The following is a 105,276-nucleotide window of genomic DNA, read 5'->3' as shown; positions in this document are numbered from 1 at the left end:
TCCGTCTTGGCACCAGTGGTGAAACAAGTGGGTACGAAATCGCAAATCCTCGGGGGTCGTAGGTTTCAAATCGACGAGTAAATAGGCGTGTGGAGTTTGAGTGGCATCGTCGTACGCCTGAGTCAGCCAAGGCGTTCCTAACTGTTTGGCTAAGACTTGCACTTGCGATTTATCTCGAGGGCTTTTAAACAAGACCACGTAATGCGCATTGAGACTGATGGTGCGATGGGCTTTACTTTGTTGAAACAAATTTTGGGTGATGTAAACGACACTGGCATTACGGTGATGCCCTTTGCGCGTGAACCACAATTTAATTTCTTCTTCGTCTTCTCCTAACATGTCGTCGAAAATGACCAAATGGGTTTGACGGGAGTCAGAGACGATGCCGTCGTCTTCTTTAGGAATGCCTTCCACAAACACGATGGAATCGCCTTGACTTTCTCGCAAGAGGCTGTACGCCGATTGCCACTCTTTGTAACACCACACGATCCGTTGAGGTGGCCGATCGATCAAATGATGTTTATGTTCGATCAAACGTTTGACGAATTCGGTTTTGCCTGAACCGCTAGGTCCAGCAATGAGCATGTTAAAGGGATGGCGAAGATACAAAGCCTCCCAACTGGCACGATCTAAGTGTTCGTCGATGACTTTGACAGTAGAGGAAGAGGGAGCAGAGACAGCAGAGGTAGCCATGGTGTGAGAAATGTCACTTGTGACACGAAAAATAAACAAGACAAGAGTTTATATACTTTTTCAGAACACGTTTATTGAATGTTTTTTTCAAACATGAATACGAAAGACAAAAATACATAAAAGCCAAAGGCTTAAGTACAAGGATAAAAGGCACATGATAACTATGAACGTGGAATAAACACAAGTGTCTGTACAACAACCACATGTTTTGGGTAATGTTCTAACCAGTTCTATAGTAGGGGGTAAGGTCACACAAGTGTCCTCCCGAAAGGGTCTTTCAGGTCTGTCCACGACAGTCCTGTCCTGGGTGACGGGTTCTTCTGGCACCGTCACTAACACGGGTTGAAAAGTAACTTTTTTCCTTGAACAACTCTCGTGCATACTGGGCCACTTCTTGGGTCGAAGCCTCAAAACCCCATTCTTTCCAGGCACGGACATCTGTCCAATGGGGATGTAAGTCACAAGCTACACACACATCATCATACACGTCTTGGGTAGCTAAAAGTTGACGAATCTTTTTTTCCTGTTGAGGTCGAGAAGTATCCAAATGAAAACGCAAGGCTTTGAGCAAAAGGAGTTTTTCGTGACCATTTAAGGCCATGGAGGTGGTAAATACTGATCGTAAAGAGTCCACAAAGAATCGGCTGGTAAACGAAATCCCAGAAAACAAGTCACTAAGACACACACCACTTGTCCAAAATTGAATGGATAAAATTCTTGTAATAATTGATGGTAATGATCCACGGTTTGAATATGGTCATTGAGTTCCTTCCACGGAATCTGTTGGATGACATGTGACATAAACCGTGGCATGGCAGCCTGTTTTTATATTCTCTTTTTTTTGGATGCAATACACGTACTTTCTAGCCAGAGATCTTCGTTCTCCAGTAGGGAATCTAAATCTTGCATACTGTAACCGAAACGTCAGAGTTCGTTTAGAAGTTTCCTCTTCCGCTAAGTAGATTCCACGTAACAAATGTTGGTAATCCTTTACCTTGTCTTCCTCAATGTATTGCTGTAGGTGAATCTCGAAGTAACCATAATTATGAACATGTCGATCATTAGCGACCTCAAAGTTTTGAACAATGTCTGACCATTGAAAGAATTTCTGACGAATCAGTTCTCTTATACCATTCAGGTACCAGTGGTTAAAGATCTGGTGACGTAACGGATACAATTGTTCTTTACGTTTCACTTGTATTTTCACCAGCTCTCGGTAAATCCTTTCTCTCAACTCCACAGGCAAGCCCAAAATGTTCTCTTGTAAAGTATTCATAAGTATATACACTGTTTTTGGAATCGTCGGGTGGTGTCCAATAGCCTCGTTTAACTTTGTGCCTAATGTAATATCCACTCATAATCAGTCTTCTTGTACTTTGGAACAGAGCATAATTTAAAAACGGACGAATCACTCTGAGTTTGCGTTTCACTTGTATTTTGATCAGTCCTATCCTCCTAAGACGAACATTGTTACATTTTTTCCTGAACCCATGTTTTGACTTTAGAATTCAGAGTTAACCATAGGCAGGGTTATACAGTGCAATGTCGCTTGCTTCATTCTTGAAAAAGCCGTGTGATTGTCTTTTTTTCTGAAAAACTGTAAATCTAATGTTAGAAGAAAAAAAATTCCGGGACATGTTGCAGTTCCAAAATAGGATAAAGTTAAGATACCAGAATTGTGCAAACTCAAGCTTTTATTTTATTCAAAGATTTACTGATGGAAGAAAAAAAATCGTTCTACAATTTTTTAGAGTGTAAACTTTTGAAAAAAATAAGATGACAAACGGAACAGTTCGCGTAATTATGGTGACCACTGATCACAATTTTGGAGAGGTATCTTCAAACGGGAACATATTTCATTAGGGTATAAATCAAAACCAGAGAGAGAGAGAGAGAGAGCATGTATTCCTACTTTAAAAATATCACGACACGTACGTTTGTTTTTTTTACGGTATATTTGCCTTATGAAAGTTTCAAAGAAACACTCATTCCACTTACATAAGATAAGATAAGAATTCTTTATTTCAGACTACATAGTCTATACATCTAAATTAAAATACAGATATAAAGTAAAATCACTGAAAACATAAAAGAACATATAGAACATAACAATCACATCCATAGAAAAAATACACCCTTTAGAAAACATGACAAGAGTGAACTGAAGACGCATGTGATTAAAGAGTGACCACAGAAAAGTACATCCAAACAAGTCGTGATATATTTCGTAACATGACTAACATAATTTCCATGAGTCGCCCACGGCGTGATCATTTGTGTGTTAGTTTTATTGTTTGTGAAGTGACTAATGGTCAGGTACAGAAAAACGCGTCTGATTATCTCGCGGTGCGAATAACAAGTGAAACCAATTTGAAGCTAAGGCGGTGGAAAATATCGACTGACCAATGAAGTCACTTACAATGTGCAACACATTGTTTGGTTGTAAATTCAGGGCAAGTAGAGTAGCGACCAGCCGCAGAATAAAAATTAAAAAAAACACGTCCGATCTTGTCACTGTGCGAAACGGTACTGAAGTCAATTCGAAGCGAAAGCGGTAAGAAAATAAGTATAGCCAATGAAATCGTTTATGATGAGTGATGCATTGTTTTTTTTCTTAGGTAGTGTGGCAAAATAATGCCAACGCAAGAGCGTTGTTACCATTGCAGTGCAGACAGATTGGAGAGTGTAAACGTACAATCCCTTTGTTGCGTATTGTACCATTTCTTCTTGCCAGATCAAATACTAAACGGCCACAGTACTGGTTCGCGTTTTGAAACTGACAAACATTTTTAATCTTACTCAAACATTTTGACAAGCACACTCATATGAATAGAGACAGAAGTGTAAAATATCGGTTGGCCCAATGAAGTCACTTACAATGCGTAACACAATGTTTGGTTGTAAATTCAGAGCAAGTAGTGTAGCGACCAGCCGCAGAATAAAAAAATAGCAAAAAACACGTCCGATCTTGTCACTGTGCGAAAAGGTACTGAAGTCAATTCGAAGCGAAAGCGGTAAGAAAATATGTATAGCCAATGAAATCGTTTATGATGAGTGATGAATTGTTTTTTCTTAGGTAGTGTGGCAAAATAATGTCAACGCAAGAGCGTTGTTACCATTGCAGTGCAGACAGATTGGAGTGTAAATGTACAATCCCTTTGTTGCGTATTGTACCATTTCTTCTTGCCACATGAAAATATTAAACGGCCACAGTACTGGTTCGAGTTTTGAAACTGACAAACATTTTTAATCTTACTCAAACATTTTGTCAAGCACACTCACATCAACAGAGACAGATGTGTTACAGTACCAGGTGTCAGTTTTTTGTTATTTTTTTCCCTTCAAGCTAGTGATTTTGGGGTTTGTATGAAGTAAAGAAACTAAAAGTACAGTGAACCTCAAGGATGATAACCCAAGCTGTCTATCCATTGATGTATGTATTTACATCAGAAGAAATATGATCCTAAAACAAAAAGATATAAGGCAAGCATGATTAGAACGAACACAAAGACAGCAAATTGTAGTAACAAAGGTATGTTTTCCTTCACGTCCGCGTAACTTAAAGTTTCAATCCCTTTGCAAGACAAACTTGGTACCTTTTGTAGAGCTAGAAATAAAAAACTGAACAAACTGAAACACTTTGCTATAGACACATGCATTTTCTTTTTTGCAGCAGCAGACTAAACAACATAAATAAATTAAATCTTCTAGCAAAAAAGAAATACATCATAAAAATAGAATTAAAGATTAACGATGACTAACCAACAAAACCGAATTTAACAAAGGCAATGACATGTGTAGAAATGCCTCTCAGTTTGAGAAAGTATTTGGATGTCATATGCCATGTACCAACAACTTGAAAAAAAAATGTATAAACAGAGAGAAACCTTAATTCAAAATTTAATTTTGTTCCAAATTGTTTGTGTTGTTTAGGGAATATACCTAAGCACTAATAAAGGGTGGAACAGGGAGGATACACATAAAAGCTTTGATATTTCTGAGAAAAAAAACGAGGTGATATTCCTACAGTTCTTAACCAGCTATATATGCTGGGACGGGTCTGTTGGATATCCACAAATAAAGAAGTACAGATTCTGGTCACGTTGCAAGTGTGTGGGTGTTTTGGAAAATGGTAAAACTTGGATACACTATTTTCTCGTGACACTTATAAAGTGAAGAGTCTGTACAACTGTCAGAAGCCAAAGTCATATAACTTTTGTACGGTTTGTAAAGATTTCCACTTTAGAAAATGTGAAGTATCACAAGTTATTATCACAAACAGAAATGGAACATAGAGGCTTGACAGTTGTTGTTTAGACACCTCCGCTCAACTTCACAACTTACTTGCTCTGTCTCATATTTTGATCTTAAGGAAAGATCATCTTTGTGCAGCAACAGTGGTAACAGCAGCAGGAGACGCCGTCACTGCTGTCGAAAAAGGGTAGTTCTTTTAAAAATGCGTTTAGTATATTTTTTAAAAATATCAGATGAAGAAACGTGTGTTAAAACAGGGTTGGTAGAATGTATTCAGCGACAAAGTAGAAGTGACTGAGAGAAGGAGACAACGTTGTCGAGTGGCGTAGTTTTCTGGAGTACGTACGTGTCCCAGCGACACAGTGCCGGCGTCTCTAGCTCTCTTGAAGACACCAACTGTCTGGGTTTTTTTCTTGCAACTTTTTTCTTTCGTGGTAGGGTTTGAATCGAAGGGTCATCAAGATGCATGAGGTGTTTAAGACGCACCGCTGTCGTTGGGCTCCTATATGCTTGGCTTTCACTTGCCCTTGTGAAATATACCAAGTCACTGTGACAACAAGAGGTAGAGAGGGTATATATGGAGAGAATGAACTTGGTTAAATCATTTCTGAATCAGCAATCGAGATGAAACGATCGCACGATTTCAGTGAGAGAGAAGAAGAACGTAAGAGGCAGCGAAGTGACGTATCGCCTCACACACGAAAAGAAGTGTTCGCTCAAAACGAAGACATGAGCAAACCTGAACCAACACCCTCCATGTCTGCGACCAGACATAGAGAGCCCACTCCAAACCAAAGTCCACCAGTTAACCCTGAAAAGTACTATCACATTCGAGAGACGGAAAAGCGACCCTCTAGAAAATTTAGAACCACGACTTACACCTACACGGTGAAGTTTAAAGATTTCAAGTCCGACGTACCATTGGAGAAAGCAGAAGGGTTTATCACCGAGATGTGGGATTCTTTGCTCACCACACTAAAGCAACAATGTCAACCCAAAGAAGACGATTTCTTGACACTATCCATAGATCACGACAGCTTGAAATCCCCTGTTTGGATCGAGTTTAGCAGACCCGCAGAACTAACCCCTTCCAAAGTCATGGACAAGATTCAACACGTACAACAATCTAATGACCAGTTTGACATCACCGATGGTAAAGCCACACTGAAAATGGCCCACGTCTCTCCTCCTCAAGGGACTGGACGCAAAAAGGTCTTATTGGTGGACGACCTTCGCAACACCAAAACAAGTCTCGTCCGAATTAACAACCCTCAAGACCAGATGTGTTTAGCCCGTGCCATCGTGGTGGGACGAACCTATGCCAACAAGAACGACACGGTAGAATGGAAAAGAACCTGGAAAACTATTCAACGATCCGATCGAGCCAAACAACGAAATCAAGCAGAACTCCTGTTACAACAAGCCGGACTGTCCAAAGACACACTATGTGGCATTCCTGAGATGCGAAAATTGCAAGATGCCCTAGCTCCACGCTACACCTTGAAAGTGCACCCTCAAGAAGTGCGCGGACCTCTGTTGTTTCGAGGACAAGACTTTAAGGACGGAAAATACATTCGTGTCTATTATCACGATGAACATTTCGATACCATTACCGCCATCCCCGGATTCCTGGGATACAGATATTACTGTGAGAAATGTGACTATGGTTATAATAATCGTGGGGTAAAATGGCACAACGACCGTGTTTACCCAAGACGGAATATTTGACAGAACCTTCCCGCTACTTCCAGATGATTCACGACAAAACCAAATACATGAAACACGTGGACGTCGTTCGAGAGAATTTGATCTTGGTCAATTACGAAGAAGATCTGGACTTTGTACAAGACGACCCTTTTGGAAATGTCATCATTGCGGCTTACGTGACAGCTCATGCTCGCTTAAAATTGTACGAAGCTTTAGAACTGTTAGGGGAACGCGTCCTGTACTTTGACACGGACAGTTGCATCTACATCGATCGACCGGGTCAGCAACACCCTAACATCGAAGAAAACCGTTTAGGAGCCTGGACAGGCGAACATCCCGACGACAAGATTCTAAGTTTCGCGAGTGGAGGTCCTAAAAATTACGGCTACCAATACCGGGACAAACAAGGAGAAGTGCACACGGAGTGCAAAGTGAAAGGACTGACTCTGAATTATCGTACCAGTCGAGTGGTCAACTTTGGGGTATTGAAAGAAGCCTTGCAATCGGGAGAGGATGGAAACTTTAAAGTGACCACTCACCAACCGAACAAGATTGTACGTTTACCCACTCACCACATCGTCAGTCGACCCCTGGAAAAAATCTATCAAATCGTGTACCAGAAGCGAGTGAGACTTCCCAATCACTTTACGTTGCCGTACGGTCACATCGATATTGGTCAGCATATAAAAAGGGACAACGTCCAAGACCAATAGTTCATTGTCACTACCAAGACCAATCGACAAAAATGAATCCTTTCAAACAGCAAGTATAGAGCGTAAGACTCAAGTCCAACGAGAAACTCGGGTGTGATTCTATGCCTCACGATCACATCACCAATGCAATACCACATCTTAGTTGTTATGTACTAATGCCATGACAAACTACGTGCAACCAGTGAAACTTCCAGACCACAAAACTTTACCTTATGGACATGCTGATATCACCCAGTATAAAAAGGGACGACTTCCAAGAACGACACTTCATTGCGAGGACAAGCGACGAGAAAGATGAATAACTCTACGCCGAAGAAAAAAGAGAAGGAACAAACATCATTGACCTCTTTCACCACCATACCGTCACAGCAAAGTGCGTTCAAAAAGAAAAAAAATTCAATAGACCTAAAGGAGTATTTTAGCATCCAAATGACCCAGACAGCGACCTCGAGAAAATTTAGAACGACAACTTACACCTACACGATGAAATTTAAAGACTTCGCGTCTGACGTTCCAGCCGAGGAAGTATCAGGTTTCATTACGGATCTACTTGACTCACTGTTAGAGGAATTCAAATGTCATTGCCAAGTCAAAGATGAAGGTCGTTTGAGCCTATCTATGTATCACGACAGTTTGAACTCGCCTGTATGTCTCGGATTTAGCACACCTGCAGAAATAACTTCTTCCAAACTTTTGAGGGCTATTGAAGACGTGCGGTCGGTGAGAGAAAAATTTGACATCACCGATGGAAAAGTGACTATTCATATGGCATATGTTGCACCTCCATGGGAAGAAGACGATCACTGCTCTTGATCTGCTTACCGATAAGTGTACCTAGCACGATGGACGTAACAGCAGATTTACGACTGACAGGGAATACGAGATCGGAAACATCTATGCTGGGACACAAGTGGTAGCTGACCAGATATTAAACAACGTGTGTAACGGATAGAGAGACAAACACGAACTTTCTCTTATTTGATTGTTTGTTACTTGTTTTGTTTTGACTTTTTCTTATAAACGAACATTTAATGTAAATTCGTTGCATATGAAGTGATTTTAGAAAGGAGTGAACGTTAATTTTAAACATTAGTTTACTAGAGTCAATAACTAAACAACTCGTAAATATGTTTCTTTTATGTTCAAATGTTTATGTATTTAATGGATAGTGCTTAGACCAAAGCACAGGCCAGAGAGCCCATGTATATATGTACTTGAATAAATGTTTTGAACCCATACAACAGACTTTTCTTTATCGAGTCTCTATTCTATCTGTGAGTCTTTCTTTAGAATATTTCTGTCCTCTTTTCTGTGTGTTTCAATGTGTATTTGTTTGTTTCTGTATGTCTATGTTTGTCCCTATCAACCCTTTGTCCCTACAAATACATTTCACCCTATAAAAGGTTTTGACCCTATAAACCTATGACGTTACCAATGTTTCATTCCCACTGATCCCCAGGTGACATTCCCATGTTCAGTTTCCATGTTCAATTCCCCTTGTCACTAGAGTGACCCAGGGTTTTTCTCCATGTTAAATTTCCCTTGTCGCTAGAGTGGCCCAAGGGATTTTGTAATGCTAATTCCCATTGTCGCTAGGGTGGCCCCATATACTACTGATATTTATCAAGCGTTTTACGGTAGACGAGAATTATTTGATCTTTCAGATTATCCGAAAAATAGTGGATTTAAATGCAACGACAACAACAACAAAAATTAATAGGAAAATTTATGGATGAAACAAAGTTTGCTCCTATCGTCGAGCTTATCTGATTGTGAAGTAAGATGTGTTGCTTAAAACTGGCAGATAATAAAGTTAAAAGACGAGCAAAAGGCATCAAAAGAAGTGGAGTAGGTAAGGTGATAGGATTAGATTATTATTAGGCGCGTTGGACGGATTTTCTGGTTATGTTGAGATGATGGAAGTAAGAACAAATTGTTATAAAATTGAGACTGGTGTTATCATAAAATCTGGTCTGTGTAATTTTGATGATAAGCGATATCGTTCTGATAGATTTCGCGTTAGGATATAAGTAGTTTAATGTTGACTTTAGCAAGGTGGACTTTTTTAGATTGGTTTTTACAGTAAATTTTATGTGAATGTCAAAATTAGGAATAGTAAAATTTTGTATGAAATATAACAGAAATACCGCAGTAATCTTGTAAGTAGTTAAGTGGGCCACTGTACGTACAATGGAAATTAGCATTACGGAGACCCCTGGGCGAATATACGTACAATGGAAATTTAACATGGCGAAAAATCGTGGGTTAATATACGTACAAGGGGAATTAACATGGGAAAAAAATTGTGGGCCGATATACGTACAAGGGGAATTTAACATGGGGAATAGAGTTTGGGGGTTGTTTAGGGACAAAGGGGAATTGAATATGGGATTTTTTTTTTTAAATTTTTTTTAAAAAGGGGTAGCAATGGAAAGGCTATCTCTTTTCGAGAAATATGGCTGGCCCTGAAAAGGGCCTTTGGGTTTATGTTAATGTATTCATTAACATAAAGGGTACCGCATTGGTCTTCTTCTTGTCCTTAGGCTACGTCTCACTGTTGGTCCGTAAATCAGCACTCTTTTCAGGCATCCTTGTCTTTCAACGTAGATCCTACGTATCCACAGGCTGGTGTTTGTCCTGTGGACAACGGTCCACTTGGATCGGACATACATGAGCATGTCCGTCCGGAACATCATGGAAGACACAAGCGTAGAAGATTGCACATCGGTCCACATCTTGAAGCGACGAGAACAAGTGAATCAATGCAGTGAACTGCGCTTATTTATAGGTACAGGAAGGATTGAAACGGATTGAGTTCATTCACCAATCCAAACACGCGTTACAAAATTCAGTCAGCCCGCATCCAATCCGAAGAGAGTAGTCTGTGACGTCAGTTGGTCTATATAGATTCGCTAGCGCTTGTGTGCAGTCAATCTATGCGACAGTGATTCAACATGACGGAAACTCAGAAAACGATCCATTGGGGTGCACCAGCAGGGGAGACTGCCCAAGGGAACCCGGACTTACTTTCAGAAAAGGTACATTGGGATTTTGTGGATTTTCTTACCTCGCAAGAATTTGTTCCGGAACCTTCGTTACCTTCTTCATTATCGCAAGTGGAGAATTTTAGACAGAGACAGAAAGAAGAATTGGAGAAATTTATGCAACGACAAAAGGAAGCGGAACAAGCTTTTTTCCTACAGCAACAGCAACAGCAACAAGAAGAGGTAAGAAAAAAACAACAGCAACAACAACAAGAAGAAGTAGCAGCAAAGAAACAAGAGGGTGAAAATCAAACGGCTACGGTACTGTTGGACATTTTAGCGGAGTTAAGAAGTCTGAAACAAATGTATCAGACTTCTCTATCACGACCGAAGAGAATACGACCTTCCCGAGCTAAACACGCCAACCCTGTGACTAAGCCTGTCGTACCACCCTTAGTGATTTCAAACCAATCATCAGAAGTAGGCCTTGGCCGTGGCAAAGGCTTAAGGCAGTTAAAGTTGATTGGTTAAACTCACCCCTACACCAAAATAAAAAGGCCCTTTTCAGGGCCACCCACATTTCTCGAAAAGAAATACAATTTCAATTTGCCAATAACTCAAAAATAAACCCCACCCATTTTACCCTTATAGTACGTGTCTGTGTATGAGTGCGTGAGTGTAGCTTCTTATTTTAAAATCAAAACTCAAAGACATTTACCTTATATCATTCATGTATTCTTTTATCCACTTTTTTACAATCCAATTCACAATTCACCACAGAACACTTTAATTAAAAGTTCATTGACTTCTTCTTTCTCCTTGTTTAGTCTCTCTGTTTTTTGAATTTCTTCACCGTTTTTTCCTCATTTTCTTCCCTTCTTCTTTTCTTCTCCTGTTTCTTTGCTTCTTTTAAATAGAATTGTCTTCTTTCTTCCTCTTCTTCCTCTGAAGAATCCCTCTCTTCTTCCGAAGAATCCCTCTCTTCTTCTGAAGAATCCTTCTTTTCTTCTGACTCCTCTTGTTTCTTTTTTGGGCAATCTGGAGACCAATGTCCTTTTTCTTTACAATAATAACAGGTATCTTGACTTTTGTCTCTTTTAGTCCCTGTTTTTGTTCTTTTTTGACGGTCTGGACACTCTGAAGACCAATGCCCTTTCTTCTGACAGATATAGCAAGTATCTTGACTTTTATCTCGAAAGGAAGGAGAGTAGTCCGTCGGCTGGTCTGAAGAGAATTTTCTAATGACCCCTCGCAAAGCTCTGACGAAACGTTCCATCTGGGTAGTCTCTTCCATCGTTGTGCTCGGATTGAGAGTGAAATGAATAGTGAAAGGACAAGACACACACCCTTTTTATATACGCTGGTTTGCCAAGACTATAAATTAGTCTATGGTGTTTAAACTTGAGTCATTTGACGTTTTGCACTCAAGATGAAACGATCCCATTCATTCGAGAAGAAAGAAGAAGAAGAAAGTAAGAGGCAGAAACGTGATCTATCGCCTCGTACCAGGGCTGAAATCTTGGCACAAATTCATGCCAGTGATTTTGAAGAGGACATGAGTGAACCAGAATTTGAAACCTCTAAACCAAGTTCGTCACCCTTAGTCAACCCTGAAAAATACTATTCCATTAGAGAGACGGAAAAGCGCTCCTCTAGAAAATTTAGAACCACGGCTTACACCTACACGGTGAAGTTTAAAGATTTCAAGGCCGACGTACCCTTGGAGAAAGCAGAAGGGTTCATCACCGAGATGTGGGATTCTTTGCTCACCGCACTCAAGCGACAATGTCAACCCAAAGAAGACGATCGCTTGACACTATCCATAGATCACGACGGTTTGAAATCCCCTGTTTGGATCGAGTTTAGCAGACCCGCAGAACTAACCCCTTCCAAAATCATGGACAAGATTCAACACGTACAACAATCTAATGACCAGTTTGACATCACCGATGGTAAAGCCACACTGAAAATGGCCCACGTCTCTCTTCCTCAAGGGACAGGACGCAAAAAGATGTTATTGGTGAACGAGCTTCGCAGCATTAAGCGTAGTCTTGTCCAAATTCACAATCCTCATGACCAGATGTGTTTAGCCCGTGCCATCGTGGTGGGACGAACCTATGCCAACAAGAACGACACGACAGAATGGAAAAGAACCTGGAACACTATTCAACGATCCGATCGAGCCAAACAACGAAACGAAGCAGAACTCCTGTTGCAACAAGCTGGCCTGTACAAAGACACACCCTGTGGCATTCCTGAGATGCAAAAATTGCAAGATGCCCTAGCTCCACGCTACACCTTGAAAATGCACCCTCAAGAAATGCACGGGTCTCTGTTGTTTCGAGGCCAAGACTTTAAGGACGGAAAATACATTCATGTTTATCATCACGATGACCATTTCGATACCATTACCAGTATCACCGGATTCCTGGGATACAGATATTACTGTGAGAAATGTGACTATGGTTATAATAATCGAGAGCAACACAAGCATTGTGGATGGAAATGCCGAGGATGTTTGGCCTCTCCACCCTGTCTGAGCGAAGAACCAGTGCCTTGTTCGACTTGTCTGCGCACGTTTGTCAGCCCTACCTGTTACCAACAACATTTGAAAACACAAGGTTCACAGAAGAAATGTGCTTGTCAACTCCTGAGATTGTGCCCTACGTGTAGACAAGGCATACGTACCAACAATGCCAAGGCACACGTATGTCGAGGAAAGAAAAAATGTCACATTTGTCACCACATCGTGGACTTGGAACACCAATGCTACGTGCAAAAATACCAACCCCCACCAGAGAAAGAGGACGGTCACAAGAAGAAAGGCAATTTCATCTTTTTCGATTTCGAATGCATGCAAGAGACCGGCATTCACATTCCTAATTTCTGCGTGGCTCATCGAGCGTGCGAGAAGTGCATTCAAGAACCTATCTTCAGTCATTGCCCTCACTGCAGCAAGATTCCTGGAGGACGTGAAAAAATCTTTCGGGGACCGAACACGTTAGCCGATTTTGCCCGATGGGTCTTAGACCCCATCGACAAGACGTGGAGCCAAGAGGACATCGAACGTTACGGAGATTGTCATCGTCATGCCACGGTGATGGCTCACAATTTCTCCGGATACGATGGACAGTTTCTTCTCAGATACTATACGGAACATGGCACCGAACGTCCTAAAGTGATTTTGAACGGAGCCAAAATCATTTTCATGCAAGTGGGACAAGTGCAGTTTAAAGATTCGATGAGTTACTTGGCCATGCCTTTGAGTCGAATGCCTAAAACGTTTGGAATGACAGAAATGGCTAAAGGGTACTTTCCACACTTTTTCAATACGGAAGCCAATCAACACGCCGTTCTACCCCATTTACCTGAGGCTCACTATTACGATCCCGACAACATGCGTACCGAACAACGAGAAGCTTTCTACGCTTGGCACCAGGCTCATGCCTCTGACCCCTTCGACTTTCAGGAAGAAATGTTAAAGTATTGTCGTTCCGACGTGGACATTTTACGGCGTTGCTGTGGAAAATTTCGAGAACTGTTCATGGAACACGGAGGGGTCGATCCTTTGAAAGAAGCTTGCACCATTGCCAAAGCGTGTTCCTTAGTGTACCGCCAACGATTCATGCCTGAAAACACCGTGGCTGTCATCAGTCCTCAAACGACCCACTATGTCAAGCGTCAATACTCGGTCAAAGCCCTACGTTGGTTACATTACTTGTGCGACAAGGAAGACAAATGGATTCAGCATGCCCGCAACGGAGGAGGCGAAAAGACCATCGGAACGTATTCGGTCGATGGCTGGGACTTAGAAAACCCCAAGATCGTGTACGAGTTTAACGGTTGCTTATTTCACGGATGTCCCGTCTGCTACCCTGACCGTGACACTAAAAATCAGTTTTTGCAACGAACCATGGAAGACTTGTACCAGGACACTTGTCAGCGACGCCTAAAGTTAGAACAGCAAGGATACCAAGTGGTGGAAATGTGGGAACACGAGTACGATCACCGTATGAAAACAGATCCCGAGTTTAAACGCCTCGTGGAAAGTTACCAGTTCATGGACCCGCTGAACCCGAGGGATAGTTTGTACGGAGGAAGGACCAATGCCACCTGTTTGCTGTACCAAGCCGACGAAGAGAAAGGAGAAGAAATCAAATACTTCGACGTGTGTTCGCTGTATCCCTACGTGTGCAAATATTGTCGCTTTCCTGTAGGGCACCCGCAATTGTTGACGGAACACATCGACCTGAAAAACATTCGAGAATACGAAGGCTTGATCAAGTGTAAAGTTTTGCCTCCCACGAACCTATACCATCCCGTCTTACCTCACCATTGTCAAGGCAAACTGATGTTTCCCTTGTGCCGTACTTGTGCCGAAACGTGCAACCAGGACCAACCTTGCCATCACAGCCAGGAAGAACGTGCCTTGACGGGAACCTGGGTCAGCGTGGAATTGTTCAAAGCTCTGGACATGGGATACCAACTGTTAGAAGTGTACGAAATTTGCCACTTTCCCAAGACACAACAGTACCACAAGGGTGACCCTACTCAGAAAGGCATTTTCGCTGACTACGTGGATGCCTTTTTGAAACTGAAACAAGAAGCTAGCGGCTATCCTTCCTGGTGTCACACTCCAGAAGACCAAATACAATTCAAAGAGAAATACTATGCACAAGAAGGCACCTCTTTAGACCACATCGAAAAAAACGAAGGCAGGCGATCGTTTGCCAAAGTGATGTTAAATTGCTTGTGGGGTAAAATGGCACAACGACCGTGTTTACCCAAGACGGAATATTTGACAGAACCTTCCCGCTACTTCCAGATGATTCACGACAAAACCAAATACATGAAACACGTGGACGTCGTTCGAGAGGATTTGATCTTGGTCAATTACGAAGAAGATCTGGACTTTGTACAAGACGACCCTTTTGGAAATGTCATCATTGCGGCTTACGTGACAGCTCATGCTCGCTTAAAATTGTACGAAGCTTTAGAACTGTTAGAAGAAAGCGTCCTGTACTTTGACACGGACAGTTGCATTTACATCCATCACCCGATTCAACAGCACCCTGACATCGAAGGAGACCGTTTAGGAGCCTGGACAGACGAGCATCCCGACGACAAGATTCTAAGTTTCGTCAGTGGTGGTCTCAAAAATTACGGCTACGAATACCGGGACAAACAAGGAGAAGTGCACACGACGTGCAAAGTGAAAGGACTGACTCTGAATCATCGTACCAGTCGAGTGGTCAACTTTGGGGTATTGAAAGAAGCCTTGCAATCGGGAGAGGATGGAAACTTTAAAGTGACCACCTATCAACCGAACAAGATTGTACGTTTACCCACTCACCACATCGTCAGTCGACCCTTGGAAAAAGTCTATCAAATTGTATACCAGAAGCGAGTGCGACTTCCCAATCACTTCACCTTACCGTACGGTCACGTCGGTATTGGTCTGTATATAAAAAGGAACCCTAGGCAAGATCGATAGTTCATTGTTCATTGAAGTAACTTACCATGTCGTTGACGAAGAAGAAACCAGATTGGTTAGGAGTCAAATGTTGGACATCACCGAGACCAGGGTTTTGAGGCTTGGACACAAGAGGTGGCCCAGTATGCACGAGAGTTATACAAGGAAAAAAGTTACTTTTCAACCTGTGTTAGTGACGGTGCCAGAAGAACCCGTCACCCAGGACAGGACTGTCGTGGACAGGCCTGAAAGACCCTTTCGGGAGGACACTTGTGTGACCTTACCCTACTATAGAACTGGTTAGAACTTTACCCAAAACATGTTGTACAGACACTTGTGTTTATTCCACGTTCATGGTTATCATGTGCCTTTTATTCTTGTACTTAAGCCTTTGGCTTTTATGTATTTTTGTCTTTCGTATTCATGTTTGAAAAAAACATTCAATAAACGTGTTCTGAAAAAGTATATAAACTCTTGTCTTGTTTGTTTTTCGTGTCACAAGTGACATTTCTCACACCATGGCTACCTCTGCTGTCTCTGCTCCCTCTTCCTCTACTGTCAAAGTCATCGACGAACACTTAGATCGTGCCAGTTAGGAGGCTTTGTATCTTCGCCATCCCTTTAACATGCTCATTGCTGGACCTAGCGGTTCAGGCAAAACCGAATTCGTCAAACGTTTGATCGAACATAAACGTCATTTGATCGATCGACCCCCTCAACGAATCGTGTGGTGTTACAAAGAGTGGCAATCGGCGTACAGCCTCTTGCGAGAAAGTCAAGGCGATTCCATCGTGTTTGTGGAAGGCATTCCTAAAGAAGATGATGGCATCGTCTCTGACTCCCGTCTAACCCATTTGGTCATTTTCGACGACATGTTAGGAGAAGACGAAGAAGAAATTAAATTGTGGTTCACGCGCAAAGGGCATCACCGTAATGCCAGTGTCGTTTACATCACCCAAAATTTGTTTCAACAAAGTAAAGCCCATCGCACCATCAGTCTCAATGCGCATTACGTGGTCTTGTTTAAAAGCCCTCGAGATAAATCGCAAGTGCAAGTCTTAGCCAAACAGTTAGGAACGCCTTGGCTGACTCAGGCGTACGACGATGCCACTCAAACTCCACACGCCTATTTACTCGTCGATTTGAAACCTACGACTCCCGAGGATTTGCGATTTCGTACCCACTTGTTTCACCACTGGTGCCAAGACGGAGGGCCTGTCCTGTACACGTCTCCGTCCTCAACTTCATTTCACTCCACATAAAAAAATCTATAAAAACCTCAGACCCTTTTTCGTCTGTCTCACTCTCAGTGCGAACATGACGTCCCTTCAGTCGCATCTTCCCGTCAAATTGATTCGTGCCTTGTATGGCATCAGTCGAGAAAAAGATCCACAAACACGAGCCCGTGTCTTAGAAGCTAGTCTCAAAGAAGTCTTACGATGGTTCACGGTGACGGCACGTCAATTACTCCAAGGAATCATTCAGATTCCTCATCAAACCAAACGCTTTTTCGATCGAAACAAAGTCGCTATGGTCCAACTGGCCGATCCCCGCATCGACACTCAAACCAAAAAACAAATCATTTTGAAACCTGGAGGGAGCGGTACTCTAGGAGGGGTCATCATTCGCTCACTCTTAAGATGGGATCCTAATGCCCCCAAAGTTATACCCAAGACAAAAGTCCAACGAAGCCCCAAGAAGAAAAAGACCAGGTCCCCAAGGAGAACTTCTCCAGTGGCAGGACCCTCCTCTGACCAGACACCACCACCACCCCGGAAAAAGAAAAGAAGCCCCCAGAAAAAGAAAAGTCCACAGAAAACTAGTCGCAAGAGAGGCACTTCGGCCAGGATACAACCTTACACTCGCAAACCACGACCTGCCACGGCGGTGACTGCGTCTCCGGCAGCTTCACGTTTGTCCACTTCTCCGTTAATGACACCCAGAACTGAAGAGTACTTGGAGACGTTGATCACACCAAGAACTTCTCCGTTGATGACCCCCAAAAGAACTTCCCCAGTGGCAGGACCTTCCAATTTAGTGGCAGTGGCTGCTGCTCACAAAGTACCTTCTCCCAAAATCAAAGTTCAAGAAAGATCGGGCATGTTACAAAGTTTACTGGATTTGTCCAAGCAAGAACTGGCTCGATTTAGTCCGTTACGTACCCCTGCACGACGTGTCATGCCTGTCCTCAAACTAATACGACGTAAATACAATCAGTGGCGACGCGTTCCAGTATAAAAAAGGCCTGTGACCAAGTCGGGTATCAGTGTTTTTTGGTGCTCCTGAAGACTCAAAGATGTCACCCTCCAGAAAACCCCAAGGAAAGAAAAGGAAAGGACTGCCACCACGTTTAGCCAAACATGGGGACATGTTATCTGTCCTGTCCAAAGCTTCTCCACCTCTACGAAAAAAACTCATTCAAACAGCCTCCAAAGAGGTCATCGATACCGTGTGCGAATGTTGTTTGAACGTTTTGAAAGGCACGATCCCTTTGTCCAAACACCAGAAACAATGCTTAGGCAAACATCGTCACGTTCTTCGCCAAATGGTTCAAAAGAAAATTCCCATTCGTCAAAAAAAGAAGATGTTAGTCCAACGTGGAGGTATTTTACCTCTCTTGTTAGGCCCCATACTGAAAGGAGTCTTGGGAACCATGTTGGGAGGACTGGTGGGAGCAAGATAAAAAGGCCCTCGGAAGTTCCAAGATCTCAGAATCGACCGCTGACAACCCCATGGAAGGACGAAAACTAGCTTTAGTGCCTTACAAACGATGGATGGAATACCATCGGTGGCAAGAACAACACACCCCGCATTTGCCTCCCACTCCCCATTTAAGCGAGATGTCCCAGTTACAACACGAACTGCAGTCCTTGATGGATCGCCAAGATTTGTCCGAAACAGAAAAATCGCAAAAGTACGGTCAACTCTTGCAACGACTGCAACTCTTTCACCAGAAAGCTTTAGACGAAACAGCTCTACCCACTCTGAAAGATTTTAAGACCTTGATGAAAAGTCCAGCACCATCACCAGTACCAGTACCACTACCAGTGACCAAGACAGAAAAAGGAAAAGAAGAAGAAGAAGAAGGGTTTCAAACTCCACCAGAAAAAGTACGCAAGCTAACAACACCACCTACCTCCAGAATTGGATGGATTAAAAAGATGATGACCACCCCTTCTTCATCACAAGAGAAAAAGAAAGTGAAGAGAGAAGTGAAGACAGAAGTGAAACAAGAACCGATATCCCCCGCTCAGACATCCTCCTCCTCTTCAACACCTATTGCCGGTCGCACACGCAAAGCATTGCAATCCAAGAAAATACCCCAAGAGAAAAAGAGTAGCATCCTCCAAGAGTGGGTGCCTTATTAACACACCAACCAACACAAAAAATGGAAAAAGTCTTAGCCAGCATTTTCTACGATCCCTCCCATCCTGCAGGTTACGCAGGAGTTCAAAAATTGTATCGTGCTGCCAAAACTCGACTGAAAAGTCTCCGTTTACCTCAAGTGCAACGATGGTTACAAGAACAAGCTACCTACACTTTACACAAACCCATTCGACGCAAGTTTGCCAGAAGTCGCACCCGAGTGGAAGGCATCGATCATCAATGGCAAGCCGATTTAGCCGATGTCTCTCATTTGGCCAGCTACAATCGTGGCTACAAATATTTGTTTTGTGTCATCGACGTCTTTTCCAAATTTGCTTGGGTCGTACCCTTGACTTCCAAATCGAGCAGCGAGTTAGTGCGAGCCCTGCAACGAGTGCTGAAACAAAGCGGTCGTCACCCTCTTCGATGGCAAACGGACAAAGGCACCGAATTTCTGAACCAAGCTTTCCAAAAAGAATTAAAGAAACGTGACATTCATTTTTTTACCACCGAGAATCCCGAAACCAAAGCCAGCATCGTGGAACGTTTTCAACGCACTTTGAAAGAACGCATGTGGAAATATTTTACGCATCACCACACTCTGAAGTACATCGACATCTTACCGCACCTGGTGCAAGCGTACAACCAATCTTACCATCGAAGCATTGGACGTGCCCCGCAAGACGTGACTCCCGACAACGAAGTGTTGGTGTTTGAGCGCCTGTTTGGTACGTCCCCGACGAGGGCTGTCCCCAAGAAAAGTGGAGAGTTGGCCGTAGGAGATTGGGTGCGCATTGGCAAAACCAAACGCACTTTTGACAAAGGTTACTTACCTAACTGGACGACCGAATTGTTTCGCGTCACTGGACGAGTGCATGGCCGTCATCCTGCCGTCTATAAATTGGAAGACATGAACGGAGAAGTGCTCAAAGGAACGTTTTATTTGCCCGAGTTACAACGTGTCACCAAAAAAGAAGACGACGTGTACGACATCGAAAGCATTCTCGAACGCAGAACCCGTAAAGTGGGCAAACGACGTGTCAAAGAAGTCAAAGTACGTTGGAAAGGATATCCACCCAGTTTTGATTCTTGGATCGACGCTTCGCAAGTCATCGACTATAAAAAGAAGTGATCATCATGCCTTTTCACACAGACGCAGCTACGTCGACCACTCCTCCTTCCCCTAGTTCTTCTGTGCAAGATTTACAAAAACAACCTTTGTGGGTGTGGTGTGGAGAACGTGTGCCTAAAACGCAAATCGTCTTTTTCTGCCAAATCTTCGTGGTGTATTGTGTCATCGGGGCAGCCATCGCCAATTTGAGTTTTCAACAAGGAGACAAACAATTGTGGACCATTTTATTGAGCAGTTGCATCGGTTACCTGCTTCCTAATCCCTCCCTGAAATTCACCTCGAACGGGAACCACGGGAACCTTGTGTCCATTGGCAGTGCCAGTCACCACTCCAACCACAACCAGAACCCCATTTTGGGCGGAGACACGCCTCTGACGTCCACTAACCCCTAGGACAGCCACAGAACTCTGGAATTATGAGTCACCAAAACCAATTTTACTTAACCTTACCCAGTGACAGTTCCATGGAGGTGTTTCCCAAGAACACGTTGTGCTGTTACACGGCCAAATTACCTCAAGCCATCCCCTTAGATCACGAAGCCCATTGGGAAGTGGCTTTAGTAGAAATGATTCACCCGACCCAAGTCCTCAATGTCCTTCCCAATCAAAATTTTTTTGATGTGGAAGTTCATGACGAACAATTGCAACAGTGGATGGATAGCAATGTCAAATATGACAAGAAAACCCGTACACAAAAGTACACCACCTATCACTTGTTCATTTCCCCAGGCTATTATTTTAGTGGTCAACATTTGGTCAGCACCATAGCCTCCAGGTTTAATGCCGTGTTTCTGAAAGCTTTGGAGCATGTTAACAAAAGTGTCACCATGGAGTACCACAAAACAGCTCGTCGCTTCTTAATGAAATTTGAACGGAGTAAAATCCTGTCCATTTTATTTTGTCCTGAATTGTATGATATGTTGGGCGGAGACATGAACCTGAGAATAAGCATGATGAAGAAAAGCGAATTACCCATCGTTTACGACAACGAGTCTTTTAGCAAGTTATTTCGTGCCCCGGTAGAACTGAACCAAGGACTGAATTTGATGTTTGTGTACTCCGATGTGGTGGAGTATAACGTGGTGGGACACACCTCCGTACCGTTACTGCGTGTCATTCCTTTCAAAGTGGATTCTGCCACGAACACTGACGAGGAAGGTGGAAACACTTACCACGTCCACCGCGAATTTGTCCATCCTCACTATTTGCCTGTCAGTAAGTCGTATTTGGACACGGTCAACATTACTATAAAAGGAGATTTGGGACAAAATATTCCATTCACCAAAGGAAAAGTCACGGTGAAACTCCATTTTCGAAAACGGTTTTCTCACGATTCGTAAGTCATGTATCCAGTGTACCGAAAGGTTGCTCGACAGCGAGGACACGGCTTAGGAGATATGTTAAAATCGGCCTTTCGTTCGGTGGCCCCGGTGTTGAAACCGATGGTGACACGCGGATTGCACGCCTTGAAAGATGCGGCACTGACGCAAGGCAAAGAATTTCTCCAAAATGTCATCATCGACAAACAAAACCCTAAAGAAGCCTTCATGAGGGCAGGCAAAAATGTCTTGCTGCAAACGGGCAAAGACATTTTAGGCCAACGAGAAACACCTATAAATGCCCTGCACGCTACCGAGTCAGGCATTCAGCAAGGACAAGGCAGAAAGAGACGACGAAGAAAACACCCTTTCACCAGACTTCAAGCGAGAAAGGCCAAGAAAAGAAGAACCGTTCGAGACTTAGACGTTTTCGATTATTGAGAAAAGAGACAAAAAAATGATGCACCGAGAATCTTGCGCTTGTTCCAAGACGGAACTGGATCTGTTTGCCATGCCCCCCACGATGATGACGATGCAAGAATCCCAGTGGGTGGAATTTCACCCCGTCTCCTCACTGACCGATTCCGCTCCCATCGAGTTTGAAATCAAAGGACAGCCCGAAGATTACATCGATCTGAATAGCAGTTACTTGTACCTGAAAGTCAAAATTCTAGATAAGACTGGAGGTGCTATAGACGATGAAACAGTAGCTCCGGTCAACAATTTCATGCATTCCTTGTTCAGTGGAGTGGACTTGTACTTGAATAACAAACTGGTCAGTAGCAGCATGGATACTTACCCTTATCGTGCCTACCTGGAAAATCTCTTGACGTACGGAATAGATGCCAAGAACACTCATCTCAATGCCTGTGTGGTATGGGAAGCTGACGAACCTACCAAGTTTGAAATATTGGAAACTGATGAAAAGAAAGACAACAATGATGGATTTGTAGAACGAAGAAAGAGAATCACGGGAGCCGACACAAGTTTAGAACTGATGGATCGTTTGCATTTGGACATGTGGCTGCAAGAAAAGTATTTGCTGAACGGGGTGGATGTCCGCCTGAGACTGAATCGTAGCAGTGCCGCTTTCCATTTGATGGCTGATAGTGACGGTTACAAAACCAAAATCCTAGAAGCCAGACTCTACGTACGCCGTGTGGAAGTGTTACCTAAAGTGGGAAACGACATCAGTCAGACGTTGAGCAGAACGACTGCCAAGTATCCCATACGACGCGTGGAAGTGAAAACCTTCACCATTCCCAAAGGACACCGATCCATGATCGAAGATCATCTGTTCCAAGGACAGTTACCCAAACGTTTGATCGTTGGTATCGTCGAGAATACAGCCTTCAACGGAGCTGCCGAAAAAAATCCTTTCTACTTTCAACACTTTGGCGTGTCCAAAATCGAAGTCAGTCGCGATGGCAAGACCTTGTGTACCCGACCTTTCGAACCTGACTTTACCAAGAAGAATTACTTGAGATCGTACTTGTCCCTGTACGAAGCCACCGGACAGTTAGGAACCAATACCAGTCACGGTATTACGTACGAGGATTATGCAGGAGGCTAGGCTTTGTGGGCTTTCGATTTCACTCCAGACCAAGGCAGCGACGAGGGACATATCCACCCTATAAAATCCGGCCAGATTCGTGTGGAAATTCAGTTTAAAGACCGAGACCCTGATGGAACGGTGAACGTCATCCTGTATGCAGAATTCGATAATACCATAGAAATCAACAGTTTGAGAGAAGTCATCCTAGATTACTAGAAACCATGGAAGACTGTTATCCCTCTTTACCTAGTGGAGAAACTTTAAAGATGGAATGTGAGGAGACTGTGGAAAAAATGTTGTGTTTTGAAAAAAATTGTTTGATGATATGATGTTGGATTATTGTTAAAAATGTTAGAGTTGTTGTTTAGTGTTAAGTGATTTTTGAATAAAAAATGTTGTGTTTTGAAAAAAATTGTTTGATGTTATCATGTTGGATTATTGTTAAAAATGTTAGAGTTGTTGTTTAGTGTTAAGTGATTTTTGAATAAAAAATGTTGTGTTTTGAAAAAAAATGCCTTTGTGGTTTGTTTAGCTATAAGAATGTTGGATTGATGCTCTTTCATTTCTTACTATCCCTCTCATGACACTCACTAAACGTTGCGACTCGAAAACCGTGTGGGGGATGTTTTCCTTCACGTCCGCGCTTTGACTTTAAGAACCGGGGTTGTTTCCAGTCTAACCATCCATTGTCGACTCATCCTCCTAAGAAGATGTGTTCCAAACTAGCTAAACTCAACGAAGCCTACGTGAATTTGCATAGGGTCAGACACAGTCTGATACCGAAGCCAGAAGAAATAGAGAATGTGAGAATGTTAAAAATCACTGAAGACCTGATAGAAGAGCTCTTCAGAGAAGAAATGAACAGGGAGAAAGAAGAATGGACGGAGAAGTACAGACTTCAGAGACAGCAGCAACAGCAGCAACAACAACAACAGCAGCAGCAACCTGAAGCTGACAGAGGCTTTGTCGATTGTCGTATCGACACCAAAGAGTTCTTCTTCTCTTTCGAAGAAGCAGACCTATCGCCAGAAAGTCTGTCCTCAGAGGACATCGCATTCTTAGAAACTAAAAAAGAATGCCATAGCAAACAAAAAAAACAGCCCTTTTCAGGGCTACCCAATACTCTAGAAAAGAAATAACAATCCATTTGCCAATGTGTGTAGGTAGAGTAGTGTGAAAATAAACACTAACTCTTTTTAAAATAAATGTGAGGGTATGTGTTTGTGTGTTTGTGTTTGTAAGTGGTTAAGTAAGTTGGTATGGATAGTAGATTAAAATGATGTCTTTTTTTGGTGTTTGAGGTGTAAATTTGGGGTTAGATTGGATTGCTTTGAGTATGTGGATAGTCTATTGAAGTGATTTATAAAAAAATTTTAAAATAGTGATGGGTAGCATAAAAAGTGAGTGAGTGTTTCTTTTAGGTGCGCGAGTTGTTGTATTTTGGTCATGATGTAGGTAAGATCAATTTTATGTTTTTAGGGGGATGTTTTCCATCACGTCCGCGCTTTCACTATAAATTGAAACTCGTTGGGCAGTCTAGCTACCCTTGTTGATTGTTCAACACAAGAATGAATAGCAGAATAAGCAAACTTCTTGAACTCCAGATACATCTGGAATATGTCAGGCGCCTGTTAAATGAACTGGCCGCGGAGGCTATAGTAGAAGAGGAAAGAATGAAGAACGAAGAGGAGGAGAGAAGACAGAGGGAAGAGGAGGAAAAGAAACTAGAAGAGAGGATGTCGTACAATATTCCCGAGACAAAGGATTGGGGTGTTGAAGCGAATCATCCTCCCTCTGCGCTCCCCAGAAGAAAGGTGAAAGGAGACTGGGGAAGAAGATGCGTGTGTGGCGCCAGGCCAGGAAGGTGCAACCATTAGATAGGTGCATCTGGAGTTAAAAAAAAAAAAACAGCCCTTTTAAGGGCTACCCAATACTCTAGAAAAGAAATAACGATCGATTTGCCAATGTGTGTGTGTGTGTGTGTGTGTGTGTGTGTGTGTGTGTGTGTGTAGGTAGAGTAGTGTGATTATAAACACTAACTCTTTTTTCATAGTGCGAGGGTATGTGTTTGTGTGTTTGTGTTTGTAACTGCTCACGTACGATTGTGTGGATAGTAGATTATGGATTTTGTTTATTGTTTCTTAGCGTATGTGGAGAGTATAGTTTGGGTTTTGTAACCGCTCACGTACGATTGTGTGGATAGTAGATTATGGATTTTGTTTATTGTTTCTTAGCGTATGTGTTTGTGTGTTTGTGTTTGTGTGTTTGTGTTTGTACCCGCTCACGTACGATTGTGTGGATAGTAGATTATGGGTTTGTTTATTGTTTCTTAGCGTATGTGGAGAGTATAGTTTGGGTTTTGTAACCGCACACGTACGATTGTGTGGATAGTAGATTATGGATTTGTTTATTGTTTCTTAGCGTATGTGTTTGTGTGTTTGTGTTTGTGTGTTTGTGTTTGTACCCGCTCATTGAGTCATCCACCCTTGTGTCTTCCATGATGTTTAGGACGGACATGCTCATGTATGTCCGATCCAAGTGGACCGTTGTCCACAGGACAAACACCAGCCTGTGGATACGTAGGATCTACGTTGAAAGACAAGGATGCCTGAAAAGAGTGCTGATTTACGGACCAACAGTGAGACGTAGCCTAAGGACAAGAAGAAGACCAATGCGGTACCCTTTATGTTAATGAATACATTAACATAAACCCAAAGGCCCTTTTCAGGGCCAGCCATATTTCTCGAAAAGAGATAGCCTTTCCATTGCTACCCCTTTTTAAAAAAAATTTAAAAAAAAAAAAATCCCATATTCAATTCCCCTTTGTCCCTAAACAACCCCCAAACTCTATTCCCCATGTTAAATTCCCCTTGTACGTATATCGGCCCACAATTTTTTTCCCATGTTAATTCCCCTTGTACGTATATTAACCCACGATTTTTCGCCATGTTAAATTTCCATTGTACGTATATTCGCCCAGGGGTCTCCGTAATGCTAATTTCCATTGTACGTATAGTGGCCCACTTAACTACTCTTGTATGAATGTTTCTGAGCCAACCCTATTTTGTATGACGACCATGATGATTCATTGATAGGTCCTCGAGTTGGGGAACGATGATGAACTCGACGTTGTTGCCTTAACAAAGTCGTTTTCGTATTTGTTGATATTAACACGGGATCTAAGAGTGGGTAAGAATCATGCTGTCCTCCAAGTACAAAACAGGGGTTTGGCTGAAAAAATCCCCTTACAGAAAACTGCTCTGCTTTGAAATTATTTCACTATTAAATCGGCAGTGTGACTGTCAGATAAAAAGTTTTACCTAAGATATGTATAACGAACCACGACATTACCTCAGATACTATTGGGGTTTAGTTTCCTTAAACGAAGTTTTAACTGCTCATTGTACACGAAAGTAATGAACAATATCATGTTTTCAACAAATGTAGACGCCACATTAAAAAAAGGAAATCGAACTCGAATATTTCACATAGTCCAAATCAGCGGGTAAGCAGCAGGGAGGGTGTACAGACCAGGTGGCTCAGATAAATTTAACCCTCCCACCAAACATTTCTCCGTAGAAGCCTCAGATTTCAAAAATAAACCCTCCTACGCAAATTAATCCGCAAAATTTCAACCCAAAGTGCATTTTCAGACATAAAAAAAAGGCAGCTTTTTTGGGGGGGGGTATTGTAAAATTTGTTTGTGATTGCAAATTCCGACTGCGGATTTTAATTTTATTTCACAATAAAACAATATAGTTGAAAATAAGATGAGTCGAAAAGTTAGCACAGTTGGAGAACCTCAATCTGCTAGATTAGCGCGAGAGCAATTAGCGGCATTAAAGAAGTTTATTCCGACGAAGCGATTATTTAAGAAAAATGTTCGTGGTTACGAAGATATGCAACATGGAATTTCAGAAACTTCGGCAAAATGGTTGAAGCCAGTGACCGGAACAATTGAACAGGTTGTATATGGCGACGAAAAAGATCCAGATGCCAGAAAACGTGGAATATTTCCTATGTTGAAAGGTATTGAGGATCAATCACAAACATTACCCGAGCGATTAGCAATAGCAGCAGCGGCGCAACAACTTGCAATTGATGATGGAGGACAACCTGGAGGAAAAAAACCTGGAGGAAAACCTTTAATGATAAAAGGAAAGTTTAATATTGAGAATTTAAGAGAAAATTTTACCGAGGAGGGATGGGATATGATATCGCGACCTCTCTCGGCATTGTATACTATAGAACAAATTGGTGATTTTGCGGAAAATTATTTTAGCGATCGAAATGAATATTTGACTCCAATAGGAAAAAAAAGATATGGAACTCGTGATAATTGGTACAGCATGGTATATAAAGTTTATACGGGAAAAACACATGTGAGTGTAGTAACGGATCCGCGTTACAGAAGATTTTTAGAAGCGGCAAGAGAGACACAAAGATTTAATAAGCAAGTAGCGGACGAAAGAAAACAAGAGGAGAAAGAAAGAAAACAACAGGAAAAAGAAGAAAGAAAACAACTGGAAAAAGAAAGAAAACAACAAGAAAGAAAAGAAAAAACTAAAACACGAGGAAGAAAAGCAGCACCACAGGAAGATATTCAACCACAGGAGCCAATATTTCAACCAGAGGAATTAGGAGCTAGACCAAAGGAAGATATTCCACCACAGAAAAAAGAAAGAAAATCGAAAAAGAAAAAAGATCAAAGTGATGAACCGATAATTGTACCCGAATATAAATCATCACCGGCTATTAGTTCGTTTACAATTGATCCTAGTGTATCAGCGGATAATTATTTGAATCCAATAAGATTTTATTTACTTGGCAACTATGATTCAGTAGTTCAAATGGCTGCGGATGATTCTACGGAAAATAAAAGATTCTTTTTGCGAAAAGAATTTGATGCTGATAAAATTAAAACTGTTGATTGGTATGCGATAATGTATTTTGGTAGTTTAGGAAAACCAGTAAGATATTCCGATGAAGGTTTTGGGAAATTTATATCGGATGTTGGTAATTACAGAATAGAGTTATCAGAGGGAAAAGCAATAGCAAGAGCAAGAGCAAAAGAATTTTTAGCAACATCTAAAAAGGATATTCCTGCATCAGCATACTCCTACCTCGATCCATTACCTACAGATGTTTCTACTTTATTACAACCTCTTCCTCCTCGTCCCACTCCTCTTTCATTACCTACAGGTAAGGAAAGTTCGCCACCTGAGAGAAGTGGTACTCCTGAAAAGGCTCAACTGGGTAATCTTCTTACTATAAGGGAAAAATATCCTAAACAAGATAGTCCTACAAGGGATTTGCCACCGAAGTCATCGTCGTCAGGGACATCTTCAACGCCGTCAGACGATTTATTTTACGTAACGCCATTACAATCTCCAGAAACAAAAAAAACAGGAAGTGGATATTCAGTTTGTCCCGATAGTGTTGTCAACGATGTATCTCGTCTTGAAGTATTAATCGGAGGAAAGCGAGCCGGAAATAACTCCCGTGAGATAGTCAACGAAGCATCAGATATTTGTCAGCGATTATTCCGTGGTGGTATCATCGATTCTCACATTTACAAGGAGTTTGTCGATGAACTCATCGATTAAATCAACACAATTGAAATAATATGATTATTCATAAACATCAACGCAGACCTAATCAGGTCCGCATAGTAAACTCTCGATTGCCAGTATACAAATATATTCACGGTAATGGATTCGGCGATATCATTGGAAGTCTTGTCACGCGAGTAATACCTAAAATTGGACCAATGGTAAAACAACTAGGATTGAAAGCGATAGGAAAGATAGGTGAGACTGCTGTTTCTGGTATCGGTAATTTGGCCAGTAAAGGCTTCAACGCTATCAAAAATAAAATATTAAGTTTAGTACGTAAAAAGCAGCCTGTCAAATTACCCATTACCAGCGAAATGCCACCCGAAGTTAGTAAGGTCATAAATGATGCGGCAAATAAAAAAATAAATGATCTAGCACAGGAAGCTGCTATAACAAATCTAGTGCAGGAAGTTGCTAATATAAATCCAGCACAGAATGTTGCTAATACAAATTTAGCAAATACAAGTTTTGTTTCAGGTAGTGGTCTTCGTTTTAGACGATATTATTAGTAATAAATGTTCGCACAAGTGTCAAATGAAGTATTTGATATGGACGAGCCAGTAGGTAGGGACACATCAGTGCGAGATTTTCAGTATTTCTCGTACGATGTAGTTGAGCCAGATTCAAGAAATCGGAAGGAAATTCAAGTCCACGATACAACAAGATATTTTCTTCCATCTGAGGCGTATATCGAATTTGTTGGAAAAATTGTAAAGGCAGCTGATGGTACCAACTACGATGCGGATTTTGGTGTTGGGTTTGTCAATAATGGTATCATGGCATTATTCAAGAATGCCACTTACATGATTGATGGAAGAGAGATTGAATCAATTACGAACAACGTTGATATAGCAACGACTATCATAGGTCTAGCAAGATACTCGGATGATTTTACCAGATCAGCCGGTCCTAGTATGATGTTTGCCAAGGATAATTCCAACTACCCTGAACATTTACCATTTGATATTGGTAGACCGGTAGACCCCGCTGGCCAACCCGCTGATGTTCGTTCAGCGATGATTGCCCCCAATGGCAATTACAATCTTGGATTTGCCATAAGAAAAAATATGTTGAAGGGAGCTGAACGAAAATTCTCCTGTGCAATTCCATTATCTCATATTTTTGGATTTTGCAGACATTTCAGAAAAGTTATTTACGGAGCGAAGCATACAATATCTTTCGTTCGAGATGCCAATGATGACAGAGCCATTTGGCGAGATCCTGGTGATCCTGGTAAAGTTGTCCTTGAAAAAATTACCTTGTGGATGCCAGCAATAGTTCCATCGATGATCATAGAAGAAAAATTATTATCATTTATGAATCAAGGAGGAAAATCCATCATGTCTTGGTTGACAACAATGACTGACTCCAACGAAAATGTTAATATGGACGGAATATTTACTTGGCGAATTGCGTCACAGCAGGGCTCTTCCGCACCTAGACATATCTTTGTTGCCCTGCAAAGCATGATTAGAGACGATCAATTACATAGTAACATGATATTCGATCGATTAGAGGCAACAAACGTATCGTTGAGAATAAATGGCCAACAGGAGCCATCCGAGGAAATAGCCATCGATTTTGAGAACAATTCGACGGCACGCGCGTATCATCGATTACTAAGTTTTATGGGACGTGATCAAAATATTGATACCGGATTGCAAATATCACAGTTAGATTTTAATACTCTCTATCCCATTTATTACTTTTCCCTGGAACATCTCGATTTGGTAAAGCAGTCGGTTGTCGATATTCATTTCAAAGCCAGAATTAACACAGGAGGACCGGCAAGAGCAATCGCGGTTATTCTTAGTGATAGAACGATGATCCTGGAGGGTATCAGTGGTAGAATGAGAGTTATCGACGCACCCGTAGAGAACATGTAACAAAATTCTAAATTTAGATTAAGTGATTATTAATATGCCATACGATCACGTCAGCGTAACTCTGACCCCCGGTCAGGTGAAAAAACTTCATGCAGCAACAACAGCGCGACGAGGTTTAAGTTTAACCTTAAAAAGTAATCAACTTCACGGTGGACCTAACAAACTATCGTTAACTAAAAATCAACACGGACATTTCACCAGAGCCAGATCAGCAAATACTGGTATTCGCTTGAATCTCTCGATAGGTGCAATCAGAGATATGATCAAAGTAGGTGGTATTTTTCCATTGGCTGCGCTTATACCCGCGTTAATAGCAGGCGCAAAGGCAGTAGGATTAGGTGCACTTGGTGGGATAGGTTCCGCAATAGCAGGAAAAGTTGTTGGAAGAGGATATCGCAAAAAAAAGGGAGGATTTCTCTTCCCCTCTCTTCTCGCAAAATTGTTGCAGCCGCAACAAGGATCCGGCCTTTACCTAAGACGACCCCCGTACGGATCCGGTCTAAGTCGAGCCTACCAGCCTCAAATTTAGATTTAATCAGTGAAGCAAAAAAAAAGAAAATAAAATTTTTCAGAGGCGTATTTATGCGAGATCAACTACCAGATAAACCAAATCCCACCGAGACAGGAATAATAAATCTTGATAAAAATTCCGGCCCTGGCACTCACTGGGTTGCGTATGCGATTAATCCTCGCGAAGTTATTTACTTCGACTCATATGGATTAGCACCGCCAAATGAATTTATCAAATACGTGTCAAAACTAAAACTTCCGGTTTGGTATTCAACGCTTCCAACACAAACATTAGCGGATCCACCAATATGCGGTCCAGAGACAATTAACGTCCTTGATGCAATTTCAAAATCATCTCGTCCTTTTCGCAAAATTTTATTTGAATATACCGTAGATAAATATCATGGTTGACATTTACGGTAGATCTCTCTTTAGGAAAGAAAAAAAAGACGTAGTCGACATCGATACATCAAAGTTTGCAACCAAGAGTGATATTAATAATCTTTTATCGCTGTCAGAAGTTGATCCTGGTGAAGTTGCTGTTTTTCAAAATACCGAAGGGCGATTACAAACTAGCAACGTTAAAATAACTGACATAATCAAGCGAGACGAATATCGCGATCACATTAGTCAATTTACTCGCCAATCGGAGATGGTATTAAAATCTATTGTTGATATCGCCGATATTATAGCAAAGTTACCCCTGAAGGCCGATAAAGCATTACACGACGATCTTCAGGACAGAATGACAAAAAGACTTAACAGGCTAAATAACGACCTTAAAAAACTTGACGATGTTTTAGATAAATTTAGCAAAAAATTTGACGAGAATATAAAAACATCCAGTGATACTTCCTCCGCCGCAAACGAACTAGCAAATAAGAAAGCCGATCAAGCATCACATGACGATCTTAGCGAGAAAATAAAAAAAATCAACGAGGAAATTACTAATATTCTTGCCGAAATTAACGAAGTAAATATCTCGATGAGTCAGAAAATCGATAAAACATCAATCGACGATCTCAACAAAAAAATAAAAAAAATCAACGAGGAAATTACTAATATTCTTGCCGAAATTAACGAAGTAAATATCTCGATGGGTCAGAAACCATCGATCGACGATCTTAACAAAAAAATCAACGAGGAAATTATTAAACTCGGTAATGTTGTTGTTCCTGAATTTACCAAGGGGATTAACGTGATGCAAGGACAAATAAAATCCATCAACGATGAAATTAACGTGGTACGTGAATTAGCGCGTCAAAAGTTAGATACATCAACGTACGATGAAAAAATTCAAGATTTAAACACGAAACTTCTTGCTGCAACAGCAAAAATTGACAAATCCGTCGATAAAACTGGTCACGCCACTGACGTAAAGCAATTAGGTAAAGAAATTGACGATATCAACACAAAAATATCGTCAATGAACCTTGGAAGATTATCGCGAATTTCGATACCAAAAAAAGCAGAAATACGTAATGTTACCTGTAGTGTACCATTTGTGGTAGAGACATATAAGGGTATATGGACACCTGGGGTTGACCCATTTCCCCTTCAAGCGCTAATTACGGGTATGTATCGAATATATATTATCTCCAGGATAAAATTCAATGCAAAAACCACTAATGCAAATTTCACTGAATATTATCCCGGTTTTATTATTGTACCCTTAGATGAAGGGCAAGTATTTTTTATCGAACTGAAACCACCAGATAGAACCATAACAACCCCAATTCCTTTTTTTGTAGTTTTCGAATATTTATCCGAAACACCCCCAGAATTGTATAGAGAATTATTTATATATGAACGCATCGGATTACCGATATAATCAGGCGCGATCATGGCAGGATTCGTTACGAAAACAACTTGACGATTATCAGATAAAAATAAATAAATACCAGCGCAAATTAGTTATCATTGATGTTGCTGTTTACGCGGTATCTGCTGTGGTCGCTGGTGCAGGAATAATTCTATCCGCGGTAACAATGATAGCGCCAATCGTTGCAACAATAATAATCTCGTCAACAACAGCAATCGCGGGTGTTTTAAATATCATCGCGAAAAAGATATCCTCGTGCACAAGTGAAAAGTTATCTTTGTACAAAAATAAACTAACTAAGGTAAATGACGCGTACTCGAAGTTATCATTGTTACTTTCTGAAAGTCTCAACGATGGTATTATATCCGATCTAGAATTTTCTTCAATGATTAGTATTTACTCGGAGATTGAACAAATGAATATTAATAATGTCCGAGTTAGCCCAGATCGTGACAAACACAACACCGCCAACAACAACGTTAATATCGCTAAGTTCAACGAAACCCGAGTTTAGTATTAATTTCTCAACACCAATTAGCGTTAATGAAATTGCGTTAACACAGTTGCGTGTCTACAACAGCTGGCCTAATGTTAGATCGACATCATTCGGTAATTTGATGTCAAATAATTCACTTGTTTTTGCAAATAAAAATAAACCCGATGGAACACCCGATTGGATCGTCGTTGGTATACCAACGGGCAGTTATGAAATTGATCAGCTGAATAATGAGTTTACCACTAGAATATCAAATTTAACCGGCGATGCTACTCCGGGAATAAAGATATCTTCACATGATCCAACACTATCGTCAATGATAGAAGTGAAATCACCGTACGTGGTAGATATTTACCAATCATCGATCAGGAATATATTAGGTTGGCCCGAGGTCGCACCTCTGATAAAACCAAAGAAATCGGATGTTATTATTCCAGGTTGGTATGATGAAACCCTTCCAGAACTACCGGAACCAAAAAAGGAAGATTTTACAACCAACGAAGGATGGTATGGAGATATCAAACACAAACCTTTGATCCACAGCGCCATCAATCTCATGAATAACCACAAAATTAACCTAGTAATATTCGCTTTCACTTTTATTAACGAAAGAATTCTCTCATGGCTGCCTCTTCCTAAAATCCCCCCAGATGTGAAAATCTTCGACGCTACCCACATTAACAGGATAATAGCCCCCATAGACGGTATCTTGGTAAGAAGAACATTAGACGAGTTTATTCAAGAACACGAATTACAATTAAATTTATTGCGCGGATCATTTCATGAATGCATCCTAAATAAATCTGGTTCATGCAGCGAAATTATAAAGCACGTGAAAATTTTAAATCAACTTGCGAATGATATTGAATATTATCATGATATGTTTATTCGGGCGATAGTCGACGATATATCAATTGCCGACTATGTTCTTCCTATTAGCAAATTCGAGTTGATCAAGAACTCGGGTGAGAAACAAAAATTCATGAGAGTATTTGAATTAACCGAGGAAACACTACCAAAATTTAAATTTCCTAATTCTGATTTTGATGCGATGAGAAAATCCGTCACTGATACCATTGATGATTTATTTCCGAAATTACATGCCTCATGGACCAAAAAAATACATTCAGAATTGATTCTTAAACACAATAACGATCCTGACAAAGGTGGACGACATATATCGCCGGGTATCGTTAATATAACGGAAGTTATCGCGATTTATCTTCACGCGGATGTTGTCGAGGGTAGTTACAATGTTGATGCGTCAGAATCAAATCAAGCTCATCAGGGTTTTATATTGTATTCATTTTCACCTAGCGCATCTCCTGGTTATTTGATAATCAAGGAGCCAATGAATCCGTTTTACCTGCGATGTCATAATCGATTGTTGACAAGAATAAATTTCAAACTAACGGATCAGAAAGGAAATTTACTTGATATACGCGGAGAAACTGTAAGTATCAATCTTTTGGTGAAATCGTGAGAATCTCTGATTTTTAAATCGCAAGTGAGATTTTCCAAATCTGTCTCCGTGGGAAAAATGGGCGAAAAAAATAAATAAAATCCAGGGAAATTTTCAAAATTAATCTTTTTTTTTTGTTTTGTGGAGATATTCAGGAATCGGAAGATTCCCTAATTTTACTTTCATCGATAAGTCTTTTCAATTGTCTGACACGCGAACTTGTAATTTTTCGTGATTCATATGCGTCAGATAAAGTCAATCTAGCATTCTCCACCAACATCGATAATTTAACAAAATCTTCAATTTGATCATCGCTGACTGTCGAAAGTGATTGGTATATCGCAATCTGGATTTTCTTTATTAATTTATACTCCGACGGTAGCGTGTATTTGTATTCAAGTTTTCCTTGAACAATTGTTTCGAATTCCGATCGAATTTTATTCGTGTCTAACTCCGATGAAAGATTTATTTTTTTCTTCAGATCATCAATCGCTCCAATGATGTCGTTTATAGTTTCCTCATTCATTATATTAATTTTGTAATATTCAATTATTCTTCGTCGATTTCCGAATCAAATATTATTCGAGTGTAGGAAAACTCGATCCACTCGCCAAATCGATAAGAAAATGCTGCGCTAGTTATTTTTTCTGCCGCACGATACACCGATGCTGAATTAATACTGAAATGTTTTGCTGCTGCAGTCATCGATTCGAATGCAAGTTCCTCACCTGTTTCTAAATTTATCGATTTGACGGCCTTAGCTGGTAGCCATATACCACCAGTATTGCCAACCCTTGAATTTTCACTCGGAGTTACTACTCGAAGATTAGAAAGTTTGTTGTTAAGTTTATCTCCGTCGATATGATCAATGACAAGTCCTTTCCTGATATGTCCTTTGTGACATTCGAACACAAATCTGTGATTGTAATAATTTGTTTTGTAGGCGGTAAATTTGAAATATCCTGTATTACAAATATGACCAACACGTTTCTTTGTTCTGATATGTCTAACGGTACCATCGGTAGATGCCTCGTATCCCTCGATGGTTGGATGCGATCTATACTCGTGTGAGATTTTCATTGCAGGAATCGTTGATTTCATTTCCATATATGATATTCTCTTTGTTTAAATCATAATTTGCTTTGAAACGATTAATATAATCTTCTTCACATTTTATCACTGACGAGGATCTTTTTTCATAATATCTTCGTAACTCACGATATTTTTTCCCTCCACAGGAGAAACACAATCGTGTCTTTCCTCGAATACCAACTTGGCAAACTAAACATCGTTGTGGTCCTTTGTTGCCTCGTCGAATTTCGTATATGTGAGCGCCACAATATTCACCTCTGCAGGATTTGTCACATGATTTTGTTGATCCGACTGTTATCCACGCACATTGTTTCATTATAATTTAAACATTTGTCTAAAATATAATAATGGATTTATTTGATCTCGATGAGGCAGAATATATCATTCCTGAAGTTGATAGTGCGAAGAAGGAATTTTTTGATGATGGAGCGATTCATACCTGGTCAACTTGGAAAACTAACTTTGTTGATGCTACGATGAATCTGGAGCGAGCGAAGAAGATAATCGAACATATAAAAAACTCACACAAAGAAGAGAGATTTATTTTCGGAATAAAATTTATTGCACAAATGCCCGATGACATTTGGATTATTCGTGATAAACGAGATCCGGTACGCGGCGGTAAGAAAAATGTTGTTCTTGATAAAAATTCGAAACCGGGATTGCTGCTGGGGATTGATGGTCCTTATTATGCTAGGGCGTATCCTTCTAGTGCTGTTGTTTATGGAATTTATCGGCTGAATAATAATCCTGATGTGAAAAATCTACCTGCGATGAGGGAATCTCCGATAATAAATTGTGTAGCTGAGCGAGTTATCGAACATATGAAAAATGCTCGTCGTGGATCTGGTCTAACTCAATTGAGATTGGATAAAATTAACACGTGGGCAAAGACAGTTACTGATGGCGCATCAATCGATGATGTTGCTGCGTTAAGTAAGAAACTTAAATTTCCTATTACGGTTAAAACACTATCGGGTGAAATATTATATTCATCGCCGTATAATTCTCGAGGAACACCAATCGAAATTGTTGATCATAATTCACATGCGTGGAGTCAGTCGGTAATGATATTCCCGCGAGATCGTGTTGTTAAGTTTTATCCCGTGGAATCTGGGAAAGATAGTTCCGATGCAATGTTTAGATATATCAAACTATTAGCCAAGTCCGATCCAATATCGATTTGGTTATTTTCTAGCGAAGAAAGATACGATCAATTTATCTTACCACGCGGAGATATTTACCGAGATGAAATATTGCATGAATCGATGAAAAATATCGCGGAGAAGTATTCGTCAAATCCAGATCAGTTGCTGACAAATTGCTTTACTGTTCCGTCTGTTGCTGCTCACGCTGCTAGAGAAAGAAATTCGTGGAAACCTACAAGAAATGAATTTCTCAATGATATTCAACTTAGTTGTATCGAATACGGCCATGGAGGATTATGGAATACCAAATATTATTTCGAAGATATGATTTCCGTTGATATGAGCGCATGCTATCCTGGAAGTTTTCTCGGATATGGCGATTGTGCAAATTACTTTGCTAAATTCGGCCATCCCACCAACGAAATGACGAGAGTGGCAATTAACGGACCGTTACCCGATTTTGTAATGACAGGATTCGCTCATGTTACTTCATTCGAACTTGCTGAAAATTTGCATAAAATTTGTTATATTTGGTTTGGTCGGCATTTATCTCAGCGAAGATGGGTCCCTACGGTATTGTTGAGATATATGTTGGATTCGTCGATGTTAATATCATTGACGGTAAGTGAAGCAATTATATCGTATAGGAAACAAACCGAAGTGTGGTTGCCGACAGATTGTGAAAATGCGAAAGATATTGGAAGAAAAATAATTGGTAAATTTACTCAAGGAGGATCAGTTGATCATAAACATCGCCACGCTAGGTTATTTATCAATGATGCTGAGATGGATTTTATTATTGCTGATACAGTATCGCGTGGAATATTTTGCAACAGAGAAAATATTATTATTGATGGAACGAAGTTAGGTACAGTGATCACTTATCTTGATGGAGAATCAGCACAGTATACTCATTTAAGATCATCAATGCTCGCTTATGTGAGTATTAATTTGCTGTCAATGATAAATAAATTTTCTGATATCGCGGTAAGGGTTGCAACGGAATCATTTTATATCAATAAGAAATTTCAATGTAGATTGGAAAATTTAATTACCGATGGTTCTTGGGGAACTTGGAGAATAAAAAACGAGGATATTCTAGATTATTGTGAGGACGCGGATGTAGAAGATTGCGATAAGTTTCATAAAGACCAATGTGATGAAGTATCAACAGCAGTATCAGTGTTTGATCCAATTTCACGAAACAAATTCGTTTACCTAAATGGTCCTGGTGGTAGTGGTAAAACAACACGAGCAATAAACTTATTTTCAAACTCTGATATGATCGTGTTGACTCCAACTCACAGACTAGCGAGAGAAATAAAACAGCGTGGTGTTAATTCTTGTACTTATCATAGTTATTTCAAGTACAGCGGTGGATTGTGGGATCCGGCTCGAATGGGAAATAAATATATCAACAAGATTATAATATTTGATGAAATTTGCACGGTAAATTTAGTTGTGTTAAAATTATTCCTGGGTTGGCTAGAAGAAAAAAATACCGCTGTAATAATGTGCGGAGATCACGGCCAACCTGATCCTATTGATGGTGAATCTCCTCACAGGTGGCTTAGAAATTTTGTAGATTATTATGAAGAAATTGACGCTGATTATAGATCCAATGATAATTTACTGACCGAGTTTAAAAAAATGATTCGATTGCAACCTAATAAATTTCAATGTGATGTGATGAGAAAAATAATTGACGAAACTTCGATGGATAATTTTCTAAATTTGTGGCGTCCAGATCATTTGATCGTTGCTAGCAGAAAAATTATTCGTGATAATATTCAAGAAATACTATTTAAGCTTCACTGTGAGAAATTTCCAACGTTGCAGGTGCCGTTGTGTTATAGGCCAACTGATACTAGAAAACAAAATATCAATGTTATTTTGCCATGTGGAGAAGAAAAAATATTAGTTTTGAATGATATTATTTTCGTTGATATTAATCTTGTCAATGATGCAATAAATGCCGAAAAATCACCATGGAAACTCGGATACGCAGCAACGATACATTCATCACAAGGATTAACAGTAGATGGTCAAGTCTGGATTGTCGATGATAGAATTTCCTGGTCAAATTTAGTTTATCTAGCCGTGTCTCGAGTAAGAAAATTATCTCAGTTAGGTAGAATTAAATTTCACATTAACGACGATGGTGGTAATTGAGTATCCTTTGGTATTATTTGTAATTCTTCTTTGGTAAATCCGCGTTGTGGCGCTAGTGAATCTAGAAAATAAATTGCTGGCCTTCCTGATGATCTTGTTACAGCTGATATTTTATGTGTCGTAACACTCCAAGTTGGATCAGTTGCTCTTTTTCTTCCTCCCTCGGATTCTCCTTCCTTGTATAAATATCTAACCGTGACACTACCTAGCACAGGTGGAATAGTAGAATCTCGCTTTAGTGGTATATTTGGTTTTGTAATTGCAGTTGCGGGTTTCATTGATATTGTTCGTGTTACTTCGTTATTTAGCGCATTAATCACGTGAGGTAATCTTGTTACCCAATCGCGAGATCGTTTATCTTGAATAAATTCTCTCGCGTACTGATATCCGAATAATCGTTCTGCAAGAGTTTTATTGAATCTCTCAACGATAGCTTGATTGTGATGAACACCTACAATACCGCGACGGATTTTAACATTATTCTTTTTCATCAGTGAAGTAACCGCGCCAAGAAATTCTCGACCTGGATCAACCTGGAGAAGCTTCGGCCATGTTAATGGAGATCGTGAATAAATTTCGCTAAACGCCTTAGCAATATCTGTTGCTGTTTTATTCGATAACGGTTCCGCTTCCTTGTATCTGCTAGCAATATCAACAACCGTCAGAACATATTTGTATGTAACTCCGTCAACGGTATCGTAAGGAAGAAACATAAGATCAGCCTGATGGACTTCATTAGGGACGCTGACAGAGAAACTCGCATATGATATTTTCTTAGGCGGAGGAAGATAAATTTGCCAGACTGCTTGCCTCGATAGCCACGATTCAGCGACAGATTGCTTTACTTTTGCTGCCTTAGCAAGTTTGGCTATTGCTGATTTTCCTCGCCAAAATCCTCGCGGAGAATAATATATTTGCTCCATTATAAATTACCAGCACCTAGTACTAATTTACCTTTCATTGCTCCTTTTATTAACCAAGTTGCCAATTTCTCTTTGAAATTTTTATCAGGAATAGCATCTATTGCGTGAATTAATTTAATATCAGCGAGATGTCTTTGTTGTAAATCTCCGCTGCGATATGCAAGATCGTGATAGTAGCATGCGTTATCGATAGCATTTACTGGATCCTCGCCAGGATTTGGTTGATTATTATCGTTAAGTCTTATATCTAGCCTTGTACCAGGTCCGCAGTAATTATATCCTGGTAAATGTTTCTCTCCGGGATATTTCGCCCAGGGAGCTCCAGGCAGATTTGTTAAGGAGGCGGCGATATCTCCTCCGGTTCTACTTTTTTTTTTACAAATCTAAACTTAATTGTCTTACAAACTTCACATTCTCCCTTAATTGCATTCCTGTTGTTGCGTGTAACGACTTCGATTGGATTTATCGTAGCAGTTCGAGTGCGACACTTAACACAATATGAATCCATAATATTCTAATAACATGAATGTAATTGATTTTTCAGCCACGAAAAAACGCGAGCAAGTAAAGCACACCGAAGCATTACCGAATTCGATAAGAATGATAATTATTGGACCATCTGGTTCTGGAAAAACGCAATTGTTGCTAAATTTGATAATGAGATGGCTAAAATGGGATAAATTATATTTGGTTGCGCCATCCGTTGATGATCAGCGATGTTATAAAGTACTAAAGGAATTTAGCGATAAAACTGAGGATGGCACAATAGAATTTATAACGGATATCAATGAAACTCCATCAGTGGAAAGTTTAGATGGTGATGCTAATAATCTTGTTGTTTTCGATGATGTGATGCTGGATAAGCAAACTAACCCAGCTAGGATATTCTCGCGTGGCCGACACAAGAACACCGATGTGATTTACGTGACACAGCGATATACGCAAATTCCAAAGGTAATTAGAGATAATTGTAATATTTTATCAGTTTTCAATGGCGTTGATACTCACACGCTGAGGAATATTCATCAAACTTGGTGCAATGGCGACATGGATATAAATAAGTTTAAAAATTTCTTTAGTCACGCTCAGGCAACTCCACACGGTTTTGTCACGATTAATCTTCATGATCCGCGTAGTAGATATCGAGTCGGTCTTGATCAGATTTACTCATAAAATTGCAACCCAAATTTGCAATCACAAACAAATTTTACAATACCCCCCCCCCCAAAAAAGCTGCCTTTTTTTTTATGCCCGAAAATGCAATTTGGGTTGAAATTTTGCGGATTATTTTGCGTAGGAGGCGTTATTTTTGAAATCTGAGGCTTCTACGGAGAAATGTTCGGTGGGAGGCTTAAATTTATCTGAGCCACCTGGTCTGTACACCCTCCCTGCTGCTGCGGGTAATATGGTCCGAATCAGCCTGATTTTGGCCCGTCATCCATAATTTTGTCCCGTTAAGCCCGATCCAAATCAGGCACGGTCCGAAACAGCCTGCACTATGGGGGAAGGGGGCTACATACGTAAAACTTAATAGCTAACCACTACATGTTTGTTTGCCCCCCCCCCCCCAAATTATTATGCAGGTACCCCTGGTCTGCGCCCACTCGAATAGTTTTTCCAGGTGCCGCCAGTCTTACATTTTATACTTAGTTTTGAGATATGAATAATATCCTTATATACTTCGACAGTTTACACGGCACTTCTGTACTTCTACATTAATAAATTGTTAAAGGTGACTGGATCTTAGCGCAAGTAAAATTTTGTTTAAACGCTGGTTATCTGCACTACTAAAATCATCAGCAAATCCCCCCGGTCCAAATAAAGACCCGAAGACTATCCAAACCACCAGAAGACTGTAACATAACACTTTAAGCTACCCAGCAAACATGTCTACAATTAAACAAACAAACAAACAACATCAACAACAAAAAACCTCAAAAAACAAACAAACAAGGAACTACAAAAAAAAAACCCACACACAGAACAGAAAAAAAAAACAATTAAAAAACCCAATCCTGTGATAAAATTTTAAAAATCCTGCATTGTATAAATTATGGAGCAAGGTTGGTACAGTTTTATTTCCCTTGTCAGTATTCACTTATATTACAGTACACAAAATTACGATATCTTAAAGAAATATGCGAGTTTGGCGTCTGTCTGTCTGTCTGTCTGTCTCTCTCTCTCTGATGGTAGAGAACGACACAAGATTTTCTAGAAAATTAAAAGTAAACAACTTCTAAGTAAATCACGTGTGTGTGTGTGTGTGTAATTAAACTAGAAGAAAAACAGCACCCCACCCGATGCAACAATGAATATAAATATAAAGAACCATGTAAAGAGCGTATCTTCGCTGCGTAGCTAGGATGCAGATGGGTAAATGAAAAAGTGAGTATCAAATGACTTTGCAGCGCTGTTGGTATGCAGATATCCATATGATAAAGAACGCTCTAATACAGTAATTAAGAATCGTATGCAACAAGTGACCAACGATAACTCTATCGTCACTGTCCTGGACAAGCTTAAAAACATTTCTTGGACATTTAATTTTCAGTGTTGGTGTATTTTTAAGATTAAATTAAAGTAATTCTGTTCCACTTAAAAAAGAATATCAAATGTAAAACATAATTTTAGGGGTCTTAGGGTGTTTTCAAGAATATTGGGGACGTTTTGGGTGATTGGCCGCTCTCGCAAATCCCCGGATGACGGCGCCATGTGGAAATTGTGATGATGGCGGACATACGAGTGAAATTTGTGTCGCAAAAAATTAGTAAGATTCGATGGAGACCTGGCTCAAGACAGGGTCTTGTTTCATCAGATGTGTTTGCTACAGGGAGCTGGGACGATGAGGTTTATTTAAACACCGACTCTATTCGCAGGCTTTTGTGTATTTTAATTGAGAAAGACTATTCCCACGGCGGTCATGTACATGAGTTGCAAAAGGCTATTCGCACGACGGTTGCGTACGTCTGCCGTGCACCAGACCCGACGTTTCTTTTTTTTTTCAAACGTTTGTTGGTAAAACTAGTGCTACATGTAAGACCTTGACGCTGATATTTATGTTTTGGGCGTCAGGGTTTTTACTGCCTAACTAACAGCGCTGTGTATGTTTTTGATGTCGACTAACATCGTAACGAAAGTCAGATTTTCAGAAATATCTCACACAACTGGCAACAAAATAACGGTGCTTTTCTACAAACTAGAGTCATAATGTTTTAGTCAGACTTTACTTACTCTGATGTCTTTTCGCTAATAAATTAAAATTCTCACAAAAGAAATGGACTTGTTTTCAAGTTTTGTTGGGCTACATTTCAGTTTACCTGAAAGCCGAGAATGCCGAAATCTGGTTATGTTGACATATTATTCTTTAACAAAACGAATAAAAAATATATTATGCCTAATGGAACTGTAAAGCAACGCTTTGTTTCGTTCAAGAAACATATCCACCACATGAACCTATTTAAAACTTCGGCATACCTAGACTACCGTCACATTGCAGCAAACTGAAATGTATGTCAACGGAATATGAAAATGCGTCCCTTTGCTAGTGTCATATTTTCATTCCGCCAGGATAAAGACAGCACAGTAAGTATATAATTACACATAAATTAGTGGAAGAGTGTCGATAAATGCTGCCAAATGTATGAGATATTCCTGAAACTTTAACCATTATGCTATACAAGGCCATTACTTGGATAGTAAGACATGGCACTAAAACAAAACCAGCCTGTGCTATGTCTTACATTGTAGTACTAGTAAAACTTAAAATTCATTCCAGATTAATGGATGTGCAGATGGACCAGTTGCTTCTGAGCTCCATGCATGTCTCCAGCCTGAGCCAACACCCGCCATGGGGCACAGGGGCTCGTGTCATCGCTTACAATTGACCTGTCATACATGTACTATTTACCACCATGTCTGCCAATTCTGTGCAACGATACTTATTTCTGTAAACACTGGATCGTGTGCTAATTTGGGTCAAAAATCCATTTTGTATCAAGAAATAACGATCATACTTTAATCAAGAAAACTGGTATTCATAAAGCGTACAAAAATATCCCACATATCAACTCAAAAGACATGAAAATATGATTTCTAAATGGCAGCATGAAGACCCACTCCATGACCTTCTTAAACCTGTAACCCAGAAAATCCTATTTACTATGTATCTTTTAGAATCATGCAAATAAATGCATTATATAAAAAATTCTGCATCTTAATCCAAGTTTCCAATTTTGCAAGTTGTCCCACACGTACAATATCGTCTGCTACCCAGCGTGTCAACTTGCCACTAGAACGGCATTCTCAAGAAATTCCCCAGCATATAGTCTGTTAAATTCTTGAGTAATTCTTCCCTATAATCAAAACGTAAACACATTACATACTATTCATTGTTGTTTCTCTTCCAAATAATAGTTTTTTTTTTTTTCTAAAATGTTCAACTTTACAAATTTTTTTACATGATTGGTTTTGTTTGCTTAATAAGTTAATATCTCTTGCCATTTATTGGCATAGTTACATTGAATTTTGTAAAACTAGCTATAAACCTGATCTAATTACTTGACTGAAATGCTGACAGAAACTGTCCAAAGTAACATATTTCATTTCTGTAGCTCGATGGATAAACATTACATCTTTTAAAAGCTGTGCGCAGAATAGTCCAGCATATTGCTAGTCATGGAAACAACTGGGTTGTATCCCATATGTCCAAAATTAATATTATTTTGAACACAATATTCTAGTGACAATTGCCTCTTTTCAAATGGTAAGCATTGCAGTATTTTATTTTCGTCAATCGGTCGAATTAGGTAAGCATTTTGTTTCAGTATTGGAGATGGAAACTTTAGGTGCACAGAAATGCCCGACAGCATTGTAGTAACTACAAGGGAGGACACTTATCTCCTTGCTCGCATGACCTATTTAAGAATAAACACTTATATTTCAAGCTATGCTTATTTTATAATGAATGCTGTAATAAAACAGATAAACACTATGCCTGCCACATAAGCATTTCTGAACATAATATTTTAATTAATAATGTCCATAATACTTTTACATTTATCAAACTGTTAGTATGTCACTCGTATCACATGTTCCCTACTTTGCAACTTAAATTTTAAAAAAAGTTTTATACATAATTGTACCAATAAAGAAACTCCTTGAAAATATAACATGCATGCTACCCTTGGAGATTTGTTTTCCTCTGGCTAACAGCAGAATTTGTGAGCACACTTCGATAATTAGTTTTTCCACAAAGCAGTGCATTTGTAGATGTTACTGGCAACATCATGTATATGCATATTGGTTACTTTGAGAATTAAGTGCTCATGATAAAAAATGCAGAAAAAATGGACAATAGAAAGTGCCACATCTTAAATTGGATTTAGGTGGGATTTTGCAGGTGTGTCAGTGTATATATTTCCAGTTCACTTGTTGATAACCGCTAAATCAGAGTAATATAAAATTTCATTTTATAGGGCTACCATGCAGACAGTTTCAAGAGTACCAAATGCAAGGCAAATGCCTATTAGTGAATTTAAAAAAAATGATAATTAGCATTCTTGCAACAAGTTAAGATATTGACTGTATCATGTAATCACTGCTCATGATCAGAAGATACCAAAAGTCAATGTGGATTGAGGTGATTGTTCCAAGTGTTTATTTTTCCATGTTTATTTCGTTGCTGTGTCCTGCTCTGATTAATGTAAAAGTTTAATTTTGGAGGAATAAGTGCATTTTAATGCAGCTAAATATTTTATATTACTACTTAAAATTGTTGTGAAGTGGCAAATTTTATGTCGATCTAACAAGAATACCATTAGCTGAGACCAGACAACCATTAATTAGATTTATGGAGACAAGCGCGTATCATATCGCCATACTACCGTGTACGGTAATGTCCTTTAGAGGGAGAATTCTGTTCCTAATTAAACATTTGTTTATACAGCAGCCAGGCGGACACTTTAGGACAAGGAAAACTTCATTTTCATGGTAAAGTTGTCACAATTGAGAGAATGCAGAAACTCTGTTACTCAAACTACCAGGGTCAAGTTGACCCTGACTTTGGCGCCTCTGGAAAAAGGCGGCAGAGATATTTGATTCTGAATGGTATGTTAAATGAGAGGGCGTGTTCCAACGCAAAATTTCATAGGTTTTAATATCGCCCGCATCGAATTTTAATCAGTCTAAGCTTTTCCTACAAGAGGAAACCCAAAGGTTACGACTCCGGGAATTTGCAAGAAATTTCCGTAAAACTGTTGTCCAAAAAGGGGATGATTGTCGAAAGGAACCGACGAACTAATCTACCGATTAGAGGGAGAAAAACGTTGACAGCAAAGGTAGTGTGACAATTCCATGTAATTTGTTGATGCCATATATAATGCTTTGCTGAAGTTATTTATTTGTATCTGCATGAATCTTTTTTTCTACATTCGTGTAATAATTTGCTTTATGAAGTATAACTGTGTTGAGTTTATGCATAGGAAGTTGTATATTAATCTTCTTTAAATAAGTTTGACGAATTGTTTGAAATTGTCGTCTTGTTTGCATAAGGATTATGTTCTAAGAATTTAATGCATTACATTAGTTAATATGATTTCAAGAATCTGTGAATTCGCCGAATTTAGAAGATTTCACGTATGATTAAGAATAAGTGTGTATTGACGGAAATGATCTAGTAATTGATTGACGTGATGGATCCTATTTATTCGCTGTGTATGTGGTAATGTGTAAGGTCAAGGCGTAGCGAATTAGCCATTTGACTAACTAGGGTCATTATAGGACATGTGGAGTCGATTGATAGCCTTAGCGTCTGTTTAACACTGATAGTGAAATCTGATAACGAGGGAGAATAATGAAGAATTAACCGTTTCATAAATAACGGGAAATTTAGGTTGTCTCTATTTATATTTATTTAAAAGGGAGAAAATAGCTCCAGAGACATATGGAACGAAGGAGTGATGTTATTCTGAGACCTATACGGAGAAGCATAGAGTAGAGTGCAGTGAGACATATCCTGTGACGCAACCCTGCGACGTATTAATTTCTGAAGAAGTATTTTGAGAGTGTCCTGAGACGGGTGGCAGAAAGTATCATCCCGAGATCCAAGGGTCTGAACAGCGACAGAGGAAGCAAAACAGACTGAGGACGAGCAGGTTATGAAACCATACAAGACGTTGACTTCAATTGTTCACTCGATCCTATGATGAACTAAATCTATCAGTAACAGATCGACTATCTTATTTTAATCTATTTGCATTTTCTTTGTATTTCGGTGAAAGTTAAATTTCTAAAAGCAGAGTACATTCCTGATGTAATGAATTTTCACAGTGTTTGTATGTAATTGATTAAATTGTTTGTTTACGTGTACGGGGGCTCGTGTTGGTTTGTTCTATATACCTGCTCAGATCTCTATCTATCCCACCTATAAGTTTCACCACTTATATTTACTCGAACTGGACAATAACATCGAGGGCGGTCAACCCCTAGATAACGAAAACCAAATACGGAGGGACATTCACTCCCCCCATGCAACAATTGTTAATATGTAACAGAAGACAATTATCGCTGATGATTCAAGCTGGTTAATGCCTATGATAATACAGTTTTATTTTGTAATAAATAGCAGAAATAGGTTACATTTTGGTTTGGTAATATTTTGACTGTGAGTATGTTTTGACTTGGATACATTTCTGCATTCATAGGTATGTTTTGATTTTTACGTTTTGAGTGTATATCACCCTATGATGTCTACCGTGATGTTTATGTTGTTTGGTCAGCGTGTTACTTCTGGGGAAAAAACGGCATCATGTAGCGTGTTCCACAGTTGACCCAAGGCTCCCTTGGAAATATTTTTCTTTGTGCCATGAAATTTGTCAAATTAAAAAATTGGAGCCACTTTTCAGCAATGGGGCCCATTTTATGACATGATGCAAGGACTTAAATATATACATTTAATTTATTGGCTCTATTTTTAATCTGTATAAACATGAAAATAAAACAGTTTTTACATGTTTTTGTTACATTTCAAAGTACAAGAATAATTATTAATAAATATAACAAGACCATTATATAAACATGAAGTTCATTGTATAGCATATGAAAAGCAGTAGTGAATAATAATGTTTCTTTATAACTCGTAATAAAAAATACTGCATAGCCTTTATGAACAATGTCACTGACACTTTATCAGTATCTGTCTCATTATTTTCCCAGACCATTTTTTAAATGCCTTTATGAAATCAACATTCTTAACAGGGGGGCCCATCTGTAGAAATTCTCATTAAAAGTTTTGTCCATATACCCATAGAATTTCGTATGTTTGTTTTTACGACAAATTCTAGTGACTGAACCCCCTGTCACAATCTAGTAGAAAAAGAGGCAACAAGTAACCTGGTAGATGCCTCAGATGCAGCTGGATATAAGTCTTCGTTTTTCAGAGCTAGATTAGCCAGATTCTTTGTACTTGATACAGGCTAGTTTTATAATGTAAATTTTTTATTGGTATAAATGACTTGGGCCCTTAACAGTAGGCGACCAGCATCCTTGTAGTGACATCCTGTGTTACTTAGCTAAGTTAGACCACAAAAATATGTTATCATAGTAAATAATCCTTAAAACACTAAGCAGTCCCAGGTGCATCTCACGCTCAGTTTGCAATAAACATAAATTAACAAGTACAAATGACACCAAGAGGATCTGAAAACGTCCGGTACACTAACCACAAAGTCACCCTCGACTTCTTGCCTCATATGACATTCAGCAGATCCACACTGGTTCTCAGTTTTGCATCCCCGAACAAGCAGGGGATGAAACTAATGAAAATATCTGCCATTATGATAGGTATATACTAATGTACAAGAATGCAAATTGAACTGCTTCCGTTTCAGCGCTTACCCTTGCAAACTTACTTAGAAACAAACTGTATGTTTTGAAAGTCCTTGACTCTGAATGCTGGGAAAAAATGCTGGTTTTGTTTTGTGTTTTCTGTACAACTGCATTCAGAACTATGAAAATACTAGACTGAGACATACAACTCTCCCTCATTATAGCCAGGGTCAATAATCAATGACCACATTACACACAGCAAAGTGTTATCACCAAATCTTTTACCAACCTGTTCAACAATAGACTATATCCTCCAGTCATTCCCTATTTCCTACTGATCACATCTATTTGCTTCTCAAAACGGAGTCAATTTGCAGTTAGCTGCAATCATGTTTGAGTAACGTCTTATTCATCATCGGCCGATACTGATAGATGACCACTCATTACTGTGAATACTGGTGGGGACTTTAGGTGGCTGAGTGATATAAGGCATTCACCGCTATCCATGTACATTTGAGTCTTGGCTTGGTCAGTGTGGATATATGAGAAAACTTGCTATCAGGTTTCCATGCATCAGTGGTTCTTCCTGTTGTCTTCCATGGTTCTTTCTCCACTAATTATACTGGCTGCCATGTATACTATCATGTGCTGAAAAATGGCATAAAACCCAAAACAACCAAATTAAAGAAGTACAAGTTTGGGGGTAGAATTTTTGTACTTAGTGTCTTGTTGCCCATCAGTTTTCTAGTAATTGGCCACCCCTGACCAGAAAAGTTTAAGTGTCATAGTCAACCACATGCTTGGTTTTCTTAAACTGGCATAGACCAGTAGCAGTGCACTGGATGAATGTCTGTCATATCTCATTCCTGGAAACAAACCATACATATGCACATTCTTTAGCCAAGTACACACAGTTGTGAGTACAACTCTTGCAAAGGAGAACCCAACAACTAGGGATAGATATATTGTGAGATATCACCATAGCTATATGAAAGCAGGGGATGATGATTGACTAAACAGGCCTGATCAGTGGACAACAAGCCAGATACTGAAAAATATGAAAATGAGAGGGAGGCTTACAATTCACTGTATCAAGATGGGTTGTCCTCTGATTCTCAATCTGGTACAACACACTGGGCAACCTGGTGAGATGGAGATGGACTAGGAGACAAACCACAGTACCCAGCACTTGAAGTACTCGAGGATGACAACAAGTTCAGCAAGAAGGTGAATATAGATGTCAACTTGAGCAAGTGACAGGAGTTGAATACTTATGAAAGGGCTGCAATTGTAAATGATTCTTATTCAGCAGAAACCAAGAGTGAAATTGACCTGTGAGTTGAAACAAAACAGCATGAAGACAGTTTGATGAGGATGTAGACCAACTGTAGGAAGATTGTGTGTGTGTGATTTGGAATTTTAATGCAGCTCTAACAATTTTTCAGTCATATCACTACGATGTCTGCAATATGGCAGTTTATGAAATCCACAACAAGTGGGTTGCCTGGGAAGTATAAGGTCTGGTATTACCACCAAGGTATTTTACCAAGAATAACCAGACAATTTTGATAACAAGTCCCATTGACTAACATAGAAGCAATTGAGATATTGTTCAGTACATATCTATAGTGTTGGATGGGAATACCAAGAAGCTTTGGTAGTATCAGCTTGTACATCACTAGCAGCAAGAAGCAGTCCCCCACCCCATCATCTGTGATAGAGGAGTGAATGGTGACCAGGGCCAGGCAGGTGATGATGTGAGGGAAGCAGCAGTAGAAGGACTTGCATGGAAAGTAGCAAGAACCAAAGAGGAGCATGCCATGGTCCAGAAAGTTGTATGCCTTGGATAAGAGGTAGACAGGCAAAGATAAAGCTATCAGTTTGAGGAAGCATGGGGATTATTCTACACTGGAAAGCTGCAAGGTCCAGGCAGCTGTCTTGGAGTGACATCTGAAGTTGATACCTAGAAAATCAGTTTCCTCTTATGCTGATTGTATGATGTTCTCCCTACATGCCAGTATGAATAAAGCCAGGAGAAATAAACATCAAGCGAAAAGTGTTCCCAAATTCATCTTTGTGAGGAGTGCCAAGACAGAAAGGCAGAAGGCTGAAGCAAGAGAGTGTAGAAGTGGGAGATGCTATATCATGCAGGCAGATAAAAAAAGAACAGTTAAAGTTCCCAAGGGACATCTGTGACACCAACTTTGATATTGTACTTTGGATAGGAGGAACCAAGCAGGTGATTTTGTTGAACTAACAGTGTTCTGGAAAGCTAGAATGGAGAAAGTCCATTAGAGGAGACTGGCCAAGTAGCAGCCACTCATGTGAGTGCCAGCAGAATGGTTGGAAGACATGGAATAGAGTGGAAATAGGATGCCATGACTTTGCAGCACAGACCTTTTAGCATGCCATGGCTAGTGATATGGATTACAGGACCTAGACACTGGAATTATAGTTACCAACCCTGGTAAACAGGCAGAGGAAGTTTCACATTAAATTTGGCAGAAGAGAGATTAGCAATTAGCTGAGTGTGATCAACTCCTGGAGACTGTTGTGGGTCAGTCTCTCTATAATAGGGTATAACCATTTGATGATGGAACTGATTGCGGTGAAGAACTACATATATCTGTATATCAGTTGTTCATCCAGTATGGCTGCCATAATGACTGTCTTGAGAATCTTCTTTTCATGACTCGCCCTAAATGGATGATCATTTATGATTTGAGAGTTTTAACTAATACACTTCTGATCACATTTAGTTTTACCAAATGAAATTAGTGCCTAGGTAACATCTACACTATGCACCACAGTGGCTAATTTGAAGATCATGTTATCGCTGAAGAATACCAGAAATAGTTTCAGCACTCAACAGTTCTAAGGAACAAAGGTGTTATCTTGAATTTCTTAAAATTATTTCACCCACTCAAGCATCAGTTTCTTAAGGGAATCTTGTTCCCTTTCTACTCTCTTACAATCCTACAGCCACCCTCCAGAAACTCGAGTGGCAGGTTAATGTATTACTAATGTTTAAAATGTTTTGGTAGAGGGGTTTAAAAGTAATTTTAATTGTGCATCCTGTCACTATTAGATTCCTTTCCACCTGAGTCTGATGACTTTATTAGTTAGGGCCCTAGAAAAGAATGAAGATGTGCATCACCTGATGATGGCAATTCCAACTGTTGATACACATGTTCTAAGAATTTTTAGAACAGGAAGATGGTACATCTAGCATGTACGATGATTTTTCCATTGTGGAAAGGGTAATTGTTGTTGCTATGGGTTTTATGCCATTTTTTAGCACATGATAAGCCTTACATGGTAGCCAGTATATTTGATGGAGAAAGATCAAGGTTTGGAAAACCCCATTAAGAACCACTGACCAATGAGAAGCTACTGGCCAGCTTTCTGACATATGTTGACCAAGACTTGAACCCACACAGACAGGTGAGATTTAAATGATCTGTTATGGCTTGTACCTTAGACCACCTGGAGCCTCATGGAAAGAATAAGCTAAACAGTTGTGACAGGTAAGTATTACACAGTTGAAATTTGTTTACCCCCCCCCCCCCTTTATATTTTCTACACACAGTGCTTAAAACACTGTCTTCTCTTGAATTCCTGGAGATTATTCTTGGTCAGAAGAACATCCCTTTGAGGGACTCTTGTTATATATTTGATGACAAGACAGACAATAAACAGATGGAAAATGTGACATTATTCCAGCCAAATAATTTTGATGATGGTTGTAACAGGATAGACCTGAATGGATGCATGGATCAAATGACAACACAAAACAATGTGATGAAAGATGGAAGTTTATGATATGAATATATATATATATATATATATATATATATATATATATATATATATATATATATATATATATATATATATGCTACAAATACAGTGACTCTTTCAGTTACTTTATCCAAACATTTATAAATAGGAAAAAAATGATTATCTCACGGAATGAAAGTAAGATTCAAATTATCTCTTGTAATCAGAATGACCCAATTGTACTCAATTGGTACAAAAATCAATTGAAACAAACATGACTCGGTCATTTGTACAGCCATATGATTCATAAATATTTGTAAAAACTTGCAAATGTGTCCATTGACAAACCACACAGTTCTCCTGATTTCTTGGGTTGGCCCACACTTGTATTGGCTGTACAGACCCTTCATAGATCCACCATTTGCACAAGTTTACAAATTAGCGGTTTTGTCTTCGTATGGCACACACATATGCACCGACAGTACACAGTTCTCCTAAATTGGGCTGGCAAACTTGTATTGGCCACGCCCACCCTTCATTACAGACAGCTACAATAAAACCAAACTGGTTATAATAACAGGTACAGAATTAAAATCTATTGATAAATGCTACTAAATTAAACCCCTAATAGCAATTTGTAACAATTCAGAAGTTTACATTTCAAATCTGCTTGGTAGTTAAGGCATTTCACGATACGAAATTAAAAAGTGAATATGCTTCACATATCAAATAAAATACAAATGTAACACTTACCCCTATGGCTGGAGAACAGAATTGAGAACATTCACTCCTTGACAAGATCCAAAGACCAGTGTGTCAGTTAGAAAACAAACTTGCCTTAAATATACAGGAGAGTGAGTATAGGTATGGGTAAAATACCCGTGCTTTTAGTGTCTCACCTCAAGCAATCTATACTAAGATACATGCTAGTTCGGTTGCTTACCTGGAGAAACACTTATCCACACTAGGTACCGTACGCAGGTACGATGAAAATGAACAAATTGTTCTTAGGTGAAACAAGTTATTTCTTGCATTATTTTGTGACAATGGTGATGATTGTTTTCATTGGTATTCCGCAGAGTAATTCAGTCAGCATATGGCATCTGCCTGGCTCCCAGGGTGATGAAGACATGGAAGATGATGTCTTGGATGAATTGGTCGAAAAGGAACCACGTCTTCTATGTGAAACCCTACACAGAGGAGATGTGCAGGACTTGCAGGTATAAAAAATGCACCTTGCTTGAGTACTTAAGAAGTATGAATTAATTATTTAAAGATTATGGATTTAAACCCACAATTTGATATCCATTGTTTATCTTACTCATTGTGCAAATAAGATCATTACTAGCAAAGGAAGCAAAAAGAAAACTGGGTGCATGAAATACTTGGTTCTACAGATAGGATCCATTATGGATAACTTTTTTTACAGTGAAGAATCTTGTTTTATTCTAAACAACAGTAACACTAGAATGCATCCATATTCATATGCAAAAAGCAGTGATGTAATAAAATGTATTTGCTGGTACACATGATGGGTGTAAAAACTGCTATTGAAAATAATGGTAATTTTTTTTTTATAGAAAAGTGAAGAACTTCATTTGCAATAGTTATTTATTGACAGTTATTAACACATTAACCCCTAGTGACGACTTAACGGGGCAGGAGGTAGTAGCCTACTGCCAAGCTCTGTAGCGTCATGGTCATGCATGATACACTAAAGTGGGTGGTATTATAGAAAGGTAGACAGATGTAGCTCTACAATGATACCCAATAATTTGGAATATCTAGTTGCACTACAATATACAGAAGAAAAAAAACACATTTTTTGGACCCGACTTTTTTCTACCGAAAATTCGCCCATGGTTGAAATCCGATTTCTTGTTTGGATTTTAGACTTTTTGGTCTCAGATCTAAGGCAAACCGGTATGAACTGCAAAAAGACAGATGAGCCTTTGCAAAAAATAGGATCAGATGGGCATTTGGAATAAAGAGTGGTCTCGATACAAAAATAATGGCTCCGTTTAGCAAAGAAAAGAAAAAAGGAACTCCAACTTTTACCCTTCTGCTCATGCGCGAGTGAAATAGCCAATGAAAAACGATGTTTCTAACACAAATAGGCAGTATGTTATTGAAAGATCACACAGGTTTTGGTGTTTTTGGATCTATTCAGAAATAGCTTTCAAAATGTGTTTCCTACTCGATTTTCAGGCAAAAATGACAAAAACCTCCAGGGGTTAATGTGCTAAACAAGTAATCAACCAGTTTACACCCCCCACTCATGCACACACTGGAGATGTCCATCCCTTTCATAAATTTTCTGGTCTCAAACTTTCACCCATGCTTATGCTGTTTTGTCTTTTTGGACGAGGCATAAATCTGCTTCATGGATGAGATATCAAAGTTCACTAGTGTAGTACAGTGATATCTAATTTTCCTTATGGTCTCCATGACCTGTTTAGCGTACAAATTGTGCTAGTTTGATTTCAATTCTTTGTAGTCTTTATTTAGTGTCAATTCTAGTGATTGAAGTTGGTTCGTACATGAAGCAGGCTTACATAAAGGAGTGATACCATTGTCTTACAGTTAGCATCTTTGCACTTTGAGGGACTCTGAACACAAAAAATATTGAAACTACCTGCTAATTGCATTGAGCAATGACCAGCAGGACATATGTTTGGTTCACATTTGGAATGATAACATTGTCCAAACTAATGAGGGATCTAAGTTGAATTTTATCACTCTTAAGCCACTGTGTTAATGGCTTAATGCCTTGACCATCAGAAAGTACTGATGGTGCAGTTTTATAGACAGAGGTTTAAGTAAGAGATCATTTGTTCTTTAACAGTCAGTTAGCTGCACCACCTCCCCTTGACAGATATTTGATTTGTGCTCATAAATGTGGTAATTTTAGCCATTGATGTGACCACTGTTGTCTGTCTAGTTTTGTTCTTTTATATTTATTTTAATTTTGGATTGTAATAAATTCATCAAACCTACAATTAAGTCTTACATAATTAAAATTAGTTTTACCCCCACCCATCCATACATTGTAATACATTACTTGCTACTATTGCACTTCTAAATTTGCCATTTAGGAAGGAGGCTGATGACCTCAACATATATAGTATAGAAAGCAATTGCAGTGGGAGTAAACACTACTGTAGGCAAATATAAGGATGGGCTAACAAAAAATGCATGTACTGCAAAGATTCTTCTCTCCCACCCCACTTTTTTTTTTGTACAGTTAGTCAAATCAAAAGATGAAGGTATTTTTTATTATGACAGAAATCTGGCATGTTCTTTTAAGTTTTAACCCTCTGATACTAGTTGGAGGAGAGACTAATTAGCTAGGAGTCGTGGAAAAGGAAAGTAGTTCAGTTGTACCTGATAAGTATTACATAAGTAAAAATTTGTTAACCCTACCCCACCCGCACAATTTTTGAGATGGGAAATGACATTATTGGCTAGAGCTAATGACTTTAAAGCAGAAAACTGGTTTAGTGTCAGAACAAATGCAATTCAAACTAATCAACATAAAAAATTCTGATGAATATTGATTTTGTTCCCAGTACTGAAAGTTGATTTGAAACAAGATGGACAGCATTGGAATAGGAAAAATTAATGCCTGATAGAAGCAAAGTATTTTTAGAAACTGAGATGTGCAGAGATGTTGCAGGACACTTCCTCAACCATCATTATGTGGACAGTTTTATATAAAAAGTGCCATTTGCCAAATTGTACATGTTATCTAATTCTCATCACTGGTGCAACAGTTTCTGTCTTTAGATTTGGCAATCTTAAAATTATTCATTTTTGTGTATTGATGAATTGCCTTGTGCCAGTCAATTTTCAGAATTGCCAAATTGTTAAAATATTTTTAGAAATGTCTTCCCTATGCTTTACAGTTTTTACCATATCTGTTGGGACACAATAAAATAATTTTGTTGGTTTCCTGTTCCAGAACTTAAGTTGAATTTTTTTTTTCTCACCTTGGTCATATGTCCCAAGACTTGATAAACAAAATAAATTCATGTTGAATTTGCACGCCACCCCCACCCCACCATGCACATTGCTATAAAATAAACAAAACACTTACTTGTTGATAAGATGAAAGAAAATAACCTTGTATTGTTGTTATTTATTCCATACTTTTCATAATGAGCAGTAAAAAATAAAATGTATCCATGAACTCCGTATATGTAACATAGGCATCCATACTGTAGCATGTATTATATCCAGTAACACAAGGCAGATTGTTCATTGACGTGAAATCATGTTTGCTTATACTAAATGGTTTGAACATGTTATACGACTGAAAACTGGATCCAACAAAATCTCATCTGATTGCTTGAAGATAACTGCCATTCACACATGACATGGTGTTAGGTGCAAAATAACCAAGATTGAATTATATCCAGGTCAACTATATGACAGTCTCTTGCAAATAAAAATTATTATTTGGAAATACATTCACTTGAGTGCAAGTGACAATCTTTTCACTGGCATCAGTTACAAAAAGTAGTATTAATGCAAGTTATTGCTGTGTATACTATTTACCCATAGACATCAGTGCCTGTTTGTATTAATAATAACTATAGATGCCAAGCAAATAGAAGTTCGGGTCAGGTGGTGAATGAACAAAACTGGCAACGAGCAGTAAACTCATTGTTTGAACTGAACGACAGGACATCAAAGATGAGTTATTTTTATTACAAAACAAGCCGACCTCAGGAGCCAGCTTTGAATACTTTTAAGAAATTTTCTTTTTCTTCAAAAAGGAAATCAATACAAAGGTTATTTTATTAATAAGCAAGCCAACCTCGGATGCCAACTATGGATTCTTATAAATGTGCAGATCTTTTTCATTAAAGACAAAGTTGGCCAAGATATGGAAGCTAACTTGGGTTCCTTTTCACCAGTATTCATGGGAAATTTGAAAATAAATTGAAACAATGGAACAATTTTTAAAGTGACATGGTATTGTGCATCCTGCATGGACATTGATAACCCAGTGTCGCCCAGATTATTTAGAGAAAATAATATCATTTGATGAATTTGTGAAGGCCAGAAGAGAAGATGATTTCACTGACAATATGATCATTAACATGGATGAAATTCTAGTGTACTTTGATCTCATTCCTGGACAGACTGATGAATAAGATGGGGGTTCAAAGTGTGAGAATGAACACAACTGGTGCAGATTTTTAAAAAATCTGACTTTAGTCCTTGCAGTTTCTGCTTCAGGAGATATTTTCCAACATGCAATTTTCAAATGATCTAAAAGTTGTCCAACAACTTGCAACTTGTAAAAATGTCTCAGAACATACAGTGAACAACAAAGTTACTTTAAAAATTAATTTATGGTGTCCCATCAAATATGGTATATGTAACATGCAAGAAAGAGAAGTTAAAAATTACCATGAATCTCTGGGATAATATATACTAGTGACTGAAATATAAGTTGGCAAATGATATGATGTTGTGCACTATGCATTTGGGGAGTTATGAAAGAAAGTAAGATTACAAAAGAAGGTAAATAATGGTGATCATGGGGAAAAGAAAACCTGAATTTCAAGCCCGGGTATGGACATTGATTTTTCTATACCATCTCTCCTTAAAATATCATTATCATACATCTCTTCCCAACCACATAGGATTTTTGAAGCTGACCAGAGGGATGGGAGGTATGACTCGTACTAGGAGAATGCACACGTGGTTCACATGCATGAGATCTGCACATGTCAACTTTTGCATAGTGACAAAAAGTTCATTTGTCCATTTTCTTAATGACAAAAATTCACTTGTTATAATAATAATTTATAATAATAATAACATTACTTAGAGAGGGCAACTCAGTTAGTTATAGAACTAATCTACCTTGAGGCCTTCTATATGTTATGTACAATATATACAGTATATACAACATGATGTGAAGAAGCTGGCTTGACACCTAATAATTAAGTAATTTTAAAATTGAAAGTATTAAGCCTGAAACATCTGGCTTGACAGTAAGTAAGTGATTTTAAAAGTCTAAGTATCAAGCCTGGTATATGTGAACACAAAAACATTTATAAAATATAAAAATATCATCCTGCATTGAAAAATTTAACTGTGAAAATGATTTTAAATTAGAGAAAAGTGGGCAGTATTTATTGTACTAGAACTGTTCAATGGTCTAAAGATCTAAAGATTTTATCCATTTGAGACATTGATTATGAAAAGAAGAAATGCTAGGAACTTGCCTTATGTCACTGAGAATGTTGTTCCATACCAGTGGGCCAGTATATTGAAAACTTTTTTAAAATAATTCTTTCTTTGGCTATGGTATTACATAACTTTTACTTATGGACCTTAAATTTGGAGTACCATCAGCATCTCTTTGGTGAAAAATATTGCTTAGATAGACAGGAATGGCTTTTCTGGATACTTTATACACCAATTTGGCCTTTCTAAGAAATATTCTTTCATGTATTGTTAAAACCTTGATATTATTTATTGCGTCCTGAAAATTGTCTATACATTGATCTAGAATTAAATGGCAAGCCTGCTTTTGGAGTCCTAAAAGTGTTATGTTTGAATTAGAGGTATTACCCCAAATTACATTACATTAGTCCAGATATGACTGAATATAACTTTATAAAAGATGACCATATACTGAAGAGGAATGTATGTTTTGATTTTCCTCAGTAGCCAAAGATAAGAATTAATCTTTTTTGAAATATGTTTGATGTGAATAGATCAAGTAAGATTCTTATCTACGAATACACCAAGAATTTTATCATGAGAGGTCATACTAAGGCTCACATTGTAAAATAGAACCAGGAGTTTGTCGCTATCTAGCTTGCTCATTGTTGTTGCATTGTAACTAGTAGGGCTTTTGTTTTTTCTGTATTTATGATAATACTGTTTTCCTTGCACCATACTTGAAGTCTGTTGAGAGCATTTTGTAAGTTATTTTCAAGTACCATTTTGGTTTTACCCATCTCAGACGGTGTAGTATCATCTGCATAAAGGTCAGTGGAAGAAATTGAAGTTCAAGCCTTAAGAGGTTGATAAAAAGAATGAATAACAGAGGTCCAAGGATAGTACCCTGTGGTACTCCACAATTAATATTTTTATTTTTAGAAAGTTGATCATTTAAAGATACTTTTTTGCATTCTATCAGTTAAGTAAGAAGTAAACCAGTTTAGGAAGTTTTCCTTGCATTGATAGATTTTTAGTTTTTCAAGCAAAATTTCATGGTCTGCAAGATCAAAAGCTTTACGAAAATCAACCAAAATAGTGCCTACCATTTCTACTTGATCTATTGCTTTCAACCATTTATCAATCAAAGATACAAGTGCAGTTTCACAGGAGTGATTCTGTCAAAACCCAGACTGATTATCATGAATAAGATCACAAGTGTTCAAATGGTTGAGAAAAGAATCCTGTACATGTTTTTCTGGTAATTTGGAGAGACAAGGAAGGACGGAGATTGGTCTGTATTTATTTACATTATCTTCCTGCTTTATGCAATGGCAGTTTTCCATGTTTGTGGAAATTTATTAAACCTAATACTTTCATTGCAAATGAAAGCTATACTCTCTACAATTGCAGGTGCAGCTACCTTTAGTAGCCTTGGTCCAGTCATATCTAGTCCTGTAGCAATACAGTCATCCATTTTTTAAAATATATTTCGACACAAATTCTGGACTCCTTTCAGGAATTTCAAACTTTATATTGTTTGGTATTTTTGTAGCACAAAAATGTTTGAGTTTCGATGAAGTTCTGGGTTCTTAAAGTTTTTCAGCAATTTGAACCAAAAAAACTTTACTTTTTCATAGTGAAAAAAATTCACTTGATAACTTTTTCAGTGCCAAACATTCACTTGCTGACTTTTTCATAGTGACAAAAATTCACTTGTCCTTTTTTATACCTTAGAAATTCTCAGCAGACCAACCAAAAATTTCAGTCATCCCCTGTATCGGACTTAGTGTTTGCTCATCTCATGGTCATATGAACTAAAACTACATTAAATAGCAGAGCCATAACCAGAAAGTAGCCAAAATTAAATTTCCACTATTTATAACGTCAATGGTCAGTGCAGTTGGTTAAAAGAAACTAACTTTTAAAAGCTTGATAATAAAGAAAATCCTCTCATCACCAGGTTGCAAAGTTGTTTAAGTAAGCACTTGAATTTTGCCACATGTCAAGCAATCCATTGCCTAAATACAGATGTCACTGTAATGATTAATATTGCTGTAATAGCCTACTAAAGATGGCTTCAACGGCCTTTTTTAGGCTTGCAGCAAGGTGTATTTTCACAACTTCGTGTACTTATTCGTATTGGAAAATTATTTAATTTTTATGGGGACTCCCACCCTTGTGCTGCTTTAGGAAATCACTAATTTCTGCATGAATCTATGTTAAGTTCATTTACATGTGGTTTATAAACACCTGATGCAGTAGCTTTTCTGGAGTGGATTTTGTTTAATGAATAATTGACTTGCACTTAACTTTTGCGACATAATTATCAAGTCAGGTTACCATTTGAAAATCCATTTGAAACTCCTCTACAGCAATACACAAAGAATTTTTATACAAGACCAATAACAAGTTTTTCTCTTTAGCTACAAATCCAGCTAAATAGGCTGTAGTGTCAAAGGCCAGAAGATCTTCTGAAACCTGTCATTTGTTTTCCATCGGATATTACCCTACTATTAAACTACTTTGTGGATTTCCATGAAACTTTGCACACACATTCATCCCAAGTCAAGTTTGGTTCTTAATGAAAATGGTTCCTTGTAGATGTCCAATATGGCCATAATGGTGGTGATCCTGAAAATCTTGTGACTACTACTAAGCCATTGATATATTGACTTTACATTTTCACTGTAAGGCTTTTTGCAGTGTAGACGGTTATGTATGAGAATGCTACTATCTGACATCCAACATGACCATCTGGAAAGTCTTGCTGCACCTGAACAGATGTTACATTAACATCAGGATATATGCAATTGTTTGTAAATGAAAATGGTGCTAATCTGACCTCTGCAGTGGCTACAATGTCTGTCTTATTGAAAATTCTGCTATTGCTATTCCCTCTGAATAAGCCGTCATGGGGTTTTCACTCAGAGACTTACGACATCTTGTTCACCCTAATTATTTTCAAGAAAGCCAATAACATTCATGCCCAAATAGTTTTACACAAAAAAAGAAAGAAATTGTCCGAAACATTTTGTCATGGGATGTTTGAAAAATTAAATGTGCCATTTATTTTTACAATACTTCACTGAATTCTTTCTTTCAGTTCCTTGGCATGGAGCACCTTATTACAGCTTCATCCTCAGGGTCTGTCACTGTCTTCAGGCACCATCCAAATTCACAGGTAAACAAATATTATCGTTGCAGAGTCTGACAAATATTTTGCCCTCAGCCCATGGACTTCCATAATGCTAGTACAGGACTACCATTTGTTAATTGAGGTAGCTCAGGTGGCTAATACATGATATTAATAACTTTGGTTTTTAAAGCAACCATACAAATTAACAAATGAGAACTATTAATATTGACAAAGAAAAAAGCTCAGAATTTTTGTATTATTTGAGGGGTCTGGAAGCATAAGGATATGGTGGTAGTGAGACTATTGCCACATATATCTTCTTGTTCATCTTGTGTTTAAGTTTAAAGAGGGGAAACCTATTCTGTCAAAATTCCATTATTGCTTCCTGTCAAACTAAATGGATAACTTGGGATATATACCACTGGATCAGAACACACATGTCTGTGTCATATTTTGTATAATATGTTTGCCTGATATTGTCTTATTGTGGTACACTGTGCACCAGGTTTTCTTATTTCCATTAATTTGTTGACAATATTTGCCATTTCTGTTTCTATAGTTTTATTATCAAAATAAGTAAACAGTTGAACAGATATTAAAAGGTACAAAATGTTGAAAATGAATGAGCTTAAATAAAAAAGGAAAAAGCAGCAGTCTTTGTATGACATATCAGACACCCTGCATTGTGACATAATGGTTAGATCATGATGTCTACCAAGAGCTACCATATAACATCCCTATGCTCTGTCACTGACTCCCTGCATTGTGACATAATGGGTATATCATGACATCTACCAAGAGCTACAATATAACATCCCTATGCTCTGTCACTGACACCCTGCATTGTGACATAATGGGTGTATCATGATGTCTACCAAGAGCTACAATATAACATCCCTATGCTCTGTCACTGACACCCTGCATTGTGACATTATGGGTATATCATGATGTCTACCAAGAGCTACCATATAACATCCCTATGCTCTGTCACTGACACCCTGCATTGTGACATAATGGGTATATCATGATGTCTACCAAGAGCTACCATATAACATCCCTATGCTCTGTCACTGACACCCTGCATTGTGACATAATGGGTATATCATGATGCCTACCAAGAGCTACCATATAACATCCTTATGCTCTGTCACTGACACTCTGCATTGTGACATAATGGGTATATCATGATGTCTACCAAGAGCTACAATATAACATCCCTATGCTCTGTCACTGCAAGTAAAGAATTCCTGACTTTTTCCTACTTTGTATTAAGCAGAATGCTAACATTCTGAACTAAAACCATAATAGAGAAAAGATTGCAGCAGATGCAATATAATATTCATTGTGATGTAATTATCTAAAAATGGTTATCCCCATATGGCATTTTATCACCAGATTTACCATGTTGTGGCATTGGTTGTTGTTGTTGTAGGGTTTAACGCCATTTTTCAGCACACAATAGGCTATACATGGCGGCCAGTATTAATGGTGGAGGAAGAACCCTGAAAAACCCAGGGAAGAACCACCAACCCACGAGAAGCTACTGGCAGGCTTTCCCACGTACCCACGCTAGCCGAGCCTTGGACTCGAACCCACGCAGACAGAGGTGAGATGGCAGTGATCCGTAACGGAGAGCGCTTTAGACCACTCGGCCACTCGGGGCCCCTGTGGCATTGGTATATCCTACCAACGGAATGTAACCCCCTGTGTGGAGTATGGGTCATTGTTCTAAATGTACACAAAAATAGCAGTCATTTGGATATTTTTTCAGTCATTTCATCTTCCTTTGTCGATGTTACCTCAGATTTTTTTGTCTTGCTCATGGAAGAATAAAGGTAATTTGACACATCATCATAAAATCACCTCAATCAGTTTGTAGACAAATTTCTTTAATGTTAGCATTTTGTAATAAATTTCAGTTTTGCAATACAAGATCTTTTTAAGTGTATTGTTCTGGTCTCAGAAATGTTGAGGTAAAAAGCATTTCCTTCAGATTGTAGATTGAAATCATCATCTTTGTGAAGGCTTCTGTCTTTCTTTTTTTAGGTCATTGGTGTATCACAGGAATGGGACAAATTACACACTTTTCCATCACAGAACATCTGCTCCTGTACTAGTGTTGCATCACAGGATGAGACAATTGTCAGCTGTGGGGAGGATGGAAAAATGAATGTTCTCATTGTTGGTCGCAGACCTCCATTGAGAAGAATAGGTACGATAATGACAAGTTCACATTAAGGCAAGCAGGAGGAGGCATGAGGTTATTTTTCTTCAATTAACTTGAGAATAAAGTTAATTGTATCATTTATATGGAAGTAAATGAGAAATAAAGGGGGAGGTATCATTTAGATGGTAGTAAATGAGAAAAAAGGGAGGAGATATCATTTAGATGGCAGTAAAGCAGAAGGAATGAGAGAGGCTGGGTAATTAGAAGTAGACAATTTAGCAGTCTTTTGCTCCAGTATGTAGGAGTTTTTACATGCATGCATAAATGTTTCAATAGCATTTTATAGATGGGTTTCAAAGTTTTGAGTGTTGCAATTTTTTATGGGTCATATATCCTGTTTTCTTCATGTTTGGATGTTGAGAGGGTTTGAAAGCTTTTAATCTTGACAGGATTGGTTTATTTTGAAGATGGAAAGACTTGAAATCGTGGTTGACATTGGTCTATATGGTATTTGACAATATGAATTATGAAACTGCTTACTGACGCAGTTTACTTTACATGTATCCTTTATACATATGTATCTGCAGAATGTTATTAAAGTGAACATGTAAGCTTATAAAGGTTCAGAGAAGTTCTGTAGTGTATATTGGCTCAAAGTCACAGAAGTAAATTTAATTTTGTGATGTATAAAGTTTTGCCTCTTTTTCAGATAAAGCAGACAGTTGCACAATAAATGATGTAATATTCTTAAAGCAGTCTGAAGTAGTAACAGTCAACTCAACAGGACAGTTAAAAGTATTTGACTTAAGACAGCCATCTGATCAACCAACATCCTTATTCCTTGTGTGAGTACTTTTTTCTTTTGTTCCACCTGATCAACCAACATCCTTATTCCTTGTGCGAGTACTTTTTACTTTTGCCATCTGATCAGCCAACATCCTTATTCCTTGTGTGAGTACTTTTTTCTTTTGCCATCAGATCAGCCAACATCCTTATTCTTTGTGTGAGTACTTTTTTCTTTTCCCATCTGATCAACCAACATCCTTATTCCTTGTGTGAGTACTTTTTTTCTCTTGTTCCACCTGAGTTTAAGGTATGGTCCAACAATTGCCACATGTCATTTGTCTTAAGGCAAAATGTCTGTTTAAATATCATTGATACATTACCTGAGTTGCTTATGTTTCAGTGATGGAAGGACCCTTGTCTGCATTAGAAAATTATGTCCTTCTATTAGAGGGAAAATTCCAAAAAGTCTGGAACCAGAAAGAACACAGACCCAGTCTCTTCCCCACATCACAGACCCATGCACAGTAGCTGTCCTCTGTTTTTTAGATTTGTTTGAATTATTTATGCTTTCAGAAAAATTGCCTTTTCTTGTGTCACAAGATACTATTGGGTATTCAGAGCTGTTTTTTTGTATTATTAGTAATGGTACTCTCAGTCCCTAGTATATTTAGTGGTTGTGTTGACTGTTGCAAGATTGGGGCATGATTGTGTGCCCCCCCCCTTTTTTTTTCTCTTTTTTTTTTTTCTTCTCCAGCAGTAACCTTCATTTCACCCATTTCCTTTGGCAATGTGTCAGGTAATGATTCCTTGCAATTGAATGCCATTTTATTATTGATATAATTATATTTGATCTTTCCAGCATTCTAGGGCATATATCTTATTCCTCTTTGTGTGCAAAATTTTCATGTGTCATTTCTCATAAGCCATAATTGCTATGTTTCACTTGTTCTCAGAAACCACTATGACAATTTGGATTTATACATGGTTGGAGTGATCCTCAGGATATGTTCTACCAAAATTATGTTCAGGGTGGCTTTCATGGCCAGTTTAATCAAAACAGATCTCTGACATAGCAGATGCCTCTCAAATAAAGCATTATATTTCATGCTATGCTGAGTTTCAATATGTTCTAGGTGATTTTATGGCATGCTGAGTTTTGATATGTTCCAGGTGATTTTTTGGCATGCTGAGTTTCGATATGTTCCAGGTGATTTTTTGGCATGCTGAGTTTCGATATGTTCCTGGCGAATTTTTGGCATGTTGAGTTTCGATATGTTCCAGGTGATTTTTTTGGCATGTTGAATTTCAGTATGTTCCAGGTGATTTTTTGGCATGCTGAGTTTATATGTTCCAGGTGATTTTTTGGCTTGCCGAGTTCCGATATGTTCCAGGTGATTTTTGGCATGTTGAGTTTCAATATGTTCCAGGTGATGTTTTTGGCATGCTGAGTTTTGATATGTTCCAGGTGATTTTGTTAGCATGCTGAGTTTTGATGTGTTCCAGGTTAGTTTTTGGCATGCTGAGTTTCGATATGTTCCAGGTGAGTTTTTGGCATGCTGAGTTTCGATATGTTCCAGGTGAATTTTTGGCATGTTGAGTTTCGATATCTTCCAGGTGATTTTTTTGGCATGCTGAGTTTTTATGTTCCAGGTGATTTTTTGGCATGCTGAGTTTTGATATGTTCCAGGTGAGTTTTTGGCATGCTGAGTTTCGATAAGTTCCAGGTGATTTTTTGGCATGCTGAATTTTTATATGTTCCAGGTGATTTTTTGGCATGCTGAGTTTCGTTAAGTTCCAGGCGATTTTTTTGGCATGTCGAGTTTTTATATGTTTCAGGTGATTTTTTTGGCATGCTGAGTTTTTTTATGTTCCAGATGATTTTTTGACATCTTCAGAAATTGGAAATCTGTGATTTGATTGGTAGACAACAGAACATGACCTTGTATTAGTGTTCATCAGGTCTGCTTATTCTAAGTACGTCTCAGAGCTACTTGAGGCAATCATACTTGGTAAGAATCTTTGTTAGGATATGCTTTATCAAAATTATAGCTGGAGTATAGCCCATAGCAATCTTGTGATTTCTTTAGCAGCCAGGTTGGAGAAATAAATTTGATTTCTTCTCAAGACTCACTGAGCCAATTTCAACTAAACCTTTTAGTGTTTCTTAAGACAGGCTCTATAAAAAATTTGTATGGCATTGTTCCTCAGGCAGAGGTTTTGCTTTCACAAAATCTTAATGGAAACCCTGTTTTCAACTTCTCCAGAACAGCTGAGCCAATTTTCATTCAAACTTGGTGGAAATGTATGCATGCTCTATCAAAAGTTTGTTTTGAGTGGCTGTTTTAGCAATGGTTACATTGCAACTACAGTGTGACCCTGCTATAGCACGCTCCATTATAACACAAATTCAGATATTACATGGTTGTGGTATGACTCTGACTCTTGAAATTTCATATACATGTATTTTTGTCATACACGAAAAAAAAAATCTTTCTTAAATTACCAAAAATATCCATAAAAAGTTTATCATTTTGGGCAAGAGATGATGTATGAATAATACAAGATGATCATGGCGTGGCCCCTGAAATTTTAAATGTATTTTTCTCATGTACAAAAAAGTAGTTTTTTCTTTAAAAGTGTAAAATGTTTATTCTGGGATCATGTAGGGCTTTGCCAATGTCGCAAACTTTGATTTTTTTGTCCTTATTGCTTGCAAAATAAGCCATCTGGCAATTTTTGTTTATTGGCGACATTGTTGGCTGTTTAAACTTGTATATACAGCGGAACCCCGCTATAACACAATAATACGGTTCAAACAAATTGGATCACATTAATATTGGGGTCGCATTAATGCGCGGTTTTACAGTATTGTACTTTTTTCAGAGAACAACTCATTGGCACATATACGTGTATTCATGTCTAATGTATATGATGAATAGGTATCAACACCATTTACTATCATGCCATTGTGGCACACAGTTCATCTATAACGTATGTAATTCTATTGAAAAATTGCACACATATTTAGAATATTCAGTTAAAAAAAATTGCAGATCATTGTGTCTGAATTCAACGTCTAATATACAGCATCAACAGAGTATCAACACCATTTACTTGCTGTCTGATATCGTACCGTCGGGGCTTGCAGTTAATCCATAATATATGTAATTCCATTGCAAAAATTGCATACATATTTAAACTATTCAATAATTTTGTCACACATCATTATGTGTCTGAATTCAGTGGGAAAAATTAACAGCAAAATTTGGTTAAGAAAGAAGAAGCATGGGTCTATGAACGGTGTCTGTACAAATTTCACACTGCTAAAATTTTCTCTAATGTGTTTCCATGTACATTTATCCATTGCAAATTTCCAATAATTAACACTTGTCCACCTATTCGTTTGAATGACTACAGCAAGAACAACTAACAACCAAAACTTGCTTTCAGCTTGCATATAACTTTTACTTCAGATTTTGTGAATATCGAAAGAAACGTGTGAAAACTACTATACTAATCATTGCGTTTGTGAACTAGCTTTTCCATAACGGTAAAATATTTTAATAATAAATAGAAAATTAATAATGAGTTAATAAACAAACACCTTACCCATGTAAAACCAGAGAACTAAGTGCACTTTATAAAAAAATTTGAGCTGAACGCATGAACAATTTCATACCCTTCCAATTTCCATCTGATAAAGCGGACGTTATTTACTGGTCAACTGATTGCGTCTAATAACATCGCCAAGCCCAGCAAACATGTTGGTGGCTTTAGTTTTTTTACTTTTATTAAGTTGTGAGAATCTTTTGTTAACCACTGCATTGTCTGCTGTTTGGTTGTGTACGCAGTTAAAGAAGAAACACATGTTGGCTATTGTTAGAGCGACGATTGTATACAGAATTAATTGAAGACAATCACAAAGACGACTTACTGGCTTTACTCATGGACCAGTAATAAGTAACATTTCCGATAATGTTTATTTTGGCATAACACTTCAAGAACCTGGTGATATCGTTAAATTTCAGAAGCCAAGTCACAATCGTATTTGAATTTATACGCAAACTCTTCCCCAAAATGATAATAAACGTTGTACACACTATTTCTCGTACTTAAAAATAGTATTTTTCCGGGTACGAGAAAAATACACGTACATGAATTAAGACCAATATGACCTGTGACAAAATTATTGAATATTTTAAATGTGTGAGTGCATATTTTCGATGGAATCACTTGTAATCTGGATTCAGTGTATATGATGAGAGATTCACGGGTGAGTACACAGGATTGATACTCTATTCATGTTATACATTAGACATGATTATATATAAACAGTATTCTTGTATATGTACCAATTTGTGGTTCTTTAAATAAAGTACACTATTATACATGCTTTCTGTTTTCACTACAGGTGCATTTCTCATTTAGTATGCTTCAATTTAAGATGGTAACTGTGCAAGCTAACTGACCTGGTTGCTTATAACATGGTTCAGTCATTAACACGGTAGGGTTCTATGGCTACCAGCTATCGTGTTATAATGGGGTCACACTGTATATGGAAAACTCCTATGTTCATCTCCACAATAGCTGTGCCACTTTTTATTAAATGATGGTAAGAATGGTTCCTAATGAATGCTGGCAAAATTTATTTTTGGTGGTTCCCCTAGCAATTGTGTATCATCTTTGCAACCATTTAGAAAATCTGTTTTTGACTTGTCTGGAATGGCTGTGCCAATTTTTGTAAACTTGGTAAGAAGTAGACATGCTGTATAAAAATTCAGTTGGGGTGATGTCTTTTGCAGTGGAGTGGTTTCCTCAGCAACCATGTTTTCAACATTTTCTACAGAACAGCTGGGTCAGTTTTTGATCATATTTTGTTTTGAGTGGTTTCTCTAGCAGTAGTGTGGCTTCCTTAGTTACTGTGTGTAAAATATATTTTTGACTTTGCCTTATTAGGGCCCTTTTTGGTTCTGTTTGTATTAAAAGCTTGCAAATTAGCAGTTGTTTCTTACCCCAAGGCTATTATATTTATCATGGCACCATTAAATTTAACAAGTTTCACAGTCCTCCTTGCATGAAAGCTTTTTGATGGCCATCCCTGTATTAAGCCTTTACCTCATAGTGTATGGCTTTGTACGTAGTTGATACACACGTACCAAAGTCACACATTGTTGTGCACTATCAGTAGAACACCTATTACATATTTGACTCAATACACACAAGCCTGCCTATAAACTGTTATTGCAGTGTAGTATATGTTACATGCAACATCAAATGCAACCGTTTTACATTTTTAGTAACATCTGTGATGCATAGAAAGATTTAAGAATAAAATCTGATCATTATAATTGTATAATTATTTTGCATGGAAGAATCTTTTTATGTGCCTTAAAATCTTAAGAGAACTCATTCACCATTAAGCCAGTGATGCCGAGTGACCAACTATAGCTACCATTTCTCATGGTAATAAAGTTCTGGATATATGATAGTACTGCTAGGGACCCCATGACTAAAATTATACCATTGTAATGTAGTTTTGGATATTACACAGTTCTGTTGTGAACCCTTTGAGCAAAATTATACCATTGTAACTGAGCTCTGGATATAACACAGGGCTGTTGTGGACCCCATGACCGAAATTAAACAATTGTAATCAAGTTCTGGATATAACACAGGACTGCTGCGGGCCCCATGACCAAAATTACACCATTGTAATGCAGTTTTGGATATAACACAGGATTGCTATGGACCCTGTCAACAAAATTATACCGTTGTAATACACTTACGGATATAACACAGTACTGCTGTGGACCCTCTGACCAAGCTTGTACCATCTTTTCCCTCCAAGAGCTCATTCTGCTATTCCAGGTCAGATTCCCTGATTTAGATGGACAATAATGTGTTCCATAGTCATTGGTCACTTTTATAAAACATCATTTGACAAAATTAAATGCACAAGCACAAGTATCATGAAGTGAAAATATGTAATTATGTAACATGACATAACATTTTTACAACACATTTGACTGGTGTTTTGTTTATCTTATATCCCCACCACCACCACCTGGAGAACTTTACAACTTTTTTGTGCTAATTGTTACAACTAGCTAAGACAGTGGTAACCTTATACTCTTGATGGCTGAAATGGTGGTCATTTAGTTGGGGGAAACCAGAGAACCTTGAGAAAGTAATCCAACTTCAGATTGGTGACAACTTCCATGTGCATGTGTCTAAATCAAGGAATCAAACCTGGGATAGCAAAATGAGCCCTTGGGTTTTAAAGATTAACTTTTATGGAAAATTGTCAATCTTGAACTTGTAAACAGTATGTCGAATGAGGGAAGAGTCCAATTTAATGAGTAATAAACCATCTCATGGTGTTTGGAGATAACGTATTCACAGTAACTGTTGATGAGGAGATTAACTGCTGGCAGGTGTGAACAGTATCATTGTATTATGGTATATAATGTTGTATTCACAAGGTAATAATATAGTAACAGTGTTGTTTACATTTATTTATACACAATGTATAAACAGTGTTTTGAAATTACTTAAGAAAAGCTTATTCAAAACTGATTTTGAACTCTCTTTTAGGAAGTAGAGGTTACTTATTGTACTACCCCCATTGTCAGCATCTGCACAGATAAAGCACATAAATATGTACACCCTCAGTGAGTGTCATCCATTCTTTCTTTCTAGGTCCTAGGCAGCAGTTTTGTATGGGTTTCACAGCACTCTCTCCCCATGGGATGGGGCTTGATGGGTATAAAAATGTACTTTTATTAATACATTCATGGATCCAGTTCTTTCATTTAGCTCAGTGTTTTACCATACTATAAATAAGTATTAACATACTTGGAATCTTGAAAATAGGCGAGGGGATGGATTTTGAGGAGTACTATAACCTGATCAAAATATAGGTCACATTTACCTATTTTTTATGCTTCACTATCTGTTGTTTCATGTTTTTCTAAACTTGTATGCCTATTTTTTGCATTAACTAGGTAAGGGAAAGTAATACAACCTCATCATCAAAGCTGATCACTGTGACATCTATTCATGCTTCACTGACCTTGGTTAAATGTTTCTAGTTGATTTCTCAAACTCTGTTGATGTTGGAATCATCAAACTAGATGATTGTGTGCATTTCTATTATTACCATAACCATACCTCAGAAGAATGCCACTGTGTTTAACATTTATAATTTTACTGGCCTAGGTTAAATTTTGCATTAACTCATGACCAAACAAAGTTTTAGTACCCTTATGTTGGTATACTTTATATTCGTGAAAGTTAATGTTGTGTTTTAGGTTAATTTCTAGAACATTTTATGCTGGAATCATCAAAATAAATGACTTTCAGCAACTTGGCTAGTACCACACCCTTACCATATAAATTGTTACTGTGACCCACATTTCACATTTTATAGGTATAGGTTAAGATTTTGGGATTTAGCCCAAAACCATATTTTTTTAGCACCCAGTATACATATACTAAGATGGATTAGATTTGGCAGAGGGGTGTTGTATTTTGATGAGTGCTCAACAATCATTACAGAAGAGGTCACTGTGACACATATTTCATGCTTTACTGCCTTTTAGCCTCTGGCACTGTTAATGCCAGAATCAAGTAGATGATTGCATTCCAGTTAGTACCACACCCTTACAACAAAAGAAAGTCATTAGGACTTGAATTTAACTTTTTACTAGTTCTTGTTGTTGCAATCAGCTTGTGACAAAATTGATGGTTTATCACCAGTGTGGTGGTGTTGTACATGGAAGTGTGCATCACGACAAGTACAACTATCTCCATACAAGTGGACTTTGGTTCAAGTTGACACTTTAAAAAATTTTCCTGTGCTCCATAAACTATAATTTTATACATCTCACTACCATACCCATACCAGAATAGGTCACTCAAGTAAATTTCATATTCTTCAGGTGCCTCACTGACTTTACTAAAAATATTAGTTTCTTGGAATATATCTCCTGTAACTCCTGTTCAGCTAAAGTGGGTCCAAAACAACGTTTCTTGCTTCAGCATCAAATGTAGTATTTGATTACTTGTCTGAGAATAAAAATTATCAGAGCATGTACATATGCATCCAGTGGTAAACATATTTATATTTATACTCCATTACTGTATTGTTTTGCAGCACAGGAGACCAGACTGCCTTGCTTTGTATAGATAAGCATCCAACTCAGCATCATGTGGTGGCGGCTGGCGGTCAAGATGGGGTGCTTAGTGTATGGGATTTACGACAAGAGAAGTATCCTGTTACACTCCTCGAAGCTCATTCAGCAGCCAGTAAGAAAATTGAGTTAATTTGCTTCTTTAGCTCACCTGAATATGGGGCCAAGTGAGTTTATGATACGTCATGTGTGGTTTGTTGGCAGTTCTTATTTACAACTTCTTTTAAACTGCTTAACCAATTTGCACATGATTTTATAGTGAACATTCTGATATGTTCATTGGATGCTTTTGGTAAAATAAGATTTAAGTTGTCATCCTTTTAAAAATAAAAGCTTGTACTTGATCATGTATTCTGTATTAAATAAAATACAGCAATATATGGATTAAATAGAACATACAGTGTTTGAAGTAGTGGGTGAAGACCATTTGAAAAAGAGGAGAGGGCATTAGAGGCACAGGTGGCAGTAGTGACTTTATTTCTTTTTGGTTAGACTCACGAGTACCAAAGATAACATTATTACAAATAATGTAGGAATTGTTCTGAAATATGCAGAACTTTAGTGTGTGTATGTGTGTGTGTGTGTATATATATATATATATATATATATATATATATATATAAAAAATTGATTTCATAAAAATGAGTTTATGAACTATGAAATAGTCACAAAGCCATTGTCTGAATCGCTTGCTACAAAGAAGTACTGAACAGAATTAAGAAAGTACATTTATCTTCATTCCACATTGTTGTGTGGATTAAGGAGGAAATTGAGACATGATTAATATGGTATATTTTAAGTTTTGCTTACTGGAAGACATTAATCATCATTTCATACATTACCTCTCCATATTTCCTTTAGGAATTACTCTCTGCTTCCTCTGAATTAAGGTTGCTTTGAAAGACCAAAAACAAGTCCACTTGTGTCTCTATGTCATGTAAATAAAGGGAAGTAACTCTTACACATTCCTTGCATTCCCTTTAGGTGGCCACCTTATCCAGAACGTTATAATCAATGTAAACTTTCCATGGCAACTGTAAACAGTACCTCTGATGAATCCATTGAAATATATATTTAATTTTGACCATCCAGCATTTATTTTTAGTGGTATAATAAATCAGAATGTTTATAATCGTCAACAGGTACTTGGGTATCCACCATTTGATTATAACCTGAGTAACAAAATGGGTAACTGGGTACCCATTACAAAATTTAAAAAAACAAAAACAAACAAAACCTGTTTCCAAGTTCAGATCAAATACATCAGCAGCGAGTGAAACAGAATAACGATTACAGTTTGAGGCTCATGTCATGTGACTATTGGCTGTGTGCATTTATCCATCATTATACCTCCATATGTCTCACCTCTGTCTGTGTGGGTTTGAGTCTCGGATTCAGCCTATGTGGGTATGTGAGAAAGTTTGCCAGTAGCTTCTCGTGGGTCAGTGGTTCTTTCCGGGGTTTTCCCGGGTTCTTCCTCCACCATTAATACTGGCCGCCATGTATAGCCTATCGTGTGCTGAAAAATGGCGTTAAACCCTAAAACAACAACAACCTCCATATGATTTCCTTATTTTTTATTTATAAAAACTGTATGTGAAACAGTTCCTAAAAAACAGATTTATTATATTATGATACATATGTAGCAAACTAGTTTAAATTGAAAAAAATGACCTCAGTAATTTAGAGAAATGAGCTTTATTGATGTGACTCCTATGTGTTTATATGACTGAGAAATGTTTGAGGAGAGTGATTTTGTTAAACTTAAAAACAAGGATACATCAATAGCACTTTACAGATTTTGAAAGAAAATTTGAGATTGATGTCACACAGCATTCATCATTTGTGGACTTAAAACCATTCTATGAAAGTTAGACATGTAGACTAGTTATTGTGAGTGTTATGCATAAATAATTAATCAATTTGTTTTGTGTCTATACTCTTGTATTACTAATGCACATGGATTTATCAGAATTGTGGCAAGATTTTTAACTGCAGATCATTTAATGTTATGAAATAAACATATGTTTTTCATACAGTTTTCTGTAGTTATGGCATGTAATATACAGAATGCGCTTTTTATGTTCAGATTACGCTATTTTGCTTCTTATATTTGTAATAATTTGGCTTATACCTCTCATGGTGGATTAGCATGTTTGAACTTAAACAAAGCAGCCCAGGTTCACATTTAATACAATTTCCCTTTGATCGAGTATCCGGGTAATCAGTCATTAGGATTGATGGTACCCGGTAGAAGTTTCCTAAAATGTTGAAAGCATTAGTTATTTCCCATTTCCTAAGTCATCTTGGTAATGGCAATTTACAGATTTTAACAGATTTTAACAATTTGTATTTCATTACATAAATGTCCATTAAGTGTAAGAAGTGCAGATGCTTTAAAGTTACAGAGGACAACCATGACATGTGCCTGGCCTGCATGAAATGTTTTCCTCACACCCATATAGTGTGAGTTCCATGGGCAGAAGACATCCTGAAAAAGCAGTTGAAGGGCCATGCAGAGAGGGCATACTTTGAAACTTCTGAACATGAAATACTGAGCGTTCATCCAAATTCAGAATCATTAACCAGTTTGTTTTATATTCTGCTACCACCTCTCATAGAGATAATTTAAACATTGCCGATAATGACAATCACTTAAGATATAGTTGCCAAGCGATTCCAATATATTGAAATTGCATATGGTGCACGTACTACAGCAAGATCTGTCTAGAGTTGATGAGCCCGTTGAAAGAGATTAGGACCATTTATAACTGAAACTGGCAGTCCACTATACTCAAGTACCTTTGCATGGAATTTGAAATGTTGAATTGATGTTGGGTTTAGGTGCATATGAATCAGTAATCTCCAACTGGCAAACAACACATCACTCAATAGTTCCAGCAGTGGCAGTGTTCTCTGTCCAGCAGGCCAGCTGGATAGGCCATCCAAACAGCTGGACTGATCGTATCCATGAGACTAGTTTATTAGTTTGTGGCAAACCAGCATCACATTTGTATCTATTTTGCCCAACCCAACTGACGATGCTGTACTGGTATTCACCAGCAGGACCACTGACAGAACGATCTCTCCATCTGTCAGTCTTCCACTGAGTGTGCAACCAGTGGGGCTGACCAACCATTACTAGACTTGTTCTCAATGAGGTGGAACAACAAACTGCCCAGCTTCATCTCTCTCTTCCCAATCTTGGAGGCATGGGTAGTTGACACCCTTTCAATTAGTTCTACTGAAACTGATCCAGAAAATGAGGGGCATAGCTTGCATATAGTTCTGATTGCCACTCTCCAATGGGATAAATACTGGATCATCAATCCACTTGCAATGAAGACAGCAACCCAGGAAAATTGTTGCAAACCCCATGATGTTGAATTAGTCAAACTTACCCGTATTCCATCCATGGGTGTGGAAACAACTTCACACCGAGCTCATGTTGGTGATGCCCTGTGTGAAAACAATTCAGTGCTACAATTGTGGAGACTCCCAGAACAGCTAGACAGTCCTGCACATGGAAGGGATACGAGGGGAAGTCGTTTTTAACAACTGTCAGGTTCGTAATGTCACACCACTCTCAGCCTCCATTCCCCAACTAGCTAACTTCATTCTATTTCTCTTGGAAGTTAACCCCTTCACAATGAAGGGAGACATTTCCATGATTTTGGATACATTCAGATATTATGAAAGAGACAGTATTGGATGCAACAGGAACTTTTCTGACTTGTCCAGTTTTGACATGTTTCCAAAGTAGAACCTCTCCTGGGTTTTGACATGACTCAACTCACCTAATTTCAAGTCCGTATTCCACCTCAAAGCAGGTATATCATAGAAAACTTGCTTCCTAATAGCACTAGCATCTGTTTGAAGGTTGATTGAGCTGCTTGCTGTCCTTAGTTCTGTTCTAACATTTGAACTAATGATGCAGCCTAGTTTTGTTTATATAAAATGGAGAGACAACAAATAACAAGATGCTGTTATTTGTAAACCAATCAAAACAAATGAAACTGCAGGATATGTTACACACCTTCAGATGCTGCTTATGATGCTGTCAAAGGTGCTTACAAGTGGTTATGGCAGGATAGCATTATGTAACACCACAAGCAGGGGCCCCGAGTGGTCTAAAGCGCTCTCCGTTACAGATCACTGCCATCTCACCTCTGTCTGTGCCGGTTTGAGTCTCGGATTCAGTCAATGTGGGTATGTGAGAAAGCTTGCTGGTAGCTTCTCGTGGGTCGGTGGTTCTTTCCAGGGTTTTCCCGGGTTCTTCCTCCACCATTAATACTGGCCGCCAGGTGTAGCCTATTGTGTGCTGAAAAATGGCATTAAACCGCACAACAACAACAACACCACAAGCACTGGTTGCTTGGCTAAGGTGGCCCATACTCTGAATTCTTAAGAATCAGGTAGGACTTGAGAAGATGTCACAAAATATGAACAATTTCTACAAACCAAGTCTTCAAACATCTCAGTTTGAGGCATTTGGCATTTATGCCCCGTCTACTTTCGCAGCTTCTATTTACATGATATGGCTTCTCAAAGGAGAGCTGAATCTTGTTGGACCACTGATAGCTGCCCAGACATTTACCATGTCCTGTTCATGATAACACATTGTCAGCCCTGGAACTTTTGATGGATTTGCCCTGAAAGCTTTTGAATGCAAGACAATGGCTATGTGTGGGTTTCCACAGCGATTGGCCTCGTATGTGTATAAACACATTATTTTTGGTTTTGCGAACTTATTGTTAAAGGTTTATCCATTCAGCAGAGTAATCATTTTGCTCCTTTGGGGTGGTAGAGGTTGGATGATCAATATTTCTTCCTCCTCTTACCTTTTCTTATAAACATTGAGAAGGAGTAATGTATTTGATGGAGGAAAAGATTTTTTGTAGTAAATCTTGTTTCTTCAGAAATACTTGTCTGATCACATTACTGTCAATTCCTCCCACCCTTCTTCGTAAATGTTGGCATTCTTTTGAAAGTAGTACACAAGCTTAAACTGATTGTATCTGGAATATGGTTGGCCATCTGTTAGGAACAGGAGGAATTTGTCAAGAGTTACATCCCATCATCTATATCAGGGGTCTCAAACTCAAGCAATCCTGAGGGCCGCACCACCTTCGCTATCTCTCGTGACACCTTGTGATGCCAATCATTTTGTGGGCCACAGGATTCAGCTTAGCAGGCCACATATGGACCACGGACCACATGTTTGAGATCCCTGATCTATATGATGTTTATGGATGGAAAGATGACTTTAGCCTTACAGGGAGGGCTGGATTCAGAAGTTGCAGAGTATAATTCGTAATGTTAATGTGATTGGATAAAGTAATTTTGGAGAAAAATAATTTACTAAAAAATGTACAAGAATAACCGTGCATTATCGATTAGCATTTGAATTTGCTGTTCCATGTGACTAAAGGTTTTTCCCTTGTGTGGAAAACAGATGAATATTCATTGACCTAATCTGTATGTTTCTTTTACTTTTTGGTATTCAAATTAGTAAGTAAATATTTTGAGAAATCAGAGGTTCTTGGTTGGGGCATGGTTATGATTAATGATTGAGACTCCATTTTAAATTTAATCTTTGAAGCATCTTCTTTTTGGGGAATAGAAAATGATAAAAAATGATTATCTATCCCTATAATTTCAGTATCATTTTACCATGCATTTTTTAGTGTGGCATTTGAATGTGGCACCTCTGCTCATGCCTTGTTTCTTGAACTAAACAGATGTACAAAATATGGATCAACCAGTCATGTGGAAAGAAAGAGCTTCTATTTTCAAGATAATGCATCTTTAACACTCTTTCACAATATTTTGGGAAGAAATTAAGGTACTGTGATTCTGTGTCTATGTCATTGACTCAAACTATTGTCCATCCTACAGTCTGGATAACACACCTGAGTCCAACCTAAAAGCTGCCACGATCAAACAGAACTCCAATATGGCCTCTTACATTTGGCTATTGGGCAGATGCAAGCTGGTTTCGTGACCTTGATGCATGTAGGTCTTGTGTTGTTTTTTTTTAAAGGTCATTGATTACTTTGTCTCGGATACTTACTGAAAAGAAATAGTCAAAATATGATAAAATCTTAAAGAAAAGAATGCTATTATTTTAACCAATCTGTTTAGAGCATTTTTGTTTTCCTTGACAGTGTGGGAAGTCAAATTCCATCCCAATCACCCGGACCATTTGTTCACATGTTCAGAGGATGGATCAGTTTGGCACTGGAATGCCTCCACAGTTGGTACTGCTTCTGCTGGTGCAGGGATTCTCACTGGTACAGGTAGGTTGAAAAATTGTTGTCTTAAGGAATTTCTACAGCAGATATTAAGAACAAAATCAGAGTCTTACAATTTGTGAATGAAACGACTAGTATTATGCTTTGAGTATGAGATTATGGAATTCTTGAAAGTTTTGACCAGATAAAGTACCATTCTTGTGAACATTTTGGTTCATAATGGCTGCATAATTTATAAAGAAAACCTTATTAAGCAAGTCTGACAGTTAAAGAGAATGATTTAAAATGTTAATTTTTTTTCTTTCTTTTTGAACGCTGTTGTGCATCCCTGGGATTTTAAGGACAGGACACCATGTATTGTGCCTTTTAGATCTAAAGTACAACCCAGAATAAGAACTTTACAAGGGGATGAAGTTGATGAATGAAATAACAGCCCTACTAGGGCATAGTTCTTATGGGTAAATTGCAAGAAAACTGTTACCCAGATGTTAAATCACTCATTTCTTGAAACATAAACATCAGTACAAGCAATTTCATGGTTGCCCCGCACATGATAAATAGGCTAGAATACATGTAATAACTGTTGTCATCCTTCAGATGAGCACCCTAGTTATTTTTAGGTCATCTAGCTTTAAGGCCAAGTGATCTCACAGCCTGGTCCTTTTGTCTAATCATTGACCATCATCCATCAGCATGGTCCTTTTGTCTAGTATTCATTGACCATCATCTATTGGCATGGTCCTTTTTGTCTAATATTCATTGACTATCCATCAGCATGGTCCTTTTGTCTAATATTCATTGACCATCATGCATAAGCATGGTCCTTTTGTCTAATATTTATTGACCATCATCCATCAGCATGGTCCTTTTGTCTAATATTCATTGACCATCATCCATCAGCATGGTCCTTTTGTCTAATATTCATTGACCATCATGCATAAGCATGGTCCTTTTGTCTAATATTCATCCACCAAGAAAAGCTATTTTCAGCTTCTGAAAATCTGCTCAGCCAGTTTCAGACAAACTTGGCTCCAAATATCCTGGCATATTCGATAAATATTTTGCTGATCTGTTGCCAGATATTGCCACTGTTAGTAATAGTACCAATAACCTTTAAATGACCTCCAAACTGTTCAGTAGAATTTGACAAAATGTGCCTGAAATCTTTCTGGTTTGTAAAAATGAAGTTGATCCACCATCACATATGGCTGCCATTTCTAGAAAAGAAGATAAATCTTTAAATGACTTCTCCAAACTCATAGAGAAACTTGGTACATGTTGTGGTTTGACTCGGAAGAAATGCATGTTGACCAATCTTTATCCTTGCACTGTTTTCAGAAGAGTTATTTTGATTACAGACTCATCTTGATAGTGGGGTGGAGTGGGGGAGAAGCTGGGGTTTATTTAAATGAGCAAATTGCCTATCATTCCTCTTGTTTCATTTGCGATCAGATAGGTTCTACTTATCATATGCAGAAAATTGTATATTTTGTTAAGTAGACTGCAGATGTGATTTTGAAATATATTTGGGTCCTGTATGATCAATTATTGTTTGACATGATAACATGACATTACCCATGTCAGATATAAAAATCATGCATTATCATAATCGTGTGACATTATCAATATCATGTGACAAAGGAGTAAATGCTTATATATATATTGTACAGGGGCTGGTTCAGGAGGTGGAATGGCTTTTGCAGCCAACGTGTCTGGTGCTTCAGGCCCAAATCCTTCTCACAGTTGCCCATGGTTAACACTCGACGTCAGTCGCCACAAAATGGACATCACATCCCTTCTTCCCACCCAAAACAGCCTGCCAGTGAATTCCATTGATATAGAGAGACAGATTCTTGTTTGTGGAACTGACGAGGAAGCAATTTATGCTGTGGAATTACCAGCAATAAGATAGCAGTGTTGCAAATATTATACTGTTAATTCATTCACTGCCATTCAGTTAGATTTATGTAAACTGTAAACTTGATGTAAAGTAAATGTTTTATGGACATTGTGTAGCTGACTGATCACGACACAAGTGTAGATTTTCTTTATCAGCTGCCAAGAACTTGACACCTGGAATGCATAGCTGGATCAAAAACACCATATTTTCTTGTAAATGATCAAGAATCTTACATCATGTTCTGACAACAATAAAGTTACTTTTGACAAACTTCAGATCTTCTCCTTTAATTATGTAGTATACAAATACTAAAAAAATTTCAGCATGATAATCTTTAAGGGCAAAGTGGAATACTTGCATTATTTGATGAAATTTTTTTTTGTGTTTTGTCTTTCTTTTGCAATCATCTAGATTTTATGCATTGCTCACATCTAGCACTCCATTGACCAAAGTGGTTAGAGCATCCAACTTGGATGGGGGAGGTCATGGGTTTGAATCCCCAGCTAAGTCATAATCAAAGGACTTTCTAAAATGGTACTAGCAGCTGCTTAGCTTGGTATTGAACATTAAGAGTTAGGGCTGTTTGATCTGGTTTCAGGATAATGTGACTGGGTGGGACATGATGCTACATGTCTGCAGGATGATGCTGCAGTGCTAGAGATAACTATAAATTCGCACACTGCAGACATTGTAGCAATATGACTAAAAATTTTAAAACTATGTTACAAACTGAAAAACACATATCTAATCTAAACTTTCAAGTTTTGGAATTTTATTTCACTCGGATGACAATTGATAATAGAGATCAGTGACCTAATTAGTTGACATGTATGAACAATTAGTTGATAAATCTAGGAATAATTGACAAATGAGGTTGTGTAGTACCTATGTTTAGTGTTTAATTTTATGCACATGTGAATAGAGTACTGCAAATGTTTCACTCTGAAAATTCAAAAATGAAACCAGTCTCAGTTGTAGGCCAGTCAGATAAGTAAGAAACCCAAAATATTTCCTTATAAGTTATTAGCATTCACATATTGAGATATTTAAAAAATTTGGCACTCCATTTCTGATTTTGCTCAGACTTGGTGAATAGGCTTATGTTATCAAAATATCCATTGAGCTTTGTTAGTAAGATCTGTACATACTATTGAAATGATCTTTTGTTTGATTGGCCGAGATTCTTACCGCTTGAGAGATGGTATCTCTGACCATGTGTAACTTTGTAAAAACGTTAATAATATCAGAAAGATGGACAGGTGTATTATGACCTGTACATATTTATGAACTCATTTTGCATGTACCGTATCTTCCCGCATATATCCCGCGGGTTATACCAGATTTTACAAACCCCGCAGGGGGGGTGCGGGTTATATAAGGGTGTGGGCTATATCACAAATTTTTTACACGTAATAATATTTCAATATATTTCCCTGGCGACGAATTCACGAAAATCATCCATGTTCTCCCAATTCTCGGGTAGACGTTGGCCGACGGTCGTTCGTGTTCTGACTGACAATTGGTTCCTCTTCATAAATTTATATACCCAATGCACTCCTCCTTTAAAATCATCAATGTGTTTCTCTGCCGCCATGAGATTGGCCTTCAGTTTGATGGCAACTGTCGAGACTGGTCGGTTGTTTTCCCGCTGGGCCACGATCCACTGCTTCAGGTCAGCTTCAAGGTAAGGCCATTTTGCTTTAGGTCCGCGACGAGCACGTTTTCGTGGATTCATCTTCTCCAACGTTCCTTTTTCTTTTCTCCAACCTCGGATTACACTCTCATCAATATCAAATTTTCTGCCTGTGGCTCTATTGCCATGCACTTCAGCATATGCAATGGCAGTTAGCTTGAAGTCGGCTGTGTAAGACTTTCGTTTCGGCATTTTTTAAATTAAACAGAAAGAAATTATTTAAACTCGAATCTACAATTAAAAAGAATACAAGATTATTTAGAAATGTCCGCGTTTATGTAGCCTGTAGTTGAGGCACAGCTCCTATAGACAGCCTATGCGCACAAGCACTGTGTACCGAGCCTGAATACTGGTAGTTAATTGACGTCATGCGAGCTACATTCGAAATTGACAATTGTGGCATTCAGCCTCAGGACCTCACACCATTGCATATCTGGCTCACAAGTACCTGGCTTCAAAATTCAAATCTGGCGGCTGCCAGCCGGAATATAGTGGAGGCAGGGTGACTAACTTGAACTGATGCAGAGGGATGAATATGGACCGGGGCCGACTGACTTGATAGCGTAAATACAAATTTGCATGTTGGGCAGGTGAGTGAAAATGTAGTAGTTGTAGTATCGTTCGTCATCCACGTGTGAGCATTGACGAATTCGGTCCTTCTAAAAACAGTAATGGTAGACAATGTGAACATACACAAAAAAGTTCATCAATCTATGGTTGTGGGTTATACAAAGGTGCGGGTTACGCCAACGATTTTTTACACAAAACCCCAAAACCCACGGGATATATGTGGGAAAATACGGTAAGTATTTTACTGCTCTAGATATATTTTTTTTATAGCATTTTGATTAAACTAGGTAAAAAGCAGGTTTCTTGGAGTCTTTGAAGGTCTTTGAGAGTTTGGGAAAAATGAGGTAGCATTTTCATGGCCTTGAAAGTTTGGGAAATTTGAGCAGATTACCCTGAAGTCCTTTAAGAGTCTTTGAAAATTTAAATAAACCCAAATTTTTTAATTTCTTTCCATAATCACAAATAAAATTGTCCAAGGTTGTTAGATTCAGATGTATAGTCTGACTATACCAACCCATTTGTTTTTACCCCCTATCGATTTCAATAATGGAAACCTTTAACGTGATAAAAAGTGCAAGGAACTTGGTCAATTCATTCATCGACTTATAATTTCTAACCTGACTGTGAATAGGGTGACCCTAACACCATCATAATCAGCATGTTTCATGCTTAACGCAAGTTTTCAATGTAATGGACATGCTCGAGATCCAGTTCCTGGACAAGTCCATTTTCAGCAGAGGGGTGTGTGGATGACTAAAGCTGTTCATATGTCGTCTGCTTCTGATATTTCCAAAGTTGAGTCAAGCAAACAAAAAGAATGACAACAAAAAATTTGCCTTTCATGTGGATTTAACTAGCGGTTTAATTTCTGTGTTCATGTGTGAAAACGGATATGGTAGTTTACAGAATTATCCGGCAGCTACCGAATAAGATGAACTACGTCATTATGTTTTCTGATAGAAATAAAGTAGCCCATAGTGTACACAGTATTGCGCCATGTTAGTATGGAAAGTCCATTAAGCATGAAAGGTGCAGGGGATGCCAGTATTTAGTGCCATTCTGGTCACAGTCAGGTTATATATTATAAATCAATGATTCAGTTGACTTAGTTCTGTGCACTTTTTATCACAATAAACATTTTCGTTATTGAAATTGGTAGTTGGGTACAAACGGGAATGTATAGTCAGACTATAGTTGAGTTTTTCTGGTTTCTTTCTTTTGATGACCCGTTGAGTTTTATTGCTGCCGCAATAACACACGAGCATTTGTTTGTCCCTCCAAAGTTGGCCTTGGCGGCGACTTCAGAGCAAGCCGGCTACACCCTTCATCAAAGGAAGTCGGCACCATAACTATTTTCAGCACATTTTTTGTTTTCTAATTTCATGGTGTTTGTTTTTTTTTGTAATCAAATCATTATATGTTTTTAGCTGTTATTTAATGTTGTAAGGTGCTTGGAGCTTCTAAAGATTAGGCACTATACAGAGTATATTATTATTATTATTATTATTATTATAACAAATAAAATTGCCTAATATCGTTAGATTCAGATGTAGTCGGTTTTCCTGGCTTTTTTCTTTTCATGAATTGTTTAGTTTGATAGGACAAATTTATCAGTTTTGGCCAATCAAAATGTTCATTACACTAATTCACGATATTTTTGAAAACGTCTGTTTAGTCAATTGAATTTTGGTTACATTGAACAAGCGCTCACTCTGTGTAGAAAGTACACGAAAGTAACACGTGCTCAAGGATTCAAAATTTGTTCAGTCGATTTAGGTCTTCAGATTTGTTTCACCTCATATTTAAAAATGCCAGGTCTTTGCTCTTTCAACGATATCTGGCTTGAACAAGAGAAATACAAGAAATTGCTGAAAAAGACTAAAACATGTAAACGAAAGGCATTTTGTACATTGTGTTAAAAGACGATCAACTTGGCTTCAGTGGGAGAAGGAGCCCTTAAATGTCATGCCAAAGGTAAGATGCAAATTATTACTCAGTACACAGTAACTATACACTGTTACGAATTGTGTATAATGCAGGAAGAGAAGTAGAGTCCCAATGTGATTTAATATTGACTCGGTATGGAAAATTAGTGATTGAAGTTATCCAATTGGACAATCATCCCTTGAAATGCTTCAGTAGAACAGATGACAGTCTTGATGAAGTGTTTTGGAATGTTCTCCAGAAAATGTTGTCATATGGGCAGGCAACAGTGGAGAGAGGATTTTCTGTCAACAAACAGGTATCTGTTGAGAACCTCAGCAGAGAAAGCCTCAGACCTCAAATGCTAATCATTGACACAATGAGAAAAGCAGGTGGACCTTTGGAAAAAATCATTATCAATGAAATGATGATATATGCCTCCTCTGCAAGACATAAGTACCATGCCTATCTGGATTAGAAGAAAGCAGAGGAGCATGAGGAGAAAATCAGAAAAGGAAAGAAACGGGAGTTAGCCATGGATGAAGTGGAAGAACTTAAAGACAAAAAGCTGCATCTTGAAGCTGACATTGCCAGCCTACATGCTTTCTCTGTTTAGAAGGCAGAAGAAGCTGAGTTAAAAAGACTCATTGTGCTTTTCACAGGGTCAAATGCTCTTAGGAGAAGAGCACAGGAAAAGATGACAACGGTGGCTTCTCGTTAAAAAATGATTGAAGAGAAAAAGCAGCAGCTATAATAATGCAGTTAAAGCAGTGCTCATGTCTGAGAATAATTTATTTTGTATTAAATCTGATGCATAAGTTACATATTTCTGAAATAACAATAAATGTTAACCTGTCTTCCAGATTATAATGCAATTTTAGGAAATTAATTATAGTTTTAATTTCATCATTAAACAATATTGTAACATTTTGCATTCATTGTTTTCTCATATAACCTGTATACAAAATGTTAGTGAAAATAGGTTTGGAAATCTCCGTTTGTGGTCTTTGAAAGTTTGGGAAAAGTCTTTGAATATATTGTTCAGAGTTCAGTATGAACCCTGAATAGGCTTATATCATCACTTTCTTGTTTGTAATTATGAGATCCATGCATTTTATTGACATGATCTTGCATCTGATTGGCTGAGCTTGTCAGCACTAGCAGCTATATTTCTAATAAGATTTTGATCAAACTTGTTTAAAAAATCTTGTCATTAAGCATGTTTTTAGGTTTTTACACATTTTTACACAAAAACTTTTTTGCATGATTTACTTTTTTTGAGGAGAAAAAACTTTGTTGCTGCAAATAATAAAAGAAAACACCACTTGTCTTTTACATTTTTAGTCTGCAGAAGGGGCATATGTGCTTTACAAATACAAATGTTTTTAAATTCTGAATGTGACCAAAACCACATAAATGGAAGTTATTATCTGATGCATCAAGGAGGGTCCTGAAAGTATTGTGTTTCGTGTTGAAACTTGTATTGACACAAAGATAGCCTAATTATATTTTAAGGCCAATACAGTAATTGCAATTTGTAAACATTTTAAAACTTTTGGGCTGAGACATTTTGGGCTGCAGTGTTTAACAAAGAAATATAGTTAAATTCTAAAGGGACTAAAATTGAAACAAAAAAAATAATGGTATGCTTATCCTATTCATCAATGAGGGTTCTGAAATTTAAGTGCTTAGTGTTGATCAAAATATAGAAATTGATGACACTGAAGTTTAAGAAATAGACGTAAATCAAAGGTGTTTTTAAATCATTTTCTTCACAAAAAAGATATGCAAACCATTGGTACACTACTAACGGTTGGCTTTCTGTCGATTATATATTTGGACAAAAGCAAAATCCTGTCAAAAGAGTCCTGTATATTCGATACACATGTGTTTAATTGTCATTAATATTATATGAAACCATCTAGGTGCACACTATTTAACAGCCCCAGTCATAGCCCAGCAGTAATTAAGAGCACAAGTTTGACAATTGATAATTTCAGATTGTGTTTGAGGTATCATTTGTATTAAATGGAGCCATCTGTCTTGGAGTGTCATATTTAACTGACCCAATCACGGCCCAACAATTGAGAACAGAAGTTTGATCATTAATTGATTATTTCTTTTAAATACTTGGTTAAATTTATCGCTGTAATGAATAATAGTGTGGGAAAATTGAGATTTCTGGGAAGGGGAAAGAAGACCACCTGTGCAAAAACTGACTTGTACTTGCTTGTTGATTTAGCTGTCTTGTGCAATTCTTTTGCATAGCTATCTCTCTCTCTCCACCTACTACTTTAATTCTTTTCTTTTAATGATCAATTATTGCCTTGTTTTATTCTCTCAGTTTAATTTTATATATGGTGATACAAGATGGTCAATATCGCTTAACTGGCTTGAAGCAGCTGTTCTGTTTTGTGTGCTGTTTTTCATGATATATGTGCTTATTGGCTGTCTTCATATACGTTATTGTGTTCATCATGCATTTGCTGTCAGTTCATATGTGTTTCTTCATCTCATTGTTTTGGAAACGAGAACAATTAGACTTTTTCTCAGCTGTCTTGCTCCACTGCTACAACTTCCTTTGTTGTTGAACAAAACTGCCATCATGTGATACTCGCCAGTCAACCCGTTTATGCTACGATGGACCCTCATTAATTGCTTTAAATGACCACTCCTTGGCTCCCCACACTACGTTGTGCTCTAGAATAAACGAACTGGGACTACATTCATCATTACTTAAATGTAAACAGAAGTGAAAAAAGAAACGTTTCAATGCTGGCCAGCGTTGAACAGGACAAAGAATTCCAGTTATCTCCCTTATGCCCTTTCCGGCTCAACAATTTAAAAATTTGACTGTTAATTGAGATAACCTAATTCAAATCCCTATTAAATCCTCAACCTTTGTGTCACCTACCCAAGAGATACCACTGCGTATTGCATTATTCAGTAGGACCACCAGAAAAGCGCACAGAAATAGTTATTTTTATCAACAATCAGAATATCGATGTCTTTTTCCTGACAGAAACATGGCTAAAAACATCAGGTGATGAGCCCAAGTGTGCGGATCTAACACCAACTGGTTACTCCATCAAGTCGTTCCCCCACCACTCTTGCGGAGGTGGAATTGCTGTCATCACAAAGAACTCCATGATCAAACATCTTAACCACACCACAACTTTCAATATCTACCACACTAGTCCAAACCACACTTACACTGGAACTAAGGTCAGTCCATTTTTTCTGCCTATACGGCCCTCCTCTTCATAGAAGAAACAAGCTGACTGAATCTCTTTTTGGAGTAGTTTCCGAATCTCCTGGAGTATGGAAATTAGATAGGTGGCAACCTGATTTTTCTTCGAGATTTCAACTTTCACTTTGACTGCCCCGTAAACCCAAACACATCCAAACTTCTAGATTCCATTAATATTTTCAATCTCAGTCAGTTAACCAACCCATCTATAAACATGGTCACATTTTAGACTGGATTCTTCATAGACCTGATGATAATCTACGTTCGTCCCTGGTATTCCTCGAACTTGCATCAGATCACCTCTGCATTTTATGCCATCTTGACGTATCAGTCCCTAACCCTCCTTTATTTGCTACTAAGAGAAACCTCCGTATGATAAATAGAATCAAACTAATGAATGACATCCAAGCAAGCCGAACGACTTGCCTACCTCCTACAGCAGAATAACTTGATTACTGCCTGCTCTACAAACATGCCCCAGCCACCAAGTGCAGAGTATCACTTCAAAAGTGTTCTCCATTGTATAGCAGTGTTAGGGACCAGCTTTGCACAGCTATAAGAGACCGCCGTAAAGCTGAGAGGCTCTGGCTTTCCACCAGACTCTGTATTCACAAGCAAATCTATGAAGCCGCTAAGAAGAACGGCACAAACATAGTCCATGCAGCGAAATCATCCCATTACAGTGCTAAGATCATGGAAAGTTTCAGCTGCAAAGAGCTCTTCGAGATTACTAACAAGCTAATGTCAAGGAACAAATGTACACCACTTCCAACTACCTTCTCTCTAGTCGACCTTCCGGACCTGCAGATATTTTCCGTGACTAATAATCCAAGTATCATTGTTTATTTTTACTAATACAATAAACTTCACTCTGAAAAAATATCTTCGATTGTCGAGATAATTAATAATCGTTTGTCGATCATTGTAGCATCGCTAACACCATCAGTGTTGAGTATGATTTTAAACGTTGGCCACACATGAGATGCACCATCTTTACTAAATTCTTTCTTGGAGTCATGAATAGTATTAATCAAGGTTTTATTTATCGTATCAACCAGAGCTCGCATCAGTAAGCAGGGGGATATTCTGTCAAGATTAAATTATATTTAGAAGGCTTTATCTTATTCTCTATTAATTCTTCCATATTATAATTAAGTATATATTTAAATTGAATCATTGGAAGTGCAGCTGCCTTTGCTACAGCTGGAGCCGCAGCGGCTATCAACGCTGGTATAGCCGCAAGAAGTGGAAATATACCACCTGTTTAATCAAGTCTTTGATCGCACCCACAGAAAGATTGAGTTTAACGCCCGTCTTTGATTGGTGCTATCGAAATGTTTAAGTTGACATTCAGTTCGCAATAATTTATTTTGACCACCTGTGATCCAACCTCTCTTTAGTGGTATTTTCATTCCACAGTTCTTTACTGAACTTGATTGAAGTCTTTTAATCTGACCAGGAGTCAGACTAACACTAACATGATGATATGACATTATAAATATCGTGATTTTATTACATGTTTTCGGGGGGGGGGGGGCATCAACCACTCATTTGTCCACCTATACCTTCAAGTAACATCGATTTGTTGCTGAGTATGACAGCGATTGCTCTGTAAGTACCATGAATAATTGGTGGACCAGCTACAGCAACAGGAGGTTGTGTTACTTGAGCCTGAAAGTGAATATCAGCGACAGATTGTCTAGATAAATCAAGATGCTCCAGATAAAAGTAATAAATCGGATACAGCTTTGTACAAACTGTGATATTTGCAACCCTCTGTGTTTTGATCGCGCCCCATAAATGTCATTAACTGATGATATGCACGTGCTTTTATATCAAAAGTTAACAATATATCCTCAGCTGGTTCTTGATGTCCATTTACCCGTAAAGATACTTCACTAACTCCAAGTTTGTCAAATATCATATGACGTGTTTGTGAATTTACTCGCGCAAAATTTTAAAAAGCAACAAATATATGTCATGGTATAAAAACACCCTGCTGTGATGCTATATGCGACGTAAATTAACCAATAACACTAGTTTGAACACAGTATGTGGTTACTGTTAACCATGACTACGGTGATTTGCCATCTGAATCCATGAAAGAGTAATTTTTGTTCTTTGGCGATCGCTGGAATCATTGCTGGCATTAACAACGAAAGTTTTGTTAGTATTACTTACCAGCATCACCATCAGGTCGCCAAATTGCATCATCGTCAGTAGCCTTTCTTACAAATGCACCTGTATGAATAGCCCCAAAGATAACATTTCTAAAGTTTCTACACAATCCAAAGATGTGGGATAATGGGATTGCGCATGAAAATCTTCTATGATCACCTTCAACAATGATCGCCGTGAATTTAATCCAAAGTTGAAATCTGAATTAGCGCCATGAACCACCGGCGACACATCAGGTCAGCGTCATTGGCAAAGTTTCTTGGTAGTCTTTAACTATACTGTCTGTTGTCACGGTGGTCAGTATTGCCTTTTGTAAACATCATTGTCAGGCCGGCTAATCTTGTATAATCATCTGAATATCTTGCTAAACCTATTACCATCGTGGCAACGTCAACGTCCTTATGAATTTTTTCCATCGATGATGTACGTGGCAATGTCAAACAGCGCCATGATGCTGTTGCCGACAAAACAAATTCTAACATCACCTGCGTATTCAGTATCATCTGCTTTTATAATTTAACCTTCTACTTCAATAAATGCTTCAGGGGGTACAAAATATCTAATTGTATCTTGAACATGTAATTCAACTGGTCCACGCTGATTTGGTTGTCGTGCGTTTTACGAGTAATATTGATAATCTCATACAGATTCACCCTTGAGAACTGACGCATCCATGTCAAACACAGGATCGGATATATGCTTGAACAGTTTATTATTATTCTCTTCGTCTAACACGAAGACCGCTTCCTGAAATAAGACTTGAAGTTATATTTTTTCCGCTTCATCAGCCAACTATGATAGTTTTTTATTTTCAGCTTAATTTATTATTTTATTAACATTTGCAGGCGTAACTTCAGTGCTTGGTAATTTCACTGGTAGCTGAGGTTTTTTCGTATTAATTGTGCTAGTCTATCCTTGATTGCCGAGAATGCCTTACCGGCAACATTACCAATTGCGCTAGGAATTTTTTCATGAACAAGATCAATGGATTTCATTCCTAGTTGTTTTGCAATCGGTATTGCCTTTGGGGTTATCCTTGCAAATAAACCCTGAACGACATCGCTGAGTCCATCACCGTAGATCGCTTTATAGGATAGTAATCGCGAATTTATCACTCTGACCATGATCGGTCCACATTGAGCATTATGTATAATCTTATTTATTATTCATTTATCTAATCAATGTGATAATCATCAGCAATTTCATCAATGAGAGATCGATAAATGTTACGATCCATAACACCACCGGTAAATAATCTTAGGCAAATATCAGAGATTTCATTGAAGATTTCTGGAGAATTATTTCCTGCGCGTTTTCCTCCAACCAGAACTTATATTCGATAATGTCAGAAAGAATATTGTCAGGACAAGCAACAAGGCTGCTTCCTCCTAGCACAGTCAAAGAAAACCCACTTCCAGTAATGCCAGTGCTAGGTAAAGTTTCTTCTCCACGCTGTTGTTGTTCTTGTCCTTCTTTTTTTTTTTTTTTTTGTATTCGCTCACTAATTTTCGAAATTGTGCTAGGTCTTGGGAATCCCGATCTGTTGTATCTGAATTTCTTTCAGCAGCAAGCACCTCACTAATCCATTTTGCTGGTGTTCGATTTCGAAGATATTGAGGCATTATATATTTTTCTTTTTCATCGTATCCGTATGCAGATATTTTTAGTATTTCTTGGGGATTTTAACGATCTTCATGAAATTCAGACTTGAACATTTTCCTAACAGCCAGTGGTACACCGTCAAATTTTCCTAATAACTCCGTCATTATTTGAGGTTGTTTTGGAGATGGCAGTTCTGCCATACTTCTTTCAATCTTATCCATTTCATTTTGATATATTGGAAATTCAGGATCAGTATCTCTAACTTGGTTAGTACCGTCATGCACTCAATATACCCATTTTCCACATTTTTTAAAATCGACATTTTTGTTCCAGATTTTAATTATCTTTTTCTGTGATAATAAGAAAATCCAAATCTAGCTAAACTAATTTTATCAAGTCTTCTTATTTTATCAATAATTCCTGGGATACATTTTTCACTTATACTAATTTTATCTTTTGGGGGTTTAGGTTCTGGTTCCTCACCAACAGCGCCTTCAGGTATTCATCTTCAGGTTTAGGTTGAGGGGTGGTTTGTGGTTGCTCTGCAGATATCACCGCGGGAAGATCTCGTAAAATCTTTTTCGTTTGTTTAGTTCTTCTCGCTATCTTTTCAGTTTGCTCAGCAGTTTGTCTTACCGGCCCGAGAAGGCATTCAGTAGCTGTTGCAGCTCTATTAGTTACATTTGTGACGGGTTTAAATAACCGTTCTGTACCTTCTGCGTATTCAACCCGAGATTCTTGACGTTCTTGTAATTTTTGTTTGACAGAATGACGAACAGGAAGAAATTTCTTTATTGCTTCTAGTCGTTCTCGAGCTAACCTAGCAGTGTATGATTCTTTAGCTGGTGCCATTATTTTATCAGTGATGATTTAATTACCCGCACAGATTTATAACAATAAATTTACATGACCCCCGATCACGATACCGTATTGGTCTTGATAAAATATTTGGATGAGAGACTGATTTAATTACTCATACATTTGTAGCAGCAGAAGAGGTGAACGAGCTCCATGAAACGTTCCGCAGTAAAAAAAACACTAACGACAAAAATAAAGTAACAAAATAAACTAACTCAATTAGAGAAACTCTCGTAAAGTTAGAGGCTTCAGTTTGGCGTTATTGTCTTTTTATTTTCATTTTTATAAGAAGCTTTATTTTTCAAAACTGACATTCCAGCAAAGGACAGGCATAGACTGAATTATTTTAATATTTTTTTTAAAAGATTGCCGAAAATGGTGTTTTCTCGAAACATGACCCTGTCAAGGGGATTGGGAGTACAAAATTGTATTTTTAGCGAAGCTTCCATTTGATTAAAATCAGATCTAAATTTCATGTAGGACAGTGGTAATCTGATTTAGATTGCACCTTGTTATGGAATGTATGTCAACATTTTGAAAGTACATTTACTTATTTCATAAGCACAATCAGTTTCCTCAGGCAAACTTATTTTGGACAAGCCCGATGGGCACTTCACACTGAATACAGGATGTGCCTGAATTAAAATTAGAGGGGCCCTGGGCGTCAGGCTATCAGATTTTTTTTTTTCACACTGCTTCTGATTGTCAAGTTTATCCTAAATGAAAATGGTGCCAAAGTTACTTACTGAAACATTTTCTTGCACATGAATACCCAAGATGGTTTCAGAACTTGGGGACTCTTATTCTAAATCCAATCTCTTATAGTTTCTATTATAGTTAAAAGTAGTAAACCTCAAGGTGTCTATAATTAATGTCCAAACTGAAAATTATAGTTTTAACCTACCACAAGACCTGAAGAATTTGGCTGCAGTGGTAAATCAAAAGAAAAAGACAAAAGATATTTCAAAAATATTCTTTACTTGCCACACAATATGCATTTATTTAAAGCACCTTAGAGCATACAAACTAAAGACAAACCACTGTATGAATATGCTCGACTAATAACTCTCTAAAATGGAAAACAAATTCTTTTTGGTATTTTACAGGTAACAATGTTTAGTACATGAATTTCCTCACACTTTCTTTGATCCATGTGTGGCATGGTTCAGTAGTATCTTGCTTGGATTTCTTGGCTGAACTTGCCTTTGTTTTTAGTTGTTGTAATCAATGGTTTGAGAATATGGGTTCATATCCAAATTATTAGGAAAATATTTGGATCAAAACTATTCCTAGCAGAGTCAACAGATCTAAACATATTTTTTATTGATTGTCAAGGCAAAATTGGCTTATTCTCAGAGAGCTACTACATAAGGGAAATTTGAACTAGTTTTGACCCAACAACTTACTGAAACAGAAATATATCAATTAGTCATTGCAAAGGGTCCAAGTTATAATTGGCCTAGCAGAGCCTTAAACCAAGGAAACGAATGAAACTAACAGTGAGTATATTTGATGATATAATGGGCTGTAACTGTACAAAAATGCAATCAAACTACTGGGGAACCCTATTTTAGTGAGCTTCATTACATCAAGAGTGTGGATAAGAAAAGGGCATGGCTCCTAAATTTTTGTCTTTGATGTTACTTGTTCCCTGACACTATTTGATACATCACACAGGCTGACATATATACAAAATATAATTAGGTAACTTTCAGAAACCTATAGCTTATAACGTTCTTTCATAGAAATAATTAAATTTTCTTGAGCTTGGGGCTATCTTATTTGTGAATGTTGGTGTAAACTGGCAAGTATCAAAATAATTTCTAAACTTTTACTGGTGTTTTATTTAGTCAAACACATACACCTGTATATGCATTCATCAAATTTTCATTAATCTCCCTGTACTGCAGTTGAGTACATGATACACTGATTTTTGGAACATCCTCACTACATCATGGTTCAGTACTTAAACACATTCATTTAATGTTTTATTATACATGCTATATATATATACCATGGTTTGGTACATAATATACATGTATTCATTTAATTTTGTATCATTCTCACCATACAAGGTAGGATAAATAATGCATTCATTTAATGTTTTATTATACATGCTATATACCATGGTTTGGTACATAATATATATGTATTCATTTAATTTTGTATCATTCTCACCATACAAGGTTGGATAAATAATGCATTCATTTAATTTTTTATTATACATGCTATATACCATGGTTTGGTACATAATATACATGTATTCATTTAATTTTGTATCATTCTCACCACACAAGGTTGGATAAATAATGCATTCATTTAATGTTTGACCATTTTTACTCTGCTCCTTATATAATCCATTCATCAAATGTTTGATTTATAATGTGATTTGGTGTATAATGCAGTCTGTAGTAATGGACTCCATCTATCACATTATAATTAGAAGGGATCCCCTTCTATTGCAAGGTTTCCAATATATAAAATAACACACTAAATTTGTTGGAAACCTTATGATTCCAGCAGGTAATTAATAATACTAATTCTTATAACTATTCTCATGAAAAGTAACTGGAAATTCATGCAAGATCTCAACAATAAAAAACTGTGCACCACATTTTCCAGATCTCATCAGCAATAATCAACACATTAAATTCCACTGAAATCCAGTAATCCTGAGTAACGTTATACTGCGTATGCCAGAGTAGGCTGGAAAATTAGGAACCATAATTGCTTTAAATGATCACTTAAAATGCTAGAAATCAACCCAATTAAAGGTCTCATTATAAAGCTGCATGTCAAATTGAAATCCACTGATTGTTGTTAAAGTTGAACCTTGGAAACTAGGGTTAGGAGACTGGGCAATCAGGAGCCATAACTCCTCTAATGATGATATGAAATGCTGGAATTTGACTGTTCACATTTTCATCCAAGTATAAATATATTCAAATCAAATCTGGTTCAAATGCAATTCTCAGTAATGTTATCTTTTTGTCAACAGTTGGCCAGGCAGTAATGGGGATGGTTGGACTGACAGAATAGGATCTGGTTACGGTTCATGAGAAAATGAAGTGTGTGTGTGTGTGTGTGTGATTTGGATTTTTAACATAGCTTTAACAATTTTCCAGTCATATCGCTATGATGTCTGCAGTGTGGCAGTGTATAGTGATGCTTAGCACTGGGGTATCATGGATCAATTTTATAAATCTCTGGTATGACTTGACCGGGGTTTGAACCCGCGACCTCCTACATCTGAGGCAGACACTCTAACCATTTAGGCCCCCGGAGCGGTCGGAAACTATTAGAAAACAATACAATCAGCAGTCTATAGGAAAATCCAAACAACCACTGTTATATAAATACAGTGCTGCATACAATATCTGATTTTAATCATCAGTAAAATTAAGGTTTTGCACAGAAGTGTAGAATGGGTCTAAGAATAAAACCTGAAAATTTGAAATGGAGCATTCACTACAGAGGGTGTATCAGATGCTGATTTATAAAAATTTTGGAAGCATTTATCAATGTTTGTACTGAACCTGATCCTGTTCTTTATTTCTTCAGTGAAACGCCTCCACCCCTTTGTACAAAATTATTTAGCAAATATTATTATGGATAATAAACCCACCTCCAACTTGTTTACAAATTTAATTGGCTGGCCCCCATTAATCTTACCATAGGAGAAAAACTAATTATTTTGCCCTCACCCCCGGGATGTATATTATGAACAAACTAATGCACTGACAAATGGTAATCTTACATGGCCCTTCATAACATATAGTTTGGTCATAGCCCTTCATGATACACAGTTGGGTCATACCTAAATTTAGGGTCATACCTAAATTTAGGTACCATAGTCCTTCATGATACACAGTTGGGTCATACCTAAATTTAGGTACCATAGTCCTTCATGATACACAGTTGGGTCATACCTAAATTTAGGTACCATAGTCCTTCATGATACACAGTTGGGTCATACATAAATTTAGGTACCATAGCCCTTCATAATACATGTATATAGTGGGATCAGACATAAATGTAGGTACCATAGCCCTTCATAATATATAGTGGAATCATACATAAGATTAGGTACCATCAACTCTTCACTATAACTTCCTAAAAATACATTTAATAATTTTAACACCAACATAAAATCTAAACACGGGACTAAATAATGGTATTGTATATTTTTACCAACCTGAGCAAATCTGATTAACAAGTGCCCCAACTCAACCTGACGTCACTCAACTGTCTTGTGTAATTTAACAGTTCACCATTTTACTCGGAAGGCTTTTGTAGTATTTTAAGAACAATACACAATGCTATGCAAACTATCTTCGAAGATTTATATCATGGTAAATTGACTTTTTTTTATATAGCCAGAAAAGAAATCTTTAAAGGATAGAAAAAGGCATAATTAATATATATGGGTCATGCATATGATACTCACCAAAGATACCCATTTACCAACTTTTACCATGATCAAAGGCAAACAAGGGTTTTAAGAGCCATAACACACTCAGCCAATCTGATTCAATGCCACCTCATTAATATGTACAAATCTAATTTTTTTACAGAGCCTGTCTAAGACAAGGAAGTTGTTATCAAATTTGAGCAACTGCTACTGAAATTCATTCTCCAGAATGGTAACAAATTCAGCCTGCCAAATACAAGATTACCTATGCCATAAAGATCCATTTAACTTGCTCAAAATTAAAAACTAAACCAATAGCTTGATGATACAAAACAAGTCTGATCTGATCGAAATTGGGTAAAAAAAAATAGGCATTCAGAGGTAACAAGCTCAACCAATCATTTTATTAGTATGTGCATGGATCTTACTAATTACTGATCTTGATATAACCCCACAGTCATAGTCTGATAAAATTTAATTCAGAATAAGGCCTCCGCAGCAGTAGTAAGCAATTGTTGAAGGACAGGCAGCAGACTATACATAATAGGACCACACCATAAACCTATACGACCTTATGGCCAGGTGAGCTAAAAATCTGTTGAGTGTATATTTCAAATTTCTTAACTCTTCCATCAAGTTTCTATTTGTGAGCAATGCTAATATATCTATTTAATATGGAGAAAAAAATACAACTGAATAAATATCAACAAATGGTGGTACTGATTAAAAATTCATGAATAAAAATATACATGTAAAACACACCACAATGTCCATATGAAAATTACAAGTGACAAAAAATACCAGCAAAATACCTGTACATTCCGTATATAAGGAATAAATGTTATATTCTGGAACGCGCAAACATCTGCCTCTGCAAACAATGTTCAACACGAAAATATTTACTCTGAAAATGTGCATGATCTGATTAATAGCTGCTTAGTTATTACAAATGTTAGCTGACACCCTTTATAATTTGTGGATAAATACTGTAATTTCTATGAAAACATTTTTCACCCTTATCAACTTTCTTCTTAGTTCTGTTGCAAATATACTTTTCCTGTTGTTCAACACTTTCCAAAATTATCTCAAACTTGCAATTTTTTTCTGGATAAAATGACCATTTAATTTCCTGAAAATGACTATTCAAATTTTTAATATAAACCTTTCTGCAGTGGAATGTGATGTTTCAGCTGAGAAGATGTCCTTCTTAAAGATCACGATTTATATAGAGAATTTGATTTTGTATTTAAAAAACAAACTGAATTTGACATTGTTTAAAAAAAAAGTTTGCAGGAATTTGACTGTCTTTTAAAAAACAGTGAATTTGACCTTGTATTTTAAAAAGCAAAGTTTTATCAAGAATCTGAATTGGTATTTCAAGGATTTTACTTATTGTGTCCTTTATCATTGTTTTTGTGCCTTTTTTGGATAACTAAACTTAGTAGGCATTATGTAACCAAGATTATGCTTATGTGCCATGAAACCCCATATAATTACACACACACACACACACTCATCAACAGATCATATGATATGTCAGCCATCCTTTGGAATTTCCAGTATAAAATGATTGGTAAGATGGCAGGTGGAATAGTGCAATTATCAATTTGATGACAATACATTGCGGCAAAATACATTTATAAAGATAAAATAATCTGCTGCAGTTTAATCCAGATAACAAAGTTTCACAACCATTTAAATAATCCTGTTTGACAAGAGTTAAAAACCTTTGATTAAAGTCATTTGCAACAGACTTTTTCAACATTAAAAAACAACAAATCAAAAAGCACATTTAACTAGAAATGCTGGGAAAATCAAGGTAACAGTTCCTGAAGACTTTTAAGATGGACAAAGCATATCAACATTATAACACAGTCATTAGTCTGTGAAAGGAAGTACCGAGTGCCTTCTATAGTTTTGCTGGATAAATAATATGTATATATATATATATATATATCAGGATGTGTGCTGAAGGAAAGAAAACAAGAATAAAATAAGTACAATGCAATTTCCCTTAGGCAGCCACTGATGGGCAAGAACAAAAGTTTTAGCAGACTGAAAGAGACTGCTCAAATGACTATGCTTTTAAAAATCATCCAATTTAATGGAAAAATAAGTGGGAAGAAAAGGCACACAAATGACTGCTTAAAGTAGGTGTTTTACATTTGTCATTCCAGTTTAAGCAAATGTGTTTCCAGACATATTCTAAAAAGAAAACAATATTCCAAAAAATAAATAATAAAATCTTTAAATAAAAATGTCAGGGTCAGCATGACACCACAGTTATGTGAAAAAGTTTAACCAAAATCTAGCAAGAATGCTGACAATGATGCATGCTATGCCTAACTATTCTATCAGTACATGTTGAACAAAAACAATTTTCGTGAATTACTACTGAGCCATTTTTAATGCTTCCATCTGTAAACTAAGAATGATAAAAAGCAACTTTATTAATTTCAATATTTTGGAAGAAGTAATTTCCATTGTTTACAATCAAAGCCATACTGGAGACAGAACTTTATGAAATGGACAAAAATTTTATTAGAGTTGCATTATGGTTTTAATAAAACAAGATCAACCAACCTAACTCCCACTTGCAACATGATTTACAAAAGACTTTTTCCATACTATGAGTATACATAACACACTTTATAAGGCTGACAATGGATAGTTTGTGTCAAAATGTCAAAACAAGCCAGTCAAGCTGTCCTCATCCATTTCACAGTTAAGAAAGCAGAGAAGTGAGGCGCTGAAAGGATCCCTGCGTTAGATGAAAGTAATGAACATTTCCTATAATGATCCAAAGGTTGTGAAACCCCATTCCAAGAAACGATGGATAGCAATAAACAGGTCTCATCAGTCCTCACATTTTCACTTTCAAGTATTATTAAGTGCATGATAATAAATAATACATTAAAAGGGACTCGGCATACAAGATTATGATCCACATGCAGTATGCAGGAGATATGAATGTGCATTCTTTTTTCTGTTTTAATCAAAATTCATGCTTTTTTTTGTATTCCACAATGATAATAATAATGCATGCCCCATGTTAAAAAATAAGCAGTGTTCAAAACCTGGATTTTTTTGATCAGATTATCAACAGTATGTAAAAAAAAGTGCCCGCTACAATCGTTATCTCAATCTACTGACACGTTGCACACAGATCACAACAGTATGTAAATAAAGTGCCCACTACAATCGTTATCTCAATCTACTGACACGTTGCACACAGATCACAACAGTATGTAAATAAAGTGCCCACTACAATCGTTATCTCAATCTACTGACAAGCATTGCACACAGATCACAACTGTTATGTAACAATTGTTAAATTAAATGACAAGGTTGATAAACAAAACAAAAGGTAAAATGATTTCTCATTGAAATTTTATGGTTCTTTATAGTCAGTTTTCAAGGCGACTATGGTTCTTTATAGTCAGTTTTCAAGGCGACTATGGTTCTTTAGAGTCAGTTTTCAAGGCGACTATGGTTCTTTAGAGTCAGTTTTCAAGGCGACATTGTTAAGACTGACAATATTAATTTGGTTCTTACCCTCAAAATGAATATTAGGTCAAATATAGTCCATGCTTAAAAAATGGATTCAAAATAGTGTTTTGTATTTTTCTTTATAATACAGCTGAAGATACATACATTTGGTTAAGGAAAATGAAAATCAAAATTATAAATAATACGCAAATAAATTCTGTAATTATCATGTTTATTTAGTATATTGATCTACCATACCATTCACTCACAAAACTGCCAGTGTAGCTTCAAGCTGATAATTCTCTGAATGCAAATGTTTACTGTTTGTAAAATTACCAGTATAGTTTTAATAACACTTATTGTGTACTATCTCTATACAAAATCAAAAACAGAATTAGCATTCATTTTAGTTGAATTTCTTTCCAGCTCATAATCAAATCTGAGAAATTCATTATTAACTTACAATAATAACAGAAAAGTCATTCAGTCAAACCTGTCCTAATGGTCACCTAAGTTCAGTAGTCACCTGGTTACAAAGGCCATTCTAATTTCCTCCCAGCCAATTTCCTATAAAAATGTAATGTGATCAGCAGCCATGTGTTTCTAACCAAATAGTGCTTTACCCTGCCTTCCGCAGTCAGCAGCCAAGCGTTCTTAACCAAGCAGTGGTTTCACCTGTTTTCTGCAGTTGGTAACAATGTATTTTTAAACAAGCTGTGGTTTCACCCTGCCGTCCATCACTGGAGCATATCAACAATGACTGCTCCATGTATGTGAATTAAATTTAGTTTGAACACCTGTTTTCAAGACTAATTACAACAGCTGTCCTAACAAAAAGCCAGTCCTGTGTGTCCCAATCATTGGTAAAGTTTAGATGTGAATTAAAGGAACTGCTAAAAATTCATCAAAACTTTGACACATGAGACAATGATAAGAGACACAGTGATAATGTAATGTACATGTAAATGGCGGATTAGATTGAGGATACAGTAATTTTGAGTCGAACTTTGTATTTTATTGTTATTTTTGATTTTGCTAAATAGCACACCAAATACTGGTATCTTGATATCATACAACTATTTCTAATAATAATACATGCAAAATAAAAATAATGGTACAACGACTAATAATGCTAATGCTATTTGGTACATAGTACATGCATTTGTCATGAACTAAGTTGCGAGATGAACATGCCTCAGTGACCACAAGTCTATAAAGGCCACTTTAATTTTTTTTCCCATGGGTGGCTGCTGGAGACTGGTTAGACTGTACTTGTACTTATTTCATTATTAGTATTATTCTCCTCTTCAGTAAATCCTCTATGATCCTGCACTGCACTCAAAACATCATTAGCATAAAAACAGCAACGACTGGGTGATACACATTCTTGGTGGACTAGATAGGTAGTTTCCACTCAAAACATCATTAGCATAAAAACACCAGGGAATGGGTGATACACATTCTTGAGGAACTAAATAGGTAGTTTCCACTGGTAACATTAACATAAGAACACCAGGGAATGGATGATACACATTCTTGAGGAACTAGATAGGTAGTTATCACTGGAAACATCATTAGCATAAAAACACCAGGGAATGGATGATACACATTCTTGAGGAACTAGATAGGGTGTTTCCACTTGAAACATCATTAGCATAACACCACCAGGGAATGGGTGATACACATTCTTGAGGAACTAGATAGAGTGTTTCCACTTGAAACATCATTAGCATAACACCACCAGGGAAAGGGTGATACACATTCTTGAGGAACTAGATAGAGTGTTTCCACTTGAAACATCATTAGCATAACAACACCAGGGAATGGGTGATACACATTCTTGAGGAACTAGAAAGGGTAATTTCCACTGGAAACATCATTAGCATAAAAACACCAGGGAATGGGTGATACACATTCTTGAAGAACTAGATAAGAGTATTTCCACTCAAAACATTAGCATAAAAACACCAGGATAGCATTAACAAGGTCATGAACACCACCTGGTCACATGAATTTATAACACTGCATTTTGTCCACTTAGTTTCCATATTAATATTTCAACATTTTGTTAAATATTGTTTCACAATTCACAGGGTAAAATGTTTTCTTTTTAAGGAAAAGTGCTGGCTTAAGATGCATGTCTAAGCTGGTTTTATAACATACAATCACCTTTCCTTATAACTCAAGCAAATGCTGACACATTCTCTGGATTAATAAACCTTTTCATGTTCAAAATGAATGCTTGTTATTTATCATAAACAATTATTTGAATTAGTGAAAAAAACTGTTTTCATTATTGTACATCTTCAGCACTATATTTACACAAATGTATTGGTGTAGTTTGATTGTCTGTGAATTCATTTTGTTATTTTATCTATTTCCATTCACAGAATATTTAATTTTTAAAAATACTAGGTTTATTCCGCAGTTTTAGAACCTTGCTTTTAATCAGCACCATATAGCCCTTACTGAGCTGACATGCTGTTCAATGTTAACACATGCATACATACTATTTATACATGCTGTTCAATGTTAACACATGCATACATACTATTTATACATGCTGTTCAATGTTAACACATGCATATATACTATCTCTACATGCTGTTCAATGTTAACACATGCATACATACTATCTATTCATGCTGTTCAATGTTAACACATGCATACATACTATCTATTCATGCTGTTCAATGTTAACACATGCATACATACTATCTATTCATGCTGTTCAATGTTAACACATGCATATATACTATCTATACATGCTGTTCAATGTTAACACATGCATATATACTATCTCTACATGCTGTTCAATGTTAACACATGCATACATACTATCTATACATGCTGTTCAATGTTAACACATGCATATTATACTATCTATACATGCTGTTCAATGTTAACACATGCATATTATACTATCTATACATGCTGTTCAATGTTAACACATGCATACATACTATTTATACATGCTGTTCAATGTTAACACATGCATACATACTATTTATACATGCTGTTCAATGTTAACACATGCATACATACTATTTATACATGCTGTTCAATGTTAACACATGCATATATACTATCTCTACATGCTGTTCAATGTTAACACATGCATACATACTATCTATTCATGCTGTTCAATGTTAACACATGCATACATACTATCTATTCATGCTGTTCAATGTTAACACATGCATACATACTATCTATTCATGCTGTTCAATGTTAACACATGCATACATACTATCTATACATGCTGTTCAATGTTAACACATGCATACATACTATCTCTACATGCTGTTCAATGTTAACACATGCATACATACTATCTATACATGCTGTTCAATGTTAACACATGCATATTATACTATCTATACATGCTGTTCAATGTTAACACATGCATATTATACTATCTATACATGCTGTTCAATATTAACACATGCATACTTACTATTTATACATGCTGTTCAATGTTAACACATGCATACATACTATTTATACATGCTGTTCAATGTTAACACATGCATACATACTATTTATACATGCTGTTCAATGTTAACACATGCATATATACTATCTATACATGCTGTTCAATGTTAACACATGCATACATACTATTTATACATGCTGTTCAATGTTAACACATGCATATATACTATCTATACATGCTGTTCAACGTTAATACATGCATACATACTATTTATACATGCTGTTCAATGTTAACACATGCATATATACTATCTATACATGC

At 37.7% G+C, this 105,276-nt stretch overlaps 1 protein-coding gene across 3 annotated transcripts; it reads left to right on the top strand.

Annotated features, from left to right (window-relative positions):
- The first annotated feature begins 42,989 nt into the window (after positions 1-42,989).
- Positions 42,990-81,815, top strand: LOC149773618 (nucleoporin Nup43-like). 3 transcript variants are annotated; one of them, XM_089946367.1, is made up of 8 exons: positions 42,990-43,088; positions 54,004-54,144; positions 62,214-62,291; positions 64,293-64,458; positions 65,123-65,258; positions 73,355-73,506; positions 79,559-79,690; positions 81,316-81,815. In XM_089946367.1, exons 2-8 carry the CDS (start codon positions 54,055-54,057, stop codon positions 81,555-81,557), a joined length of 996 nt encoding a protein of 331 aa, XP_089802493.1. In that variant the 5' UTR covers positions 42,990-43,088; positions 54,004-54,054; the 3' UTR covers positions 81,558-81,815. The 3 variants fall into 3 exon arrangements, with proteins under 3 accessions (XP_089802493.1, XP_089802490.1, XP_089802492.1); XM_089946364.1 differs by having other exon boundaries at positions 43,010-43,168; XM_089946366.1 differs by having other exon boundaries at positions 43,010-43,168; positions 73,355-73,558.
- The last annotated feature ends 23,461 nt before the right edge of the window (positions 81,816-105,276 follow it).

Source organism: Sinohyriopsis cumingii, unplaced genomic scaffold (genome assembly GCF_028554795.1).
Source record: "Sinohyriopsis cumingii isolate HCF-2022 unplaced genomic scaffold, ASM2855479v2 utg000624l, whole genome shotgun sequence".
In the NCBI taxonomy this organism is placed as follows: Eukaryota; Metazoa; Mollusca; class Bivalvia; order Unionida; family Unionidae; genus Sinohyriopsis; species Sinohyriopsis cumingii.
Note: the sequence above shows the minus strand (reverse complement) of the source record. Positions and strands in the feature narration are given on the sequence as shown.

Excerpts from the sequence above, each read along its gene's own strand:
- LOC149773618 (XM_089946364.1), top strand. The coding sequence starts at position 43,046 with ATGATGGCGGACATACGAGTGAAATTTGTGTCGCAAAAAATTAGTAAG. Across the intron at positions 54,145-62,213 it reads GAGATGTGCAGGACTTGCAG|TTCCTTGGCATGGAGCACCT; the intron begins GTATAAAAAATG and ends TCTTTCTTTCAG. Across the intron at positions 73,507-79,558 it reads CGAAGCTCATTCAGCAGCCA|TGTGGGAAGTCAAATTCCAT; the intron begins GTAAGAAAATTG and ends TTTCCTTGACAG.